Source organism: Coturnix japonica, chromosome 18 (genome assembly GCF_054131305.1).
Source record: "Coturnix japonica strain WE chromosome 18, WE-NBRP24, whole genome shotgun sequence".
Classification (NCBI taxonomy): Eukaryota; Metazoa; Chordata; class Aves; order Galliformes; family Phasianidae; genus Coturnix; species Coturnix japonica.
Window position 1 is genome coordinate 10,925,557 of NC_140680.1, and position 114,265 is coordinate 11,039,821.

Genomic DNA, 114,265 nt, shown 5'->3' on the forward strand with positions numbered 1-114,265 from the left:
TTGGCTTTGACCAGCAGCAGCTCAGACCCAGTGACTGCGGGTCCCTCGCCCCCATCTACATGCCCACAGGTGGGAGCAGCGTGCAGTGCCCGTGCTGCTGCTGCACAGCCCCTGCATGGAAATGGCCCGACACAGCGAGGCCAGAGCCAAGGAACCGGACCCCGTGTGAGCCGGGGCCGGCGGGGGGCTGCGGGTACCCGGTGCCCGGAGCCGTGCGGCGGCGGAGGCAGCGCCGAGCACGATTTTCAGGGGTGAAGGATGCTCTCAGCTGTTGCCTCGGCAACGGCTCCTCCTCCAGCCCACCATGTGGCTCAGGGAGCGCTCCCCCGCCTGCCTTCCCCCCCCATCCCCCCCCCTCCGCCGCCGTGGGGAAGGCAGCTCCCGGCCCCGGGGCTGACGGGGCCGCGGGCCCGGCTCCCAGCGCGACACCGGCTCCCGGTGCGCACCGCCCGCCCTCGCCCCGTGCTGACGATGCCCGCCGTGTCCCGCGCCTTGTCCGTGACCGCGGGGACCCTCCCGGCCCCGCCGCCCCCCCCCGGCGCTGCCCTGCGCCCACCGAGCCGTGACAGCGAGGTGAGTGAGTGCGTGAGTGAGTGGGTGCCGGCCGCAGCGATGGGACCGCGGGGACGATGCGGGCACGGCCTGCAGCCCCGGCCCTCGGCCAGCACGGAGGAGGAGGAGGAGGATGATGAGGATGATGAGGATGATGAGGATGATGAGGATGATGTCCTTCCGGCCGGGCCGTGCTCACAACGCGCCCGGTGCGCGGCGCCCACGGGGAGGAAGCGGTGTCGGTGTGCCGGCCGTGCGGGCAGCCCCGCAGCGTGTCACCGCCTCGTGCTCGGCTCCGGGCAGCCGGGGGGCGCCGTGGCCTCGTGCTGCCGCCGCCGCGTCCCTGTGCTGTGCCCACGCTGCCGTGGAGCCACGCGGAACCGGGCAGTGCCCGCTGACAGCGGAGCGCTCGTGCCTCGGGGCGGCTGTGACAACGGCTGTGACGCGCCGTGGAACGGCTGCTACAGCCCCGGGGACAAAGGGCCACGGCGGGGGACGGCGCTCGGGTGCGGGGAGGGGGCGGGGGGGGGCGCGGAGCACTCGGCCCCCAGCGCCAAGTGTGAGCCCGGAGCCACGCGGGCACCATCCGCCCGACACAGGGGCCGCCATCGGTCACACGGCGGGGGGGATGGCCGGGGTCACTGCCCCTGTGCCGCCGCTGTCCTCGCGTGACCGTCACCGCGGGTGTGAGGGCGGGCTGGGCTGTCACCGCTCGGCACCCCGCCCCACGGCGACGGCACCGACACCGGACGGCACCGCGGGGCTCCCGGCACCGCCGGCGGGTTCCCCTCCGGGCACCGCGCTCCCGTCCGCGCGCCCCCTCCCGGCCCCGGTCATTCCCCGCCGGTGGCCGCGGGTCCCGGGGCGGAGGCGCGGGGGGCTCCGCCGGGTCCCTCCCCGAGCCGAGGGCGGAGCGGAGCGGCGGGGCGGGAGCCCGGGCGGGGCGGCGCGCGGCGGCGGCGGCGGCGCGGGAGCGCTCACCGGAGACAAAGGCAGCGCCGGGAGGCGGCGGCGGCGCCGCGCACCGGGCGCGCACCGGGACCTCCCGCTCCGCCGCCGCCGCCGCCGCCCTATGGAGCCGCAGCCTGAGCCACGTGCGCCGCCGCCGGTAACGGGAGCCGCGGAGGGAGCGGGCACGGCGCCCCCGCCTGTTGCGCGGCGGGGAGCGGAGCGGGGCCGGGGCGGGGGCGCGCGGGGCCGTCGGCACCGGGAAGCGGAGGAGGAGGGAAGCGCCCCCGCCCCGGCGGAAACGCGCGTTCCCGGTGGGTGGGGGAGGAGGAGGAGGAGGAGAACCAGAACCGACGGACGGGGCCGCCGCGCCCGGCACCGGCAGCGGGGAGGTCCCCGCCGGGTATCCCCATCACAGCCCCGCGGGCATCGCGCGGGGATGCACCGGGCACCAACCGGGCACCAGGGCCCAGGCCGGGGTCAAAGGGGGACGAGGCGGGTCTGGCCCGGTTCCCGCTGCCCGGCGCTCCGCTCCGCACCGAGGGAGCCGCGTGGGTGTCCCCGGCTCCCCCGGAGCGCCCCGCGCCGCCGCTCCCCGAACAGCCCCGGCCCCGACGTTCCCTCCTCCCCGCTGCATCCGCCCCCGCTCCCTCGCAGCTGCCATCTCTCGCCGTTCCCGGCCCTGTCTCCGCCGCTGTCGCTGCTCTTTGCAGCCGGGTCCAGCTGCGCCCGCACCGCGCTGCCCTCAGCCGGCAACGCCGCCTCGCGCTCCCCGAGGAAGGGGGGCTCTGTTCCCCCAAAGCGCAGCCTCTGCCCCCGCGGCAGAGCAGAGGAGCAGCCCCCGCCGCCCGGAACAGGGATGCCGTGTGCTTCCCCAGCCCCTTCGTTCCCCTTCCCTCCTTCCTTCCGCCATGGTTCGGCCCTCTGGCCGTGCTGCTCTGCCCGCTCCCCTCCAGCTCCCCTGCCCGCCGTGTCCCCGCTGTGGTCCCCTCACTGGTCACACTCTGCTCTGTGCCACCTGGGGACCCTTTGCTGTGCAGCGGCACGTGGCACCGCCGTACTCTCCCTGTCCTCGGCTGCTGCTCCGGCGCTCGCCACCTCTCCGCTCCCCCACTGTGTTTTCTCCCACACCGTGATAATAATAATCCTGACGGGTGCTTACGTGCCAGTCTGCCAGCACCCATGGGTGCTGCGTGCTGCCGTGTGCAGCCCCCCCTGGGCACAGCACTCAGCTGAAGGTGACCGAGCTGCCAGCCTACCTACAGTACTGACAGTCCCAATGCCACCTCTACCCAATGTCCCCAGTGCTGCCGTGTGCCCCCTGCAGCCACAAGGCCACCAACGGCTGCAGTGTGTGTGCTCCCATGTGCCACGTGCTGCAGCTGCTCCCTGGGTACCCCATGGCACCCTATGGGCACCTTACACAGCACTTGGCAGCCATATGTTTAGGGTGCAGCAGGCAGGAGGATGCCACGTGGCCTGGAGGGCATCGAGGGCACCTGTCTGCGGCTCCAGGTGCCCAGCCATGGCAGGGTGTACGCTGGGGAGATACGTAGGGGGTGTGTGGGGCCAGGCACGGCCACATGTGTGTAGTGAGTCACCATGGGAGCGCTCACGCTGGTGTCCATCTCATTGCAGGGCTTCCCCTGACCCTGTTGGTCCCGTCCCAGCAATGGGAAGTGGCTGGGCTGTGCGCCGTGCCATCCCTGTGTCCCCCTGCCTGACCCACGGCCCCATGGCGAGGACGGAGCCCTGACGGCGTGTGCCCACAGGAGGAGACGGCGCCGGGCACGGCATGGGGAGGCCATCGGCCGCCTTGAGCGCATCGGCCGTACCGCCACCCTGAGCACCCCGACCCCGACCCCGAGGGCAGGGAGAGGCGGGGGCCTCCCGCACGGACCGGCGGCGAAGATGGTGATGTCCCAGGGCACCTACACCTTCCTCACCTGCTTCGCCGGCTTCTGGCTCATCTGGGGGCTCATCGTGCTGCTGTGCTGCTTCTGCAGCTACCTGCGGCGGCGCGTCAAGCGGCAGCAGGAGGAGCGGCTGCGGGAGCAGAGCCTGCGAGCGCTGGAGCTGGAGCCGCTGCACTACGAGGGCTATGGGGGCAGCCCCCCCGGCATGGCCGTCCCCCACCGCCTGCGCCTGGAGCCCCACCACCACCACCACCACCACCACCACCCCCACATCCCACCCCCCCGGCCCTGGAGCTGCCGGCACGGTAAGGAGCGGCCGCGGAGCGCGCGTCCCCCCCAGTGGGGAGCACGGCGGTACGGGGGCCACGCTGACGCCGAGGGGGGGCTTTACCCGGCAGAGTCGGACCTGTCGAAGCCGCCGTGCTATGAAGAGGCGCTGCTGATGGCCGAGCCCCCCCCACCCTACAGCGAGGTGCTGATGGACACTCGTGGGCTCTATCGCAAGATCAATGCGCCCTTCCTGAGCCACGAGCGGCTGGAGAAGCAGGAGCAGCCCCCCAGCTACAAACCCCTCTTCCTGGACACCGGCTACGGCTCCGCGCTGCATCTGCCCCGCTCGGCCAGCCCCGGCCCGGCCTGCCCGGACCTCTACCTGCAGGCAGAGTGCTCCCCACGCATGTTCCCCAGCTGGACGGACTCGGAGCTCAGCAGCAGGGACACCTTCGAGCCGGGGCCGTGGCACCTCCCAGTCTCCATGCCCCTGTTCGGCAGGACTACGGCTGTGTAAGGGAGGGGCCGCAGCCACCCAAGGGTGCCCCTCCGACACGAGGGCGCTCAGCTGCCCTCCCTGGGTACCCCATCCCCGGCGCGGGCCATCGCCGCCAGCGCGGAAGGGGCTGGTTCCCCCTCTCGCCCCCACCTGTCATCCCCTGCTGGCACCCCCGCGGCCGGGGGGGGCTCGGAGCCGGGCTCAGACTCTGCTCTGTTTCTTATTTTGTTTGTTACAGTTTGAGAATAAAAGTTTGTGGATCCGGCTCGCCTCGGATCCATCGCCACGCAGGGCAAAGGGACCCCCAGCATCCACACCAACCCCCCCCACATTCACAACAACCCCCACACACACCCGCACCTCTCCCCCTCCCCTTACACCCCCCCCATCAGACAGCAGCCCCCGCGGGAGTCGCTTTATTTATTAACATACATCAGCACGCCGCCGTTACAGAACTTGTGCTTTCCAAAAAACAGTTATACCGTATGAAGGGGGGGGGTTGAGGGGGGGGGGGACAAGCGAGGGGCAAAGCAGGGAGAGGGAAATGGGGACGGGGCGAGCCCTGCGCTGGGGGGGTCCTGGTGAGGAGGGCATCCCCGCAACCTTGCAGTGCTTTGGGGTGGGGGCACCACCGGCCACAGCCTCGCCTCGGTAGGGTCACTTTATTGCCATATTCATTTATTATTATTATTATTATTATTATTATTATTCTTTTTTTTCTTTTTTTCCTTTTTTTTTTTTTTTAACTCGTGCAAAGTACTGGGGAGGGGGGAGGGGGACAAAAAGAATGGGGCCCCCATCCCACAGCTGGGCACCACGGGGGTCTCATGTATCCCCCCCCAGAACGGGGGGCTGGGGTGGGGAGGGGCCTACAAGGGGTTCACAGGGCCAGAGGGGGGGGAGAGGGGAGGGGGAGGGCTGACACGGCTCCTACCGACAACTTATAAAAGAGAAAGAGACGGGGGGGCTGAAAAAGGCACCCCGGGGTGCTGCGGGGCGGCCCCCCCGGCTCCATCCTGCGGGGCCCCAGCAGGGAGGGGTCCCCAGCCATGGCCGCTCGCACCCCGCGCCGGCAGGGCCTCCATGCTGCGCTGGGCCTACAGGTCGCCCCCAAAGCTCTCCTCCTCCTCGGGCAGCGGGTCGGTGTCCCAGCACGTGATGTCAATCTCTATGGGGATGGGGTTAGGGGGCACCTCGCGGACTGGACCCCCCCACACCCGTTCCTGCCGCGCGCACTCACCTGGCGGCTTGTTGTAGAAGATGGGCTGCGGGGCTTTGGCCGAGGGCTCCTCGGGCGGCGGGGCCTCCTCCTCCTGGGACTGGCTGAAGTAGCCCTCGCTGGCCTGCGGGATTTGGGTGCCGCCATTTGCAGGCGCTGTGCCCTCACCCCCACCCCGCTGTGCCGTGACCCCGCAGCCCCCATGGTGCTCACCTGCTCGCCACGGCCCGCAGTGCCGTCCTTGGGGCCCATCTCCCCGTTGGTGATGGGGGGCACCTCGTGGCCTTCCTGGTAGCCCTCCTGGTAGCCCAGCTCTGTGGGATGGGGCCCACCCGCCGTGGCCTCCTCCTCCTCCTCCTCCTCTTCTACCACCTCCCCATGCTGCTCTGTATCACAGAAGGTGGCGGGGGGCTCGGGCAGCTCGTCCAGGCCCAGCAGCGTGCCTTCCTCGGGGGGAGCCGGGGGTCCCGCAGGGGTGTCGGGCAGGGGCCAGGTGCTGGTGGCAGCGGGGGCTGCGCCATCACTCTGCCACAGCTCGATGAGGGGCTCGGCCACAGCGGGTGTCTCCGCAGGCTGGGGGTCGGGCACAGCGGGTGCTGGGGATGGCTCCGAGGGTTCCAGGGCCACCAGGTCCCCCAGCACGTCAGCCCCTGCTGTCCATGCCAGCCTGGGGTTGGGGTCGGGCTCGTCTCCCGGCGGCTCTGCAGCTTTGTCCTCAGGCCCAGGGAAGGGCCAGTGCTGCTCGGTCACCGCCGGCTCTGCCACCTGGGTGCTGGGGCTGGGGGAGTCTGCAATGGGGGGCACAGCGGTCAGAGCCCACCATAAGGATGGCTGAGGACTGAGGGGCAGATGGGGGGAGCTTTGGGCTGGGAGATGATGGTGAAGGGCAGGTGGGATGGGTGGGCGGTAATGGTGTTCTCTGGAGAGGCAGTAGGACATGGTGGGGGTGAGAGGAGCACTGGGGAGGCAGGGGAGAGGGCTGGGAGCTGGGGGGCAAAGGGAGGAAAAGGGGCGGAAGTGCAGAATGGAAATCAGGGATGCACCAGGGGAAACAAAGGAGACAAAAATTGCAACAGAAGGTGCAGCAGGACAGATGTGTTCCCTGGGATGCAGTGGATGAAGGAAAGGATGCACCGGGGAATGCGGCACATCCAGCAGAGACGCATTGGGAACATGGCAGCCATGGTGGGGGATGCACTGGTGTGACACGGCGCAGACAATGGGGAGTGCACCGTCGGCTGCACCAGAGACAGCAAGGAATGCAGCAATATATGAAGGGAATGCACCAGTGGTGGTGGGGATGCAACAGCAGGGAGCAGCGGATGCGGCGCAGATGCAACACGGACGGCGGGAATGCAACAGAGACGCATGAGATGCACCGGGCGATACGGCGAGGATGCACTGAGAGCTGCAAAGGGGACCCTGGGATGCAGCAGCAGGGGATGCAGGTTTATGAGGGGGGATGCAGCAGGCAGCGCCAGCCCCTCGCCCACCTTTGGGCGTTGCCGGCGTCTCTTCGGCCGTGGCGCGGGCGCGCTGCTCGCCCAGCGGCGTGGAGGCCGGGCTGGACTCGCAGGGGCTGCAGCCCATTGCCGAAACCTTTCGGTAGTCGGACTGGCTGCCTGCAGACAACGGAGACACGGCTTGGGGGGAAACGCCTGCACTGAGGGGTGAACACCTGAACGGGGAGGGAGCAGCAACCCAGAGCCCCACAGCACTCTGCCCAAAAGCTGTGAGACGCACGTTGCAACGCAGCCATCCCCCCCAGTTCGAGTCCCATCCTTGAGCAGGAGGTAGGCCTGGTGCAGCAAGCCCTGTACCCCTCTGGGCAGCCCCACAAGCTGCAGTCCCCAGCCCTGCTTTGGCACACGCTGCCCATACACTGCCCCACTGAACCCTGGCACAGCCTCAGCTCTCTGCAGGCACCACACGGTGCCCACTTTCTCTAGCTGGAGGGTCACGGCACCACGTGCCTCCTCCTGCCCCATGGGCACAGCTCCACACGGTCCTGGACACAGCCTCATCCATCCCTCGCTGCCCCGCAGGAGCAGCATCACATCCCTGGGCACGGCTCTGCCCTGTCCCCATTTGACTCCTGATGCATCGCAGGGCACAGGAGCTGCCCCTTGGCCCCCTGTGCTTGGCTGTTGATCCCACGGCTCTGTCCTTGCACCCTGGTCCCACAAGCAGCAGAGCTGGGGAGGGGTGCAGGGCCAAGGGGCTGCGTGCCCAGAGGCTCCCAGCTACCTACATGGGAAGAAAGAGGAGAGATTTGGGGTGCGGTGGCAGGTGATATAGGGGAAGGGGGTCCGCGGGGGGGAGGAGGAGGAGGAGGAGGAAGAAGGCGGCCCACTGTCAGCTGTCTTTATGAAAGGACAGTGCAGACGACCTGCCAAGAGAAAGACAGACAGACGGACGGAGAGAGAGAGAGCAAAGAGATGGGTCAGTCCCTGCTCAGAGTGGCCATGGCGGGGCCGGGACACCGAGGCACCGGGATGGGGAAGACGGCAGGGAGGCAGCACTGACAGCACTGACAGCAGGACGGCAGGACAGCAGGACGGCAGGACAGCAGGACAGCAGGACAGAAGGACGGCGGGACGGGAGGCAGCACCAAGGCCGGGTGGGCAAAGGGGCCAGGACACAACCTCGGGGCCATCTGTCTGCTCAGGCACAGCGCATCCCTACAGCAGGAACCCACAGCACAGCCCACAGCAAAACGCACAGTGCTGCCCCAAGGCACAGCTCCACAGTGTTGCTCCAAGACATGACCCCACAGCACTGCCTCACAGCGAGAACACTCAGCACAGCTCCCCCCAGCACAGCCCCCAGCACAGCCCCCAGCACAGCCCACAGCGTGATCCACAGCACAGCCCCACAGCGTGTCCCCATGGCAGAGGCACCCACCAGAACAGCCAGCACCCAGAGCTGCAAGCAGAGCCCCAGGGCTGCACCCTGCACTGTGGGGCAGCCCAGCACCCCCTGCCAGCCACCCCACCTATAGTCTGCAGAGAGTCCTGCTGCCAGGGCCAGCAGGTACCACCAGACCCAGAATGGGCATCCTGCCCTGCTGCGTACAAGCAATGGGGACCCTTGGGCACGTACACTGTGGGATACACAATGTGTGCCACATGCATCCAGCCAGGGGCACACCACATCAGCCCCACTGCAGTCGTCCAGCCTCAGCCCCACCTCTGCCCCTTTTCAGCTGTCGAAGCTTCTTTCCCAAGCCAGCACCCAGTCCCCAAGATGCCACCACAGCTGAACCATGCTGCCAGCAGGTGCAAAGGGCACCCAGCCATGAGCAGTTTGAGTTCCCCCATTGCAGGACCCCTTCTTTGCAGACACAGCCCCGTCCCAGTGGCAGCAGGTGCCCATCTGAGGAGCTGTGGCAGTGGTGGTGCCGAGCAGAATGACAGCAGTCCTCCCAGTACCCAGAACCACAGCAAAAGTGGCAGCAGAGGACACCCACCCCTCTGTGGATGAGCTGCGAGTGCCCCGGTGGCAATGTACTCGTGTACTGAACCCCCCCTGTGCTCCTCAGCCCCTCACCTGTCCTATGGCTACCCGGCGAGATGGCGTCGCTGCTGCCCGATGCCACCCGCTCCTGCTGCTTGAAGAACTCCCGGGGGTTGTCGGGTCGCTGGGCAATGATGGCAGCAGCCTCCTGCAGGGAGGAGCAAGGCTGGGACCCCCAGCCCAGGCAGCAGGGGGCTGCCCCACACCAGGTCCCAGACAGCTCTGGGTGCTGAGCTCACCTCCACCTCTGACTCTGATTTCCGGAGCTGCTGCCTGTCGTCCTCCTCTTGCTGCTCCCCCTGCAAAGATACGGCACCATCACCCCGACACCATCACCCCGACACCATCACCCCGACACCATCACCCCTGACACCATCACCCCAACACCATCACCCCTGACACCACCACCACCCAGTTCCCAGCTCCTCGCGGCACTTACAAAGATGGACTGCTCCTTCAGGCGCTGCCGGGCCTCCTCCGCCTCCATGCTCTGCTGCTTCCTCCTGCAATGGGGCCAGGAGCAGAGCTGAGCGTGGTTCCCTCCACCCCCCAGCACCGCTGACCCCCACACCCCCAGCTGGCCCCATGCCTGTGCTCCTCGATCTGCTCCTCGCGCTCCCGGTAGCGCCTCTCGCGCTCCTCCTGCTCCAGCCTCTCCTGCTCCATGCGCTCCTGCTCAAACCGCAGCCGCGCATCCAGCGCCTTTTTCCTCTCCTCCTCCTTGCGCAGCTCCTCCTCTTTCTGCAGGGATGGGACGTGGGGTCACAACCCATCCCATGGAACACCCCGTGCCCTCCGCCCATCCCTCGCCGTCCCACCTTGGCTTGTTCCCAGAACTGCTCCCGGTTGAGCCGCTTCATCTCCACGGTGGCATCAGTTTTCTGGTAGGTCGTGCCCTGAGATGGAGCAGAGTCAGAGGGTGTCAAGGACAGGGCTGGGGTCAGTGCAGGGGATACCCTGACCACATGGACGTGGGGACGTTACCACGGGCTCGGCATTCTCATCCTCACGCAGCCTCAGGCGGTGCAGCACGGGGCTGGAGACACGCGCCAGCCCATTGGAGAGCCGCTGCCCGATGGCCCCTGGGTCAATGTCCTCCACGCTGCTGGCATTGACAATAACATCCACACCCTGGGGGAGGTGGGGGCAAAACTCATCAGAGACCCCCCCCCAGCAGGCCCAGTCCCCATCCCCGACATCACCCACCTGGAAGAACTCAGCGATCTTGGCCACGTGGCTGGCACAGGCACACTTACGGGCGTCGGGCACATCTTCACCCACCTGCATCATCCAGGGGGGTGCTGAGCCAGGGGGGGGTCAGTGTGCCCCCCACCACCCCGCTGACAACCTGCACCCCCCGTGGTCACTCTTTTGTGCCTTTCTGCAGTGGCCCTGATTCAGGACCCCGTGTTCAGCAGGAGGTGTCCCCACGCTGCCCAACTCACCCAATTGACGAGGACATATTTGGGGAGCACGGCCTGGGGCTCCTTGACGCTGCAGAAGCCGTACATCACCTTCTGGATCTCAAAGTGCCCAGAGAGCTCCAGCAGACCCCCTCCTGGCACAGTGCACAGCACTCTCAGCACACGGCAGCCCTGTACCAGGAGCCCTGGCTGAAATGGGGGTTGGGTGACATGACCTTACCTCCTGATGCTGCCAGCTTCAGGTCATCGGAGCCATCCTCATATGTGTAGAGGGCCCTGGGGGGGTACAGGGGGTAAGAATGGCTCTGCACAGCATGAGGCAGCCTCCCCACCTCCCCTTCTGCTGCTGACACTGAGCCCAAGCCAGGGTCTGGGGACCAGTGGCAGTGCCAAAGGTCCCTTAATCCACCATCACACAAAGGATCCAGCACAGATTCCATAGCACAGGGCAGCTCTCCTGCACACAGAATATGGGGCAGGGCACTCCACCGCACAGCTCACAGCTATGGAGCGAGGCCCCAAGGACAGGCACAGAAGGGTCACTCGGCACAAGGACCGTCTGGGTGCTGCTGCACTCATCCCACATGACGCAGTGCTCCCAGCTGCCCATACACCCATCCCTGTCCTGCAGTCCCATGGGGTCAGCTGGCTTTGGGGACAGCCTGCATGGGGCCGCTCACGTTCCTGGCTGCGTGAGCCACTGGCCCGCCAGGCACCAGGCTGGGGGAGGACGCCAGAGCTCCAGCGGCAGCAAATCAATGTGCCGCCGGGGTGTGCTGGGGCCGTCATGGAGACTGTTCCTTGGAAACCATTCCCCGCGGCTGGGAAAACCCTCTCGCACCCCCGCTGTGCCCCAATGAGCCCACCCGGGGCTCCACGGGACCCCCTGCAAGTCCCCAAGTGTGGGCAGGCAGCAACGTGGGGGGAGAACGCCGTGCCCTGAATCGGTCCAGGGCGGGTGGGCGAGGGGATGGTTGTTGCTAGGCAACCAGCATCCTCTATCTCCATGGCAACCCCCCATCCCAGCTGGGATGCAGCTCGCCCCGATGACGAGGTGATTAGTGGAGGGGAGCGGGGGAGGCAGGCAGGCAGCGGGGACCTGGCGGGCGCCCAAACCCACCACCGTCACGCGCTGTGCCCAGGGAGCCGGGGCCAACCGTGCCGGACTCCCCCCCCCACCCCCTCCCAGATTATCGTTTTGCTGGGTGGGCGGCTCTGCCGATCGGCAGCAACACAGAGCCAAAATCCCTGCGGTGCTGGGGAGGGAGGAGCCCACCCGAGTTGGTGGCTTCCAAGAAGGGGATAGGGAGCGAGGATGGGAGATGGGGAGTGAGGATGGGAAGTGGAAGTGGCGAAGGAAAGCAGGGATGGGAGCAGGAATGGAAAGCGGGTGCCCCCCATGGGCAGAGCCCCGCACCAGAGCCACACAGCTCCATCCTGGGCCTCGGCTGCCTCCTTCCAGCTGAGAAATAAAAGGAATTTAAGGCCTTGCCTAACAAAGAGGGGGAAACAAGGCTCCCTCCGCCCTGCAGCACCCGTAGCCCCCAGTCTCCCCCCAGCCCTGCTCTCGCAGTGAGCTACAGATAATTGCACCAACAAGATTGACTTTAATCCGCACATCCAAATCCCGCTAATCGGCCGCCTGAGCCGGCGCAGCTCCCAGGCTGGAGGCAGCAGGGAGGCTTCACAGCGCTGAAAAAGGCAGCTTTTCCAGCCCTGGCCCTGCTCTGTTCCCCCAGGGACAGGGCTGCAATGTGGGGGGCTGCAGGCAGGACCGTGGGGTTCTTAAGGCAGAGTGAACAGGATGCAAAAGTAGGGCACAGCCAAGGCATAACAGCCAGAGCACCCGCTGCCTGCTGCCCACCCCCTCATCCCCCTGTGTAGGGCAGCACCCTGAGCACAGCGCTGCTGCTGGCACCCAGAGGTGCTCCTGCAGCTCAGCACTGCAGGTTCTGCCCTCAGAACAGCCTGTTCCAGCACTAGGAGGGACAGTTCCAGTGTTCCCAGCCCCGCACACAGCCCAGAGCATCACCATGAGCAGGGACCAACAGCACCACGACCCCATGGACCATCTCCTTCCATGCTTCCATCCCCCCATGCAGCTTCCCCAGCATCGGAGCTTTGAGATCACCCATGGGTGACACAGGGACAGGCAGGGAGCAGGGGATGCTTGTGACCTGAATCTCCCCATCACTGACAAGGGGGCAGAGCCCACTGCCCTTCTGCAGCCTCCATTGCTCTGTGCCAGACCACAGCGGTTCTCCCGCAGCCGTCTGCCCCCCATGCAGGGTCAGGAACGGGGGGGTGCCCTATTCTGCCTGCCCCAACCCGGGCACATGTGTTTCCAATGTGGCTGCGAGCTCTAGGGAGTCGGCGTGCTCAGAAAGCAGCACCAAATTCCTTTCCTATCGAGTAATGGGCCCCAGCAGCCTCCGCGAGGCTGGGGAGGGGGAGGGGAGCCTCGGACCCTCCAGGACTGGGCTGGGGCGGGGGAAATCCCAGACTAAACATCCCGTGGCCACGGGGATCCCGGCATCCCCCGAGCCAGCTTAGAGCCGCACAGCGCAGTGTCCTCAGAGCCCCGGCTCGCCCTGCCCAGCTCCAACATTTGGGGACAGTCCCCCAGCCACGATGGTCCCCCAGCACCGCTCCCCATCCTGCACCGAAGATGGGCACCAGGCCTTGCAGTGGAGATGCTGCTCCTGCTGGCGCTGGGCACCACAGATGATGGAGGACTGGAGGAGATGGGGAGCACGGGGCTCAGACACAACAAAGGAGCTGTGGGGCTCAATATTGGAAGAGGGGTGGCCCACTCCCAGCGCTTGCCTTCCAGGGAATTGATTCTGCTGCTCTCAGCAGCTTTGGCAGGGAACGATCCTTTGCAGCAGATGCTGGGAAGCCAGATGTACCCGGGGCTGACAGCTGCCTCCTGGCCACCAACACGCACCGCACTCACCCACCGTGCCACCAGCAGGGCTGGAGGGACCCAGAGAGTGGGACTGGTGGGGGGGGGGCCATGCTCAGGCCCAACCAGCGGACACCCAGCAGGAGAGCAGCACGCAGCCTGGCAGGAGCTCAGCACGCATGGCACGCACCAGTCCCAGCTTCTGGGGTGCGCACAGCACCCCCACGCGACCACCCAGGGGACAAGGGCAGGGGGTCCCAGAGGGCAGCTGGGGCTGGGGGCGGCAGCGATGGAGCTGCGGTGGGATTTGCTCCCTTATCAAAGCTGCATTGTAGCCTGGAACCACCAGGCCCCCAGCACAGGGTGCCAGAGGGATCAGGGTGCAGGTGGAGCACCCCAGAGTGTCCCCACCCCCTGCTCCGCTCACCGCATCCCAGCCCCGGGGCACCCCGCACGGCCCTCCCGGGGACCGGGTACCCAGCGCTCCCCCCGGGGCTGCGGGAACCGGGAGCAGCGGGGACGCCGGTTCCCTCACAGCTGCGGGCCTGGCTCCGCCGAGACCGGGCTAAGGGCTCCCCGTCCCCGCTAACCCAGCCCCGGTTCCAGACAATGGCAAAACTCCACCGCATCCCAGTACCGGGCCCAGCACCGAGGGTCCCCCAGGCCCTCCCCACCCGCCGCTCCCCACGCGCGGTGCCGCCAGCAGAAAGGAGACGGGGCTCGGAGCGGGGCTCCCGGTGCCCCCACGTGCCGCCCGGCGCAGACAAAGCGGGGCCGCGCCCCGGCCCAGCGCGATGCGGTGCGGTGCGGTGCGGCGGGCAGGTGCGGGCACCGGGGGCGTTGGGCCGGGCACACCCCCTCCGCCGTCCCGCCGGCCCCGCCCGCCTTTGTGTGCCGGGGCTCCGGGCCCGGTGCAGGTGGCGGGGGGCGGCGGGGCGGCACGGAGGGCGCAGCGCGGGGCGCGGTCCCGGTGTTGGCGGCTGCGTCGCGCTCGGTGCACCGGGCGGCTCCGCGCACAAAGGGCCCCGGGCGGCGGGGACAAAGGGGCGGCGGCGGCGACGGGCGCGCTCACCAGTCGGTGGGGCTGTCCTCGCCGATCACGTCCTGGTAGGAGGCGAGCAGCTCCAGGCGGTGCGCCGCGAAGCCGACGCCAGCCATGGCGGGGCCGGGATGCTGCCGGGGGACCGGAGGGACCGGCCGCCTGCCCGCCTCCGAGACACTGCCGCAGCGGCCGGGCGGAGGGGCGAGCGGCGGGGAGGCTCCGCCCGCCGCCGCGCCCGGTCCTAGCGCCGCGAACGGCGGGCCCCCCCTCCGCCCCGGCCCCCGCCCCGGCCCCCGCCCCCGCCCCGGCCCCCGCCGCTCCCCCGGGGCGACCCCTGGGGCACCCACCCCCACCGGCACCCGCCGAGGGGCCGAGCTCCTGGAGCGGAGCGCTGAGCTCGACCCGAGGAGCCGCTCTGCACCCCCGGCTCCAAATCCCGGCTGCGAACCCTCTGGGCACCCCGAATCCCGCGGATGCGCCCTCGGTCCCGCTCTGCCCCGGGATCCCCGTGATCTCAACTTCCCCCACCCCGTGCACCCCCGGCCCTGGAGCTTTCTCCTCCGAAGACCCCACACTGTCCTCTCTGCCCCGTTGTGCCCTCAGTGCTCCAGGCCCAGCCTTTGGGGTTGCCAATGGGATGAAGGGCTCCCCTCCATCCCCGCTGCTGTCAGATGTGTCCCTCTGCTCCCAACCCACCCCGGGCCCTTCCAGCCCTCGACGCGGGACATCATCTCCCCCAGGTTGTGCCTCTGCATGAACCCATAAAGTTCTTTCCAAGCTGCCCCCGTCTTTGGTTCCGAGGTGCAGCCGTCTCCATTTGCTCCCACACGGGTCAGCACCCTCCTGCGAGGGACAGACACGGCGTCACCCTGCCCGCCCCACGTCTCCATCCCAGGCAGGAGCCGGGCCCGCAGCAACCCGAGCAGTAAAGTGGGTCTAAACACGGGATCCCGATCCCTGAAGGTCAGGGCACGGTGCCGGTGGGCGCAATGTACAGCGGGACGCAGCGTTTCGCTGCTCCCTGCCCACGCCCTGCTCGCAGCGGTTCCCGATCCGGAGCCGCCCTGCGATGCTGCGGGGTTTGGGCAGCAGCTGTCGAGCAGCTGCCGGCCGCGGCCGCTCCGCGATGGGCTCAGCTGCCCCTGGGGGTGGGGGCGGCGCGGGGAGCCGCGGGGCTTTGTTCTCGGAGCGGCGCGGCCCCTCCTCGGGCTCCACCTCCGCAGCCCACCCGCGACCCTCCTTCCTGTGCGCGGGGAGGGCGGGGGCCGCTCGGTGAGGCCGGCAGAAGGGAGCGGAGGCAGCGGGTTGCGGAAGGGCAGAGTGCGGGGGGGACTTGGCCACCTGCAGAAGGGCGAGCGGGGGTTCCTGCCCCCGGCAGAACGCTCCAGCGGATGAGCGAGGCGATTTTCCATACATCGCTCATCACGTTGAGGGCTGCAGTTATTACTGACCGCTGCAGCTGTCGGATCGGAGCGCTGGGAGCGGCCGGCCCCACATCCATCGCTCCAGATCCTGTACCGGGCGGCGGTGCCTCCCGTCCGTCCTTCGGGGCACGGCCAGGACCGCTGTGCTCCAGATGCTGGTGCCGGTGACTCGGTCCCTGCACGGGCAATGGGGCACAGCAGGAACACAGGGACGGTGCTGGCTAAGCGCGATGCCCTTGCGAGGTCACGGCTCAGCACCATCTCCTGCTCAGCGCTGCTGTTGCTCTGCCCCCTGGATTAATTACTGCCTCGCTGCTCTCTGCTTGCTAAAACCAGGCAAGGGCAACCCAGGGATCTGCCAAGGTGCAAAGGAGGGGAAACCCCGGAAACAAAGCTTTCCCTCGCAGCTCGTGGAGCAGTCAGGCCGCAGGGCAGGACTCCAGGCGGGACAAGGGCCATGTGTGACCTTCCTGCCCCCACCAAACCGTGCCCAGCAAAACCACAGTCCCCAGACAGCGGGCACTCGCAAAAAAGTGTTTATTCAAGGCACTAAAAGCACCGTGGCTACATCAGACGCAGCCCAACTGGAGAGTGGGGGGGTTGGGAGAGGCATTTACAGTGCTGGGACAGCAGTGGCACACGCTCTTTGGTAGGAAGCAGTTTTCAAGCCTGATGGGAACCCATTAGCCAGAGGCTGGTGTGCACCCCCAGCCTACAGCTGGGGCAGGCATGGCACACAGTCCTGCTCCATGGCACGGGGGTGCTGCCATAGGTGCAGCCCCACAGCCCCCCTAGCTCTGTGACATGCAGCCATGTGGGGGTGGGTAGGAAACCATGGTAGCAGACTGCCTGGCTGTGGGGTCAGTGCAGGCAGGGGGAAGAAGGGCCAGTGCTCAAGCCCTGTGTGCTGAGTATGAAGTGGAGGAGGTGAGGGAAGAGTTTGGCAGAGGCTGGGGGCAAGGACTGTCCCTGCCCTGGTGCTGAGTGCCAAGGCAGCCGGACCCCATCAAAGCAAAGGAGCAGCCCTGATGCAGCCAGACCCTCCTCCAGCTCCAGCCTCAGCACGGCCACAACCATTGTGCTGAGCAGCTTCGGGGCAGGAGACCTTTGTGGCATCCCCTTCCCTAGGGTCCTATGTCAGCTAGGGGGGCACAAAAGAAGCCAGCCAGCTGGAAGGAGCCAGTGCTGCTTCTGCCAGGGCCCGGCCAGGAGCTGCCAGGAAAGAGGCAGGAGCAAGGGGTAGGAGTGAAGTCCCAGCCTGGCTCCCTGGGGCAGGGGAAGGGGTGGGAAAGGAGCATGCAGGGCCAGGGGCATGCACGGGCACAGCTGAACTCTTGCCCCTCACACATGAGAGAAAGCGTGGCTCTTGCACAGCGGCTTGTCCTTCTTGGAATAGAATGTCTTCCCTTCCAGATTGGTCTGGCAGATCTGGGGATGAGAGCACAGGCAGTCAGGAGGGCTGAGCCAGCCCCCAGCATCCCCTCCCATACACCCTCCCTGCAGCCCAGCACAGATGTCAGGGAGCAGCAGGCTCAGAACTAACAGGACAGAGCCAGGTGGAAACCTGATGGCAGCATGCACCCCATATGAGACACAGCTCACAGCAGGGGGAAGCAGGGAGGAACACGGCTCACCGCACAGACGAAGCAAGTGTCATGCCAGCTGAAGCCCAGTGCCTCCAGGAACCGGTCCCCAGCGTCGATCTTGAAGTCACAGCCACGGCACTTGGTGCCAAACATCTTCTCATAGTCTGTGAACATAGGCAGAGCACAGGTCAGTGCTTCCTCCAAGACCGTAACCCCTCATTCTGGTGCAGCAGGGCTGCAGCACAGCCTGGGCACAACTTGCTTCCAGCTTTGGAGAGGGGCAGGACTTGAAGCACAAGGCGGCACTGGACACTTGGGGAAGGGTGGCCCTTTCCACCACTGGGCCACAGGGAAGAGGTGAATCCCCCCACCCAGGATGCAGCACTCACATTTGATGTAAATCATCCATCATCACCACGGCAACATGCCAGCAATGGCACCACCCAGCACCAGGGAGGATGGGGATGGAGGGTTTGCGGGGGTCCCCTCCCTGCTCTGCATCCTGGACTTCACTCTTCGGTGCTACTGGGCATGTGCTGAGCCCCAGCAGTGAGCAGTACCCCGGGGCTGTGTGGGGTGCCGTGGGGTCCTCCCCTGGTCCTACCTCTCTCACAGTAGGGCTGTCCCTCCTCCATGTAGAAGGCACGGTTGCGGATGGGAGTTTTGCAGGCTGCGCAGGTGAAGCACTGCACGTGCCAGGTCATCTTCAGCGCATGCATGACCTCCTGGAAGAGAACCGCTGTCAGCCAGGAGGGAGCACCCCACAACACAGGGAACCCCAGCAAGGGCTGAAAGGAACCGGAGATCCCTGGGGCAGGACGAGAAGGGACAGAGCTGGGAACACACAGGTAAGCAGGGATGGGAGGTGCAGGGCAGACTGAGGGACACTCACCCCAGTGATCTTCTTCTTGCACTTAGCACAGCTGGGTGCATAGCGCGTGTCGTAGCACTTGGGGCAGAAGATGGAGCCCTTTTCCTCAAAGAAACCACCCTCATCCAGCACCTTCCTGCACTGGCAGCAGGTGAACTCCTCAGGGTGGTAATAATGTCCCAGGGCCACGAGGTAGCGTCCCCTGTGGTGGGACAGAGCCACATCAGCCACAGCGGGGCCTGGCAGTGCCCAGGATGGTGGCAGGGCTGCAGAGGCCGGGGCTCACCTGATGATCTTGTTGCACTTGAAGCAGAGCGGTGTGCGGCCGGGGCCCTCGGGTGCCTGCTGGGCTGCCTGCACAATGGAGCTGCGGTTCTGCATGGGGGTCGGTGTGGCCGGCTGGCTGTGCTTGCTCAGCACCGTGCTCGTCTTGTCTGGTGCGTAGCGCTCAGCAAATGAGGGGTCCACAGCCCAGGGCGGGCGGCTGGTAGGGCCAGGGGTGGCAGCAGGAGTCCTGGGGGCTGCACAAACAGAAGCCTCTTGGATGATGTTCCCAAGCCCTTTGCACCCACTGGTAGGCGAGGTGCAGTACCAGCCCTACCCATATCCCCGCTCCCCTCACCCCAAACTCAAAGAAAATATTTTTCTCACCCAATCCTGGTTCTGTCTTCATTGCTGCCCCCGGGGATGGGTCCGGCACGGAGACCTGGCTACAAAACCACCAGTTAATCCTGCTGGCCACACTCACCCCCTGAACCCAGGCTAGCTTGTGCATGCAGGCAGGACCCCCACTCTGCAGCCAGGAGCTGGCCAAGCACCCATGCCCAGCCAGTAGCTACTTTGGTGCTGGGCTTGGAGCTAAGCACCCTCAGCCCCGCAGCACCCCCAGGTCTGTGGCACCCAGCAGGGTGGGAGCACAGGAGCACTGTGCCCTAATGCTGAGGTGCTGTGGGCTGGCAGGGACTTGGGGAATCACACACAATGCTGCTTGCTCCATTGTGACAGTGTCCAGGCACACCTCCACCTCACACACAGCGTCTGGTAGTGTGGGGAGCCCTGGGCCAGCTCCAGCAGAGCCAGGAAGGGCAGGGATGGGTTGGTACCAGAGGGGGCAAAGTCTGTGCCCCCCCCAGCACCCTGCCAGCACTGGGCTTGTGAGAAGCCAGGGCAAGCAGCACCCAGAGGAGCAAGGACAGTGTCAGATGGAAAGCCAGTGCCTTTGTGCCTCTTGAGGGCAAGGACAAGAAGGAGGTAGCTATAAAAACCACAAGTGTTTAATTGCAACGGAGCAAACCAGGCAGATCTGGAACTGAGTGGTCACGGCACCAAGGCAGGAGGGGTGGGGGAAAGGCAAAGCTGTGCCACAGCCCTAATCTGTGTCCTTCCATGCAGGGCTTTGAGCCTCAGGAGCTCACCCACCTGGCCTCTAAAAGGTGCACAGCACCTCCCAACACCCCCAGCAAGGTCTGCCAGTGCCAGCACAATCCTGCTCACCCCAGCTGCCTGAGAGACCACAGTGCAGCTCAACCACCCCAGCGCAGTGCCAGCAGTGCCAACAGGCCCGGACATACAGCCCAGGAATCTGTGCTTGCACCCCCCTTACCTGGGCTTTTTAATAAATACATCATCATCTTCCACTGAACGCAGAAGGGAGAAAGGAGGAAACAGAGTCAGTCGGCAGCAGCACGGCCCCACATAGCAATACCCACACGTGGCCAACACACCAACACCACGGGACCACCACGGGCACAGCCCAGTGCCACCGGGCAGCCCCAGACCCGCAGGGACTTACAGCCATCAGTGCCTGTCAGCCGGGCCAGTTTGCGGAAGGAGCGGGACTGGGAGGTGCCGGTGCGGGGCTGCCAGTCCTCAGCATCCTCAAACAGACGCAGCTTGCCCGGGTCACACACGGGGGTGGTGGGGGGCTCCACGTGGGGCAGGGGCTGCCTGCGAGCAACAGGCAGGAGCTCAACCCGCAGTGATCTGACCCTGCACTGCCCAGCTGGCAGAACTGCCCGAGGGCTTTGTATGCACCGACCCCCAGCACAGACTCACCGCGGCTCCTCCGTACCACAGAACAATACATGGGGGCTTCTGCGGTGTAGAGAAAACGGCAGCACAAGGATAAATCATGGGCACACAGCACAGAGCATCCATTCCTCACGGCTTATCCCCAGCCCCACAGTGATGCCAGCAGACCCCGCTCCCTCCAGCTCCCAGCTCCCCTGCAGTCCCACCCCAGTATTGCTGCCTCTCATGCTGAGCTGTTGGCGCTGCCCTGGGTCTCCCAGTGCCCACAGCCAGGCTGTGCCAATGCCACCTACACCACTGACTCTCTGTGTCAGGACACTGCAGTGCAGTGCAGCCTCCCCACCGCCAGCAGTGCCCAGGGTCCTGCCTGGGATGCCCAGACTGGGGATGGCCCAGCATCAGGGCACAGCAAAAGGGGACAGTACCAATGTGGTGCCCGGGCAGGACCCTGACAATGAGATGGTTCCAGCTGTGGCCCAGCGCCGGCGGTGCCCACTGCAGAGGTGAGCGCAGTGCGGGTGCTGTGACTCTGTGAGCACCTCAGCTCTAGAAAGATGGAAAGGACAGAAAGGGACAGAGCAGGAGGTGACGGGACAGGACAGCACAGACAGGAGCTGCCTGCTCCTTACCTGGGCTTCCTAACTGGCTCATCCTCGTGGTCCTCAACTGAGTGCAGTAAGGAGAAAGGAGGAGACAGAATCATTAGGTGGCAGCACGGCCCCACACAGCGCAAAGGGCCGGGGACCGGGCACCCCTTCCTGCTTCCCCCACACCAGCATCACTGTGTGCCCACACACAGCCCACAGCCCATCAGGGCCCCCACAGCCCCACACAGCCTGCACCACACACAGGGATAACGTGGGGCCATCACGGCCACAGCCCGGTGCCACCTCGACCCACAACCACAGGCGGCTCCAGGCAGCCCCAGACCCGCAGGGACTTACGGCCATCAGTGCCCGTCAGCCGGGCCAGTTTGCGGAAGGAGCGGGACTGGGAGGTGCCGGTGCGGGGCTGCCAGTCCTCAGCATCCTCCATCAGCCGCAGCTTGCCCGGGTCACACGCAGGGGTGGTGGGGGGCTCCACGTGGGGTGGGGGCTGCCTGTGAGTGACAGGGGCAGGAGCTCAGCTGGCACCAACGTGGACCCGGCTCAGCCCAGCTGCCAGCATGGGGCAGCCATGGCCAAGGTCCTGGCCCACACTGACCAGTGCCACAGCCCAGAACTCACCACTGCTCCTCTGTACCACAGAACGACCCGCGGGCATCCCTGCTGCAGTGACAAAATGGCGGCACAATGGTGAATCTCTGGCACTTGGCACAGCATTCCCCGTGCCTCATCCCCAACCCCTGGCGATAACAGCAGCACTGCCCAGCTCTGGCACTCACTCACTGCTCCAAATCAAGAGGGGAAGGCAGAAGAGCTGCCCCCAACAGGAGCACTCAGATGCTGTCCCAGCTCAGCAGGACATGGCTTTCCCCCACAGTCCCCACTCCTTTCCTCACACAGCCCAGCCCCACAGAGCAACCAGCAGCACACAGCAGCTCTGCCCGGCCCCTGCAGCCCCATGGGCTTCAGCATCCTATTCCAACACTGCCCACTGCCTTCAGAAACCCACAGCGAGGTCTGCCAGTGTCACCACATTGCTGCACCCCAAGAGCACGGTTCAACTGCCCCAGCCCAGTGCCAGCAGTGCCCAAAGCCCTGCCCAGGACATGCAGCCCAGAGCTCATGCTGCACCTCACGCTCCCTTACCTGGGATTCTTAGCAAACACATCTTCCACTGAGCACACAGGGGAGAAAGGAGGAGACGGAGTCAGTCGGAGGCAGCACAGCCCCGCACAGCACAAAGGAACGAGGACCGGGCACCCACAACCTCTCAGCCCCAAAACCAACGCCCCAGGCACCACCATGAACCACAAATGGCAAACATGGAACAAGATGGGACTACCACAGCCACAACCCACTGCCACCTCAACCCACAGCCAGGGCCACCTCCGCACACCCGCAGGGACTTACGGCCATCAGTGCCCGTCAGCCGGGCCAGTTTGCGGAAGGAGCGGGACTGGGAGGTGCCGGTGCGGGGCTGCCAGTCCTCAGCGTCCTCAAACAGACGCAGCTTGCCCGGGTCACACGCAGGGGTGGTGGGGGGCTCCACGTGGGGTGGGGGCTGCCTGTGAGTGACAGGGGCAGGGGCTCAGCTGATCTGACCCTGCACTGCCCACCCAGAGCCATGGGGCAGTGCTGACCAAGGCCCAACACACACCAAGCCCTGCCACAGCCCAGCACTCACCACGGCTCCTCCGTACCACAGAACGACCCGCGGGCATCTCTGCAGTGCAAGAAAATGGCGGCACAATAGTAAATCACTGGTACATGGTGTGGAGAGCTCTGCAGAGCTGACCCCAGCTCCATGGACGCCTGACCCCAGTCAAGATGCCGGCAGCACGCTCTCCATGTCAGCCACTACAGAGCCCCACAGGCTCCCTTGCATCATGTCACAGTGCTGTCCTGGCTTTGCCAGTGCCACCAGACCCCAGCAACCCACTGTGTCTGGGATGCCACAGTGCAGCGCAGCCTCCCTGATGCCAGCAGTGCCCAGGGTCCTGCCTGGGATGCCCAGACTGGGGACAGCCCAGCATCAGAGCACAGTGACAGGGGACAACACCAATGTGGTGCCCGGGCAGGACGCTGACAATGAGACAGTCACAGCTCTGCCCATTGCAGAGGTGAGCACAGTGCGGGTGCTGTGGCTCTGTGAGCACCTCAGCTCTAGAGAGAGGGAAAGGACAAAGAGGGACAGAGCAGGAGGTGACAGGACCACAACAGCAGCGGGCAGGAGCTGCCTGCTCCTTACCTGGGCTTCCTAACTGGCTCATCCTCGTGGTCCTCAACTGAGTGCAGCAGGGAAAAAGGAGGAGACAGAATCATTAGGTGGCAGCATGGCCCCACACAGCGCAAAGGGACGGGGACCAGGCACCCCTTCCTGCTTCCCCCCCACCAGCATCACTGTGTGCCCACACACAGCCCACAGCCCATCAGGGCCTGCATGGACCCACATTGTATGCAGGGACAACATGGGGCCATCACAGCCACAACCTGGAATTAACTCAACCCACAACCAAAGGCAGCTCCAGGCAGCCCCAGACCAACAGGGACTTACAGCGGCCATCAGTGCCCGTCAGCCGGGCCAGTTTGCGGAAGGAGCGGGACTGGGAGGTGCCGGTGCGGGGCTGCCAGTCCTCAGCATCCTCCATCAGCCTCAGCTTGCCCGGGTCACACGCAGGGGTGGTGGGGGGCTCCACGTGGGGTGGGGGCTGCCTGTGAGCGACAGGCAGGCACTGAGCTGGCACCCAGCCGACCCTGCACTGCCCAGCTGCCAGCACAGGGCAGCCATGGCCAAGGGCCCAGCACACACCAAGCCCTGGCACAGCCCAGCACTCACCACTGCTCCTCCGTACCACAGAACGACCCACGGGCATCTCTACAGTGCAAGAAAATGGCGGCACGATGGTAAATGTCTGGCACTTGGCATTTCCTACAGCTCATGCTCACCCCACTGATCTCTGAGCCCAGCTATGCTGGCAGCACTTGCTCCATACAAGCCACCACAAACCCAAATGAGCCGAGCTTCCAGTGCTGCTGCACACCTCCCAACATCCCCAGCCAGGCTGTGCAATGCCACCAGACCCAACAGGGTGCCATGGCTGGGATGCTGTGGTGCAGCTCAGCCACCCCAGCACCAGCAGTGCCCGGGGTCCTGCCAGGGACAGCCCAGCATCAGGGCACGTTGGCTGGTGACAGAGGCACTGCAGAGCCTGGGGAAGGACCATCACAATGAGATGGTCACAGCTGTGGTCCAACACAGAGATAGAGAGCGCAGTGCGGGTGCTGTGGCTCTGTGAGCACCTCAGCTCTAGGGATGGAAAGGACAGAAAGGGACAGAGCAGGAGGTGACGGGACAGGACAGCACAGACAGGAGCTGCCTGCTCCTTACCTGGGCTTCCTAACTGGCTCATCCTCGTGGTCCTCAACTGAGTGCAGTAAGGAGAAAGGAGGAGACAGAATCATTAGGCGGCAGCACGGCCCCACACAGCACAAAGGGCCGGGGACCGGGCACCCCTTCCTGCTTCCCCCACACCAGCATCACTGTGTGCCCACACACAGCCCACAGCCCATCAGGGCCCCCACGGCCCCACACAGCCTGCACCACACACAGGGATAACGTGGGGCCATCACGGCCACAGCCCGGTGCCACCTCGACCCACAACCACAGGCAGCTCCAGGCAGCCCCAGACCCGCAGGGACTTACGGCCATCAGTGCCCGTCAGCCGGGCCAGTTTGCGGAAGGAGCGGGACTGGGAGGTGCCGGTGCGGGGCTGCCAGTCCTCAGCATCCTCCATCAGCCGCAGCTTGCCCGGGTCACACGCAGGGGTGCCAGGGGGGTGCACAGATTGCCTGAGACCAACAGGGGCAGGCACTCAGCCAGCACTGACCTGAACATGGCCCTGTCAAGCTGCCAGCACTGGGCAGAACCCACATCAACCTCTGTTACAGCCCAGCACTCACCACTCCTCCTCTGTACCCCAAAATGACACACGTGGACCCCTGTGGCGGCGAGAAAACGGCGATGCGAGGGTAAATCCACAGTACGCAGCATGGAGCATCCCCATGGCTCATCTCCAGCCCCAAAGTGACGCCAGCAGCACTTGCCCCACTCCAGCTCCCCTCCAGCCCCACACCACAGTCACAGCACCTTGTACCCATGGCCCAGACAAAGCCCAGTACCTCCCAACAGCAGCAGTCCGGCCACACCAGTGTCAGCAGGCCCCACCAACCCGCTGCATCTGCAGCTTGGCCTCCCCAGTGCCAACAGTGCCCAGGGTCCTGCTGGGGATGCCCAGACTGGGGTCAGCAGCAGCACAGTGCCCGGGCAGGACCCTCATAACAGGACTGTCCCAGCTGTGGCCCAGTGCTGGCAGTGCCCATCGCAAAGGCGAGAGCAGTGCGGGTGCTGCAGCTCCGTGAACACCTCAGCTCTGGAGAGAGGGAAAGGATAGAGAGGGATAGGGAGCAGGAGGCGACAGGACAGGACAGCAGAGGACAGGAGCTGCACTCGCCACCAGCCATGAGTAAGAGGCCAACCGTGGGAGGGGTCGAGCCCCAGCCCTGCAGCCCCATAGCCAGGAGCCGTGCTGCACCCTGTGCCGCCCCTTACCTGGGCTTCCTAACCAGCTCATCCTCGTGGTCCTCAACTGAGCACAGTGGGGAAAAAGGAGGAGACAGAGTCAGTTGGCAGCAGCACAGCCCCACACAGCACGAAGGGACGAGGACTGGGCACCCCTCCCTGCTTCCCCCACACCGGCACCCCAGGCATCACTGTGTGCCCCCGCATGGCCCACACCACACACAGGGCCACTGCAGTCAGAGCGTTGTGTTACCTCACCCCTGAGCCAGGTTGGCTCCAGGAACCCACAGGCAGCCCCAGACCCGCAGGGACTTACAGCTGTCTGTGCCCGTCAGCTGGGCCAGTTTGAGGAAGGAGCGGGACTGGGTGCTGGTGTTGCGGGGCTGCCAGTCCTCAGAGTCCTCGATCAGGTGCAACTTGCTGGGGTCATATTTGGGGGAAGTGGGGTGCTCCTGTGGTTTCCTGTGAGCAACAGGGGCAGGTGCTCAGCTGGCACCATCTTGCCCCTGCCTGGTGGCACAGGGATTGGCACACACCACTGCCCCACAGACCCACATGGATCCCCACAGCATCCCCCCCACCATGTGGGGCCACCCCACACCTCTTCAAGCTCACAGCAGTGGCGTGACAGCACACATTTGACAAATCACACATTGCCCTCCTCCCCAACCCACACTGAAGGAAGGGGCCATTAAGGATGTCTTTTCAGGGCAGATTTCCCATCTCTGCAATTTGAGGTCAGCCAGCCATAAAGGCCAGGAGGAGAGATAACGGGGCAAGGGTAAGCCAAGATCCAAATCACATGCAGGAAAGCTGCATGGTACCCAATAAGCACTGATGATGCCGGCACAGCACAGCCTTTCTTGTGCTGGAGAGGGACCTGTTGTAAGGACACCCTGATGCCCTCACTGTCAGAAGCACTGGGCAGCACTGGCACTGCAGGCTAAGGACAGCTTGCAGCCAGGGACTGTCAGCCTGGGGACACTGAGCCTCTGGGCTAACTAACCCTGCACCAGGACAACAGGGCACCAGTGGGTCACTAACAGGGCAAGAGGCATGCAGGAAGGCTAGAGAGAGCAGGCAAAAGGCTTACTGACTTGTCAAGGCTCTGCACCTGTAGGAGAGGGAAAGAGAAAGGGAGAAAAGAAAGAAAGAGAAGGAAAGTGAAATTAGACCCACAGAACCCAAGAAGTTTCCAGAGCTCACCTACAGCCTTCACCGCTCCCCCTGCCCCTGCGATGCAGGCCCATCTCACCCAGGGCTGGGAGCACAGTGGGCTGCAGGGGCAGTCACCAACAAACCAGATCATGCCGTCCTCAGCTCCCCCAAAACAGGCCTGGGCACAGAGAACAGCCAGAACCGTGTCCCCCATTGACCAGCTCCAGGGTCCTGTGGCCAGGAGCAGCAGCAGGCTGGGCACACAGCAGCACAGCACACAGTGTGCAGACTGCAGCCTCCACGCAGGGTTCAGGGCTGGCTTGGGCAGCGCTGTGCAGGGCTCTGCGGCTTCTCCTTGCCCAGCATGCCCTGGCAGCCCTGTGCTGCAGCCCTGGGCTGGTGCTGCTGACTGCAGCCACAGCCTTCCTGCCCCTTGTCGCAGGGCTGGCACAGATAACAGCGAGCATCCTGCTCCAGCTGCTGCGCCATGCCCTGCAGGGCTGCCCAAAGGCCAGAGCAGGACACAGCCCCGAGCAAGGAGGCGGCATATATGTGCATCCCTACGTGTGACATTCCTATTGTTCAGTCTCAGCACCTCAGCACGGGCACCACAGCCCACTCCCACCCACAGGTGCCTGGCATGCAAGGTGCAGCAGGGCTGAGCAGCGGGCTCCCTGCTATTCTTGGGGAGCGACATGGACAGCAACATACCCATTGTGCTGGGGGGTGCAGGCGGGCGCCAGGGGCACGTACGTCACAGGTTTCGTCACCAGCCCGGGCCGTGGGTTCGGAGGCGAGCCGGCCCCGAAGGGCCGAGCTGTTTTGTTGAGGGCGGTGCTGGGAGCGAAGTTATATTTCGGGGGCTCAGAGCAGGGGAGTGAGTCCTGAGCGAGACAAAACACACAGACACGGGCTCACACGTCAAGCAGCATGCAAGGGGCAGCGCTGGGCCGGGCAGCACGGCAGGGTGGGAAAGCTGGACCCATTCTTGCCCACAGAGCCTTGCAGTGACACGTGGACACTGATAGCACGTGTGGCTCTGCCAGCCAGGTCCCCTCTCTGCAGGGCATCCAGCCCAGGGACACCGAGCTGCAAACTCAGCCTGAGGATTAGTAAGTGCCCCGTGGTGGGGCTCTGCATGCACTCATGCTGCTCACAACCATCCCAAGGCACAAAGCAGAAAGCATGCAAGTGGCTTCTGTCCAGGAGCCACTGGCCCCAGCCCTGTCTCCCCACGTGAGAGCAAGCTCCAGCACTAGCGAACGTGGGGCCCAAAGGCTGTGCTGCAGCTGCCATACATGCAGGGAATTTGCGAGCCTTCCAAAATACACCCCGGTCCCCAAGAAGCCCTTGAGTCCCAGGAGCAAAGTCCGCTCCTCCGGGTAAGCTCAGAGCCTTCCCCACCCCCAGCCCAGGGCTGAGCAGCCGCCAGCAGCGCTGGAGCAACACCTACCTTCTGCGGCTTCCCCAGGTGGTTCTGGGATCTGCAAGAGAGGACACAGTGAGGCAGATGTTGCACGTGCCCAGCATCCATCCTGGCTGACATGCTGATGCTGAGGAGCTGCAACCAGGCAGCACTGCCCCACAGTCAGAGGTGACGGCTTAAAGCTGGGGCTGCTGCTGATGGGCTCGGGGTGGTAATGGGAGCAGGGCCACAGCTTCATTCCAGCAACACCAGCCCCATAAGTTTCCAGGACCCACACATCCTACCTGCTCAGGGTGAGGCAGAGCCTGTCCCCGCATGCGCGGATCCTGTTCTGGGCCTCGATGTGTGTCATGGTGCTGGTGCTCTCCCCGTCAATGTACAGCACCCAGTCGCCCACTCCCACGCCGGCCTGGGCAGCCTTTCCACCTGGAGTCAGCTGCAGGACAAAGAGCATCAGGGAAACTGGCAGTAGATGAAGGGATGCTCCTGTGGCCCCTGAGAGCCACAGAGAGAGCCACTGGGCACACCCCCTAAGCTCCTAACCCCATTACCCACCAGCTCCCGTAGCACAGTGCCACCGCAGCCCAAACACACTGGGCCTGATGCAGGGACCCCCAGAGCACCGTGTGTTCTCCAGTTTGTTATCCCAGAGAGCCTCTCTCTCCTTGTAGCAGCTGAGCCTTGCTCCAGGCACCAGGCAACAGCACAGCACCCCGGGGACAGAACCAGCACCATCCCTGCAGGCAGCCAGGGGATAGGCCAGGCGTTCTGAGGCGATGCCCAGCAGCAAAGGCTGGGCTGGTTCAGCTGCAGTAGGAGGTCATGGAGCCGGCCCCAGGGTCCCGGGGCAGGAAGCGAGCAGGGTGAGTCAGGGCCTGTCATGCAGCCCACAGCTCACCCCACGGGCTGCAAACCACAGGCATGCTCCCAGACTTCACCAGCGTGGGGGGAGCCCCCTGTATCTCCTAGCAAGGCTGTGTTCCTGTCCCGTCTGTTTCCTTCACGCAGCCCAGCAATGGGGCTGGGATATGCCTGGATCACCCCCGGACACCCACACTTCTGCTGGAGATGTGCAGAGCCCCAGCACCACTGCACACAGCTCTCAGGTATCGACAGACAGACACTTAGACAGACAGACGTGGGCAGGCCACAGCCATTCCTGCTTCTCCAGCACAGAACAACTCGAGGCGTTTGGATTCAGACCAAGTATTTCCTCAAGCCCTGTTCGACATGAACATAAAAGGAGCGAGCCAGATTCCCAGCACTGTCAGAGGGCTGGAAAATCCCTGCAGCTGAGCATCACGGCCCTCCCTGCCCATGCACAGAGCCCGGCCCACCCCGAGCACAGCACCAGGTACCCCAGATCCACAGCTATTCCCAGAGGGACGCAGCACACCCTGCAGGACCCCTGGCACTACCTGGCACAGAAGGATGCTGGAGGCAGCAAGCAGCTCTGGCCGGTTCCCGGCCACTCCTGCAAGCCCCATCTTGCTGCCCCTGGGCTTGGGAAGCAGGATGGGTTTGGAGGCAGCAGCAGGAGCTGGGAGAGGTTTTCACAGGGCTGCCTGGGCAGGGGGGAGCATGGCAGGCTGCGTCACGCCGCCGCACCCAGGCTCGCCAGGAAAGCCCTTCGGCAGGTGCCAGCTCAACAGATCCCAGCCAGGAGCTGCTCCAGCCTTCCCGTTTCCTGCACCGTGGGCTGGGGCTCCTGCCCAGCCCCACCAGTCACAGCTTCCTTCCTGGCCTCTCCGCCCAGCTGGGCCTTTGTCCTCACACCTTGGAGTGCCACCACGGCTGGACGCCCCCATCCAGGGCTCCCAATACACCATCAAGGTGTGTCGGGCAGGCACAGGGGAGCATCCTTCCTGTGCAGCCGAGCTGCTGGGACCCTGCAGAGCCCTGCCTTGCTGGCGGCATCTCCCCAGGCCCTGCAGCGGGGCTGGCCTGCATGCACGTCGCTGCTGCTCCATGAGGCCCCAGCCCCGAGCTCTCGGAGGCTCCTCGGTCTGATCAGACCCTTTGTTAAGCCCTGGCTTGCAGCCAAGAGAAACATTTTTTAGAGAATAAACTCGCTGAAGCCGTCTCTGTTTCTTGCAAAGATTGGTTGGCCCCAGGGCAGCACAGTGGGTGACTCCGGCCTCGAACGGTGCCCCTGGGGTGGGTGCTGCAGAGACCCGTGACCTGGGATGGGCACACAGTGCATGGGGCAGGCCCCACGCTGTGCTCAGAGCCACAGCCCTGTGCCAGCTGCCCCAGCGTCAGCAGCACGGGCGGTGCAGACACATTCCAAGGCTTATAAGGCAATTCTGCAGCTGGAGCTGCTGTGAGCACCCGCGGTGCAGGCCACCCGAGGACGGGGAGACACACCAACCCAAGAGACAGCCTCAACGTGGGGAAGCATCACACCAGAAGCTCCCACTGGGTGCCCCAGATGTAAGCAGCTGGCAGCACATCTTGTGCACGTCCCTGCTCCAGAAGCAATCTGGCTTTATGGATAGGACCTGTCCCAGGACCAGTGGGAGTGCAGCATCAGGCAGAGTACCCGCACAGAGCTGGCCCTGAGGCACTGAGCCTGGAATGGTGGTGCAGACCAGGCCAGTCCCACAGCTCACACACACACAGAGCTGCCCATACACTGGGCTGGCTCTGGAAGAGGCCCCCCTGCCTCCCACCACCCCATGACACCGAGGAGCCTGCACAGCATTTCACATCGCTGCTGCAGTTCCCTGCCCGGAACACCCCCAGCACACACTCTGCAGCCAAACCAGAGCTGATAAGGAGCTGGGGTGGCTCTAAGGGGGCCGAGCAGAGTGAGAACCAGTGCTTCAAGGCCCTGCTTGCTCATGACCCCTGTACAGCTCTGCCTCAGCTGCTTGGACACGGCTGCAGCTTCCCACCCACGGACAGGAGGAGGGTGGGCGATACCGGCTCTCGGCAGCTCTTACCCTGGAGATGGAGAGCGGCATGCTGAAGTCCTTCCCTCCCTGCAGCCGGAACCCCCAGGGCGCCGGCCCGTTCAGCATCACCTTATAGGACTCCATCTCGCCCATCTCTGCAAAATGGAATAGGGTGTGATCCTGACGTTACGCTGCATGGGAATGACACGGAGAGCAGGCGAGGAGGGGGCCCAGCAGGATTGGGCAGGAGGAGACAGTGCCAGCAGGAGCTCCACCCCGACCATCCCACAGCGTGCTTAGGGACGCACCCCACATCCATCAGCATCTCCTAAGGGGCGTTGGAGCCGAGGGGCCAGAGAAACAGACAGAGTAAGACTCTGCCATCCCAAGCCTGGGACAGACTCTGCCTTGAAGCCATGTTAGGGAACCTGGAGCTGCTAGGAGCTAATCGAGGCTGCAGAGAGGCAGCAGCACGGAGGGATGGCAGCAGCCGGAGGCGTTTTGCCGGGTGAGCAGCACAGCAGCACAGCAGCACGCTGCCAATGGAGCAGCCTGGCACAGCAGCTGGGCTGCAGCAGCAGCAGCTGGTGGAGCAGCTGTATGTGGGTGTGAGCCCATGTCCGCAGGGCTCCGGGCAGGAGGGATGGCTGCTCCCCGCTCACACTGACAGCTGTCAGCCGGCCGGGCGCGGGGCACGCGGCTCTACCTCGCCTAAGGGAACCGCGGAGCCCTTCCGAGCCCTACGTGGCGTTAAAGGCCCGGCTCTGCGGCACCTCCCGGTGCCCCGACGGGACGGGGAAGCTGCGAGGCCGGAGCCCGGCGTGCCCCCGCTCCCCCCGGCCCGTCCCGGTCTATATAAGGCGTGTAAGCTGACACCCGCAGCTCCCCGCTCGCTGGGTGCAGGCTGCGTGTCAGACATTCCCCAGCACGGAGCGGCCGCTCAGCCCCGCCGGGCCGCCCCGCTCCGAGGGCTGCGGCAGCTCCGGGCCGGGGGCTGCTCTGTAGGGCCGAGATGAAGCCCCCCCCGGCGGGGGCTGTGCCCGGTATCGAGGGATGGGCAGAACCGCGTCCCGTGCGGTCACCGCGTCCCGCAGCCACAGCCCGACCCCCGCCCTGCCCCACGGCGGCCCGTTACCGCACCCAGCCCCCCGCCCCGCACCGCCTCGTTCTCCCCCGCCCCGAGCAATTCCCTTCCCCTCCCGCCCAACACCCCGCTCTCAGTCCCGGTCCCGCTCCGCCCCGCTCCGTCCCGCACTCACCCCCCGTGGTGCTCCCGGCGCTGCGGGGCCGAGCGGGTCGCTCCGCAACGGGCGAACGGAGCGCGGCAGCCGCGGGACTCGAACTCGGGCACCGCCCCCTCCCGGACCGGCGCGAGCTTATAGAGCAGCGGGCGGGGCGGGGCCGCCGCTCGGTCACACCAATGGCGGAGCTGTGGTGGCGCCCCCTGGCGGCCGGGCGCGGTGCCGGGCGGAGCTCGGCCTTTATTCCCGCTCCCGGCTCAGCAGCCGGCCCAGCTTGGCCCGCAGGGTGCGCTGAGCTTTGGGCCGCTCCTCCGCTCCAACCCCGCTCCCTCCCGGCCCCCAGCGCTGTCTGGCCGGGTATGGCACGGCGGACTCGCTGCTGTGACCCTCGGGGGCCTGGCGGGAGCCCAGCGCCCAGCGCCCTCCCTCCGCATCGCCCTCGTTGGCCGCAGGCCGAGGCTGGGCCGAGATGTTCTCATAGAGATGCTCGGGGAGCGGCTGCCCGGGGCACGGCACCGAGTGCGGCTGTTGGCCCCGCGCGATGGACGCGTACACGATGGGGCCGGCAGCCTCCACGCTGGGGAAGCTGAGAGGGTTCGGTGATGGATACGAGTGTGAGCCCGGCTGTGCCTGCCCCAGCACTGCGCTGTGCTGGGGGGCTTCAGCCTCTGCCCCCGCGGGCTGGTTGCTGAGGCCTGGCACGGACAGCTGGTTCTCCTGGTCCTGCTGCTGGCAGGAGATGGCGGCGGCCACGGCCCGGCACAGCTCGGGGGCTCGTGGGGTGCTGAAGGTGAAGGTGCCCTCACCCGAATCACTGCGGCGTCCGGCCTCGAAGGAGAAGATGTTCTGCAGGGAGGGGGGCAGGGTGAGGGGCTGGCACCTGCCAGCAGCAGGTGGAGGCCCCGGGCAGGGTGCACGTACCTGATCTTGGCCGAATTTGCGGAGGAACGAGTAGGGCCAGGTGAGCAGGGGCTGCTGCGACTGCGCATCCTTCAGCGCCAGGCCGTGGGGCTGGGCTGCCAGCACGTACTGCCCCTGCAGCTCACAGCGAGCGGCTGCCTCCGTCCTCAGCACCAGCACCGGGAACTCCATCACTGTGGGAGCAGAGTGAGGACGGGGTCAGCCCTGCTGCACACACAGTGGGAAGCTCCCCCACCACCCCCAGCCCTACTGCAGCACGTACAGTCCTGCCACGAGGAGTAGAGGCAGTTCTCCTCCATAGGGATGGGCTGCAGCCCGGTGCTGCTGCTCTGTGCTGCTTCTTTGCCCTGGAACAGAAGGAGGTTAGCATTGCCCCCCCCCCAGCACCCTCATCCTCCTGGCCTGGAGCAGCAGCAGGATGCAGGGGGTACCTGAAAGGCCAACAGGCAGAGCTGCTCGATCCACTCCTCCCGCTGCTCAGCTGCCAGCACGTAGTTCTTCTCCGTGGTGGTGAGGTAGAAGGCAGAGGTGGCTTTGGGGCAGCTCTCAGTGCCCATGGGGCCAACGGAGACACAGTCGGACAGGCGGATGACACGGCGGGCGCAGCGCTGCAGGGAGGTGTCAGGCAGTGTGCCGCCATCCCGCACATCAAACTGCTCCATGCGGGACACACCAAAGGGGCTGGCAGCAAACAGCTGCACTCGGATCTTCCTCCAGGTCCGCTAGAATGAAGGTATGGATGTGTGGGAAAAGGGAGAGCAGGAGCCGGCTGCCATGTCCACGAATGGCCATGCAGGGGTCTCTGCCTGCAAGGCTGCGCACTGTGCAGGGCACAGCAAGCTGTTCTCACTTGGACCGCCATGCAAATGAAAGCCATTTTGAGCTGCTGTGCTCCTGCTGGCAGCTCGCATCTGCCACACGCAGCCAGGCCCTGCAGCTTGCAGCCTGCTTCCTCCCATGGGAGGCTCTGCAGCACCGGTCCCTTCCCAGCCCATCACGAGATGGAGGGGCTGCGAGCCCCCGCATACCTCAAGTGCACAGCAGGGCCTCCGCCCTGGAAAATAGATGTGGCAGAGCACCCAAAATACCCATGGGGCACCCACACGGCAGAGCACCGGCCCCATGCACATGGGGGCTACATGCTTCAGCTCTAAGACTGAGGTAGGAGCAGCTCTGTTAGTGCACCAGAGGTAGCCTCAGACACACAGAGCGCTCTGTGCTGAGAAGGCCAACAGGAGCCAGACTGTGCACACCCAGCTCTGAGGCTGCCATCATGTCACCCATCATGTCACCCATAATGTACCCACAGATCCAAGCACACAAAGTCATCGCTTGTCCCACAGCGCTGCCCCAGGACCAGGTTCAAGCCAGCAACCCCCCTGCTGCCCCGCTCCCACACACACAGAGCTGAGCCTCAGTAACACACCTTTATTGTTTCATTGCACATCATGCAATGACCAAGCAAGGACACAGCCCATAGGGGTGAGCACAAGCTGGTGCTTGCACAGATCTCTCTCTCAGCATTGAGAGAGCACCAACACTAAAGCTGGAGTCCAAAGAGGTCCAGCTCTGCTCACCCCCTTCCCAGATGCAGGGAAGCTCAGGCCTGGACCCAAGCAGCAGCCCAGCAGCACAAACCCGATATCCAGCCACAAACCCACCCTCTGCCCTTTACCTTTCCTAATTTGCGGTGCTGTACATAGAGGATGCCATCCTTCACTGGTCTCTCCATGGGCCCAGCACAGGGCTCTGGGGCTTGGGCTGCTGGCAGCACAGAAATGTGACTGCTTCAGCCAAAGCATGGGGCAGACTTCCTTCTCTCTGAACTTCCCCTTTTTGGTGTGTGGGATGAGAGGCAAAGGCTGGGCCACAGGAGGTGTCTATCAGCCCAGCCCTTGCAGCAGGGCAGTGGGGCAGAACGCATACTGTGAGAGCACAGGCAGCTCTCAGGAGACCACATGACATAAGTGCAGCGTGCTTGGCTTGGCCCTGGCTGCACCAGAGCACTGCTGCTGTTAACAGAACAGCTGAGGATGCACAGATTAAGGTGAGAGGAAGGAGACTGTGGAGCTTTGGAGGGGCTAGGCAGAAGTCCCTAGGCATGGGTAGCAGCCCACCAGCCACAAACCAGTCACCCCACATAGAGTTTCCCCCACCACCTCACAGCAGTGTGACACTGATGTATTGGGCTGCTGCAGCACAGTTTCACACTCTTCCATCCAGGGCAAGACCTCAGAAAGGCTGAGCTGTTGTCAGTCCCAAAAAAACCAGGCCACAGATGTGCACAGAGTCCTCTGGTACAGGGTTGGTCTGGGTTTTGGAAAGTGAACCCCAGGTCAAAGGGAAGCAGCCAACCTCCACTCCTGTCCTGCGCAGGGGAGCACCGAGCAGCACAGCCCCCAGGCTAGAAGTCCATAGAGCTGTGGGCTAGGTAGTCCTTGCGGCCAATATTGCTGACTTGCTTGGTCTGCATCGCCTCCAGCTTAGGGCAGTCAGTGATGCGATGGCCCAGGCCACCACAGAAGGCACAGCCCCGCTCACCTGCAATGAGAGGAAGGAGATCAGGCAGGGAGACAGGAGTCACCCCATGAGCACGAATTGATGGGAGATGGGACCCTGTCTGCAACCCACATCACTCTAACAGCCCTGCAGAAGTTCCCCATCCCAGTTCAGGGTCCCTCACCTCCGATGTCCAGCATGGTCTCATCCCCACAGTGCAGCACCTGGAGCACAGGAGGCACCTTCTGCTTCGCCTCCAGGAGCAGAGCCTTCAAGTCCATGAGCACTGACTCATCTGGGGGCAGAGATGCAGATCAGATACAGTCCTAGCAGAAGCCCAACACAAGAGCAGCAAAGGATGATGTGCTGGGCCCTGAAGCTAGCACCCAGGTGGGTGGCAATGCCCCATGTCCCCACCTCCTCTCCATGAGCCATAATCACTTATCCCTGCTAGCATGAAAACACCACCCTCACCCAAGCAGAAGCAGCTCTCTGTCCCAGCTGCAGCCTACCCCACAGGCTCCCCCCGTCCCTGCTGTTTCTCACCGCAGGCTTTGTTGATGAAGGTGGTGGCAATACCAGTGTTGCCTGAGCGACCTGTACGCCCGATACGGTGAACTGCAAAGAAACAGACAGGATCAGGCCTGAATGAATACGACACGACACCCCTGCGACCACCAAGATGGGTGCACAGCCCTGCTGGCCTGCAGCCACCCAGCTGTGCTCCCTCAGTGCCTCTGCTGGGCTCAATGCCCACCGTAGTTCTCAATCTCCTCTGGCATATCATAGTTGATGACGTGCTGGATGGCAGGGAAGTCCAGGCCCTTAGAAGCAACATCAGTGGCAACCAGAACATCCTTCTTCCCATCTCGGAAGGCCTCAATGGCTTTTGTCCGTTCCTCCTGATCTGTAAACGTCCAACACAGAAGATGAGCAGGATCAGAGTTCCCAATCCTACCTCTTGCAGCAACCACAACGGCCTTAAAACTGAGCATTAAATGGCTTAGTCCCTTCCTATGTGAAAACCTATACATCCTTTCCCCAGATTAAGTAGCACTGTGACAAACAGCTACGTGCCAGGACCTCCCATGTTCACACACAGAGCTGGAAGGAGTGGGATCAGACAGGACCACACCTCCCCAGTGCCCTCACAAACCTTTGCCTCCATGGATGGCCACAGCTTCCACTCCCTTGAGCAGAAGGTACTCGTGGATCGCATCAACATCTGCTTTCTTCTCCGCAAAGATCAGCACCTGCCACAACACACACATATCATGTAAGAGTGGCTTTTTTTATGTGTTGACAAAAAGCACAATCCCCAGAGAAACCCACTTCCTCTTGCTGAATAAAGGCCACAACAGTTCTGTGCCCAAGACTTGTAAATACACAAAACACAGTTCCTTCCTTCACCTACCCCAGCACAGGGCACAGCCTGGCAGCATCACAGCTGCATCCCCACTTCCATCTCTATACCTGTGCTACTGAGCTGCAGTGCTGCCCCCAGATGTACTGCGGGAACAGATGGAGGATATTTACTCACAGGAGGTGGGGTTTTCTGCAGGCACTCGAGGAGGTACACCATCTTGGCCTCCTCTTTCACATACTCCACTTCCTAGGAAGAAGCACAGAGAAGGTTCAAGCCGACAGCAGAGAAACCAGCAGTGCATGGTATCCCATGACCCAGAGGGAAGGAGGGCCAAGCACGCCTGTCCTTGTGGGAGAGGTACTGGCTGCTCCCACAAACTATGCAGGCCTCCAACGTGGTAAGGGGGAGCTCCCAAGTACCTCACCTGCACAACATCCAGGCTGGCAGCACCTGCTCGCCCAACATTAATGGTGATAGGCTTCACCAGGGCACTCTTAGCAAAGTTCTGGATCTTTTTAGGCATCGTTGCACTGAAGAGAAGGGTCTGTCGCTGGCCCTAGACAGGGAGCAAAGCAAGGGCAAGGACTGAGTGCTCATCCAAAGGTGGGTGCAGGGATTGAGCGATATGGTGCCCACATCTTCTCAGCCCAGTACCTTGAAGTAGGAGAAGATGGTGCGGATATCCCCCTCAAAGCCCATATCAATCATCCTGTCAGCCTCATCCAAGGCCAAATAGCGGCAGATGTCCAGGCTCACCATCTTCTTCTGCAGCAGGTCCATGAGGCGGCCAGGGGTTGCCACCATCATGTGCACACCACTGTGGGATGAGAGAAGGAAGGCACAGTCAGGCACTCAGATTTCTCCCTAAGCAGAAATGTATAGAGAAGGGCTTACAGAGCTCATGCTGTGGGCTGATAACAGCCAACTGGCACGTCAGCTCCACCCCATACCTCCCCACAGCCACCCAGCTAACGTGCCACCCCTCAGTCCCCTGCTAGAAATAAAGAGCCAGGTTTCAGCCCCACAGGACCCTCCCCACAAGTTCTCACTGTTTAATTGTCTCCATCTGCTCCTTAACAGACATTCCCCCAATGCAGAGGGCACAGCGCAGTGGGGGCAGACTGTCTTCCTGCAGCAGGCGACAGTAGTACTCAATGATGCCATGGGTCTGCCGGGCCAGCTCTCGCTGCAGAGAGAAAAAACACCTCAATTCTCCACACAGGGAGCACCTGAAACTGTCACTGAACATCAGTGAGCTTCCTCCCACGCTCTGTGCCCACAAGAACTCACAGAAGGACAGATGATGAGTCCATAGGGTCCCTCTCGCTTAGAGAATGGCAGTCTTTTCTCTTGCTCCAGGCAGAACATGATAACTGGAAGGGTGAACACCAAAGTCTTCCCAGAACCAGTGAAGGCAATGCCAATCATATCCCTTCCTGAGAGGCTATCAGAGAAACAGGCCAGTGGTGGGCAGGAGCATTACAAGGAGGGCTCAGTGCACCAGATCTGAGCAGGGTGAATGAGGGTGGAGGGAAACACACAGTTGGTGCTACTGGGTGGGGCTGGAAGCAAAAAAAACACTGCCTAAATCTGGGACGTGGACAAAGTACTCACATTGTGGGGATGCCTTGAATCTGTATAGGTGTTGGCTGCTGGATTCCTTTTTTCTTCAGTCCCCTCAGGATCGCTGTTAAAGAGCACGGGATACACATACTCACAACCTGCTTTCCCTCTAATTCATTTCTCAGCCACAGCCCTCTGACCAGTGAGCAATGACCCTTGGGTCAGCAACCACCTGATACAATCCCTGTTGTGAATTTAAGCTGGGACACTGCTAACAGATCATTACAGATCCAACAGCTTCACTCACTGCTGGACATGAGTCTCCCCAGAAAAATCCACCCTCGGTCCCACCTGCTGGAAACTTCATCTCCTTGAAGCTCTTGATGGGAGGTGGGATGCCTTCTCCCTCTACAAGGATGTGGTACTTCTTACGCACGCGATCGTGCCGAGCCTCTGACATGGCCAGGATGTAACGAGGTGCTCTCCAGCTAAGAAATCAACAGAGGAAGTTCAGAGTGTAAAACATTCCAGAGCTCCAGAGCCAGCAAACCCAATAAAGGAAGATGAGAATTCCGTAATGGGCTCTGAAATCCCACAGAGGAAAACATTGACCTCAAGGGGTTTCATGAGCACATGAGCAGACACAAGCCAGTCATACACAACAAACATCTCCCCAAGGTCCAAGTATGAAGCATCAATACAATAGACAACAGCAGCCTACAGATAATGGGTAAAACATGCCAACATCATTTAGACCCATCTTTGTTATTTCCATGGTACCGTCTCAAACTCCCTGAGCTCTCCCAGTCTTGTTCTCTTTGTCTGAAGACTGAGCTCAAGCCTTCACATTTTACATAGATGCATACATAAATCTTATTGCATGGGTAATAAGATCCAAAGTGACTCCACAGTCTTTTAATTTACATAGAGTAGCAAGCAGTCAGGAAGCCAAGGAAGTATGGCCTCACATACTCACATACAGCCCAGGCTGTATGGCCTCACAGAGCAGTTCTTTCCTCCCAGGCTGTATGGCCCCCAGCTGCTGCCGGCTGTAAGGAAGTGATATTTTGGGAAAAACAGCCCCCACGCTGCAAAGCGCACCTGGTTTTAATCGGATCATCATATGTAATGCCTTTCGCCATCTCCTTCACTGACATCAAAGCTGCAAAAACAAAGCCAATAAGATCAGTGCAAGCTCTGACTCCATGCCCACAGAGAGCAGAGCAAGTAGAGCAAGGCAGTACATGTGGTACAGCTTGTTGGAGCTCGGTGCCTGCAGCTGCACAGCCCCAGCGCAGCCAGGCAGCTGGCTGCTAACAGAGGATGCTCACTGTCACCTCCTCCTCCATCCCCACAGAGCACACAGTGATGGCAGCTCTCACCTCGTCCCTCTGCCACGCTCTCCAGGATCTTCTCCTCCTCCTTCAGCTGTTTCTCCTTGGCCGACTCCTTCCGTGCTGTGCAGAGGTAACAACAAACAACCCCACAGTGTCGCGGTGCTCCCAGCCCCCAGCTCAGCCCCCCCAATACCGGCCGTACCCTCGGCCTTCTCCTTGAGGTGCTGGTGCTGGTCCAACAGGCTGATGTTGGATTGCGGTCCCAGCGGGATGTCATCCTCGTCCCCTCGCTGTTCGCTGCCGCTGTCGCGCTGTTCCTCCTCCGCCACCACCTTGCGCCGCATCTGCAGCAGCTTCTGCAGCTGGACGAGAACCGTGCGGTGAGTGAGCGGCACCGGGACGGACCCGACCCCCGTCACCCCGTTATTCCGTTACCATCTGCTGCTTGCGCTGCTTCACCGGCACGTAGGGCACATAGTCCTCGTCGTCCTCCCCCGACATGTCGGATCCATCGGCCGCCTCCTCGCGCTGCCTCTGTTGGGGGACACACAGTGAGCGGGGGGTGGCGGAGCCGGGGCTGGCCGTCAGCGGCCGGGCTGGGCCGGGCCTGCACCTTCCGCTCCGCGCCCGGCTCCATGGCTCCCGGGAGCCCCGCTGACCCGGATGTAAAACGGGCGAGCCGGAAGTGACATATAACAAGTATGGCGTCGGCCCGTTCCGCGCGGGAGAAGCTGCCCTACGGGTCCCCACAGAGGACAAAGTTCGACACAACGCGTTCAGCACAACGCGAACCGCCCGGCGAACAAAGCAGCAGAGGCCGGGGTTAAATAAAATAAAAAATTACAAAGTTCTTTATTGGGTCCAGCACGGGGCTGCTCCGCGGGACGGGACCAGGAGCTGGATGGGGGGGGAGCCCCGGGGGCCCCGCGGGGCAGGAGAGCACCGGGGTGTTCGAACGAGGAACCCCATAGAGGAGAACCGGGGGCACCCGGGGGGGGACGGGGCACAGTGAGGAGCGGAGCGGGGATGGGGAGGGGGCGGCCCCGCAACCTCACTGCGCTGCGCTGGAAGTGGTTTTCTTCAGGGTGAAGTTGGTCCAGTTCACAGCCACCTTCTGCCGCGTCTGCTTGGCAGAGTCCAAACAGAACCTGCCCGGGACACAACAGAGAGACAGTGAGTGACAGCAACCACAACATCCAGCACAGCCCCAACACCACCAGGTGCCTCCTCACCTCTTGAAATACTCCACTTCCCGGTCGGTTTCGTCCATCTCCGCACCATCCAAGTCCTTGGGCAGGAACACGTCATCTGGAGAGCAGAGCACAGAGCACAGGGTCAGCACAACATGGCAACAGCCCTAAAACCCACTGCAACCAGCAGGACAGAGCCAGGGATGGGACCCCACACACAACAGGGCAGGACCTGGCAGCAGACAGGACAAGGGCTGGGGAAGGGCCACAGGTGCAGAGCGGAGCTGCTGGCACTCACCGATAGAGGTATTGGGTTTCTCCACCTTGTTGCGGTTCTTCCTGCTCTTGCCCTTGGGCTGGGGGGATCCTCCCAGGGCAGCGGGGGGAGGCAGCTGCCGGTCCCCATTGGCCGGGGTGGGCAGCTGCACCAGATCCGGCAGCTCAGCTTTGCCCTCAGCCCTCCTCCCTTTCCAATCGTTGCTTTTCTCCTTCTCCGCTCTGGCAGTGCTGCAGCCCCAGGGTTGCCCCTTGCCACTCTCCACCTCAGTGCAGCCACCCGCCCGCTGCAGCTCTGCAGTGCTGGGCTTCGAAGGGTGCTTGGTTCCCAGCACCTGCCCCTTCACACCAGAGTTCTCCAGCCTGGCCTGGCCGCTGAGCACCACAGCACCATCCCCCTTCTTCACCTGCCCGCTCTGCCGCTTGTTCTTCCGCTGCCGGCCCCCTGCCTGCACCTGCTCCTGTGGCTCCGGCCCCTTGGGCTGCGGTCCCTCCTTGGGCTCCGGGCTCTGCCCATCGCCATCCACAGCAGAGTCTGCAGCCTTGGACTGAACCCAGATCATGCGGGACAGGCTGGGCACGGCGCTGAGGCGCTTCACCACACCGTTCTCGGTGGCCGTCGGGGCCAGTGGCAGCTCCCCCGGCCCGTCGCCCCATCGAGGGCCCAGCTCACCCCGCAGCAGCGAGTGGCTCTTGGTGGGGCCCAGGCTGAGTGGGGCGAGGGCCAGGTCTATGTCCTGCAGGTCAGAGGAGCCATTGAGGTGGGAGATCAGGTTCTTCTGCTCCAGGACAGCTGCCTTCTTGGGGAAGTCGTTGACATCCAGGTTGAGGTCATAGACACTGAAACTGGCCCGGATGGAGTCTTTGATGGTGTTCCTGATCTCCTGCAGCCGGCTGCTGAGGAAGCTGTTCACACGCTCCAGCTCCAGCTCTGGCCACTCCAGCAGCTTCTCCTCAGCTGGCTCCCTGTTCTGGCTGTTTGCAGGGGCACGCTCTGCCCGCTTTTGGGCCTCTGCCTCCAGCTGGGCTTTCTCCTTCTCCTGCAACACAAGTGAAGATGAGATGAGGCAGGCACACGTGTGCAGGCCACACACCAGCCTGGTCAGGCAAACCAAGAGCCACTGTTCAGCATGGCTTCCCCAAACTGCCTGAACTGCCACATGCCCCTGTAGGCATCACAACAACCACCACTCTGTGCAGTGGACACCACCCTGGGCATGAGGCACCAGTAAAGAGCACAAGCTTTCAGAGCACTACATAGACACACTGCTTGTCGGAGCCACAGCACACAACAGAGCAGCCTGACCCTCACAGATGCTTTGGGCAGGGAAGTCTCCAAAGAGCTGGTGTCAACTCAGGAGAAGGACAACAGAGGGTACAGAGCTCAAGAAACCAAATGGAAGTGGGAGAATGCAAAGCCCTACCAGGAGCAGTCTTGCCCTGACCTGCTGAGAGGAGTAAGGACAGGCCCCCTCCTGCCCTCTGCTCCCACCTTGCTTAGCCAGACAGGACACAGAGCAGCGCTTCCCTCTGCCCAGCCTCACCTTCTTCTTCTGCTTGTGCCGTGCCCTCTTGGCCGCCTTGGCACTGTTCAAGGGCTTGGGCTCTGTGCTGTTGATGTAGTCCAGCAGTTCATCCACGTTGCGGTGGTCCACAGCGGGCTCTCCTGAGCTGCTGTTGTGCCCTAGTTTTTGTGGCAGTTCCTCTTTCCTTTTGGTGAGGCGTGAGCGCAGCTTCTCCCGAATCTCGGCGTAGTTGCGGCTTGTGGGAGCGGCTGGTGGCTGCAGGAGGTGAGAGCTGTCAAGCTTGGCAGGAACCAGAACCAGTGTAACACACAGGCAGCCCCAGCTTCCACACTAGTCACCCATCGCTCTCCCCAACCACTCCTGTCCCTGAGGTCTCAGCACAACCTTTACTGAACTCCTTTCCAACATAGCTACAAAGGTGATTAGAGGCTTGAAGCATCTTCCTGATCTAACAGACTGGGATTTTTCAGCCTGGAGAAGACTGAGGGGGAATCTAATGACTGGATGGGGCCAGGCTCTACTCATTGGTGCACAGCAACAAAATAAGGAGCAACTAGCACACACTGGAACACAAGAAGTTCCATGTTAGAGAAAACTACTTTGAGGATTACAGAGCTACCCACAGAGGTCGTGGAGTCTCCTTCTCTGAAGGGAGAACCCACCCAGATGCTTTCCCTTGCAACCTACTCCAAGGAACATGCTTTAGCAGAGGGGTTGGACTAGATAATCTCCAGAAGCTCCTTCCAACCCCTACAATTCTGTGATGAAGCCACAAAGATTGAAAGGCAGGACGCTGTGAGCAGGGAGCAGGGCACCAGCAGGCTGATGAGGCAGGAGGGAATTCAACTGGGGGGGGCATACATACAGGCAGAGAAAAGCTGTGGCCAGACACTGCCACCTCCATGGTCTCCACACACCAACTTTATACCACAGAGCAGAGCACAAAGACCAGAGGTGACTGCAGAGCTCAACACTCACCGCGTTGTGGCCGAAGAACTCACAGTAGCAGCAGTCACAGAACTTCCCATCTTTCTGGTTGGTGGAGGAGGAGGTGCAGGAACTGCGCTCCGAGCTGCTGTCCTCATCCTCCCCGAGCCCCTCATCTGCCTCGCATGGCTGTGGCGGATGGCAGCTGGTACCATTCGGGAACTTGTGTCCTTTGCAAGATGGGTCCCTGAGGAGAATGGCAAGAAGTGAGTGCAAGTGGAGAAGCTCAACATCACCCCACGAGTTGTATAAGAACACCCTTCCCGAGGCAGCCTGTGCCAGAGCAAAAGGATTTGCAGGGCAGACAAACCCCAGCCCCCTGCACCCTCCTTCTGCAAGGAAAATGTCGTAGGAGCCTGTGACAGAAGGCATTCCTAACTCTTCACCCCCCAGCACCTCTTAGCAGGCAGCAGGCTGGCCCACCAGAGTTCCAGAAAGCAATGTCCCCTGCAAGGCCACGAGCTGATCCCAGGGCAGGGAGCGGTACTCACTGGGGGTGGCAAGTAGCACAGGTGAGAAACACTGGAACTGCATGCAGCTGCCAGACATCCCCACGTGCAGGCAGGCCCGACTCCCACAGGCACAGACCACCCAGTTCAGGGACAGGGCAGCCAGGGCACGGCCCACAGCACCATTCCTCTAGCTCCAGCTCCAGACTTGTCTGGCCCTCCGCAGGGAGAGCTTATCAGCAGAGAGGAACCAACGCCCTCGACTCAGCATGCTCTCTTCCAAGGCACAGGTAGCCCAAAGAGGGCCAGGGGAGCAGGCGAGCAGAACCACCAGTCCACGGGCTTCATCTTCTTGAGAACCTTTGCCCAGTGCCTCAGCTGCCCGATGGGTCTCACTGACAAAGGTCCTGTTGGCCAACAGCAGGTTGACCGGGCGGTTTCTTTGGGTCTTTTAGCTGGAGGAGGAGTAAGCAAGCAAGCAGTCTCTTCTGCACCACAGTACTAAAGGACAACCGCACAGAGAAGACATGTAGGGAGAAAAAGAGCTTAACCCTCAAAGACCAGGGGTCTACAGCAGCAGAACTGGCCCACAAACACAGCTGCTCTCTGCAGCACCATTCCAGGGTGGTCAATCCCTCCACAGGGGAATTCACATCCTTGGGCATGGGTGGGATCACCCAGTGAGTGAGGAGAGGTTGGAAACATGCAGGGCTCATCCACTCACCTGTTTGTGCCGGGCAGTTGGTGGGAGGCAGGTGGAGGGATGAGCGAAGTACTGCAGTGCCCATTGCAGGGATGAGTGCAGCCCGAAAGCGGAGGTGGCATCTTCAGCAGCGGCACATTGGCAGGGGGCAGGTGAGGGCTCTTACATGACCCCGGGCTGTGTGAGACTGTGCCAGCAGAAGGGGACTCGGATGTTGGCTTCAGGGCTGCCGTCTGTACGCTGGGCGCAGGGAAGAGTGCAGCCTGTGGGGTGGTGCCCAGCGGGACGTGTGGAGGGGAGCCAAAGGGTCCTGGGTGGGCAGGCATCTGCTTGGAGGGAATCAGCGCTGGTGGCTGGGAGGGGAGCCCGGTGGGACTGTTGGGGGGAGCAGTGAGGTCCGAGTGCTGATGATGCTCTGAGGAGTGGAAGGCCTCACCTGCAGACAGGCAGAAGCAGAGACAGTCAGGTGACAGGGCCACACTCAGAGGTGTCCCACAGCCCAAATGCACACAGGTCCCTCAGCTCAAGCTTAGGCTAGAAAGCTCCCAGGTCTCCACTAGTACCAAGAGGTACCATAGCACCAAACTTTAGCCAGAAGGCAATGCATGGGGATTGGGTTGCTCTTGAGGGAGCAGAACGGAAAGCACATTACATGGGTTTCTTCTACAGCGCCAAAACCTGTCCCTCCCCCCCACCCAGGCACTCAGGTTAAAAGCCAGAAGTAATCTCTGCTTGCAATGGGCCTCAGCAGCTTCATTTGCCCCACAGATGCCCTGACAAAAAGGGCAAAACAAGGGGAAAGGCACAGAGAAAGCAGTGGGCCGGGAGGATGAGGCCAGACCTACCCCTGGTACACGCACCTGGTGGGGTGGCCCTCCGGCACATGCTTTTGAACTGCTTCGGCAGCGTCTTGCAGAAGTCAAGTGAGGTAGGCAGAGGCGAGCCTGGGGCAGCACTGCCAGTGGCAGGGGAGGTTGCATGGCCATAGGGACAGGCCTTGAGCCCCGCCACCGTGGCAGGAGCCTGGCTGATGCACTCTGGAGAGAGAGCCAGGCTGGGGTGCTTGTCACCTGCAAGGAAAGCAAAGCTAGGGCCTGGCTACTGCTGGGTATCTCATGGCCATTTCTGGTGAGGAAAGCAATGCAGCCTTCAGCACAGCATTTCTGCCTGCACCCTGCCTGCAGCGTGGCATACTGACACTGTGCTGGAGCTACACTCCTAGAAAAGGAAATGCTCCAGCGTCCTGGTACCCCCTGCCTTTGCTGCAGTAGAAGCCCCCTGCTGCCTGCCCCTGCCCATCGGTCTAGTTGCTTGCAAGGATATAGCCTAAGCCAAAGACCAGTGAGACAGCTCTTCTCAATCCCGCAACTGGCTTCAACTCACCTAGCGCAGCAGGGGGGGCCCCAAGGGGACTGCCCTGTGTGGCCCCGTTGGTGTGCTGCGAGTTCCAGAGGCCCGAGAGCTTGTGAGCAGACAAGAAAGAGCTGGGGTCCCAGTCCCCTGAGTTCCCGTGGCACGAGGAGGAAGAGGAGGAGGTGGAAGAGGAAGAGGAGTGGGAACCACCCCCACAAGACTGTGACTTGCAGGATGTGTGGGATAACGAGACCTGGCAGGGAAAACACAGAGTGAAGTAGGAGCAGGGTTGGGAGAGAGGCAGGAGACCCTTGTCCCAGGGTGTTGGGGCCAAGACCCTCTCCGCTGACCCCAAGCCCTTGCTCCTCTCACTGCCTCTATCCAGCAGAGGGGCAGCTTGGTTCCCAGAGCCCACAGCCAGGTGGATGCCAAAGGCCACGTGCTGCTCCACTTGTGTTCAGCGTGGGCCAGGGTTAAACAAAGCCACATGGGAAGTCACTGCTTGGCCCTCGAGCTCTGCACAGGGGCAGGTACCTGCCCCACCACACACTGCCCCTTTTGCCTTGACAAGTGCAGCTCTGGCAAGACCCAGCGTGGCAGCACAGAGCTGGGTCGGGCAGCGAGCAGCCTGCCACAGGGCCAGTGCAGGAGGAGCACAGAGCACAGCATGGCAGGGCTGCCAAAGCAGCTCCAACAACTCACAGGCTGCCAGACAAGTCACTGCACCATCCCCTACCCCTTCTGAGCAACACCTGAGGAGCTAAGGATGGAGCGAGGAAGGGACCCGCAGACCCAGCACACGCCGCAGGACAATCAGCACTGCAAGGCTGCACTCCTGGGAGCCCCAGCCCTTCCAACCACTGCTCCCCTGCCATGTACCGCCAGGGCCTGCTCCTGCACTGCCCGCCGCTCTTCCTCCTCCACACTCTTCCGGCAGCTCTGGCAGATCCACAGTGGCATTTCTCCCAGCAGGTTCTGCACGAGCGTTGGCACGAAGTCTGGTGGCAGCCTCTCACCTGGAGAAACCAGCCCATTGTGGGACGGGCCTCCCCAGTCCTTGCGCTCACGGTGGCAGAGCAGGCAGCACGTCTGCACGGACTGGTTGGCGGTGGGCAGCACCTGCAGCGGGACACACAGGCCACAAGTCACCTGAAGGATCTGCTGCAGAGCATCACGTCAGCGCAGGTACATGAAAGGCTTCAGGATCTGACTACAAAGCAGAACGTTTCTTGCAGGCTGCATGCGGGTCTGCACCTTCTCTCAGTAAAACAGAGCAGCCTCGTGCTGCCCACCTGCTGCCAGCCCAGGATGTGCCAGCTGTGGGTATCTCAGCCCCTTGGGAGGACCACGCCATGCTAAAGATCCATCCTACTACCAGCCAGCACCACATTACGCTGTTAAGTCACAGCAGCTCCCACTGCACCTGCGGTACAGCACCACAAGGACCCCCAGAGCAAAGTGCGACCCACAGATGTCACCAGGCAGGGCTGTCGTGGGGACCCTGAGCCACAACGCTCCCTGCTCATTCATTGCAGAGCCCCATGACAGCACTCACACATCACCGCCCTCCCACCCGCCTCTTTGTTCTGTGCAACCGGAGGCACATGCACCAGGGTGGGGTGCAGCTCCCGGTGCTCTCCTGCACAGAGCAGCAGGGCCAGGGCTCACAGCCCAACGCTGCACCATCACCGGGCCCCAGCCCGCAGCTCAGCACAGTCCCCGCAGCCAGGACGAGCTGCCACTGCGCTGTGTCCCAAACAACGAGCACAGATGGAACCGCTGCTGTGAAACAGGCGGCGTCTCCAAGCTCAAGGTGAAGCAAAGGTCAGGGGCCAAGGAGAGCACGGGGGACACGCAGCTCCCCGGCCCGGGGGGGTCTCGGGTCACCCCGTGTCTCAGTCACAGCGGGAGCAGCCGCCGCTCCGTGCAATGGGGCCGGTGTTTCGCAGCGCACACGGGCGGAGCTGCACAGCGGCTCCTGCATCGCGCTCCGCAGCCGGGCACGGCGGGGACACACCTGCACCGGCTGCCGCTCCGCTGCGGCGGGGCCGGACCTTCAGCCACGGCCCGGGAGCGCATCCCGCAGCGCTACGAACAACCCGGGGACACGCGGCATCCCCGGCACGGGGCCGAGCGGAGCAGCGGGGATGGCGGAGCCGCCCTGTGCCCGGGGCTCAACGCGAGCGGCGGCGCACGGAGCTCCCGGCCCACACGGCAGGGTGAGGCCGCGCCCCCCGCTCACACACGCCGGTGGATCCCGGCACGGAGCCCCGCGGGCCGCCCCCATCCCCGCTCCCATCCCATCTCCATCCCATCCCATCCCCATCCCTTCACATCCCCACGCGGACGGGGCCGTGCCCGCCCATGGCGCCCCACACGCCGCTGATCCCGGGGCCGGCTCCGCACAGCCCGACCCCACCACGAGGCCGGTCCTGCCGTTCCCGCACGCCCCGATCGCGGCCGTGCCGGTGCCGGTGCCGGTACCTGCGGGGCGGCTCTGCCCGGCTCGGCGCTGCCGCCCGCCGACACCGCGGCCTCGGTTGGTGAGGGCGGCTCCGGCGGCGGTGGAGGCGGCGGCGGCGGGGCGGGGGTTGTCCCGGCGGCTCCTCCGGGACGTTCCCGGCGGTTCCCGGCTGCTCCGGCCGCCGCCACCTTGTTCCTCCTGCGAGTCATGGCGAGCGCGGCCCGGCGCACACAGGACAACAGCCAATATGGCGGCGCGGCCCGGCCGGCCCCTGCCCGGGGGGGGGCGGCCCGGGGAGGCGAAGCCGCCGCCGCCATCTTTAGAGCGGGCGGTGCGGCGCGGTAACGGCGCCCCCTGGCGGTGGGAGGTGGCGGCGCCTCCCCCGGACCCGACGCCGCGAACACGCGTGGGGCGCCACGGGGCGATGCTGGGCGTAACGCTGTGCCCCGCACGATGCCGCAGCGCTCAGCCGTCACTCGGCTCATCTCGGCCGTGCGGGTTCATCTCGTGCTCCGTTACAGGAGCGGTTTCGCCGCCGCTCCGAGCCCCGCCGGCCCCGGGGAGCGGCCGTGGATCGGGGACGTCCTGAGCCCTGAGGCGGAGCGGAACGGAGCGGGTTATGGGCCCGTGAACAGCCCCGGTCGAACCGTCAGAATTATCGGAGTCTGAAACACCGGGTGGGAGCAGCCGGGAACCGTCCCACGGAGGGACTCGCCGCGCCCCACGGATGGCGGGGGGGGGGCAACGACGGAGCCCCGGGAACCGAGGGGGAAGGGAAGCGGGAGCGGAGCACCCACACGGGGCACAGCGGGCACCGCGCCCTGCCCGGCGGGATCCGCCCGCGATGAGAAAGCAGCGAGAAACCGGCCCGTCGGGTGGCGACCGGCTCCCGGCAGCGGGCAGCCCGCAGGATCCTCCGAGGGCAGGGACCGGCCCGCCGGGTTCCGGCGACCGCGACCCCGGAGCTGGGCAGACACCGCCCCGTCCCGCCCCCGGGCGGTGCCCGGTGCCGTCCCGCCCCGTTGGTGAGCGGCGGGCGCGGGGAGCCGGGCGGCGGTGGAGCTCCTGGTCGCGCCATGCTGCCCGCCGTGCTCCGGAGGTGGCTGCGTCGGCCCAAGGTGAGAGCGGCGGCGGCGGCGCAGGCTGTTCCCGTTCCCGGTACGGCACGAGTCGCACCGACGGGGCGGCCGCCAGACGCGGAGCTCCGCGCCCGTGGGCACCTGGCACCGAGAATGGGCGGGGGCGGGCGGAGCCCCCCGGTGCGGGGCGGTGTCGGGGTTACCGGCCGTGGGTCGGCGGGGCTCGGGCGCTCACAGAGAGCGAAGCAGAGCCGGGCCGGACCGGAGCGGGGCGGGAGGAGGAAGCGCTGCCTCGGGCCCGGCCGGTGACTCACGGTGCCGCGGGAGCCCGACGGGATCGGGCAGCTCCGGGGCCGCCCCCCATCGCTGGCACCGATCCTCGGCAGCCCCGGCCCCGCAGCCCCGGTCATCGCGGGGGAGTTGTGGGGGAGCGGCGGGGCGGGGGCGAATTGCCGGTGTCCCCGTGCTCCCTACCCGCAGCCTCCCCGCAGACCTTTCACCCGCTGCCGTGTTTACAGTCAGGCACGGAGCTGTGCCCACACTGTCGGGATGAGGACGAGCTTGTTCGTCCTGCTCTGGAGAAACTGAGGCATGGGCGGGGACAGCGAGGTGGCTCCATCCGGGGCCGCGCCGTGTGTCACCCCATGGCTCGTCCCATCTGCCCGCAGCGCTCAGACCCCCGGCTGCTCTCCCAGTTCTTCTTCGCCGATGAGCGGGTGACGCGGGTGGTGGCCGAGATCAACGGGCTGGACGCTGAGCTGGACCCACAGCAGTACCTGGTGCTCCTCAACCAGCTCCACCTGAGCCAGGTACACATGGTGACCTCAGCGCGGGGCTCTTGGGGTGGCTGCGGTGACGTCCCCGTCCCCACCAGGCTCAGCTGCTGGCCGTCATTGAGCGCATCATGGAGGAGTGCATCCCCGCGCAGAGACACAGCCGTGATTACCTCGTCAAGTTCCCCGAGGAGCTCTTGGTGGACAACCTGGGGAACCACATGCTGTTTGCTGCCGAGGTCAGCTCTGAGCGGGGGATGACGGGCTGGGGGTGAGCTCCAGGCTCTGTCCCCTTGGCTCCCCCCGGTCCCGGTTCCTGACACACCCTTGGTCCCGGCAGTGCCTTCTGGCAGGGACCTTCCTTGAGCTGGAGGAGGCGGAGGGGGCACAGCTGAGGCCGCGTGCCAGGAACCTGCTGTGCAGCCTGGAGCTGGTGCGGGCGCTGCTGCGGGAGCAGAGCCTGAGCCAGCCCGGCACATACCCTGAGCCTGTGCGGGCTGCACTCGTCCAGTTTGATCGTCTGTTTGCTGAGTTTGAGCTCAGGTGGGGATTGGCCACTGGGGCTGTGGGGGCTCAGTGGGGTCCAGTGGCACATCACTGTCCCCCAACTCCACAGCTACGTGTCCTCGCTGGTGGCAGTGAAATCCCCCGATGAGATCTACAGGCAGCAGGAGATCATCGTGCTCTTCTGTGAGACAGTGGAGAGGTGGGGACACGGTGTGCTGGGGGGGCATGGGGCATCATCCTTGTATCACCCCAGCCCCATTGTAAGGCTGTGTGCTCCCCAGAGCCCTGCGCTTGGGCTACCTGACCCAGGAGATGATTGATGGCTACGAACCGCTGCTGATGTTCACCATCCCTCGTCTGGCCATCATCAGGTGTGTGTAGCCCCCTCCCCCTCCAGGAGTGCCTGGGGGTGCCCCGTGCTGACCCCTCCACCCTATGTTCCATGCTGTCCCCTTGCAGTGGTCTCCTCATCTACCCTGAGGGTCCCCTCAGCCTGGAACGCAGCCCTGAGCAGATGTCACGGGTGTTCAGCCCCTTCTACAACCTGCTGATGAAGATCAGGTACATGGGCAGCGGGGTGGGGGCAGCAGTGTGAGGGTGAGGTGGGGTCACGCTGTCTCCTTCCTGCAGGGATCTGCTGCGGGTGCTGTCAGCAGAGGAGCTGTGCCTGCTGGAGAGGAGCCTTTGTGCAGCCGAAGCAGAGGATCCCTGCGGCTCAGTCACCCCACCAGCATGGGGGGAAGCAGTGCCCAGAGTGGCCCCCCCTTCTCCATGGGGTCTCCTGGACAACCCGTGCACAGAGAGGCACGTGGAGGGTCTGCTTGGGGAGGGAGCAGGGACAGGGTGGCCAATCCTGGTGGGACAGGGCTTTTTTGTTCCACCCAGTGGGTGAAACATCACCTCCCCATATACAGCCCCCAGCACCCCCCAGGGCCATGGCTGGAGGCCACACCAGGTTCCCGCTGCTCAGAGCTGCGCTCCCACTACAGCAGCACCAGGGACATGCTGCACACCCTCTTCGTCTGCATCTCCGGTGAGTGAATGCTGCATCCCCTTCCTGACCGTGCTCCCGCAGTGCCCTGAGCTCACATCCCCACGCAGGGGTGGCTGATCAGCTCCAGACCAACTTTGCCAGTGACCTGCGCTGCATCCTGAAAACAGTCTTCAAGATCGTGGCCTCTCCAGCAGAAACCTCAGAGGAGCCAGGAGGCAGCAGTGCGTAACAGGGCAGGCACGGGGCATGGCTCCTGCCCCAGGGCAATGGGGCCGTGACAATAGAGTGGGGACAGTGTAGCCACAGTGCCCAGCTGGGGATGCTGGCAGACGGGGCATGCTGCCACGCATCGCATCCATGGGGACACCCTTGGGGCTGAGCCCTGCCCCAGTTCAGCCAGATAAATGACCTTTGTCCCTGCAGAGGATGAGGATGTGCCCCGTGTGGCTGACTGCCCCCTGTGCCCCAGCCCCAGAGATGCCACCGGGCTGCAGAGGGCAGGTGAGGGGCAGTGGGGTTGGATGGCGGTGCCAGCCGTGTGGCTCGACTTCCGGTAACTCCCTCGTTGCTTTTCCCTTCTCAGCCGGAGCGCACAGACGGCCCGAGTGGGTTCCGGACAGCAGCTGCAGCCACTGCTCCGCCTGCCGCGCTCCGTTCACTTTGCTGCGCCGCCGCCACCACTGCCGGAGCTGCGGGAAGGTACCGGGGGTCGTGGCGGGGCTGGGCCGGGTGCGGGGCTCCGGGAGCCGCGGTTCTACTCGGTGCCGCTTCTCTCCGTGCAGATCTTCTGCTCCCGCTGCTCCCCGCACAGCGCCGCGCTGCCCCATTGCGGCCAGCCCCGACCCGTCCGTGTGTGCACGCACTGCCACGCCGCGCACCTCCCGGCCTGGCGTGTCCGCACCCGCTGAGCGGCCCCGGCTGCGGGACGAGGCCGTGGGGCTGCTGGGCACAGCCCGCACCCGCGGGGCCGGGTGGCCGCCGGAGCGCGCAGCCCGTGCCCGCACAGCCCGGGGCTGGACACGGGGCTGGACACGGGGCTGGACACGGGGCTGGACACGGGGCTGCATCGCGGCTCGTCGCGGTTCTGCCCCGCCGTGTGTTTGCAGCTGAACTTCGGCTGCTGCTGGGATCGGGCAGAGCCGCCCCCCGCGCTGACTGTCCTGAGAAGGGCGCAAACAGCCTCACGTGACCGCACTGCCCGGGGGCGACGAGCACCGGGACCGGCGGGGTGTGGGGGTGGGGTACAGAACCGGAGGGACCTTAATAAAGACGTGATGGAACCGGTGGAACCGATGGAGCCGCGCGCTCATTACACACCACCCCGCGCACACACGTGACAGCGGCGCGCCGGCGCGAAGGGGCGTGTCCGTGGGTCCGTGGGCGCGTCCCGTCACCGCGTGGGCGTGTCCCCGTTCCCGCCCCTCCCGCCGCGATTCAAATTTGAAGCCCGGTGTTTCCCGCCCGAAGTCGTTTCCCCGCCGCCATCCCCCGGTTCCTCCCGCCTCCAATGGGCGCCGCCGCCGCCGCCTCCCGCGGTGCCCGCACCCGGCGGGGCCCGGCCGCAGCCACGGAGCGCGCGGCCTCCAGCATCCAGGTGCTGCTGCAGGCGGCCGAGTTCCTGGAGCGCAGGGAGCGGAGACACCGGGTCCCGCCGTGCCTGGCGGAGGCCGAGCACGGATACGCGTCGCCGTGCCCCGCCAGGCCCCGCCAGGCCGGGAGCGGCGGCAGGTGAGGGGCGGCCGGGGAACGGGGCGGGGGGGGCGTCACGGCCTGCCGGTGCCGGTCTCGGTGCCGGTCCCGGTGCTGACGGCCCGCTCGCTCCCGCAGGTCGGTGCACAACGCGCTGGAGAAGCACAGGTACCGGCGGGGGCAGCGGGGCGGGGCGCGGGGCCGGGCCGTTCCCCGCAGCACTGACCGCCGCTCCGGCCGCAGGCGGGCTCAGCTCCGGCGCTGCCTGGAGCAGCTGAAGCAGCAGGTGCCGCTGGGCGCGGGCCCGGCCCGTTCCACCACGCTGAGCCTCCTGCGCCGCGCCCGGCTGCACATCCAGGTGAGCTCAGCCCGTGGGTCCGTGTCCCTCCGCCCTGCCCCGGCTCTGACCCCCCCGGTCCCGCAGCGGCTGCAGGAGCAGGAGGTGACGGCGCAGCGGGTGAAGGACCGGCTGCGGAGCAGGCAGCGCAACCTGCGGCAGCGGCTGGAGCAGCTGCTGAGCCCCGGCGGGACGGAGCGGATCCGAGCGGACAGCATGGACTCGTCACGGCTCTCGGAGCAGTCGGGGTCTGACGGAGGTCAGTACGGGGATGGGGGGGGGGCACGGGGCAGCCGCTGGGCGCTGACTCCTGCCCCTCTGCGCAGAGGAGGCCGAGATCGACGTGGAGGGCGCTGGGCTCGGTGCGGAGCCGCTGGTCGGCTTCAGCACCGGCAGAGACCACAGCTACTCCAGCCCCCGCAGCCCCTGGTCCTGACGGCGCTGTCCCTCGGGACGCGGCTGTGGGGGCATCGGGTGCCTGGTGCATCCCTACATCCCCAGCCCAGGCGGCTGGATGGAGCTGGGCACAGCGCTGGGCGCACGGCTCCGGGCTCCACTGCACAGCAAAGCGCTGCAGGAGTACAAGCAGCACTGGTGGACAGCCCGGCCCAGTGGGGATGTGTGTACAGTAGACACAGGGTAGTGCCCGCCCCCCAGATGCAGCTCCAGGCTAACCCTGGTGAAGCCAGCAAGGGGAAGTGAGCACATTGAGCAACGCTTCGCGCTCCCACCACCACCTTGACTCCTTTTCTTGTACATATCGACACTATTATTGCAGTAAAGGCACTTGGTTAAACTACGTCTGCTTCCTGCCTGCGGCCAGCAGGACTCACCGCCCACATCCATCCCCAGAGCTCTGCTCTGACAGCCCAGCCCTCAGCCAAGTCAGAGGTGGAAGTTGACTCTTTAATGATAATTACACCTTAGGATCTAACAGCAGCTGATTGTCAGACTTTTACAGTTAAAAATATAAAATCTAAGGAGGCTCCTATCTGTTCTGGCGTAGCCCAGCTCTTGCCTGCGTCCAGCTCTTCACACGAACTGCTTCTTCTTGGTGGCTGCTTTGCTCGCCAGGTCCTTGGCTTTTTCTGTAGCAGCCAGAGCTGTCTCCTTTGCTTTCTCAGTTGCTTCCTTTGCTGTTTCCACCAGAGTTTTAGATGGAGCTTCTCCTGAAACACACGAGTTGTTGACCCGATGCCTGTTCCCCCCGCCCCGCCCCAGCTAAAACAAGCTGGGTGAGCCACGTTCTGCCTCCTCCTCCATACAGGGAAAGCCCAGCCCTGTGTTCCCAGCCCACATGCATCACAGCACGTCCCAGTGAGCTCCAGGCACGTGACAACTGCTGCTCTGCTCCTGCCCGTGCTCCACCCCCGCTCAGCCCTGACCAGCACAGCCTGGGCCTGGCAGCTCTAAGCGGAAGAGCACTTGGTGAGGGCAAAGGCAAAAGGCAAAGAGCAAAGATGTCACAGTCAATTTAGCTCAAGCCGGGCCCTGCACACAGAGTGATGCCAGCACGACCTGCATCTCCCAGAGCCTTGTCCTGTCCAGCCCTACCCTGCCCTCGGCTGTTTACCTTGCATCCTTGCTAGCACGTATTCAAATCCTTTAGTGCTCTTGGTCACGTTGCTTTTGAACCTGGCCAGACCAAACTCCTGCAACAGAAAAACTCCTCAGCCTCTATCCCAGGCTGATCAACCCCAAATATTTCGTGGCTCTGGACCCACCAAGAGATCACAAAGGTCGGAAAGTGACAGGGAAAGGAGGAAAAGCAGTACAGTGTCCAGGTCCAGCTCTCACCTGGACTGCCCGCGAGACGCCAAAGAGGCTGGAGGAGACCCAGGCCTCGCGCTTCACTTCGGTCCAGCTGCTGTTCTCAGGGTTCACTCTGTAGACACAGCGCTCCTCCACTGCCTGCAGGGAACAGCACAGCTCAGGGCACAGCACTGAGCACAGCACAGCACTGAGCACAGCTCTGAGCACAGCACAGCTCAGGGCACAGCACAGCTCTGAGCACAGCTCTGAGCACAGCCCAGCTCTGGGTGCTCCCAAACCCCCCCGCACCCACCATGAGACGCGCGTGGTTGATGTTCCAGGTGAACGTGGTCATGGTTCGGTTCTTGGGGTCCACGATTGAATCCTCCACGATGTAAACGTTGTGTGCGACGTTGGCCGGGAAGAATCGTTCGGCCCATCGCGGCATGCGGTTGGTCTTGGTCAGGAGGCGCCGTGAGAGCAGCTTGTGGTCCGCCGTCACCTCCCGGTGCACGATGTCCTCGGTCAGCACATGTTTGCTGCAACGGACACAGGGAAGCGCCGCTCAGCGCCCGGTACCGGCAGCTCGGAGCGGGGCCTCCATCGGCCGTACGCACCTGTAGGGGTTGGGGTAGCGCTGCCAGAAGGCGGCGAACACCTGGTCCCAGGGCCCCTTGAGGACGCCCAGGCTGGCGCAGTATTTCCCCATGTGCTCAGGGCTCAGGGCCGCGCCGCCGCCGCCCCGGTTCCGGCCCTGGCCTGCTGGGCGGCCGCCATGCGGCCCCGTCCCTCGCCGCGCACTTCCGCCTCGCTCGCACGTACTTCCGCCCCGCGGGCACTTCCGCCGTGAGCCCCGCCCGCTTCCGCCGCCCCGGCCCCGCCCCGGCCCGGCGCGAGGATGAGCGGGCGGCGGGTGGACGCCAAAGTGGTTCTGCTGGGCCAGGAGGGCGTGGGCAAGAGCAGCCTGGTGGAGCGCTGCGTGCATCGCCGCTTCCGCGCCGGGCCCTACCAGAACGTGAGGATCCCCCGCTGTCCCGGCCCGGTTGTCCCGGGGTTCCCGTCCCCTCCGTGTCCCCGGGCCGCTTCCCCTGGGTCGGGTCCCCGCGTTGTTCCCTCGTTCTTCTCTATGTGCCCGTATCCCCGTGTCAGCCCGCTCGTCTCCGTTGGCCCAATGTCCCCCCCCCCCGCCGACTCCTCGTGTTCCCCCCGGTGCCGTGTCCCACCGCATCCCCAGCCCGTGTGTTTCCCCGTGTCCCATCTCGGATCCCCCCCCTGACCCCGCCGTGCCTCCAACGCTTCTTTTGCAGACGATCGGGGCTGCGTTCGTGGCTAAGGTGCTGACAGTGGGGGAGCAGACGGTGACGCTGGGAATCTGGGTGAGCACCGAGCACTGAGCCCCGGCCCTGCTGACACCACCATCACTGCTCACACCATCACTGCTCACACCATCATCACTGCTCACACCATCACTGCTGACACCATCACTGCTGACACCACCATCACTGCTCACACCATCACTGCTCACACCATCACTGCTCACACCACCATCACTGCTCACACCATCATCACTGCTCACACCACCATCACTGCTCACACCATCATCACTGCTCACACCATCACTGCTCACACCATCACTGCTCACACCATCACTGCTCACACCATCTCTACTCACACCATCACTGCTCACACCATCACTGCTCACACCACCATCACTGCTCACACCATCACTGCTCACACCATCACTGCTCACACCACCATCACTGCTCACACCATCATCACTGCTCACACCATCACTGCTCACCATCACTGCTCACACCATCACTGCTGACACTGTCCCTGCTGACACTGTCCCTGCTCACACCGGCCCTGCTCAGCCCCTGACCCCCTCGCTGACTTTTCCCTTTGTTCCCACAGGACACAGCGGGCTCTGAGCGCTACGAGGCCATGAGCCGCATCTATTACCGCGGGGCACGAGCTGCTGTTGTCTGCTACGGTGAGAGCTCGGGGCTGGTGATGGTGGGGCTGGGGGGGACACGGTGGAGCTGGGGCAGGACCTGACTCCTCTCTCCCAGACCTCACCAACAGCAGCAGCTTCCAGCGCGCCAAGTTCTGGGTGAACGAGCTGCAGAACTGCGAGGAGGTAACACTGAGGATGAGCTCTGTGGTGGAGTTGTTTTGTGGGTGGGAGCTCGTGGAGGGGCTGGGGCTGGGGAGTGGTGGCAGCGCCCGCTGTCCTTGTGTTGCTGTAGGGCTGCAGAATCTATTTGTGTGGCACCAAGAGCGACTTGCTGGAGGAGGACAGGAGAAAGAGAGACGTTGACTTCCACGATGTGCAGGACTACGCTGATGGTAGGTAGGGCCTTTCCCACCGCCCAGACCCCACAGGGCCCAGCTGCTGTATCTGCCCCTCTGGGGGTTGTGTGGGCTCCCTGCGCAATGGGGTTTGGCTCTGCCAGGAGCTTCCCCAGCACAGCATGTCCCAGCGAGCCGCCTGGGGCCGGTGCCAGCTGAGCCCGGAGCAGTGCACGGTTGTTTCCTGGGTCCCAGCCAGTTACGCTGGTAGCAGCCACAGCTGAGGGGTGGCCCCGGTGACAGCTGAGCTGGGGGCACGTGCTGTGCCCACTGCAACACCTAATCTGGGCCCTTATTTCAGAGGTCAAGGCAGAGCTGTTCGAGACCTCCAGCAAGACGGGACAGAATGTGGGTGAGTAGCTCCATGGCACAGCAGTGCCACGAGCGGCTGTGTGTGGATGTGGGGCACTGTGGGCACCCACGCTGCCCCTCCATCCCTGCAGATGAGCTGTTCCAGAAGGTGGCCGAGGACTACGTCCACTTCACTGCCTTCCAGGAGATGACAGGTGAGCGCCCACTGCTGGGGGGCCCACATGGGAGGTTCATGGAGCAGACACTTGGGGGGACTCACAGTCCCCCTTCTCCCCCTGCTGTCTGTAAGCTCTGCTGGGAAGGACATCCTCTGGGCTTTTGGGTGGGCTACACTCAGAGTCACCACACAGATCCCTCAGCCCCTCCTGCTCTGTTCTCTTCCAGAGGAGAAAGGTGTTGACTTGGGCCAGAAAAGCAGTTCCTACTTGTACAGCTGCTGCCACCACTGAGACCTTCAGCCAAAAGGGAAGTGCTGATGCGGGCCGCCCGCCCGCTGCTCTTTGGACTCCGTCTGTTTTTTACCTGCTGTATTTTAGCTGTATTGGAGCCGTCTGCGGCACACAAGGGAAGCACAGCCCATGGATCGCTCTGCTCTTTGGCCTCAGCGTGTGGAGCTGCGCGGTGCTGGGAGCCGCAGGCACCCACCGAGGTGCCCCTGCTGCCTGTTGGCAGAGACCGGGCGGCAGCCATTAATTTATTCTCTCGGAGATCCCGCCCGATTCTTTGCGGATTATTTAAGCGTCTTCTATCGAGGTGTACAATGTAAATAAAATGCATTGTGGTCTGACATGGGGCTCACGCGATGCCGGCGCCGTGTCCGCTGGTTGTGGCTCAGCTGCTCGTGCTCTCACCCGCTGCCCGAACTCATCAAGACAAAACACAGGAGGACATCGAGAGTAAAGTTAAACTTTACTTTACAGTATTTTTTTCTTCTATATACAAAGAATTACAGTACATGTTCTGGGAGCACCTTGGGCAGGGCAACCCTCTTTTCATTATAAGTTTCACATACACAGCCAACAGTCTAAGGGGAGCAAAATGAAAGTAATCAATGGTCCAAGACTCTCCCCTCTCCCTCTTCTAAAAATAATATACATGCTGGAAATATGTAGGTTTCTCTCACCCGCTCTGGCACTCCCATTTAGAACTGACACATGAGACCCAGACAGCTCGGTGTGACCACGCGACCCCAAAGCCCCTCAGATGGGCACCCCCCACTGCAGCCACTACTCCCTTCAGCAGGGTCTGAGGGCCACAGACCTCCGTCCGTCAGCACCCTGCAGGCAGCAGAGCCCGGCCTTGAGCCCACCACGTCCTTTTGTACCCTCTCTGGCAGCAAGGGAGGGGATAGGTTGCAAGGCACCCCCTCCCTTGGTTCTGCGTGCCCTGGGGTGTCCCTTGGAGCTGGGATGGGGCCACGCTCCCTGGGACCCCCACCCAGAGCACCACTGGATGGCAGAGGATGCTCGGAACCAGGCACAGCATCTGACACAGCCACTCATCCCCCCCCAACTGGCCAGGGCCACCCCCAGCTCCAGCCCAGCTTCCCTTTGAGCTCCCCGTGCTGCTGCCGCTTCTCCTTTCTCACAAGTTCCCAGTGTCTTAAAACAAAAAAAGAAAGAAACAAAATAACAAACCAAACCAAACCGCCACAAATGCCAGTTCGTTCCTTGAAGTCAACAACTCAGAAACATCAGGAAAACAAAAACTGAAACCAGCTCAGTACCAAACGGACACACAGAACACACACTGAGTGATGCCCAGCTGCTTCACGTGGCTCCACTCGCTCCCTGCGCTCACGGGGCCCATCACCACCGAGTCTTAGAGCCACCACCATTGGGAGCAACGTGTTCTCCCCCAGCACAGGAGACGTGCCTTGTCCCGTTTCAGTCACGCACACCAAAGCCCAGCGACAGCCCCCCAGCTGGGAGCCGTGAGTTCAGCCCTACTGTGCTAAGCTGCCGAACGATTTACAATAGCACCACGATCGCCCCAGAGCTTAACCAAGGGCAAACTGATTAAAACTTTACCTTGAAATAGGACATCGCAACACCCATTTCTCAGATTTCCCTAGGAGGTAGATTCAGTGCTGTAGGGACTGTCCATCACTGCCACTTCCCCAGCCCAGGCGCGCTCCATCCCGCCGCCCTCAGCTCACTTGGGATCCCTGTTGGAGGGACGTCCCCAAACCCGCGGCCCCCCAGCAGCCCCCACCACATCCGTGCTGCAGGAGCGACCGGCACAGAGCCCAGGCAGCCAAACCACGGCACAAACGCTCACCGGACGCGGGCGGCCGCCTCCATCGCTTCCTTTCAGAGCAGCTGCACGTTTTGCCGCTTTGCTTGAACATTCACTCGCTGGCAAAGGCTGAAAAGACTCGTGGTTAATTTAGGGCAAAGCACATCGCAAGCAGGTTACAATGAGGGGTCTTGCAAACACCAAGCAAAATCAGAAGTTAAGGCTGAAATGAAACATAAACGAAGGGCTGAAGGTCTGAGGTTGCTCACACAACACTGCGCTGTAACACCACAACAGCACCCGGCAACAGCACAGCACAGCACGGTGCACTGGGGTTAAAGCAGCTGACGAGGCATCACCTTTAGCTCTGCTTGTTCATTCTATTCCCCCCCATGAAACGCGGCTGCAGTTCTCAGCTCTCCCAGCGCCCTGATCCACATCTCCTCACCTCCATACAGGACTGTCCTGAAGCTTAGATCACGTCTCATCTCCCACATTCAGTGGGCACACTGTAAAGCTTTGCCTGGGGCTGCATCGTAACACAAGCACCCCCCAGTACGAGCTGGATGGTTTGTGCATGGAAGTCATTCTGGTCTTGTTTTGTTTTAATAGCTGAGAACAGCAATAAGGAATGCTACTGTGAGCCAGCAGGCACTGGATGGTGGTGTGGGTGACCCTTTGTGGCATCGCTTTCCCACCAGCTTCAGCAGAGCCCTGGCTGATAGTGCAGCCCCATGACCTGCAGAGCAAGGGCTGAGTCCAGCAGGAGGTTGGTCGCTGCCTCCAGCACATCAGCAGCTGGATCCTGCCTACATAAGCTCCTCCACCAGCCAAGGCGCCCACTGCGGGGCACTGAAGGGGGGTCATGCTGTGAGACTAAGGCCAGAGCAGCTAACCCCAATGTGCTGCTTGGAGCAGGGGCAGCCCAGCCCACCAACAAGCACACAGGCAAAGCACATGCAGAGCTGTCAAAGATTCCAGCCCCTTGTGCAATGGGAAGTGAGACCAGACCTACAAGCACACTGCTGCTATGGGAGCTCCAGGAGCATCTTGGAACACAGAAGCAGAAGTTGCCCCGGATTCACCCCGTGACCAGATCTCTCACTACAAGAAGTGCTGTTGTCACAGCACAGGAGCTGCCACGCTGCAGCAAAGCCACCAACCTCCACCTGCACCATCACGGGAGGCAGGAGCAGGCCCTCAGCCATCCCCCCTGCACAAGCAGGGGCTTGTGTTATCTGCTGCTCACCTCTACGTTAACCAAACCCCATGATTCAAATTGACTAAACCCTGCAAGGCAGCAAAGAGCTGCAGGAAATTAACCCAGCTGCTTCTGTACATGCCTCCAAAGCTGTGCTACCAGCCACCACGAGCAAAAGGCACCTCCTCCTACCAACCACCTCCTCCTACCACCTCCAGGTGAGGGCAGGCCAGGAGCAGCAGGGGACCTTTCTTTCCCCATGCTTGGTCAGGATATTTTATGGGGTGACTCAGCACAGTCACTCCCAAAAGCAGGAACACTCAGAGCCCTGTGGATGTCTGAGAAGCTCTCCTGATCTGACGGCATCACCCATCTGGGCTGGGAGGGAAGGGCAGCTCACCGAAGTCAACGTTCTGATGTAGCTGGGAGTGAGCAAGGTGGGAGCTTGGATCTTCGCGGAAAAGGCATTAAGGGAGAGAAGAAGAGAGGCAGGGTAACAGCCTGCTGCAAGGAGTAAGGCCTTGGGTTCGAAACGCCATGCAACAGTTCAGTCTGCGTTCATTGCTGAAAACAAAGCTCGTAGAGAACTGCTCGCTGTGGGGAAGGTTCTGCTGCCGCAGACCTCACCCTGTTACTGGAGCACACGATTCACAGCAGCGATTCTTTTCAAACCTGCGCTTGTGAGAACTCACGGAGAACTCCTCCATTGTACAGATTTAAGAAAGCCTGCACCAAAAATATTCACAGTTTATTTTTCAGGAAACAAATAACTAGTTAACACGTGACAAAGCAAAGCGGAGTCGGACAGAGCAGTGCAGATACCTGCGTGGTTACAGCTGGAGCTGGCGGGGCGGCTGGCACGGAGGTAACCCTACTTACACAATCTACATGACTACGTCCAGCTCATGGGAAGGCCTATAAATGAGAATTCAAGATTTATTTTCCTTCTCACACATGATAAATACTTAATACGCTTATCCTCGTGACCATTTGTGATTCTGCTTAGAAAAGTTAAATGCCCTTAGATTATCTTCTCTCTCAATGGCTCTGAGGAGCTGTCCTGATTCCCTTTGTGCAGGAGTCGTGCAGAAACACGAGCTGCTCGCATTTCCCGTTTCAGCAGCAAGCAGGAATGGACCTGCCAGTCTTCCCGGAAAAAAAACCATCATTAAACATTAAGTTTCCATAAGCTATAAAGCTTTTTGAAGTCGCTAGCTATTCTATAAAGGATCTGAAATGATTCGGACTGGAGAAGAGATGCACCACTCACCGGCAATGTCCCATTCTACTCAGTACGCCTGGCCTTTGTGGCAGGACGTTGCCGTGGGGTGCAAGCATCAGGAAAGGAGGATGGATCAGGATTTGTCTGGGTACAAGTGTCTGCCTCCCCTCAAAGAAAACTGCAAAGCTCGTGACCGCATGCTCTGGGAGCAGCAAGCACCTGCACACCAAGAGTGACCAAAGACCTGCTTCCACGTCAGTGGGAAAGGGTCAGCCCGGAGCTGAAGCCTTCCTTCCTGAGCGCCCTGCAGATCTGCACCACTGAGGAGGATCCACTGGGGCAGTGGTGGGCACAGAGAGCTACGGTGGTGATACCCGACCAGCAAAGCTCAGGCATATCAGAGGTCGGGTGTTGCGAGAGCAGGAGGGCACACAGGATGAGCAGGCCTAGTCTGGGCACCCACCAGGTGACAAAACAGCTCAGCTGGAGAAGGAAGAAGAGCTAAAAAGCAAACCAGCCAGCTGCTAGAGCCCACTGCGTTCCAGTGTGAGAACTACGATTGGGTTGGAAGGACACACGCACACACATACACACACACACCAACATAATCCAGTTAATTCAAGTCTCCTTTGGTTGTAGGCGAGTTAAGCCAGAAGTCACCCAGCGGAAGGTGTTGAGGTGGATCCCGGTACGGACACGGCCCCTTCGCCTCTGTGCTGCACAGCAAACAGCACAGGCTTCACTCGCAGCTCCACAGCGCATCGTGCTGCTGGAAGACCTAACGCGATGCAAACACCTCCTGAACGCATCTGAGCCGAGGGGAGAGAAGACTGAAATCTGCTGAATGACGGTGACCAGTCGAGAAGAGAGTGGATGGAAATTGCAGAGGGAGCAGCAGCACCTGCGCGGGTCGTGCAGGGAATTGGCTCTGCCTGACTGCTGCAGCTTCATAGATCACAATGTTTGCCAAGTGCAGGGAACACTCTGCATGCCCTGTGCGAAGGGGTTAAGACACGAGAAGGAAAAAACTGCCAGATGGCTCCTTCCAAGATTTCTCCCTAATTTCCTTCAGATTACCTGTTTCTTGGACCTGGGCAGTTGTGTAATGGAGCCTATGTGGATATTGCACACTGCTGGAGAACACACCTCTCAGCAGGTGCAGCAGGCTCCTCTCCTAGCTCAGTTGGAGACGATGCTTGTCCTTCAGCGTACCATGCACGTGGCACAGCCCAGAGAACACAGGGACAAACCTCACACGGCAAAACCCTGCAGGGCAGACATCAGATAAACCTCGTCCCTGCTTCTACAGAGCCTGGCAAGAGCACACGTGGCTGCTCACCAACCCCTGCGGCATCTCCGACCCCAGGGCAGCCTCACTGATCTGCTTCCTCTAAGCAACAAGAGCGAGGCCCCTCACTGTTCTGGGGAACCTGCCTATGAATTGGACCTGGAGCTTGAACACGCTGGATCAGTAACGTGACCATTTCAGTGGAATTTGAGATTTTACCCAGAGTGGACTCTTTATTTCAGCTTTACCATTTGCAAAAGGAAGAGGAAAAGGTCACGGATGCTCTCTCCCTTTGGCTGGGCCACACTGAGACTTAAGTGAATGTCCTTGCTCACATCATGAGAGAATACGGATGGGATGTGCACGGGTTAGGGGCTGGGCTCAGGGAAGTGATTAAAAAAACGAAACAAAGAATTTTTCCCCTCCCTAAACATTAAAAGACTGGAACCTGCCTCCCACGTTCACCAACATCACTTTGGCTCTGAGTCGGCCAATTCGTGACAGACAGAATCCTGGTTATGAGCTAGCGCTGTGTTTTGTTCAGGCAAAGGGTCCTGCCCCCGAGGAATATGTACTTTTCCAGACAGCCAAGAAATCTGCTCAATTGTCTGAGCGTTTGTGACAATCCACTGCGTCTGCTCCTGGGGCAATGGGGCTTCCCTGGCAGGCCGCGGAGTCTGCTCAAACACGCGCAATCTCTCTGATGTCCAAGGGGTTTGCTCTGTGGGGACCGAGGCCACTTCCCAGCTAGGCTGAAGAGTTGGCTCCGGTAGCTTCTCTGCTGTCCGGGGAGACTGCTCTGCAGGTGTCAGGGCTTTTGCAGTGGGCCAATGGGTTTGCTCGTGTGTCTGTAGTTTCTCTGTGGGCCAAGGTACCTGTCCAACGTGCGTCACCACCTTTCCAGCAGACCAAGAGATCTGCTCACCAGCTAACATGGTCCTCTCCTTCTGCTGAGGGCTCAGCTCTGCAGCAGGGGCTCCCCTCTCCTTGGGCTGGGCGTTCTGGTCGACAGGCCGCAGTGCCTTCTCAGAGAGCAGCAGCCTCGGAGCCGAGGCAGCCGGGGGTTTGTCCAACACTTGAGGCCGAGGAGCCACAGCAGCGGCCAGCTTGTCTGATGCCTGAGGCCACGTGGCTGTAAGAGATGGAGGCCTCTCCAAGAGCTGAGGCCGAGCCACCCCGGAGCCAAGCGCCTTCTCTAGAGGCAGGGGCCGCAGGGTCCCGCCATCGGCAGCCTTCTCCAGAGGCAGCGGCCGCAGCACACCAGGACTGAGAACCTTCTGCATCAGTGGGATCCGCAGAGCCCCCGAGCCCAGAGCCTTGTCTGCGGGCAGGATGTGCGGTGACCGGGAGCCATGGGCCTTCTCCAGAGGCAGCGGCCACGACACCCCTAAGCTGGGAGCCTTGTCTGTGGGCAGGATCCGTGACATTCCTGAGGCAGGAGCCTTCTCTGGAGCGAAGGCAAGGTGTGCCCCAGAGCTGGGAGCCTTCTCCATGGCTGAGACTCGCACTGCCCCGGAGAAGGAAGCTTTCTCTGGAGGTGGGAGTTGTAACACACCTAATCCAGGAGCCTTCTCCATGGGCAGGATTCGAGACACTGGGGAGCTGGGGACATCTTCAATGGGCAGAGGCCACAGCACCTCAACATCGGGGCTGAGAATCTCCTCTGATGCTGGGATGTGCGGCATTGCAGAGCTGGGAGACTCTTCCATGGGCTGAGGCTGCGGACTCTGGGCAGAAGCTTTGCTCAGCAGCTGGGGCTGCTCGGCCACAGGAGGCTCATCCACCGGCTGGGACTGCAGGGTCCCTGCCGTGGCAAGAAGTCTGTCCGACAACTGTGGATGCAGGCATTTTGCTGGAAACTCATCCAGCAGCTCTATCTCCTGGGTCTCAGTGTCCATGAGAGACTTGTCCGAAAGCTCCAGAACTTCAGCGATGGCAGGAGGCTCATCCGACAGCTGGAGCAGGGCACCACCAGGAACCAGCGACCCGTCCAATGAATGCGGAGTTCCTGGAGGAGATTTGCTCTGCAGATGAGGCTCCGAGGCATCGCCAGAAGACTCATCCATCGGCCACAGCACCGCATTGGAGGGAGGCTTGTCAGGCTGCTCAGGCTTCAGCGCTAGAATGATGGGCTGCTTCTCCGGCTGCAGCCTTAGGGACAGGGCAGCCTGGGGCCTGTCTGACGGCTGCAGGCGGAGTGACAGCGTGGTGGGAGGTTTGTCCGAAGGCTGCAGCCGGAGCGACAGGGTGGTGGGGGGTTTGTTGGAAGGCTTCAGCCTCAGGGACAAGGTAGTAGGGGGTTTATTTGACGGTGGCAGCCTCAGTGCCAGGGCAGCAGGTGGTTTGTCTGGTGGAGGCAGTCTCAGGGCCAGGGTGGTGGGGGGCTTGTTTGAGGGCTGCACCCTCAAGGCTAAGGTGGTGGGGGGCTTTTCTGACGGTGGCAGCCTCAGCGCTAGTGTTGCGGGGGGCTTTTCTGGTGACTGCAGTTTGAAGGCCACAGACTGAGGCAGCCTGTCCAAAGGCTGAATACTCGGGTCTGTATCTGTGGGCGGCTGCTCTGGTGGCTGGGTGTCCTCGCCGTTAGTCAGTGCTCCCATGGGAGGGGCATACTCACGGATTTCTCCTGGCTCCAGAGGGTTAGGCCCACAGGGATCATGCTCTGTGCAGCTTAAACGTCCGTCCAGCTTGGAGATGAAGAGCATGCCTTCCCGGTGCTGCTTGCAGAAGGATCTGGGGCACATCTCACAGAAGGAAGCTGCTTCCTTACCGCACATATCACACTGATGCCATGGGCACTCCCATTTTCCTGCAGTACAAACAGAAAAGCAAAGACATAACTTACAAGTGGTATAAAGAGAAGATACATGCCCTGTAACCCTTCTGTACAGAGGTGACACCTCAGTAATACTCCTGTGCAATCCTACATGTTCTTCTCAGTATCTGCCATAGCTTCTAGGCTTGAAGGGCAGTTAACAGGAACCTACATCATTGGAAGCAACAAGCAGCAGCTTATATTTGTTGTAATTGTGGTGTGTTGGGTCATACCAAATGTCCATTTGGATTGAGTATGACACTAACCTGTACAGGTCTCTAGAGAAGAGCCAACACCCCAGTTTGCACACCTTTGTCTCTCTCAGGTAAGAGCAAGAATTTCAGTGCAGAAATGCCCAATGGACTTTTTGAGTAGATGTCTCAAGTTCATCTAAGCCTTTGTTAGTTCTAAGCCAACATCCTTCCTTCCTGTTTATCAGAAAGTAGAAGAGGGCAGTGGACATCAGGGAGTAAATTTCTCTTGTCTCTGTAAACGAAGGCATCTTCCTTAACTCTGTGTACAGTCGTGATAAAAATGCCTATCATAAAACCAAGCTGTGCCCTGAGGAGCTCAGTATCCACACTGAGCCTATTATGCTATCAGTATGAACACCCTTATGGACAAAACAAAAAGAGAAAAAGAAAAACAAGTCAACATGACAGCTCATAGCTTTAAAGCTATGGGGAACCGCTTGCACCCAAAGTACACAATACAGAGGCTCTGAGCTCACACTACAGGATCAACGTGGCTGCCTCTCCAAAGACAGCTCCTGCATCTGTGCTCCCCACGGTGCCCCACACTCCTGGGGCCGCAGCTCAGAGCAGCTCCTTGCAGGGCAGCACCCCCAGCACCTCAAATGGAGCCACAGACATCTGCACAGGCGATGACGGAAGGCAGCTGTGGGCGCCAGTCAGGCCACAGCTCTTCCTACCTCCCTGAACCAAGCCCACACACCCGTGGTTTTGGTTAGCAACTTCTTTCCAAACAGGCAGAAGACTGCAGTTCTGTGCTGAGCAGCTGTGGTCATTTCTCCATGCTCTTGTGCAACATCAGCCTTCCACCCCCAACTTCTCATGCTGCTTTTTCCCCTGGGCTGAAGAGAACATGTAGTAAGTTTTTCCCCTGCTTTGAAGCCAGTCCAAGGCTTCTGTTTTGGTCTCAAAATATGTACATAGATTTTTTTTGTGTGCTCTTCCAATTTTCTGACATCATTTTCAGGGCACGGTTGTTTAAAACCACACGCATTCTCCCCTGTCACAGGCTCACAGTGCTGCAGCCCAAGTTACCACTGCTCCCTCTGTTTGCCTGCAGCTCTGCATTGAGTCCCTTCCCACCCAGCACACGGTGAGCTCTCCTGGTGCACTGCTGCTGAAACAGAACAGCTGCTGTGAGCAACAACTTTGACCAGAGGAAAGATTCTGGGACTGTTTTTAGAGAGGTCATTTGTACAGATGGAAAATAAAGTCAGTCAAACCTGCCAGTATGTTTCAGGAAGGATAAATCACATCAAACCCCTCTAATGGTCTTTGACAGGATAAAAGGGCTAATGAATAAGCCAACTCTCCAGGGACAGCCCTGAGCTGAGGAGCTCTTGGAAGAGGGATCACACCATTAGTAACATGCAAACAAGCAGGAAATTCCAATTACTTAACGGCAATGCCCATGACAGAAGAAATATTTGGAGTAAAAATTGCTGCACCTTTGATGTCCCATATGATATTCTAAGGAGCAAACTATGAAATTAACAGCCTACATAAAAAATACAGTTAAATGGCCACAACTGGCTGCAAATCATTCTCAAAATCCAGTTATTAATCATCTGCCAAACTGAGGGGTTTTTCAAATGAGGTCCTTCAGAAGCCTATTTTAGTGATTATTTTAATATCTTGAAGCAGAATAGCAAGTACTCTTATAGAACAGCAGATAACCACAAGGCTGTGAGGAACTGCAAGTATCTGGTTAGAGGCTCAGAGCTCACAGTGACACTGATACACTGAACAAATGCTCTTGTACCAACAAGGTGCAGTCAAATAAAGCAAGGCCAGGGCAAAGAAGGACCCTAGGAGAAAGAAATAAAATAAATATGGGAAGACAGCAAAGGCAAGAGGGCTCAATTAAGACAGGGCAAATACAAATGGACTTAAATAAAGTTATTTTTACAGAACAAATCTGATCTCATTTCCTTAGAAATTTTATGTAAAACTAGAAAGACAACAATTCTGTTATGATGATCTTAACATGATCTCAGTTGCAGCAACATTAAAAATACTCCTTAGCACACTTTGAAACATATGCAAGGCAATGGGAACACAATGCAGTACAGACCAAGAAAATAAGAGTGGAAGGAAAGGCTGTTTGTTTCACCTGGAAAAGAACTAAGGAGATGATATCCCCCCCAAATGTAAAAGAACGGGTATCAGAAGCGTTGTTTGCTGTTTCAAGTCAGGCTGTTAGGAGAAGCTTTTCAAAGTGGAAGCCAGAGAACAGGTTAAATGTTGGATTCTCCTTCCAAAACTTCACACGTTTTCTTTCTGCCATCTACAAAATATGCTTGTAGCGTTTGTGTACTTTCTGTCAAGCTGCAGCTGAAGGTGCTGAGCCCTCAGTTCTGTTCGCCAGGAGCTCTGGCTGAAGCCCTGTCACAGTAACAGCCACTTCCAGAGCCCTCCTGTTACACACTCCCAGCTCACTTCAAGCATGTCAGGGAATGCTGCACACAGAACTTCTAACCATGACAGTTGTGAAGAGTTACAACTCCCTAAACCAATCAGTTCAATGCAGTTGTCTTTATTAACTGAATCCATAATCTCATCAAACCTAATTTAGTGTTTTGCTGAGTTATTCCACTTACAAATTTATCTGGTATTGCTTATATTCTTATCAATCAGTTCTTTGGTACTCAATCCCATACCAGTTTTTCCATCTTCCTGACCTGGCAGAAGTCAGGCTAACTGGCTTACCAAGACACAAGTTGGGCTTTTACCCTTCTGAACAGGAGTTAAACCTAAATGTGTGGATGCCACAAGGAGAGCAGAACCTGGGAGCCATGGCTGTGTGCTGCATTGCACTGACCTGCGGGCCTCTTGGTCAGGTTGAGGCAGTCAGCATGGTACACCTTGGGGCAGCCCGCCTTCTTGCAGGAAACCAGCTGCCCTCCATCCCCGCAGCTGAAGCACTCATCCTCCCGCTCCTTCATCACCTCTGCCTGCGACCTGCGTTTCATCTGTGGCCTTCTCTTCAGCTTCTTGGACTTCTCCTCGCTGAGGGTGGGCTGGCTCTGTGGGAAAGACAATGTGTTAACACAGCCCCCTGCCATCCCTCCTCTGCCTCTGTTGAGTTCATTTCTCACAAACACAAGTTGGAGATGATGTCTCATAGGCCTATGCACGCTGACATTAACACCTCTCAGTGCACCCTAACTGTGTTTGTGTTCCCAGCTGCACGCTGGGGCTGAACATAGCAGCTCCTTCTCAACACAACCATTTCATATTGACGATGTTATTGCATGTTTGTTCCTGCTATTGCACTCCAGCCCTTACACTGCAGTCCATTTCCAGCACCCAGCTACTCCTCTGCAATTGCTGATCCTCTCAGCACTGATGGCACCAACATCTTTGTGTTATGAGGATGCTTAAGCTACAATGCTCTCAACAGCTGTCTTACAGGCAGTTATGCAAGGGGTCCCAAAGACTGGCATCTAAATAGCCTAAGTGTTCACTTACTTGGCTTACAGTGTCCTCTTTGCACACCCTTTCAAGCCAGGCCCTCCTAATCCCCAGAGCAGACCCACCCCAGGATAAGCCTCCCATCCTACCAGATACCCAGCGATGACACCTCCCATGCCCAGCCAGCAGCCTTATCAATGAACTACCAGCACAGCTTACATAAACAGGCACAAACTACATTTCATACAGTTTTCCATTAATCTGCATGACCAAATATGCATTCTGCAGGCAGAACCTCCCCGCATGCTGAGATGTGGTGGTTTCTGCATTGCATAAATATCAGGCACCATTTTTGTCATTCTTCCATCAAGATAAAACCGAAAGCATTTAAAACTCTTTGTCTCCAGGCTACAATTCCAGTATTCTGCCCTGTTGACTTGCTCATTGTGTCTCACCAGGGCGCCAGCTTCTTGATGTTTGCTTCCCTTTCACGTATTCCTGTTTCTGCAGGATCCTTTCCACAAGTCAGGCCTGTCTTATCATTGTAAACACAGGCAATGAAATCACTGAATCCAAAGGCCACACCTGAACTATTGCACCTATTCTCACTGTCTAGCACTTTGGTCACCTAATTACAAAGAGAACAAGAAGGACCTTTCACAGATAATTTAACTTATCTGAGCAACTTCAGCATTTCTCAGTTTTTCCACTGCAACAAAACAGTCTCCCAAGCACACTTAGAAACTCAGTTAGAAAAGTCACCAATATGAGCAGACTTGAGTATAGAATCATAGATTTCTTAAGAGTCAGAAGGGACAGCTGAAGGCCATCCCATCCAACTGCCCCGTAATGAACAGGGACACCACAGCTGGATCAGGCTGTCTGATCAGCAACACTTTGACTTCCTGCACCTTCAGAAAGATTTAAAAAGGCATCTTTTGAGGGGTTAATTCACCAAAAATAAAGGTAAAGTTTGCCAGGGTGTTTATTTCTTAGCCGATCCCATCAGGATGGAATGAATCACCTCACTTGTCACATTAATGTCAACGTAAGGGCACCATTCTCTGATTTCCATCATACAACCTGTAATTTCAGGGCAAAAATGATGGTCAGTGAACCATGTGGAACAGAGGAGCAGCATGTAATATATGGAACTTAACATTGCAACCACAAAAAAAAACTCGAACGCGCCAGATGTATCATTCACCTCACCTGTCAACCTCTGACGCCATCCATTTTTTATAAGCTAATTCACCTGCACATCTAAGCTCTCTGAAAATTTCACAAAGCTTTCCCCACATATTGACAGGGCTTCGCAACTGCGCTACTGGAGCTGTTAACCCTTAACTGCAGACACCTGCACCCATACGCCAGAGCAGAGCGGTTATGTGCTGATGTGGGCAAACTGGGAACAAACTAACAGCTGAAACTGAGCTGCTGACAGCTGGGAACCCAGCCAATGGCTTCTGTTAGTTCCTTCCCCCTGCTCTCCCGTGTGAGAACCAGATCACACAAGGACATCATTAAAATCAATTCCTGTTACTGAAGCACTGCAGTTACAAACCGGAGTCTTCTAAAGTCAGCGAGTTCTAAAAGGTAGCGATTTTTCTGCTATAGACATGACCAACTTTTTACTTCTGTCTGAGTTGTACTTTTCAGTTGTTTAAACAAAAAAAGGGCAAAAAAATAGGAACATTTTTCTTACTGCAGGGAAGGTGCAGGAGCCTTAACTCTACAGCAACTCTTATCTAAAGGAATGCAGTTTACTCAGGTCTTCACAAAGAGAAATGGGCTGAAGTTTCTTGGTTATCTGATAGACTTTCCCATGTTCATCCCTTCGTGCTCTATTAAGACGGAAATGGCCACGATGAGCAGAAAATTCTGGAAAGCATCTTTTATTTATTTACTCCTAGGTTGGCAAATAGGATTTCCTGTCCTGATTCATAGTGATTCTTCAGTGAATTCAGATCTAAAACCTGAACACTTGAAATGAAAATTCAAACGTCCACCTAAATCCAACCAGCAACTTTCTCATGGCCACGCTGAAAGTGAACTGCCCTTCCTGAAGTCTCTGCAATGAACGTACCATGTTTATGCAAAGAGGTCACTTGGAAGAACGAAAGCTTATGGGAGGCATCATACCTTTGGTCGCACTCCTAGGAAGCCACTGCAATTTGGAGCACCACATTTGCAAACTGTCTTTCCGTTTCCCAAACACTCCAGATTGTAGTTGAAAGTCAGCTCAGTCCCTGGCACAAAAGCAGATAATAACCAAGCAAGTTGTAACAATCTATGTGATAGAAATGCCTTTATTGCTACTGCTAGTGTTAAGGCACCTTTGAAAATAACTCAAATGGCCATCCCAGCCACATAAGGGTACTCTATTATTCCCCCCAAAGATCTGTGTGGACTGAGAGTTAAACTCAACTCTATACCACATGCTACAGCCAGAGAAAGAGCATTTACTCCATGCTCTAGGATGCTTAGTTCCATTTTTCGGTCCTGTAAGTTAGATCCATACAGCTCTGCCTATAGCATGAACACCCATGTTTCACTATGGCAGTGCTGATGTTGTGGCCGATGTGAAATGAGAAGAATTAAAATGTGGAAATAGAAAAATAAAGCATCTGCCTCCAGTGAGCTACAAAGCATCCTCCCCTCTCTTCCTTACAGAAAGGCTCCCATGCTTTTAACTGCAAGTACTGAGAGAACTGGGTTCCTTACCAGCTTTGATATTTACAATTGCGAAGAGCCCAACCCGAGTATCACCGTTCACACACCATTTCTGAGTCTCACAGTTCGGCTGGCAGCAGTGGTTCATGAACCGAGCGTAATTGCCCTTTGGACCAGCATCAATGATTCGATCCTAGAATTGAGAAAAGCAAACAAACCAACGTGCTGCATTTAGTAACTATAACAACCCACCCAAAGCAGAGATACCAGTGTGCCAATGACGTGCCTTTTCAGTAGTAACATCTGGTCGCTGGACATTAGGACACCTTGCAAAGCACCTGAATACATGTACTGTGCCTGCTGCTTCTACGTTTGAGGGCAGCTGCCTACTATGTCACACACCAGCCCACTTCAGGGCTCTGTGTGGCTCAGCTGCTGGGAAGGACCCTAAGGTTATAAAATTCACTTTCCTATGTGGAAGAACAACGTTTGGTTCTCAGCCAATTGCCCTCAGACAAACCATTGCTTTGCTTCTTCTGAATAAAATCCAAAGAAGTTGGGTCAGACTTCATTCCCAATCCTAAAAATCCAGCCCAAAGTTTCTCCAAGGCACACTATAGTTACTCTTTTAGTCCTCACTTTAACCAAAATGCAGACCAGCTCCACAGAATCCTTTAACATTACTTTCTGGAGAAGAACTCCACTGTGCCTCTGTTGCAATTTATTTACTTCTGTCTCTGCTCCTGACAAAAGAATTTCCTTCCACATACCTTATCCAGTGTCAACATGTAGAAATTGGTGATATCATGCTCCTGGGCATAACGGATTCGGGCTCGGCACTCCTCTTCATCAATTAGCTCCCCAACATATTCATTAACAAATTCACCCTGCCCCCAAAGAGGAAAAGAAGAAAACAGGCTGCTAGGACATGACCAGTTCCCTCCATGATGGAGGGACCTTTGTGCTACAAACACGGTTCCTGTTTTCTTTGTGGAAACTTCTTCATAAAAACTTCCCTCTGTGCATTGTAGTCAGCTCGAGCTATAATTTTATTAGCAGTCCTTAATGATAATTCAGTTTTACACACACACACACAACAAATCACTTGACATAAAGTGTTTTCCTGGATCTCCACTCCCCCCTACAGTATATTGTTTCCATGGTTTCTTTCTCAGAAACTCTTCTACCATGCCATCTAATTTCCTCTGTTTAACTTCACTCTTTCTTAGCTTTGAGGTTCTTCTTAGCTGCAATGCTCTTTTTTCTTTGTTCAGCATCGATGTGTGCCCACACAATAACCACTCTCTAGATTTGAAACAGACATTCAAGTATTTTAGCTGTCTCCAAGGTAGTACTTCCCACAGCAATTATAGCCATCTCTAAGATACTATGCTTTGTAAGATTCAAGCCTGACCTCGGTTTCTGATGCAAGATTCTCATGCTAGAGAAGCCATGCTGTTCAATAATGGAGGTTGTGGGCATAATCACTGTTCTGTCTGGAATCCCTGAGCCCTGTCTCATACTTCAGTATTCTGGTGTATTCATAAAGCCAACCATCCACACAGGCAGACCAAGCAATCACCTTTTCTTATCCTGTGGTTCAATAACATACAAGGCATTTTAGTTGAACCAAAATGTGCTTGTCAAGACTACAAAAGTCACATTCATCCACTTCTTTCCTAAATGGCATTCAAATTACAGAAGGGAATTTTTCACACCTATGGAAACCGACAAGGAGCGAGAGAGAAGTGGCAAGAGAAAACCTCACAAAAAACAGAACATGTACCTTTCTGATGTCTGTTTTGGCCTGTAAGCCCCAGCCTCGTGCCAGCGTGCGGAAGATCTGCACCTCGGGATACTGGCGCTTGGAGAAGCACTGGTTCTGACAGCGCTCTCCTGCAGGGCAGACCAGGGGGTGGCACTCATAGAGCAACATACGATTGATGCATTCGGAGTCCAGGCCACACGGGTTTTCATCTGTTGGTTTACAGTTGCAACGTGGTATCTCAGACAGATCCGCAGTGAAGATCTGCACTTTGCCCACCGGCCGGTTCACCTTGAATGCACGAGAAGGATATCAGCTGCTTAAGAACAGGTCATCATGACAGACAGTCCTATACCCAATCTTTGCCTATGAGCTGACAGGATGCAGTGCAAACCAGTGACAGTGAGGGGTAAAAGGAGGTGTACAGATACATGTGTACTTCTGAACACACTACCTGAAGAGGCGTGCACTTAGATGGAAGAGTTAAGGAGGATACAGATCCCCCCCAGCAGCACCACCTGGTACCTTGTGTGTTCTACATCCCCTGAGAGGGGGGAAAAGGCTGCAAAGGGTCCCCATCCCGTATCACTGTGACTACACAGAGTGCAGGTGGTCCTACCTTAAAATCCTAGCTATTACCAGGAAATGCCAGCAATCAGCTGAGCTTTCATAGCTTGAAACATAAAAATGGGAAGAAGAAGAAGGAAGCAATGAAAAAGAGGAACACAGTCCTTGAGTCACCAGTTTCTGATCTCTCTGGGCCCACATCCCTATCCTATGAACCTACTTGGCCCAAGCTCTTCACTCAGATCACCTCACACCTGTTGGAGATCCTTGAAGAAATTAGTGCTCCAAATGTACCTCACAGACAGCCCTAAGCCAGAGGAGTTCCTCAAAACTCCACAAAAAATTTGGCATTCCAGCACAAATATCTGATTTCATGTTTTTGTTCAATTGATACAGAACAATACACAAACAAAAAAAGAAAAACAGAAGTGAAAGACACTGCCATGCTCCACTGTGGGTTGCCATCCTCCCCTCTGCTCTACTGTATCTTGACTGTCTGTCCCACACTACTTTGCCACCTGCAGCACTCAACATCCAAGCACACTGGGTGATGCCAGTTCTCTCCCATAAAACCCCAGACAGGCAGAGAGACTCTTCTTTCACATCACACAACTGTCATGGAACAGCACAGAGACAATCCAGGTCTGCTCCAGTACCTGTTACTGGTGTCCAGCTTCCACACATTTCTGCAGATACATGAATTGTTTCTGTGGAGGTTGACTGAAGAAGCCAAGGCAATCAGAGTAACCTTCAAATAACAGCCAGATGCCCCAAGAGTAGCAATGTTTCCTTATACATGTAATTCACCTGCATTGATAGCTCAAAACTTCTGCAACTGCCATTCTTCCCCCTCCCTTACCCCCTGGACCTGCCCTCACCTTGATGTGTTTGTAGGGGGGAGGTTTCTTGTCATTCTTCTTGTCTTCCTGAAGCTGTCTCAGTTCCTTCTGTGCCTTCAGTTCTTCAAACCTTACCGCAGCTTCATGAAGAGCTAAGTGAAATAACAGGGTGTGTTATGAGGAATTCACTCTACTCAAACAGAGGTAGGCTGCAAGAGTAGACCCAGCAACCACAGCTCCACAAGCAAACACCCTTGGCAAAACACTTTTAGAGGCAGAGATTCGTAAAAAAAACATGATAAAGCAACAGAATAGTCACAGGCAATAACAGTGACTGTGGGTGAAACGTTTTGGAAACATCCAAACTGTCAGCTAGCTTTACCCTGCTTTTGGGAAGAGATGAACACAAAACTCTCATGAGTATTTTTATATACAGATAATGACTGTACTAGGCACAAGGAAGCCGATAGAGCAGCAGAGGAACTATGTTGGAGCTGAGAAGCATTAAGGATCTGCACACCCATAGTCCGTCTCTGTGAACTCAGACCTATCAGCATTCCAAGTGTGCAGGATGACAGATCAATAGCTATTCATTTTGCAAATTTAATTCAGCTTTAGCTCTAAAATGGTATTTTTTTCTGTCACAAGAATATTTTCTCCAGATAGGAAGAGAGAAACAGAACATGCATCTTCCCAGATGAAGACAAATTACCTTTCTTGTATATGCCATCTACGCCCTTCCCCATCTTGTCTTTGCTGCTGACATCACCTTCCATGTATGGGAACACACGGGCCTGGTGGGTCCACAGATAATCTTTGGAGCCAAAGAACAGCACAGGGAACTCGCCGATGTCGTGTTTCATTTTCTGGATGTTGACAGGAATTGTTCTGGGATGGCAGATCTCAGCTGGCCACCACCTACATAACAGAGGGAAAGGCAGATAAAAAATCTGACTCCCCAGTTCCCATGCTCCCAGAAGCACATTACTGCATAGAGATGGGGAAAGCTGTGAAGGCTTCCAGCAAGGCTGGAGGGAGAAGAGGAAGGCATGAGCTTCAGCTGCTACATGCATGCAAAAATATCAGAAGCTGCTTCACTGTACCCTGCAGAGAGAAGCAGCTTCTCACCTCAATCATCACGACCATCGTTTGAAGAGGGAACAGGGACAAGTCTGTTCTACCTTCACCTACCTGTAGCGCCCGACTTTCACCCAGACGACTTCCTTGTAGTGTGGCTTTTTGCCTGCCTTGCAATCATTGCAATACCAGCTTCCCTCTGGCATCTCAATGTTTAGACACTCACGGTGAAACGCAGCCGGGCACGACTCGCAGCATAAAAGGCTGCCCCCTGCAAAGAAGGGAGGAATTTATCAGGGTCCCTGTGCAGAAGCCCTGGACTCCACAACTCCAAACAGTGACAGCTGGGAAAACAGCAGTGTTCTTCTGCAACCTTTTATCTGACAGCTCATGCTCTACCTACGCAGCACAAAAAACCCTTTTAAAGATTCAGAAAAAGCCTTAGCTTGATCTTGGATTTAAATAGGGATGGATAGGAAGGCAAGCTATTCTAAGCAATTCTCACTGGCACGCTCCACACAGACAAAGCTTCTGCCTGCTGTAATGATCTGTTCCCATAGCACATCTGTTGCTCTTTTGTCATTTATGTCAGGGCCTCACGCGGTGACAGGGAACCAAACGCACGCTGTCTCACCTTCCGAGCAGACAAAGCACCAGCTGACGTTGACGTGCTCATGGTTGCGGCAGCCCCTTCGTGCAGTGAAGTGATTGGGACAGATGATACTGTTGGAGGCGAGGACCACAGAGCCAGCAGCGAGGCAAAAGTCATTGGAGTGGTAAGCGACAGGACAGCGCACGCAGCGCATCAAGCGACCTGGCACAGGAACACATCAGAATCGTGGTGAATGCCAGAGAAAACTGAGTCTTCACTTCCTTCCAGACCTAATCTCTACTGGTATCTGAGCGGAAAACAACGAGCCATTGGTGATTGTTGGAAATGGAAATTGACTTTTAATTTCTACAGACCATCTACAATATAATCTCTGTATTTCTATCCAACTAATACAAGAAAATACATAAAAAATAGAGCAGCACTTGTGGGCAATATATAGGAAATTAAATTATTTGGAAGTGAAAAACCTTCTGCACCCTGTTCAGACCCAGCTCAAGAGTTCACAGATCAGGACTGCTTCGCATCATACACAGATAATAAGTAAATCAGTGCAAACAATAAATAGAGCGGGTATTCCAAGTGCGTAACTGAACATAATGAAAACAATCCAGGAAGTTTCTGCAAACAGTGCTTGCTTCTCCACTTCAGATTCTACTCTTCTATTCTTCTCCAATCAGATTTTACTCTGAAATTTCAGGAAGGAGAAGTGAGAACTGCCTGAAGGCCTACTTTGTCCAAGCCTGCTCAGCATCTTTTCAGTTCATCCCAGGAAACCACTGACAGGGAGAAGAGGTGGAAAGAAAGGTGTAAATCTGACCACTGAAAAACAACCACCAGAGGGGGGTCACAAGGCAAACGTTCAGCCGAGGAGTCGGCTGCAGGCTTTATGCCTTAACAGCTTCTTCTGTTTTAAGCACTGACACGTGAAGATGACTTTAACACAGAGCCTGAGGGTAAGAATACAGCTGACACTATCATCACTCATCCTGAGATACCAAAGATTTAAAATATAAATAATAAAAAAGCAATTTTAAAAGCAAATCATGAGAGTTCAAATTAAGAAAAAGAAAATAAAAGGAAATAAAGCAATTACAGTTTTTACTACACTGCTCTCCATGCCATTGCCTCAACAGGCACTGCTGCTAAGCAGGCACTGGCTGCAGCACTGGCACAGTGAGAGCTGTCTAGGAGAAACAACAATGTCCATGCAGCTCTACTGAGAGGAATGTGGCCTTGCTCAACATCCAGGCATCCAAGTGCCTGGCCAGACAGGAACACTTTAGTTGCTCAGTCTGACCATCAGGAGCCCAGCCCATGGACACCACCCCTCCCACCCTGACAGAAGCAAATTCTATAGCAAGTGCTGCGGAAAGGACAGAAAAACAAAGAACTGGTGCACCAGGTCATTGCAGGTGGACATGAAACTTCTAAATGCTTCCCTGGGACCATGCGAGAAGATTCCAGTACCTTTAGATGCAGAGATGTTTGTTGGGTTAGCAGCATGACAAGTCATGCATATGTGCAGAGAGCATCGGAAGCCCTTGTTCTGCGTCACCGTGGGTGGGTACTTCTGTATGCACTCTTCATGGTAATATTTCCCACAAAGGGGTAGCAAGCACCGTTTCACATCTTGCCCGCAGCTCTTGCACACAAAGCAGGTATGGACTCCTAGAGAAAGAGCAGGCACATGGAATGGCCCAATAAAAATGCATTGCTTCTACCAGGAGACACAACAGCACACTACAACCCCCCACCCTGCCACAACCCAAACCACAGGTGTCTGCAGCCCTAAAGTTTCAGTGTAAGTCTAGACTGGAAAAACATCTCTTGCCGATCACACTGAGGACATTCCCACCACATCTGCCTCACAACAGTAAGATCAGTTCATTAGAAAACAATTGTCAAACTGATGACCAGAGAAGTGACAGCCAGTTCGCAGCCTTACAGCAGGTGTAAGCAAAAAGGAGTGCCAGTTAAGGAAGCACTCAGGAAAGCCGTATACCTGTGGAACACTCATTGCAGATGAATTTGCCTGTTGGCATCTCAGAGAGCCCAAGGCACTGCAGGTGGAAAGCACCACAGCACTGAGCTTCGCACAGCAGCAATTCCCCCGGCTTCTCGCAGATCTGTGGGGAAGGAAGGATGGACATGATCAGCTCTGAGCAACCCCTTTCCCAACCCAGCCCAGCCAATTGTCAGCAAAGCCTCTGTAAAAAAAGCTGAGCCTTCTCCTTATGCCAGTCAGTTCAGGTGATTAGTGAATCACCACTGCCATCTGCTATCCCATCCCTGCTACCATCCATCAGTTAAAACAAATTGTGTGTTGGTCACATCTTCCCAACATCCTTAAACTGCAGCAGGATGAAAGGCAATTGCACAGGAAAGGCTCAGTTCAGTTAAACTACTGATTGCTGCCAAAACCCTCAGAACCACGCAGCCCCCAGAGAACACCTTGAAGTCACCTGGGCTTAGCTGGGACACAGGTGCATTCCAACACTAACATAAAAAACACTTAGAAAGGCAAAGTTTTCTAGAGATTTCCTCAAGGAGGTTACCTGACACACGTTCTCCTTGAGAGCTGCTCCTCCTCCACGCTCCCCCTGGATCTTTTTGGACGAAGGCACTCCATGGTCATTCTCAGACCCCTCTTCGTGTCCCCCTTTGGGGCTTGTAGAAGTCCCACGAACCAAAGTCTCCCCCTTTAAAAGGAAATTCAAAATTAGGGGCTGTCGGAGCTTTCCGCCCTGACCTGCAGATTACAGATCCAGCCATCAAGCACATTAAAGTTTGGCAGTCAGTGCTACCCACCCTGGAGAGAACCACCTCTCATATGGCTCCACCAAAAGGCTTACAAGGAGGGAAAGGAAGAGCACTTAAATTTATTAGATCATTATAAATACACACTGAGCACTTTTTAATTCCTCTTTGAGGAAGGGCTGAGAGAGAACAGTATCATCATTCACAAAAACATATCAGGCAGGATTGCATATAGTCTGAAAATCACATCCACCAATGCCAGAGAAGCATCCTGAATGTTTATGTCTGCTTGCACTGAAAACACAAGAGAGAGATTGCAAACAATCCTTATTGTAGTCTCCTTTTAGCAAGGAAGTCAGAACTCTCCTTATACGCTTCACAGTATGCACTTGTAGACTCCACAGTTGTCAGGACAGGTAATTAGCAGCAAACACCCAGCTGCCCCTCCAGAGCAAATAGGTCTGTGACCCATTCATGCTGTACCAACATAACATACTGCTTTTAGGAACCAACCAGATGCTTCAAGCAAGAACTTCTTAAATACTCTGCCTTATTTGTTTTTGAAATCTTGGCTCACTGCAGACAGCTGAATGATCTCAGCACACAGCACTTCCTTGGGTCAAAAAGCCATCCCTACTGTATGCCCAGAAAAAAAGGCTGTACACTTTCAAGACCTTGTTAGGAATTTAGACTCCTAGAAGGATCAGCAGCCACCACTCTCATACCCTGGTGCCTGCTCAGGGCCAGGTGTCCAACTAACAGTCAGGAGAGGGAGCTTTGAGTTATATTCTATATGCAAGAATACCCATCTGAGCTGTAATGCCACCAAAGTTCCTAAACTCAACTGAATACACTATGAACAACTTATGAGTGTGGGCAAAAAAAGCTTTATGGGAAAGCTTTATGTCTTTAAGTTGGAAGAACATGAAGCCAGCATTCTGATCAGTTAACAACACATCCCTTGCTTGACTTTTCATTCCTTGAATGCACCATTATGTTTTCATTTGGGAACCATTTAAAGCCATGTAGAGCAACCACGCACAAATGCACTGACAGCATATTAAAGCACACAATACAAATATGAATGGTGTAAGTTTACTTTATTGAGCACAAAAAAGAAAACTCCCGGCTACAAACTACTGACAATCCAATATAGCATACGGTGTACAACCTCACAGACTACCACCACATACACGCTGGAGGGCTGGCAGCGATGCAGCCTGCAGGAATACTGAGATGGAGCAAATTGTTTCCTGCTACTATAGCCCTAGCAGAGGGGATGGAAAGGACTCTGCAACACTGGCAATCATCAGCTACAACATAACAGATGCCTTTGTCTCTGCGTACAATGGCATCCTAAGTGCTACCCCAGATACTTCTGGTCTGCAGCTCATTTCTGCTAAGAAGGCTGCAGTCTGCCACAACGCAGGCCACTGGCCCAAATATTATCTTGGTTCCTGGAATGCTCCAGGAGCAGCACCAGTAACCAGTGCTCCAGGGACTGCTTACAGCTCAGATCCTGCTATTCCTACATAGGTGCTCCCTCTTCTGCTCAGCTCAGCAGTGACCTCAGGGTTGCAGGGGTCACTGTAAGGAAGAACAAGAGCAGAGTTAATCAACTACTGATATGGATAAACAATGTCAGCTCCAGCTTCTACCTTGTGCTGGGGCCCCTGTGCTACAAACACAAAGTAAGCTTGGCCCCTGTCATGGTCACTAAGGATCCCTCCAGAGGGGCAAGGCACTGGTTAACAAGCACCACTCCTCCTGTGGTTAATGACTATCTTCCTACTGTACCAAAAATTTCAAGAAAGTTTTGGAAGGAGGGAGAGAAAATATACAGATTTGCTGAAGGAAGGAGCAGTTTAGAACTGGTCCTTCTGTCTTCCTAGCATGGCTGCTAGAACTGCTTGTAATGAACTCAGTCCATGTTTCAGGGGCTATCTGGAATGACAGTCTAAAGTGCATCTTAAGTTACATACCACGAACCAACAACCCTCTTTCCAGAGCTGCAAATACTTGTTGTTAGCAAAAACCTCAAAACAACTGAGCCCAGACCATCCAGAGTGGCACAGCATGCTCTAGGCCTTATCCTTTCAGCCTCAAGATATCCTTTTTAGTTACAGGTACATGGCCAACCTGTACATTTCACATGCTGGGATTTTAGTGTATTTTTAATTGGTCCTTCCAGAAACACAAAGAGAGTAGGGAACATCAGAGATGGACAAGGGTGGGCAAGGCCAGATTACTTATGCCTGGTGAGCAGGGAGAAGGGGATCACCCTCCAACACCATCACTCAGAAGGATCAATCACACCATTCTCCTTATTTCCCCTTGCCAGAAAGAGTAGTGTGAAGCAACATACCTCCTACAGGGGGCAGGTCTCATCGTCGATCTTCTTCCAGAGCTATTTCTGCTGCTGTATCTGGCACATCTTTAAAGGCCTGGCCGGTTCTTTGGCTCAGCCTGACCTTGGCTCACAACCTTGACAACCATTTCAACAGCATTTTCCATCCCTTTTCTTGGTGTCTTGCTGCCCTGATGTTGTGAACTTGCTTTCCCAACTCCACAAAAATGGAAGGGCAGAGAAAGCTGCCCGGTTCAGCCCAGGGAGACAGGATTTTCTCTGCCCTCTGAAAGCAGCTGGAACCAAGATTTCATTGTGCTGAACCATCCAAACATCTGTTTCTCCTAGCACCACTCAAAAGAAAATGAGGTTCCTGCCTGGTGTGCGGACAGTCACTTAAGGACCAGTTTGGTGCAAATGCCAAGTGAAAGTGTGATCACATCTCTAAAGCAGCTCAATACTCACCGGTACCCATTCATTCACCAAAGCCAAGGGGTGAACACATACCTCAGTGGCTCAAGAAACACAATCACAGAAAAAGGGATGTTGGCATAAAGGTGTCAAGTATTGACATTTCATAACTTCAGGTACTCAACATACATCTAAGGCTGGAGGCAGTTAAGACTCCCTGGGCTTCCTCTGCAGTGAGTGGTGTGTGACATTCAGAGCTGTGGCCTACCTGCCTTGCTGCTCTGAACTGACTCCTCATTTCTTTCCTATATAAGATGTGCAGAGAATTTACTAGCTCCAAATTGAGCCAGCCTCTCAGAGGGTGCCTAACAGCAGACAGTGTTAACTACTCTCCAGCATAGGCAAATATATTTGTACAGGCTTCTTTGAAACACGATTCCAGGTGAGCACACTTCAGAAACAACTGACCAGTGCTCTTTAAAAGGCACAGGAAGGTTTATAGGGCCCAGAGGTATTACCCCAAACTTTATCATCCCCATTAGAAATGCTTTTCAGAAGGCAGTGGCAGCAGACCTCAGAGTAGCTGGCACTGCTCAGACAACTGGTGTGGTATTTGTGCTCTGCTGGAAGCTGTATAACGATAACAAATAGAACAGTATACGTCTATAATTGGCTCCTGAAATACATACTGACTATCCTGACAGAACAGCCTGCTGCTGAACCTGGGCCACTGGAAGTGAGAGACGATGCTGTGAAAGGCCCGGAGGCGTCCTGCCTCTCTCAGGAAAAGTCTTGCTTCCCCTACACTTGGTGATACCTGGCTCACTCCTAAAAGGCAAAATGTGCTTGTCAGTGATATTTGTATGCCAGCTTTGCTACGATGCAGTAGAAGGGTGTTGCCCCATCTATCCCTTTCTGCTGGATGGCAGAACGTAATCAGAGGCTCCTGTGGGCAATCACAAACAGTTCATCCCCCATCCCCTCCAACATGTCTCTGAGCTCACCCTGGCATGCAGGGCAAATAGAAGAAGAATTTCATGTCCACATCTAGTGCTTGCACTTCGTACTGGTGTGCAGAAGGGCAAGATTCCCACCACCAGAAGATGAGACCCTTTACAGCAGTTAGGCCTCCTGACATGCAAAGCAAGATGCCAGTCAGACCTTTGTTCTGTCATATCAGAACAGCCTTTCTCCTGGAGAACTAGTAGAGCAGCAGCTGAAAAATTGAGCCTGAGCTAAGCAGCCATCACAAAATAATTAATAATCAAGGTGATATGTCCAGCTTCAACCCCAGCTCATGCAGCTACATCAGGGAGACAAAGTCCCAGATGAGACCTAATCTTGCATTCAGCCAGCCAACCACTACCTGGCCTAGACTGTGCACAGCACCCTGGCAAGCAGCAGACAGGTTAAATGGATGACAGTGTGTAGGAAAACCCAACGGTACCTCAGAGCGTGGGGTCCCCCCCAGCCTCTCCCCATTTTTCTCCTTCTTGGAATGTATTGCAGCAGAGGAATGGCGTGGTCTCTTCCGTTTGCGCTGCTTCTCCAAGAGCTTTTCAGAAGCTGGGATGCAACAGAAAGAACATTCAAGAACAATGCAGAAATAACAATTGGCTTGCTCACTACATGCCCACCAACTTGTGCAGCCTGGCTCCTATTTTCTTCGAGGGCATAAAGCCTGGGGCAATGCAAGCCTCCAAGACAGGTCTGCCCTTTGTCTTACAGCCATCAGAGGACCTGGATAACATTGACTCATAATGGTTCCAAGTATGAACTCTTTTGTGGATCTGCAATTATCACCATCATCGACTTTCCTGAGACAGCCCCCCAGCAGAAAATAAGAAATGCTATCAACACAAAGCTTACATTGCTATTCAAATGCTGCTAATTACCTCCTCCTGTCATTATGCAATACAAATTTTCTCATGCTGACACCAATGTGACATGAAGGCATGTGGAGAAGGGAATAGAGTGCAACTGCACAACTGTCCACTAGACAGAGCAGGCAATGTTGAGCCTGTTCAGTGCATGCCATCAGGCATGTTGGTACCATGGTGACAACTCTCCCACAACCATTCAGAGTAAGAATGGAAAGTGAGTATCTCCCCATGGAAATATGAACCCAATACCTCCACTTTCCACAGGGAAGTAAGAATATATATATATATATATATATATAAAACAGTATTTCCAGACAAACAATCATACCTATTTCTTCTCCCACTGCCTCAGCTAATGCCTAAGATGCCTTACACAGCTCCCTTTAAAAACCATAGGCACTGATACAAATCACATTGATGTACCTCCGCTGCTCTGCATTCACTTACCTTCTCCCAGGTCTGGGAAGTGGGCTGGTGAGTACAGCTCCGAGCTGTCGCTCTCTGAAGGGCCAGTGCCCTAAAAATACATAAGAAACAATTCACCAGATGCAAACCCAAGACGCACACTCCTCAGCCACTAAGCATCTTAAAAAGTGACTGCAGCAATTACTTCAGATAATAAATTCATCAACGTTTAGTAACTTCTCAAGAAGACCTTTTGTTTGTGTGTCTGATAGACCCCATGTGGAAAAGTCAGACAAGGAGGAATGAACACTGATTTTGCCAGGTCTCGTGCTCACTGGGCATCCCTCACTGTTTCCTGAGCTCTCCCCAAAAGGCTGCTAACACCCCAAAAGCTGCTGGGAATAGAGATTCTCTTCTGCTTTTACACTTTTATGAATCCTATAACTGAATTGTTCTCGTCTCTGTATTACTGCAACCCTGATGACTGCATTAAGACTCTGCCATGGAGAAAGAGAGAATGAGAAAGGTAAGAAAACTGTTATTAACCAACCTCAGAAACATTGATGCTACGTCTGGTGCACCTACAATGCCCAACATTAGTCTTTGTTATTTGTTTTTTCCAAATCATGTCACTGGATTTTCAGCATTTAGCAGAAAAGATCAGCTATTTCTTTAAAAAAAAACAAACCCTGCGTCTAGCACTGCACGCTACATGTGTTACAACTCCAGCCTCTACCCTGCTACAAGTTCTACACTTACTTACCATGCATCAGCCAACTTGGGAATGTAACAAATGAAATACTATTCGGAGAACATCTGACAGAAAAGGAGAAAGCCTTAGGTTCAAGTTACAGTGTAACATAACAGCAATTCCCTGAGACCAAAAAGCTCTGCCCACAGCTTCCCAGCCTGTATCCAGATGACTCATTTTTCCATATAAATCAATGGAGAAGAGACCTCACAGCCAAAACTCCCCAGTCCCCATTGCAAGTGGGAAAGGGTGGGGAACTCCTCTGTATTTAGCAGATTTCTTCACCATAACACAGCAACCAGCACCTTTGGGAAGGGTGGACCTTCACTCCTGGGCCACAGCCAGCAGCAGACAGCTCACTGCCCTGCGCCTCTCTCTCAGCAGGGCCTACTGTCAAGGCTCATTTTCTCTCCTGACTTTCAGAAGTAATGGAAGAAAAATACCTTCTTTGGGGGAGTCCACTCCTCCTTCTTTGGCATAAAGGCAGTGTCCAAATCATTGGATTCCAAGAGCTTCTTAGTGGGCTTCCTTTGTCGCTTGCTCTCAAAGTTTCCTGCAATAGAATTCTTGTTAGATAATTGGGATTTTCTTAGCTTCAGTCACTCTAAAACCATTAAGAAAATGCCAGCCAGCAGTTCAAAACAATCAAATTCGCCTCATTTTTTGGAGCACAATCTCCTTAGGGAAAAGAAACAATTACCTCTACAACCTGCAAAGAAACAGACCTCCATTTGGACCACCTTCAGGCATATCTCAATATATAATATTAAAAAATCTACCCATGGAAGAGAGACCATGAACTTAAAGCCAGTAGGCGACCATCCTGGCAGTGCAGTTCACAACGTGATTTCACAATTGCTTCACCAGCAAAACCCAGCCCTGCAATAATGACAAACACATCCCTGCTTCCTCCTGTGCCCGTTCCCACAGCACCCCATCAGTGTTCACACTGCACACAGTGAAGAGACTGAAGGGGGTGCTCTCAGGTAGAACTACCTGGGACAAGATGCCCCATGGAATCCAGCTATAGAAGTCAGCCTCCAGCTCAGTCTCTGTGCCAGCCACTGGAAGGCAACGAGCTGCTAGACATGGGCAGCAGTAAATACTTAAAACAACCAGGAAATTGTGATACTCTGTGTGCAAGGCACTCCATGGAAACAGCCTATTACCTATCCTACCCCATTCATCTGCATCCTTAATCAGCTTGGCTGCATCCTCCTCCGCACACAGCAATACCAAAGACCTCAGCCACCTTGTGGAGGGACAGCATATCACTGCTCCCTGCCACAGCCCAGGCTTCGTGAGTCTTGGCAGCTCCCTCAGTAGTGGGAAGAGAGACAACCTCTGCATACTGCATATCTGCATCCACTGCTGCACTGCAGGCTGTGCCTGATATCCAGCCTCAGGTTCCTTCCTTCAATCACTGCAGGTTTTTCACTTCTACCTGTCACGCCTCTGCCCCACAAATTACAGACTGATCGTGCAGTGACTGCAGCTTTCTCTGCCTGTTTAGTCTATTATTATTATTACATAAGTACTTCTATATATATTATCTACATACATTCATAATTATAGTAATATATATTTACAAATACACGTTTCAAACAAAGAAACAAAATGATCAGCCCCTTAGAACAGAAACACCGATCCCTACAAGCTTACACAGCCAGAGCACCAGAGCTTTGACCTTGGACAAGTCTTCAGACAGAACACTAACAGCAGACTCACAATGAGCCACTTCACCAGGTCACACATCTCACCTGCCCCTCTTATCTCCTAGCACCAGCAATGGTCACTGAATAAAGCAAACAAAACAAAGATCAGCAGCTACTAACCTTTTCACACAGGCTGAAGCAACACTTCAAGTGAACTCAAGACACACTCGCTTGCTGGAGCAGAACAACACAATATCCCACTTACCTGATTTCAGGAATCTCTCCTCTGCATCCGGAGAAGCAGAAACTTCAGAAACATCAGAGGAAGACAGCACGAGCTCTGGGAAATCAGACTGTCCTTCTATGAGCTGCTCACTGGGATCAGAGGCGTGGGGCTCTATTTCTGAGAAGGAGCACTCGGCTTCAAGGATGGGAGGGGACTCTTTGGTTGAAAATGGTGTTGGAACCAAAGGACTGGGCCCCCGCTGTGTCTCTCTGTCAGGGTTGCGCTGTGCAGGAAGACCTCCTTCAAATCCAGACCTTGCCACAGAATTCACCTAATACAGTGAAACACGTTGGTGAAAATATTCACCCCGCACAGCCCTGCATGCAGCATCAACACTCAGCAAGCAAGACCAGGCAAAAAAACTGGAGCCCAACAGTAAAAGCCATGAAGAGCACATTTGCCTTAACCTACCTTTTGCAATTGCTCCTGGCTTTTCCTTGACTTTTTCTTGGGTGCAAATAAATGATCATATTCTTCTGCATATTCCAGAAGCCGTTTACTTGGCTTTCTAAGGCGTTTCCTCTCTGAATGTACTAAGAAAAAGGAAAGCAGCTTCAAGACTGTGTTTCTGAGAATATCAAAACAAAAAAACCTCCTCGTGACCCGCAGGTAAGAGCTGCTCCTGCCTTCTCCTTCAGAGCTCCATGCAGGAAATTCCCTAATACAGCCTTCTAATATTCCAGCTTCCTATTCCCCCAACCCTAATGTGGTAGGTGGGATTGCTAAGGACCATGGCGACCTCAAGCACTTGAGATACCTGACTGAGATGCTCCTTGCAATGTGATCCAACATCACTTTACACAACCTACACTCAGTTTTCTTGTAGTACCTTCCCCCAAACCTACATCTGTTAGAAACTCAGATTCATCACTCTACTTTTTCCTGTCAATCCAAACACCCTTGGATCTATGTGCAGAGGCATGTGAAAACACTGCTCTCCCTAACAGTCTTTGGTTGCTGGCTCCACTGGCTCTGTATCAGTCAAGCTCCTTCCTTTCCCTCCTTCCTAGCACATTTTGTGATGTACTTCAAGAGCCCTGAATCCCCCATCTGCTATTGCAAGCCTATTTATTCCTTTTGCTTCCCAACAACAGGTTCTGTGCACAGATCAGGACGTGATGAGGGAGCTAACTGTCCTCCCAGGAGGCTGCAAGATTCTCAGGGCTCAGACATCTCTTTCTTTACATCTGCACAGCAATGCACCATTGCAAGAGAAAAGCCTGGCACCAACCTTTTCCCAGGCACAAACAGAACCACAGGGAGCCCCAAGGAGGGGCCCTGGCACTTTGTCACCTTACTCAAAAGCAGCAAAAAGCAAGACAACGCTTATTTAACTTTCTCAAATATCAGTGTCTTTTCCTCTTTAATGGTTTTCACAATTATTCTGCCTTACTGTTAGAACTCCACCTTGGCACACAGATATTTGTGGTCCTCTGGAAAGTTACAGTATGTTTTCTATTCATTATTTCCTTTCCCCATGCAGAAGGTGGGTTTTTCTATTTTGAGCAGAAACATTTATATATATATATATATATATATAAAAGCATTCCAGTGCAGCACTTGGGATGTTGGACAAGATTGCAGCACCTTCTTGTGGCATCGTGGTTAAAGAAGGATGAAAACATCAAACTTGGCCAAAAGAGAAGAAAGGAACCACCTTTCCCAAACACAACTATTTTCAGCTGCTAATAACCCCCCTGCACAGGTATCCAGGTGCAACCCATGCTGGCAGGTAACCAGTTCTAGGCCTAATGTCTTCACTAGTAATGACTGAGAGCTTCGGAACCAGCCGGCAGCACATACAGCACTGTAGCAGAAAGTGAGGCTTAACTGCATCATTCTTCCCCTCAAATGACTCCTGTACAAATGCAGTCTGAATGGCAATGACAAACCGTGCACCTTTAAGAAGCTGTTACTTGTGCAAGTTCTCAGTCAGCAAACGCGACCAGCCCTCGCTTCTGCCTTATTTAGTCTAAACCCCACTACAAATTTTGCATCAAAAATACGCCGGATGTTGCTTTCAGCTACAAGGAGGACTTGCATTGATCGAGCTCAGTACAAATTACACAGTTGTGGATGCAATCTTTTGTGGCCCCTTCCACGCCTGCCTGCGGAGGAGGAGGATTAGTCACGTCTCCTCACAGCACTGGCACAAGGAGGAAAGCTGCTCTCTTCTGCAAGCGGCACTTCTAAAGTCCACATCACTCTCCCTGCTTCCTACATAATAGGCCATGTCCAAAACAAAAGGAGGAAGACATGTTTCCACCAAGAGACTTTTCACAGCATTAACTTGCTCGTCAGCCCTGCCCCAGGGATCTCACAGCAGCTCCTCACAGAGAAGCTTTGGTGCCTGCTTACAGCACATCGGTATGGATATGGCTCAGGTGTGCTGTGGGCAGGGGTACAGATTGCACCATAGCTGCTGACCTGCCATGCCTGCAAGCAGCCCGAGGGCTTGCACAGCCCCAGCCAGCTCTATGCTGCAATAGGAACCACTTGTCTTCTGCTACAGTTCCTCTCCTTTTCTCTTTGCACTGCTACTACCTCTCAGCAGCTCTACCCCAGCTCTCTCTTCAGACTCGCACTTTTCACCTCTCAGTACATACAGGGATGCTTCAAGTGCCAAACCACCTGAAAGCCACCAGAACACAGCTGTGCCTTGTGCATGCCAGGAGCTCACTTCAGCAAGCACAGCCCCTCTATGCAGCCCTATCCCAGAACAAAGCACGCTTCCCACAACCTAAAGACTTAAGGCCTCAAAAACACACAGCTATGGCCAGACAGTCGGTAAATCTTTATGTCGGTAAATGATTAAGCTTGCCGTGATTTCCAAACAGGATTTTTACCCGGCGTGTTACACCCTGTGGGCTCATTTTCTGTGCCTGCTGTGACATGCCTTGGTCCTGTGACCACTAAAGCCAGATGCTGACTTCCCTGTATTGAAACAGGTGTGCAGCAACCACTTGCTAATGGCACAGCACATCGGAATGGGCACACAAGGAACAGAAGAGACAAAGTGCGCTCAGGTTCTGAACTGCCCATCATTAATTTACTGTTAACAATTCCATTTTGTTTGGCAAAATCTTTGTTAAAAAACAATAATAACGTTAGTGTTTTCAATAAGGCTTTGCTGCCCTGGATTCTTTAGGATGGCACGTGTTAAGTGTGGTTTTGCTGGATCCAATCCTCTCCCTCACTGTGCTCATCACTTTGTTTGTTTTGTTGTAGCAGGGAGGTTGTTTTCATTGTGCTTTTGTTTGGCTGGTTTACTTTACAATTCCCAGATTCAGTTACCCATAAGAAACTCACCCATAGAGATATGGGTGGGAGAGGCAGGGCTGTCTGACCCTGTGCCCCCCCACTTCCTTCTTCCACAGCCACCTCCCTTTGGATGAGGTTGCCCCACCTGCACCCCAGGCTCCCTGCAGCTTTCCCTGCCTTCTCCCCTTTATTCTCAGCCAGCCCCACCAGTGCCACGAGTTAGGGAATGCGTGGGGTTCCTCAGTTCATTATTAGCAGCTAATAAACATCCATACTAAAATACAAAACAAACAGCAAAAAGAAAAGTGCTGTCTTAATGAAACCCTATGCTCTAAGTCAAAACTTCCTAGAGCTGATTTATCCAGCTAAGACCAAACACAAAGGCAACTGCATGTATGGATACACTGAAGAAAAAAGAATCCTGAGCGCAGAAGGATGACGATTTTACCTTTCACTGTGGGGGAACTACTGACGTTAAACATTTAAACTCTCTAACTGAAAGCTAAGTACAACTCCATCACCACTCCAGCTTTCGCTCTCTGTGCTTCAAGAGCATCCCAAAAAACCCGTATCACTCTTTTCTTTAGCTCACAGAAATACATAAACCTCCACGTTGTCAGGCAGCCCCGAATTCTGTAAACTTATACTTTAAATGCAAAAGTCATTAAATGTATAGAAATACACATTCTGGCGCAAGTCCAGCTCCCTTACCTTGTGCAGAGAATTCAGACTGGGGAGCAAAGTTGCCAAGCTTTGTTTCTGAGTCCATCACACTGTTGTTTGGCTTACCACATACATTCAAACGTTTCTTAGCTAAGTCTAAATGATTCTCATAGTCCTGAACTGTTAGGTCTGCCTCAAGCACCTTTGAATGAGGGGAATGCCTACGTCCCAAGCACTCATTTCCCTTCAGTGAAAAGCCATGAGAATTCAGGCCAAAGGCACTCTCCAAGTTTCCTTTTTCCCTAGATCTACTGATGCGCTTATTAGATCTAGCACTGCTTTGGTTAAAACGCTGCCATCGCTTTTTAGGTGCTACGTGATTTACATCATTAGCCTCATCACCAAGAGAGCTCTCACTATTTGCCTCTGAATCCAAGTCTGGACTCTCCCCATTTGCAGCAGAAGTGCATCTCTCAGTATTTCTACCAGCTTCGGGTCTCCTTCCAATACGACCTAAATTGTCATCAGATAAACAAGCAGAGTCTTCATCAGTTGAATGTTCTGTTAAATCAATAAACTCTTTCCTCCCAGTATCTTCTGCTTCATTACCTAGAGGACTGGTAACCGAACCGTGCACGCGGAATGCATGTTCTCCTGAATCTCTGGATAACCGACTTAAGAACTTACTTGGCCCTCCTGGTTTTAAGTCCTTTCTGTTTGAAACTGTTTTATCTCCAAGCTTTGATGACTGCTTAGATTTTGAACAGTTGCGTTTGGGCACACAATTCGTGCCATTTGTCCCAGAAACAGCGGTATTGGCGGGCTCCCTTTTACTAGCACCAGTCCCCGGTAACTTGGTTGGAGGATTGCGTGAAAATGAGGAGTTGCTTATAGTGGAGGAGTTCGGATTGACTGTTTCCTGGGCACAATCTCCATTCTTTTCTATTTTAAATGGGGGACCTACGATAGACAGGGATGTCAGGCCGCTCGCAGAATTGCCTCCAGAACCATCGGCTGTGCCGGTATTTCGATACGGGACTATATTCTGGCCAGTCATCAGTTGCTGCTCTTTCGCTTTACTGTCATGAATGTCCTTCAACATCATTAACAAGGTGCTGAATCTGTAATTTGGCTCAATAGGCAAACGACCATGACCAGAGGCGGAAGAGAAAAGTAAGGGCACTGTGGCCTTTGGAGTGCCAGAGTCACCGACATCATCGTTCATGGATCGATACGAGAGCTCCTTCAGCTCTGACAAGACGTGTTTCACCACGGCCGTTTCTATTTCAGCAGAATCCCTGGGTTTCTCATGCATATTGTTTAACAGTTTCTGACCATCAACTTTTCCGCTTCTCTGAAGAGAATCTCTCTGAAGGCCAGAGAAACCTTTGGTATCAGAAGAACAGCGATTCACAACACCCTCCTCTTCTGCAAGAGAAGGCTCCAACCCAGCAACCTTTTCTTTATGTTTGCATTTTATACTCCTGATCCGAGGCAACTTCATGTTTTTCAGTTTTAAGGTTGTTTGATTTGCAACAGCAGACCAGGAGCTGTCCTTGGAAACACTTTGGGGAGTAGCGTGCTTGTTTGCTAGGGAAAGATTGTCATTTCTCACATCTGAAGAGCATTCAAGAGCTGTCAATGACGTCTCAGCATCAGAGGAGCCTCCTTCAAGTTCCCTGTGTGCAAATTCAGCATCGAGTCTGCTGGTTACCGAACCCCCCAGAGGTTTGTGATCTCTGTATGACTTCTTCCTGGCCCTTCTGCTGCTTTTCTGGGAAAAATACATGGAAAGCTTAATGTTTCCACTTGACGTCATCGGAAATTCCTTCTCCATTTTATCTGAAGAATCACTAACTTCAAGAGTGCTAGAGGCTCTCTCTGAACTTTGGTCCATGGTATCTATATCACTGTTCCCACCATCTGAGAGGGAAGAGGATGAATCCGATTCGGTTTGCTTTTTCTCAGCACCAGCCTCAGATGCAGAATAGTGTATTTGTAACTTGGAACTGCACAGAATGCCCAGGGAGCTTTTCTCTCTCTCCAAAGATGCGCTGGAAAACAAATCCCCTTGGAGTGTGTTCTTCAGGGCATCACTTTTATGACTCCCATAGTCCGACTTTAAAGTTAGATTTTCAAAACGTCTTTCTCCAAAGGAGGAAAGCAAATGGTTTTCCCTGGTGCTGTTGGATGCTGTTATGCTCTTTGCAATCCGGCGAAGTTCATGAGATGCGTTTTTCTCCGGTAGGTCCCCGACAATCACATTGTTAACTATGCTCTCTGGTGTTTCTTTGATTTCTCCCCTGGAAGCTTCTTCTCTCGTGCCACTCTTTTTTACTCTAGTCCTTTTTCTGCTCTCTGAGCTCTTTTTCACGTGTGGCTTAATGTGCGATTTTCCTTTTTCATTGGCTGAGTGTTTGGAGTCAAATGCCAAAGATTTAAAACAGCCGTTCAGCTGCATGTCCTTTTTGGCTCCGGGGCCATTGGAATAGTATTCCGACTGCACTTCCTTCTCGCTGTCCAGCTCGCTGGAGTTCTGGCTGCACTTTTGATCCTCTGGCCCCCCGAGAAGCATGTCTTCTGCCTGTCCAACACTGACTTCCCATTTAGCCATAAACCTCTGGGGAACCTTAAAGTTGGAGGAGACAAAAAAAAAAAAAAAAGAAAAAGAAAAAGGAAAAAAAAAATGAGGGGGTAACCAACAGGATAAAATTGAGATAGAGACAGACATGGCACAGAGTGACAGTCCTGCATTCTGCACCTTTAAGACAACAGACTGACAGACACTGTGCCCAGAGGATGCAGAAAACAGCTCTGCTGGGTTAACAGCCTGCACTCCTATCAAGCCCAGTGAAAACCTTTGTGCATTCCCCAAACACCAAACCAGTCCCTGCAAACACTGGCATCCCAGCGACCAAACATCCCGGCACGTCAGTGCATCCCAAACACCACAGTGTGTATGGGGAACGCATATGGTATGGATCCCTGGCACAGAAATGCAGGTTAACAGCCAGCAGGCCTCTCAGTGCAATATCATTTCCTCAAAATACTTGAACAGCCACATTTGCTTTGCTTGTGTTTGATTCTTCCTGCTTCCCCTGAATTGAGGCACAACTCCATCTTACCTATCCATAACTTATCTATGTTGGAACATAAATCTATACCATATTTAAATACACCATAACAGGTTCAACGTGTCCTTTCTATAGAACTCTCCCAGCTTCACCTCCACCCTTAGCATAAAATACAGGGCATATTGCATACCAAACATTGCTAAATATCTAAAAACAACAAACTTACAAACTTGATTTTTATCTGCACTGGGGAAGGTGGAAATACAGTTAACAAAGCCCTCAGAAAAGCTACTGAGCATACTCTTGCAAACAGACAAGCCAGAAAGAAAGCATTACACCCAGGAAGCTCACATCTGCAAGAGCACACTGAATCCAATGGCTTCTCACTAATACAGGTTAAGTACTTAAGTGCTGTTAGAAAAAAAGAACAGACACTGTTCCTACTATCTGCCCTCTCACAGGAACACATTATAGTCTGTTCACTTCATTTCAACAGTTCTGAAATGCAAATTTCTCCAGTTACAATTCTAAAGACAGAGAACAGACCTCCATGTCACATAATGAATGTTACACTGGCTACAATTGCTCAGGGTTGTTATGCTTGGAAATGGCGATGATGCAACGAACCACAAAACAGGCTCACTGACAAAATGTTTTCCAAGTGAAATTATAAGTCCTAACAGGTTTCCAGAAAGAGAAGCAGGACTAAAACCCCAACTGCTTTATGTCAGTCCGTGATCTAGTTGAAATACATAATTCCACCTCTACCTCAGATCAGACACAAGACACTGCAAGAGAGCACAGGAAGTTACTTAAAAGCGTGCTGTAATTGGCATCAGGAGAGTGCTACAGTCCTGAACAAACCTCACGCTGACAGGGACCTGACTCCTCTGCCTCTCAGAGCTCTGCAGGGCAACAAAAGCAACAGGCCACACCCCTACATAAACATAAAAGATAGCCTAGAAACTCCCAGCTGCTTGTATGCTCTCCTCATTACAAGGATGCAAAGAATCACTCTCTGGCCCTGTTGCAGCAGTCACTGTCACAAAAGCAAACTGTCAAAGTGCAACTCCAGGCACAAAGGAATGATCTTTATTGAGCAGATTCAGGAAATCAAAAACAGAGGAAGCAGATCTTTCACCTTATGTTTGTAGCCTTTTTCCTTTTGCTTTCCTCTTCTCCGAAGAATGGGCAGCTCTTCAAACTGATGTCTTCCTTCAAACAGAACAATAGCTTTTCCAGAAACCCAGGCTTTCTCTGAAGGCTCTCCTAAGGCATCCACGTAGTACTCTCGGTATGGCCTCCGATTGGAAACTATTTCAAAGAATTTAACAGAATTAACCCCTCGCACACAACAAAACAAAGACAAAAATCAGCCCATTGCTTGTTGCACCTTTATGATGACTGAACAGCACATCCTCTTGACCACTAGGAAGAGGAAATGGTGCACCAGCAACACCCAGAAATAGGATCCTGCTGGATAGCATTTACACAGGCAGGCTGTACCTCCCCCTCCACATCTTGCTCCATCCTTTGTTACCACACAAACTCCTATTTTGGACATAAAACATAAACAGTAGTGTTAAAATAAACCCACAGATGCACGCATTTGCACTATACGAGCAGTATGGCATCGTGACAAAGAGTCATTTATAATAAGTTAATTCCCTGCTGTGTGCACTGCGGTGCACAGCCACGGCAGAAAACCATAAGGGCACAATCACAACAACTTCCAAGACTTTTCAGAGGTGTTTCCTAAGTAAGAGCACTAAATGGGCATGAAACAATGAAGAACTGAACCAGGACTAGGCAATCTGGTGAAAGAAGACACGTTTCAGGCACTAGAACAATGCCAACAAGGCTTGAACATAAGATATAAACTTTTCCCTGCAATGTGTGCTTCGTGCTGTCCTGGGAATACCTGCACCAGCTGAACATGCAGCCCGAGCTTTGCAGCCCCTTTTGTTTGTGCTGCCTCCTCCTGGAGCACCTAGCGATGGCAGCACTGACATTCTGACCAAGAACAGCTAAAGGATAAATACTGACTGGGGCAAAATCAATCCAAGGACAAAGATGACAGACCAAATCCCAGTTACAGTACTGGGACCCAAGCCAATGAGCTTCAGTTTTCCAGCTCCAAAAATCTCTACATCACAAGAGCTTGTCAAAAAAAAAGGCCAGCTGCTTTAAACATAACACCACGCCTCAAAGCAGGGAAAAGGAGCTTTTTGCACAAGTGATGAGTTTGAAGCAACCTGCTTTATTTTGAAGGGCTTGTTCCTATGACAACAAGAGAGAACTAAGGCAGGAGGACCACGCTTCCTACAGTGTGCAGCACCTCACAGCAACCTGATCCCAAAGGCACCTGAGTTCAGATCCCCCTGGTCACCACTCAGGGATGTGAGATGAACACATTACAGTGAATGACAACTGGAAATTCTTCCTCTCAGCTATCTTCATCTCAACATGGACAAAACACACAGTGGGAGATTCTACTATATAGATGGAGAGTAGACTGTGCTGGAATTTGTTAATAGCATGTTACCTCCCTGTAGAATTCCGTTATTAGAAATTACAGTACACAGACTGAGAGGGGATTGTTGGACAGATGTATGTATTAAATCCTGTCCATTATTTCATTATGGGCGGGAGGACATAGGACAACATGGGTGGATTCAGGCAACATCCTTAATGGGAATTTGAGAGCTCAAAAGGGACTGTGTACAACTGCACACTCAGTATTATCTAGAACCAGGATGAATGCTTCCCAGAAGATGAAGAAGGAACTGGAAAAACAGTAAGAAAGACTACAGCAACCAGACGTTCAAGTGACGTGAGCACAATACAGGAACAGCTACTCTGTGCCTCTAGAGAAACAGCAGACAGCTCTGTGTCTGTGGTTAGTAGAAAAGTCTATTCATTGTCAGCACTTGGTTCTAAGGCTGGAGAGGGCCAGGGAGCCGTCAGATGCAGAAGGCACCATTCTCCAGGGATTTCCTGTTACTCACAGTACACAATAAACCAGAAAGGGAAAACCGGAAGAAATAAATAAACCTTTCAATTTATGGCAGCGTCCCCATGGTAGCCAATATGACCCTAAAAGCAGTGTGTGAGCTTTCAAATAAAGAGCAATTTCCAAACCATTACTTCTCTGTTCTCTTGGTTCACATACACCTCTATGCTCCCTTGTCTTTATGTTGTGTGACTCCCATATTTTCTGGTCTCTACCCTCTTCCTCCCCGTGCTCACACACGTGCAGCTCTGCCTTTTTTCCTTCCATCCCTTTCCCTCATGCTCAGCTGGCTCATAGTCTCGCTAACGCACTATGCCCTAAGCTTTCACACATGTGGCTCCATCACAACGATTTTCTGATATATCCCCATAAACAGCCCCTGCTTCCCAAAGCCAAACAAGGCCAAAAAATAAAAATAAAAAATACTTCCTCTCACACATTCATGTAACACCTTAAGGCATTCAGCAGCTACGCTGTCTCACCCCAACTCCACAGCCCCTCCTGCCTCCCCATCCCCAGCCTGGCCAACTTCCCAAGTCACAGAATGGCTTGGGTTGGAAGGGATCTTTAAACTCATCTATCCCAAACCTTGCCTTGAGCTGGCTGCCCCCAGCCAACTCAGGCTGTGCAGGGCCCCATCTCACCTCGTCCCAAGCACCTCCAGGGATTGGGCACCCAAAGCCCTGGGCAGCACTGCCAGTGCCACACCAACCTGAGTAAAGAATTTCTACCCAACGTCTCACCTAAATCTTCCCTTTCAGTTTTAGCCATTCCCTCTTGCCCTGTCACTATCAGACCATGCAAAAAGTCAGTATCTCTCCTGTTTATAAGTTCCACTCAAGTACTCCCCACTCCATCCTGCCCAGCTCTATGTGCCCACCCTTTTCATACTACACTACTCTGCCCTCACCTCTCTGATCCACCTATCTCTCCATATCTTTATCAAGCTGTTCTTTCTCCTGCACTGCCCCACACTCATTCTGGATACTCATCCTTCTTGTACCATGGAAACCAAAGCCTACACATTAAACAGCTTCTCAGCTTTAGCCCCTTACTCCTGTCATCTCTCTGGTGTAGTTCTGCTTCCCAGATCGAGATCTTCCTTTTTTTCCATCAATACAGAACTATAGAACTCCTCCACTTAGCAGTCTGAGTAGATACAGTACCTTTCATTTTTGAGTGACAGTCCAGCACTGGGTCATGACAAACTGTGCATGGCCACCACGGGCGTCTGTTGAACTTGGCCCAAACAAGATCCCCAACTTCATACTTCACTGGAGTAGGTTTCTTCTTGGCTCGGATCTTTGGGGAAAAATCAGAACACAAGAAATCACTAAAGCTCCAGATGCTTTTAAAGAGCCTTGCCTCCCCCTTCCCTGTATGCAGATTACATCTGGCCACCAGAGACATTTACATGAAAAAGCAAGTCCTGATTTTACTTAGTGGCTCCTACACCTTCAAAGAACACCATCATTCTTCTGATCCTTCTGAGAGAACAAAACAATAAACTGGGGTTTGATTTTATTGGGTTGGGTTTTCTTTTCGTGGTGCTTTTTTTTCTTTCCTTCCAGTGAGGAATGTAAGCTGGTAAATGACTGCACTCCAAGTTCATCCATTTCTCAGAGCAGGGCAGTACCTTGAGTCACAAGCAGCTCCAATGACTTCACTAACACCAACTGCTTCATTTCAGAGGTTGCCATGTACAGAAAAAGTAATGAAAGACAATGAACTATTCCTGACTGGAACAAGGTGATGAGAAGAGCAAATATAAGAGTTGGTTATATACAATGCTAATGACTGTCTCACTTCTTACGTATGCTCAGGAAAAAAACCTTTCTCATAAAATACTTGAAATTTCATGCAACTACAGAGAAAAGGAAAAGAAAAAAAACAAACAACTTTTATTCTAATTTTGGGTTTGTGTGACCATAACTACCATTTCTCTTCCTCAAGAGCAGCAAAAATGCAGTCACCCCCCTGTGAAACACACAGACCCCATCTGTATCCAAAGTCTTCCTGCAACAAGCAGCTCTGTACAGACACCCAAAAGCACTTTGATCAGAACACCAAAACCTCACAGCACAAACACCCAACAACACACACACACAATGCTGCTTACTGCCATTCCTGCCTCACCATGGCCAAGCAGAGAGCAGATCCCTGTTTCCCAAGTGTACAGATCCTACTGGTTGGACACTATGGCACCAGCAGCACTGGGGCTGGGATCCTGGAGCCAGCCTGCATTGATGAGCTGAGCCAGGATGGGGCGCTGGAGGCTCCCATGTGGCTGCTGTGGGGCACCCTCCTGTTTGCCAGCACTTGCAGATGACCTGTCCTGGGTGGTGTCAGCACGGTAAGATCTCTGAGCAGCACTGCAGGTATTTTTGCCAGCAAGCACCAGCAATGTGCTCCCCATTAGAGCTGTCATAGTGCAAATATGCACCTTCTTCTCACTTCACGTATTCATTTTGCTGTAAGGCACATCTCCTGCAATTCACAGTTTAAAATCCTAGTGACTAAACCATAACAGATCTCTCTAATAAACGGTATATCCCACCACAGGTCAAGTTTTATGGGATCTCTCCACGTGGTTATTTATAGAGACTACAAAAGGATAAAGTTCTCTGTTACATGAAATAAAGCAGGTAATTACCCTATAGACGCCATTGCTGAAATTCTTCTCACTCAGCCATCAAAAGCCATACAATAACTTATTTCTGAGCAGAGCTCTGAAGGGCAAAGGGAACAGGCACGAGGTGGAGGCTGCTGAGCACAGGAGGCAGTGCTGCAGACCTGATGCCACTTCAGACATCAATGCTTTTTCAGATGCAAACCCACTTTCTCTCCTTTCCAGTGCTCTTCCTGTAAAGGTGTTTTCAAGGTGTGCATACATACTATAACTAAACCAAACTCCAACTTGCTGCAGAGCACACACAGGGCACCCGCATCCCAAAAGCTGCAATGTAACACTTGTGCAGTCAGCAGGGCCAGCAGCACAGCCCTGTGACGATCTGCCAAAGTCATTCACACTGATCCACCTGAGCATCATCCCCAGCCCCCGCCTGGAGGCAAGTCTGCATTTAAATCAAGGCTTTGTCACCGTCCCATACCAAACACAGCCACCTAAGGAAAGCCTGGCTTTCAAGAAGCTATTCGGAGACAATGCTTCAGTGCTTAACTCTCTTCCCAAGTATTCAGCAGCCTTTTCAGCGTCAGTCTGTCCGCAGCCATTCTCATGCCTGCCGTGTCCCTTCCCTGGCAGCTACAGGAAGCATCAAGTGGATGCAGGCTGAATTCTTGCACTGCTCCTCCCTGCTCAAAAAGCAGCAGTTATCATTTCCAGGTATCAGGCTTCTCCTTTAGACTGCTGTGTGATAACTGCAACCCTCAGAGCACACATTCCTTTGGTCAGAAGGAAACAACAAATTTCCCTCTAAGTACAATTATACTAAGATTAAACTGGTAATAAATCCCAATGGCCAGAACTTCAGCCCTGCAGCAATGATGACTTTGCCATGAAGAAAGCCACACGTTTTCTGAACTCATAACTTCATATAACATACCGAACTTCAGATGTAGCCCTTACATGTGCTCAGAATAATTAACGTTTATCCACAGGGCATTAAAACTTCACGTGTTTAAAGAACAAAACCAGTGAGTGGCTGCATTGCGGGGAGGAGCCGTGCTGTAACTCCAATGGAGATACACTGCAGAAACTTGAAGGAGGTGAGACGGTTAGTGAGGAAGGACAGCACCCTGCCCTGCATCATCTGCACTCACCGTTACAGCCTGTGTTGTCAGATGTTCTCCCAAAGGGAGTGAGCGCTGTCTGCTGTGTTATCAGCTGTTTGGCTTTAATTTGCTGCTCAGATGAGACAAGCCATAGTCTAAACTCTAGATTATATGCAGTGTTTCAGACCGTTTGGTGTTATTTTTGGAGAGAACAAGACCATATATTGTGGGTGTTCTTTAAACAAACCCTCTCCACCAGTATTAAACCCTCAAGAAAAGCACCGACCATTGAGAAAGCGACACACACTGATGTGCAGAACAAGACAACACAAAGATGCCTTGACAGCCATCTCCCGAACGTGTATTATGTCTCAGCAGTGGGACTGGGAAGCCGCCATCTCAGCAAGGCACAGGGACACCCAACTGCATGCTCAGCCCACGAGCCAAGATTTTCTGTGCTATGCACCACAACACCTCATCCTGACAGGGCTGCACCCAGCACAGCCCTGCACACTGGTAATTCAGACCTCCTTTGGAAAGCCATCATGAGAAGCCAAGGCCAGAAGAACCCTTCTATGGCTTATTCCTTAACTGTTAAGAACAATGCTGTTTATTCGATAAACAATGGACAGCACATGCCACTGGAAAGGCTGGGGAAGCAGGAAAGGCCACACGAGGAAGATGTTGAAAAGAAAGAAGCCCAGACCCACAGCAAAAACACACACTGGGTGGCCTGGTTACAGGTGAGAGAAAACAGAACAAAAGCCAGGGGAGAACACATAAGGAGATGGCATATCTAGACAATAATTAAACAATACAGTATAAACAATGACACTAACAGCAGGCAGACCAAAACCGTGTGTTTCCTTGCGTGTTTCCTTGAAGCACAGCAGATGCCTGACGAAGGTCCTGCAGGAGCAGCCTGGGGTATCAATGAGCAGATCTCATCGCAGGAGCAGCTGCCACGTAGTAGTGAAACCCTGACCTGAGCTGGAGCACATGGCAACGCTGGGAGCAACACCCAGGGCTCTCTGAGCCTCTCATTGCTGGAGCAGCCCTTCCTCTCTGAAGCTTTTCCTGTCCTCAACCCTGATTTTCTCCCTTAAAGGTCAATGACCAGAAGTATTTCCCTGAACACAAGGTAAAGAATGGCAGCAAGTTCACCTGATTCTAACCAGGTATTCCACTGGTGCTGCTGAATCTGAGGCTCATCAGCCCAGCAAAGAAATGCGAACAGGTCAAACCTGGGGCACAGAATTGACATTAGGAAAGATTCTTCTTCTCTTAAATAAGCTTTTGTGAAATCAAAACCAAACCTGACCAAAAACATGGAATGGATATTAAGTGATATCTGCTTTAAAGCATAAGCAGTATTTGGAATGAAGCAACAAGAGGTCAAAGTGCACCCGTGCAGGTAGAGCTGTGCTGGAGAACACTTAGAGGGAAGGCCAGACCTGCATAGGGAAGGCTGAGCATTGGAAAAGACAGAAAAACCAACCTAACAACACAGCAACAACACGCAAACCACAGCACCTGTATGGTGAAATCACAGCCTGCACCACAGTAAACAGGCTGGCACTTCACCTCACGGCAAGCGGTGACGCAAAGATGGAAATGAGAGGCCTGCTGGGAAGCCACAAACAGCCCCGTGTCACGAGGACGATGGATGTGCTTTGTCCTCCCACAGCAGGAGGATCCCTGGGGACCGACCTCAGCACCCAGGGCCTGGCCCTGAGGCCCAGCGTCCCGCTAGGCCTGACCTACATCCACATCCACAGCGCACACACCGACCTTATCTGGGACGTGATCACAAACAAGTGTTCAATACTTGCTAATTCAGTGTTCACTAGCAGAACATACTGCAGAGATAGTGACAGAAGGAGAACTTCTGTTCTCCGTGTGCTTCTTGATACTTGTCCTCTGGCTAGGACCCTGGCCCAGGCTGTACAGCCTGTAAATGGAAAGGCTGTTATACATGTAATAAATACTGTAAAAGGTTAAAATGAAGAGAGCTGGTTGCATTACACCGAGTATTTCATAAGTCCTGAAGCAACTGTTTCAAGCTCAGGAGTCTCAGACAGAAAGACAACCAGGTAACGGCATCTATTTCACTGCTTACTTGATGGTGATAACTTTTGCTTTGGAACTGAACAGAACAGAACAGCGGTGCAATACAAAGCTTTGGGACTTTGGCATCACAGTAACCAAAACCAAATAGCAGCAAGATGCAAGGCAGAAGGGAGGAGGAAGCAGGTGGGAAGGGGAACAGACTCATGACAACACCCAACAACAAAAAACCCAGACAGGATTTCAGACCACTGACAGAGGATGAACTATGGCTGGGAACACTCAGGTTTGCTTGCTTATCCATGTGCGTTTCCAATGATCAACTAAGTTTCCTTTAAAGCTGGATTCTTTAATCCCCACTAATTGTTTCAAGAAAGGGAGGAACTGTGGGGCATTACCAGAACCTCACTAAGCCCCTCAGAGACATTGTCAACGAATATTTCCTTAGAATCCATGAACCAGTGAAAAACTGAAATGAAACCAGATCATCAGATATGCCCGATTTTCAGCTGTATTTCTGTGTTCCTTTATTCTATCAAACCATTTCCAAGCAAGGCATCTGATAAGTGCAGCCATGGCTTTCAGAAACAACATTTCAAAACCCATGAAATGAAAGCCATATTCAAACTGCACAAAAATATTCACTGCAACTTTGACTGTAATCATAAAGATGCAAGATGCCAATACCAGAGAGCAGCGTGTGTACAGTGCAACGAGTGAATGCCTATTGGAAACCCAACAGCTGAAAACCAGCAGTTTGGGACACTTGCACTTGAGAAGCTTCTTAACCCTTACATCGGGAATCCTTCTTTGTATGTACTCACCCTCATATCGAGCACAGCCAACAAGCTGGGAAGCATTTGATTTGTTTCACTGCTGCTAATCAGAAATCCATGGGCAGCCATCACATTATCCAAAATAGGAAGCAGTCTGAACAGGTGTTTGGGAAAACCAAACAGACCAGCAGCCAGGGCAAGCAAAGGAACTAATAAAAGGAGATAACCATCCTGCTCCGCACCCTTCTTGCATCAAGTAACAGGAAGGTTTCTGTCTTTCCACTGACAGTGGGAGGGGAAGTCAGTAATACACTCAACTCCAAAACAAAACAAGAATTCTCCATTTTTTTCCCCTAAAAACACCCACATTGTCCTCAGGGTAACACTGTGTCGGGTTGCTTCTCTAGCTCAACACTTTGGGTTTTACATGCACAAAACCCTAATTCTACATATTTAGAAGTGAAAACTAAGTCTGCAGTGCAGTACTTCAAAAAGCACCTGAAAGTTAACAACTATTCTGCTAATTTATTACCAACAAAACCGCTGTGCTTTTTCCTCCCTAAAGACCCAAGCAGTGTCAAAGAGCACTCAGGCCCGTCTTACACCATATGGAACCCACAGAACAAGTTCCCTATCAAGAATTAATGCAAACAAAGCCTTGCTAAGCAATGAGCAGCCTGCAATGAGCACCCCACCCCCTCACAGCAGGGGATGGACAGGGGCAGCAGTGGGGGCAGGCTGCCTTCCACGGGTGGTCTCAGCACTGGGAGCACTTCCCAAAGTGCCTCCTTCCCCCACCCCATGCACATCCATAGAGTGCCATGGCTGCAAGCCAGCACTGTGGGGGCTGGCAGATGTAGGGCCACCAGTCCTGCCACTTGTTTGTAGCTGGACCTCAAAGAAGCTTTGGTCAAACTAGTAAAAAGCTGCAGCTCAGGCTGTGCTAGAGATGGGTGTGATGGCTTCCTGACCGGGGCAGCTCTCCACCAAGAGCCGGCACACAAGGACAAGATGGCACACGAGGACTTTTCTCCTCCTTATTTTTGCTGTTCCTGAAAGAAGCACAAAGTAAAGCTTGATGCAATCTCAATGGTAACTGCACAAAATCAACACATCAGCCTGAATGAGCGCCTTCCCATCCCTCAAGAGAGGCAAAGCACACTCCTGGATTCATCAGTGCTTTCGGACACAGAAGAGATTGCTATGCACCAAGTCCAGCCTTATCTCTGCAGAACACTCAATCACTGCTGCAGAAGCCACAGTGAGCAGCTGCACCGAAACAGTTTTCTAATTTGATAAAAACAAAGAGAAGAGAGATAGCAATGCAGCAGCATCTCACGCTCTGCTGGGCAGTGGATGGTCAGGAGCACCCAAAGACCACAACTACATCCCCAGACAGGGTAGAACCAGCAGGATGGGATGCGCATCCCCACCCTCAGTGCTGCTACACACCACACCAAGGAGCCCTAAAACCCTCTGTGCCTGCACCAACCCCACACGATGCTTCCAATCCCAGAGTGACCTTCTCACAAGCAGCATAGCAACACAGAAGGAACATTTGAACTTCCAGCAAACACTCCATGCAAGCAGGCTGTGCCTTTACCCAGCACTGCAGTCTGCTCCCAGCCCTGTGGTGCCTTTCACATCAAACTCAGGATGGTCGCACACCGCGTCCAATGCTTGCAATGTGTTCTGCGGCTCCGCACTCTACGCTCACCTCCATGGAAAAATGCTCTGAAGCCACAAAATGACACAAAAGAAAGCAATGCTATTGTTGATAGGTCTAAATTCACTGTACAAGAGTCTGCACCTGGGAAGTGTTTAGGGGTCCACAAATCACCAGAGGTTGAAAACTGCTGCTCTAATTCAAAGCAGACTCTCTCACAGACCTTTTCCACCCATTAAACGTGGAAATCCTGGCAATGCCTTAACCACCATAAAGGACTTAACCCCATTTTACTGGGCAAGGACTGCACTGTGCAGCACAGATGGCTCTGTGTAGACACAACAAAACATCTGCCACTTTTGCCTGGTATCAGAAGTGCCATTAACGTGATGTTTTTACAGGTTCTTGGCGGACATGCCCAGCCTTTGCCAGGAGCTTCAGTTTCTTCCTTCAGGTGCTTTTGGTCCCCGTGCTGTTCCCAATGGCTGTACACAAGAAGCTGTCAATCACAGGCAGGAAAAGCAGAATTAAGTTCTAAGCAACAACAATGCGTGTTAATCACTGCCCTTAACGCCAATTTTTGAGTTAATAATGTATTTTAACATACACGGTCTCAACAATAACTCCAAAAAATCCCACTTCTTTTCCTGAGGCTCAAGTAGCTCATAACGCACCTTCAGAGCTGACAGCTCTTGGGTGAGATACAGGTTTGTTCAGTTAACACGGGGACATTTTGAACACGAAGCCTCTCACTATGGCACTGCTCAGCTCCACTCCTGGACCAGGAAGCGCTGAGGTCTAAACAAGCTGCTCCGCTTGCAGGAGGCAACGAACAAATGGCAAAGCTCAACAGAAGCATTTTTGCCCTGGGGTCAGGAACTGCTGCAACAGTATCACACGGAGCCACTGCCACAAGTTTCAGCAAGGAGGAGGAAACTGTAACACCATCATCCTCTCAACGACACAAAACGTTACCAAAAGCCTCAGGGTCTGGGAGCTGCTCCTCCCCTTAGAAGTCACCAGCAAGCAAACACAAGTGGAAGGGAGCACAGGGACTATCAAAGCTGGTGCTGTGCTAATAGCTGCTCCCCTCCTGCAGCAGCAGGATGCACCAGGCACAGCACATCGCATAGACCAGAACCAAAATGCTCAGTGAAACCTGTGCTCCTCTGGCAACCACCCTACACTAAAGGCCTGACCAAGGGATGACTAATTATTGATGACAGCAGAAAGTGTATTAACCAGGACACTGCTTGAATGAAGTCTCACTTACCCCAGCTTGAACTTTTCATCTGAATTCAGAAAATGAAAGTGACGGGTTTTACATTTCACTCCACAAAACCACACCTTTGAGACTGTCCAAAACACAGCCCTGTTCCTGCTGTTTGCAGAGACCCGTGTGGTCCCATAAGGACTGCAAAGGCATCGATCACACACATTCCACACCGCGCTGCTTACCAAGAAAGCACCTTATTTTTGGTAACATCACGTGAACAAACAGAACTTAATCAGAAATAGTAGATTAGAACAAATACAAGCAAAACGAAAAGAGCCATTGCTGCCAAATGCTGGGATAAATGCACCCAGGAGCTCAGCCCATGGGGACACACAGCAGCCATCAGCACACCACAAACAGGGCATGCTGTGCTATCGCAGCCTGGCAGCCAAAGGCATTCAGGGACCTAAGTTGTGACAGAGCCTAAGACAGAGCCCGAACAGAAACATCCATGTTCTTCTATATACCCACCACAGTCAAATCCCTTTGCAAATAAGTTTAGCTATGCTCAAAACATGGAGGCACTTCTAAACGACAGAAGGAATCACTCCGAACACAGGGGGCCCAGCAGGATTCACAGCATGGTGAGCTCCAGTTCTGCACCTTCTAGGAAACAACATCATCCCAGCAGCACAAGTCTCAGCAGTGAGAGCTCTGTGAAAGAACAGCTACAGTAACCCACACACAGGGGGACAGACACTGTAACAGCAGCACAACACCGTGGCTACAGAATGCAACAGGACCCTTCACCATATACGTTTATATGGTGAAGAGATTTAGAGTTTAGAGAGCACTTTGTTGGCCAAACCCCCAGCAGCCTCACACCCCATGTGCATGGGCTCCTGCACATGAATGCATGGCACAAGGCTGCACCACTGTGCAACACACTCGCACGGCAATACTTCACTTTCAAGCGCTGTGTACCACGAACAAAGCAGCACCAACAAACTTCGTGGGCAGCGATTAAAAAACAACCAACTGGCAAAGCAAAATGTTATTAGGTACAACAGGTTTATAAAAAAGCAAAACTTCAACGTGGGAATTAAACCAGGAGCAAACCAGCCTCTCCAACACTGCAGCTCTGGTAGCAGGGCACAGCCCAGGGACAGCCTTGAGCCCCAGCACCCACCCGACTACAAAACAGCACCGCAGGACAACTTACAAGGCCAGGAAACGGCTGGAGGCAGGCTCGCATCTGGCTGATAACAGAAAAATGTACCAAGCGTCCATCCATTGCAGTGTAAATAGCCACGATCCAGCAGTACCAAGGAGGAGCCATCAGCTGCCCGCTGTCACCCCATTGTCACTTCGGGAGCAGGAACAATGGTCCAACAACAGTTGGTGTCATTTGTCTCAGACCCCCGGGCTTGGCTTTGAGTCTCAGCAAACTTTAACCAAGATTAAGGCGTCTGTTAAGATAACTTGAGAATATGTGCATCCCTCTTAACACCTGAATGCTACCTGGGCCGGCCGTGCCAAGCGCTATTAACAGCCCCCTGCAACACAATGCCTGCCCGCCCACCCGGTATGCGGCCCACAAAGACCATCCCTCCTGCGGGAAGCACCTTTGGCACTTGAGAAATCGACCTTTTCAGAGTTCCTAACGACCCAGTGAATCCTGAAAGCTTGCAGTGGTTACTGTTTGCATGCTGCCCTGCTGGTCAAGCTGAAGGGGATGTGAGTTTGGGAACAGTGGTTCTGACCAAGATCTGCTGCATAGCAAAGGAGGCCGTGGGTAAACGGGGTTATTGGAGCAGCCCAGCTATGACAAGCTGCCCTAAAAAAGCAGCGTGGAGCTCTCTTGGGTTTCGTTTTGCTGTTAGGTTTGTTTGGGTGGATCCAGTAAGTTGCAGCAGGCTCTAAGAGAAAGATGACTTGACTCACCCAAATCCAAAGGGGACAGGAATTAAAGGCTTGTACGAATCAAGCATCTGAGGGCAAGCCTGGTTATTCCTATAGCTAATGTGTCATGTTCAGCAATATAAAAAACATCAACTCTATCTCAGTGGTAACCTGGCACAGGCAAAAAGCTCCCACCCCACAAAGAGCTGAGCTCAAATGAATGACCTCCCTGACAACCTGCTCTTACCAGAGGGAAGATGAAGCAGTAGGATCTCAAGTTGCCAACAACAACAACAACAACAGTTTTTAACAATTCTATGAGGTTAATGGCACAGCAGGGTGTGCAGGGCAGCCTGACTCAAAGTCAGCCCTTCGTTCCATGCCCAAATAACGGGCTCCATCACAAAGCACTCTCACCATTCAGGCTGCAGCAAAGCCACCGACAGTAAAAGCAAAGCGTTGTGCAAGTACCTCTGCTTGCTTCTGTTTACAACGTGAGACCCTCCCACAACCGCATCACTGAGCACATGTCTGAGATCCTCGCTCTGCTCTACAAAGCTACACACCGACCTCAGCCTGACAGCAGCCTCTGCCTCACAGCACCGGGTCTGAGCTTTGGTCTGAGCTTTGCACAGAGCACCGCTGCTCCCTAAGGTGCACATCGTGGGGTCAGGCGCCCTGCAGTGCCCCAAAGCAGCTCCCGGAGCAGAAACACAACAGGTTCCCCAATGAATGAGGGTGAGAGCGAGTGTACCCCCACAAATACTGCAGTACAATCTGTCTGGCAGCAGCAGCAGCCACGCTGAAATGAGAAGGAGCGAAACGGTTGCAGGGTCAGTGCTGTCACATGGCGTACATCCCACACCTTGCATCAAACCAGACCTCAAACCCAATGCGGAGCAAGCTGAAATCTACAAAATGGCATTTAAAAACAAAGCACTCGAGGAAAACACTTCACATCTCTAAGAACGGCCGCATAATGGACGTGTGTGCCTATAAATAACTCCGGGAGTTCAACTGAGGAATGCTGAAAACCATCCCAAAGTTTCACTCGCATTCAAAAACGAGCTCTGGATACGTCATATGCACCCAACCGCTGTCACTACTCGGAGCTGCAGCACTTCTGCTCGTTCAGCACGTCTGGAAAGAAGCCGATGGAATGCTAACAACGTTTAGAAAGAGATTAAAGGAAGAGTAAATGAGGGGTGCCCGGGTGAGGTGGGGGGACAGCCCTGCGGGTCGGGACCTCACACCCAAACAAAGAGCTCTGACAAGCCAGGTGCTAAGAGATGAGAGAGATCCTTCTGTACCACCTGTCCGAAAATAAGCTGAGAGTGGAACGAAAAAAAAGACAAGGAAAACAAACAAACAAACATCAAACTACTTCAGCAGCTGTGACGGCAGTGACGGCCACGGGAGGAAGAAATAATAATAATAATCGAACGAGTGCGGTGAGAAACTCCGTGCGACAAAGGAGCTGCCCGCAGGGTGACAGCTGAGCCCGCACCGCGCACGTGAAGGCGGCCGGGGCCCGGCACAGCGGCTCCCAACGGCGGCAGCGCCGGTGTCAAATCTGTCCCCTCGGCAAGATGGCTGCCAGCAGCCCGCCGCGATGTCAGCTGCCAGCCGCGGCCCGGCCGGGCCCGCAAGATGGAGCCGCGCCGCTCCCCCCGCCCGGTGCCGCCGGCCCGTCCTTCCTCCCCTCCATCTCCCCGCCCCGGCGCCGCTTACGAGCTGCAGCGCGGCCGCGGCGCTGCCCGAGGGCTCCGCGTTCTCTCCGGGGCCGCCGTCCGAGCCGGGCAGCTCCGCCAACTGCAGGCGGGGCGGCTCCGGGCTGCCGGCCCCGCGGTTCTGCTCGTGCTCCTCGTCGTCGTCCTCGTCGTCCTCGTCGTCGTCGTCCTCCTCCTCCGGTGTCTCGTTGCCCTCCTCCTCCTCCTCCTCCTCTTCCTCCTCCTCCTCCTCGTCGTCCTCGTCCCCCCCGTCCCGCAGCAGCATTGGGAAGCCCAGCGCGGCGGGCTCAGGGCCGGCTCCGCCCGGCGGCTCCTGCGTTGCGGGGGCGCGGGGGGGCGGCGAGCCGGGGTCGGGCAGGGCCTCGGCGCCGTCGGCGGCTCCGCCGAGGTACTCGGCGCTGATCATGGAGGCCAGGTCCTGCAGCCGGCGCAGCGGGATGTAGCAGGAGGACGGGTCCTGCCCGTAGCCGGGCTTGGCGGCCGCCAGCTGCATGGAGGGCGGCTCGGCACCGCGGGGCTCGCCGAACGGGCCGCCCTTGTGCTCGGCGGCCGGCAGCGAGGTGCCGAACGGGACGAGGCAGCTGCGGCGGCTCACTTCGCAGGCCTGCTCCATGCCGGGCGGCGGGCATCCACCTGCGGGCGACAGCACAATGGGGTCAGCCCGGCCGGCCGCGACAAAATGGCAGCCGCGCCCCGGGGCCCAGCTCCTGCTCCGCGGCCCCGCGCGGGCGAAGAGGGAGGGAGGGCGAGAGGGAGGGACGGACGAACGGAGCAATGGAGGCGGCCGCCGCGCCGCTAGGCCCGGGCCGCGGCCCCCGTCCGCCCGGCCTCGCTCCCCCGCTCTGCTCCCCGCTCTCTCCGCCCGTTTCGCTGACCGGGCGGCTCCCTCGGGCACCGCTCACCTGCGGCCGCCGCGGCCGGCTCGGCGCCGCCTGCCCCCGCTGCGGCCCGACAAGGAGACGCTCCGACCCGGCCCGGCCAGGCCCCGCCAGCGCTCCTCCGCCGCCTCCCTCCTCCCTCCCCCGCATGCGCGCTCCCGACGCCGCCGCCATCCCGCCGGGCGCGCGCGCCCCGCGCCTGCGCGCGCGCCCCCGCGGCCGCTCTTGGGGTTCGGCTGCGGCCAATCGGCGCGCGCTCGTGCGCCCCCCCGTCTCCCCCCGTTACACACACACACACACACACACACACACACACCGCGGTGCCCCCCCCTCTGCCCCCACCCCCCGTTACCGTCACGGTACCGACCCGCTCATTGCCGCCCCCCCCGGAGCGCCCCGGCCCGGCCCCGCTCCCACCTGCGGCCCGGCCCGGCCCGACCCGCGCACATGGCGGCCCGTTGTCCCGCACCCTCAGCGGCGGCCCCGGCCCCGCGAGCCCGGCCCGAGTCGCGCCTCACCTGCGGGCCCCGCCGCCCCCAGCACCGTGCGGGGCCTACGGGCGGCTGCGGGGCCCGCGGGCGCCAACAAGATGGAGGCGTTCGGACCCCGCGGGCACCGAGCCCGGCCCGGCCCCGCGCGCTGCCCCGGCCATTGTCCGCCGCCCGCTCCGCTCCGTCCCCCCGTTCCCCGCCGCTCCCCGCACCCCGCCCGCCCGCCCGGCCTCTCCCGCGGGGAAGCGGCTGCCCGTGTCCTCGTCGGGCCCCGCCGCGCCGCGTCTCCCACCCTCCCCGCCGCCGGCCCCGGGCCGCCCCTCCCCGCACACCGGCGGCGTCCCCCGGGCGCTGGTGGCGGCGGCTCCGTCGCTCCCTCCAGCTGAGGCCGGGGGCTCCGCCACGAGCCGCGCGGGTCCGGGCGCCGCGCCACGGCACGGCACGGCACGGTACAGCTCGGTACAGCTCGGTACAGCTCGGCACGGTACAGCTCGGCACAGCTCGGCACGACGCGGGGCCGGGGGCAGCGCGGGGCCGTGGCACACACCGGGGCGGTGCTGTCCGTGCCGCCGCGGGGCTCGGCGCGGTGCGGCGCTGCTCCCCCCCCGCCGCTGCCCTTTGTTTCCCGGCCGGGCAGGGGCTGCGGAGCCGCTCGGCGCTGCGCTTCCTGCCCGGGGCCGCGGGGCTCCGCTACGGTCGGGCCGACGGTGACCGCAGGTGGGCACGGCGGGGAGGGCGGCGGGACGCGGCCCGGCCCCGCATCGGGCACCGCCCCGCGCCCCGCTGTCCGGCGGCACCGCCCT

At 56.7% G+C, this 114,265-nt stretch overlaps 12 protein-coding genes across 53 annotated transcripts; 5 read left to right on the forward strand and 7 right to left on the reverse strand.

Moving 5' to 3' along the window:
• Window positions 1–627: 627 nt before the first annotated feature.
• On the forward strand, window positions 628–3,276 carry LOC146757934 (uncharacterized). The gene is made up of 2 exons (XM_015876289.3): window positions 628–1,660; window positions 3,139–3,276. The coding sequence occupies exons 1-2, from the start codon at window positions 686–688 to the stop codon at window positions 3,148–3,150; spliced, it is 987 nt and encodes a 328-aa protein (XP_015731775.2). The 5' UTR covers window positions 628–685; the 3' UTR covers window positions 3,151–3,276.
• On the forward strand, window positions 3,139–4,450 carry PRR7 (proline rich 7, synaptic). Of its 4 annotated transcripts, XM_085519258.1 has the most exons (3): window positions 3,268–3,414; window positions 3,507–3,721; window positions 3,815–4,450. In XM_085519258.1, the coding sequence occupies exons 2-3, from the start codon at window positions 3,622–3,624 to the stop codon at window positions 4,201–4,203; spliced, it is 489 nt and encodes a 162-aa protein (XP_085375384.1). In that variant the 5' UTR covers window positions 3,268–3,414; window positions 3,507–3,621; the 3' UTR covers window positions 4,204–4,450. The 4 variants fall into 4 exon arrangements, with proteins under 4 accessions (XP_015731779.1, XP_015731776.1, XP_085375384.1 ...); XM_015876293.3 differs by having other exon boundaries at window positions 3,139–3,721; XM_015876294.3 differs by having other exon boundaries at window positions 3,507–4,450.
• A 141-nt stretch (window positions 4,451–4,591) lies between these two features.
• Window positions 4,592–14,467, reverse strand: DBN1 (drebrin 1). Of its 3 annotated transcripts, XM_015876284.3 has the most exons (15): window positions 14,322–14,467; window positions 10,565–10,620; window positions 10,366–10,478; window positions 10,127–10,201; window positions 9,905–10,051; window positions 9,739–9,816; window positions 9,510–9,661; window positions 9,360–9,423; window positions 9,160–9,219; window positions 8,954–9,068; window positions 7,656–7,793; window positions 6,898–7,026; window positions 5,618–6,192; window positions 5,426–5,528; window positions 4,592–5,353 (listed from the first exon to the last, which is right to left on the reverse strand). In XM_015876284.3, exons 1-15 carry the CDS (start codon window positions 14,405–14,407, stop codon window positions 5,283–5,285), a joined length of 1,962 nt encoding a protein of 653 aa, XP_015731770.2. In that variant the 5' UTR covers window positions 14,408–14,467; the 3' UTR covers window positions 4,592–5,282. The 3 variants fall into 3 exon arrangements, with proteins under 3 accessions (XP_015731770.2, XP_015731771.2, XP_015731772.2); XM_015876285.3 differs by lacking the exon at window positions 7,656–7,793; XM_015876286.3 differs by lacking the exons at window positions 6,898–7,026; window positions 7,656–7,793.
• A 1,768-nt stretch (window positions 14,468–16,235) lies between these two features.
• Window positions 16,236–32,220, reverse strand: PDLIM7 (PDZ and LIM domain 7). 29 transcript variants are annotated; one of them, XR_014935650.1, is made up of 28 exons: window positions 28,527–28,995; window positions 28,256–28,407; window positions 27,999–28,029; window positions 27,257–27,429; window positions 25,704–25,849; window positions 25,418–25,454; window positions 24,769–24,807; window positions 24,512–24,657; window positions 24,197–24,233; window positions 23,645–23,683; window positions 23,363–23,520; window positions 23,057–23,093; window positions 22,493–22,531; window positions 22,219–22,373; window positions 21,955–21,982; window positions 21,430–21,471; window positions 21,148–21,302; window positions 20,833–20,869; window positions 20,629–20,749; window positions 20,228–20,266; window positions 19,965–20,119; window positions 19,776–19,809; window positions 18,824–18,882; window positions 18,459–18,693; window positions 18,194–18,374; window positions 17,906–18,026; window positions 17,350–17,465; window positions 16,236–17,143 (listed from the first exon to the last, which is right to left on the reverse strand). XR_014935650.1 is itself a non-coding variant. In XM_085519246.1 (28 exons), exons 2-28 carry the CDS (start codon window positions 31,019–31,021, stop codon window positions 17,057–17,059), a joined length of 2,427 nt encoding a protein of 808 aa, XP_085375372.1. In that variant the 5' UTR covers window positions 31,022–31,023; window positions 32,128–32,220; the 3' UTR covers window positions 16,236–17,056. The 29 variants fall into 29 exon arrangements, 20 of the variants coding, with proteins under 20 accessions (XP_085375372.1, XP_085375367.1, XP_085375371.1 ...); XM_085519246.1 differs by lacking the exons at window positions 20,629–20,749; window positions 27,257–27,429; window positions 28,527–28,995 and adding exons at window positions 26,485–26,501; window positions 30,917–31,023; window positions 32,128–32,220; XM_085519241.1 differs by lacking the exons at window positions 20,629–20,749; window positions 28,527–28,995 and adding exons at window positions 30,917–31,023; window positions 32,128–32,220.
• Window positions 32,221–32,298: 78 nt separating this feature from the next.
• On the reverse strand, window positions 32,299–34,847 carry DOK3 (docking protein 3). The gene is made up of 5 exons (XM_015876047.3): window positions 34,706–34,847; window positions 33,462–33,752; window positions 33,293–33,377; window positions 33,031–33,203; window positions 32,299–32,955 (listed from the first exon to the last, which is right to left on the reverse strand). Exons 1-5 carry the CDS (start codon window positions 34,760–34,762, stop codon window positions 32,350–32,352), a joined length of 1,212 nt encoding a protein of 403 aa, XP_015731533.3. The 5' UTR covers window positions 34,763–34,847; the 3' UTR covers window positions 32,299–32,349.
• DDX41 (DEAD-box helicase 41) lies at window positions 34,444–40,462 on the reverse strand. The gene is made up of 17 exons (XM_015876035.3): window positions 40,409–40,462; window positions 40,231–40,329; window positions 39,998–40,157; window positions 39,841–39,915; window positions 39,560–39,620; window positions 38,810–38,946; window positions 38,510–38,582; window positions 38,186–38,339; window positions 37,945–38,081; window positions 37,550–37,712; window positions 37,320–37,451; window positions 37,070–37,141; window positions 36,686–36,782; window positions 36,287–36,436; window positions 36,076–36,147; window positions 35,714–35,824; window positions 34,444–35,571 (listed from the first exon to the last, which is right to left on the reverse strand). Exons 1-17 carry the CDS (start codon window positions 40,430–40,432, stop codon window positions 35,435–35,437), a joined length of 1,854 nt encoding a protein of 617 aa, XP_015731521.1. The 5' UTR covers window positions 40,433–40,462; the 3' UTR covers window positions 34,444–35,434.
• A 156-nt stretch (window positions 40,463–40,618) lies between these two features.
• FAM193B (family with sequence similarity 193 member B) lies at window positions 40,619–49,075 on the reverse strand. Of its 2 annotated transcripts, XM_015876033.2 has the most exons (10): window positions 48,764–49,075; window positions 47,159–47,398; window positions 46,310–46,532; window positions 45,787–45,996; window positions 44,948–45,362; window positions 43,766–43,961; window positions 42,806–43,042; window positions 41,284–42,301; window positions 41,028–41,103; window positions 40,619–40,943 (listed from the first exon to the last, which is right to left on the reverse strand). In XM_015876033.2, exons 1-10 carry the CDS (start codon window positions 49,058–49,060, stop codon window positions 40,847–40,849), a joined length of 3,009 nt encoding a protein of 1,002 aa, XP_015731519.2. In that variant the 5' UTR covers window positions 49,061–49,075; the 3' UTR covers window positions 40,619–40,846. The 2 variants fall into 2 exon arrangements, with proteins under 2 accessions (XP_015731519.2, XP_015731520.2); XM_015876034.3 differs by lacking the exon at window positions 45,787–45,996.
• A 636-nt stretch (window positions 49,076–49,711) lies between these two features.
• Window positions 49,712–53,389, forward strand: LOC107320318 (lateral signaling target protein 2 homolog). The gene is made up of 13 exons (XM_015876037.2): window positions 49,712–49,861; window positions 50,491–50,631; window positions 50,697–50,834; window positions 50,936–51,138; window positions 51,212–51,301; window positions 51,384–51,473; window positions 51,562–51,663; window positions 51,733–51,906; window positions 52,017–52,135; window positions 52,204–52,317; window positions 52,520–52,597; window positions 52,680–52,795; window positions 52,879–53,389. The coding sequence occupies exons 1-13, from the start codon at window positions 49,820–49,822 to the stop codon at window positions 53,002–53,004; spliced, it is 1,533 nt and encodes a 510-aa protein (XP_015731523.1). The 5' UTR covers window positions 49,712–49,819; the 3' UTR covers window positions 53,005–53,389.
• A 120-nt stretch (window positions 53,390–53,509) lies between these two features.
• On the forward strand, window positions 53,510–54,918 carry MXD3 (MAX dimerization protein 3). Of its 3 annotated transcripts, XM_015876043.3 has the most exons (5): window positions 53,514–53,824; window positions 53,924–53,953; window positions 54,029–54,143; window positions 54,210–54,381; window positions 54,449–54,918. In XM_015876043.3, the coding sequence occupies exons 1-5, from the start codon at window positions 53,604–53,606 to the stop codon at window positions 54,556–54,558; spliced, it is 648 nt and encodes a 215-aa protein (XP_015731529.2). In that variant the 5' UTR covers window positions 53,514–53,603; the 3' UTR covers window positions 54,559–54,918. The 3 variants fall into 3 exon arrangements, with proteins under 3 accessions (XP_085375385.1, XP_015731528.2, XP_015731529.2); XM_085519259.1 differs by having other exon boundaries at window positions 53,510–53,824; window positions 53,924–54,143; XM_015876042.3 differs by having other exon boundaries at window positions 53,511–53,824; window positions 54,029–54,381.
• Window positions 54,919–55,007: 89 nt separating this feature from the next.
• On the reverse strand, window positions 55,008–56,684 carry PRELID1 (PRELI domain containing 1). The gene is made up of 5 exons (XM_015876041.3): window positions 56,492–56,684; window positions 56,188–56,413; window positions 55,920–56,033; window positions 55,696–55,774; window positions 55,008–55,291 (listed from the first exon to the last, which is right to left on the reverse strand). Exons 1-5 carry the CDS (start codon window positions 56,581–56,583, stop codon window positions 55,155–55,157), a joined length of 648 nt encoding a protein of 215 aa, XP_015731527.1. The 5' UTR covers window positions 56,584–56,684; the 3' UTR covers window positions 55,008–55,154.
• A 58-nt stretch (window positions 56,685–56,742) lies between these two features.
• RAB24 (RAB24, member RAS oncogene family) lies at window positions 56,743–59,325 on the forward strand. The gene is made up of 8 exons (XM_015876044.3): window positions 56,743–56,889; window positions 57,182–57,250; window positions 57,789–57,867; window positions 57,947–58,014; window positions 58,124–58,223; window positions 58,528–58,578; window positions 58,670–58,732; window positions 58,923–59,325. Exons 1-8 carry the CDS (start codon window positions 56,773–56,775, stop codon window positions 58,985–58,987), a joined length of 612 nt encoding a protein of 203 aa, XP_015731530.1. The 5' UTR covers window positions 56,743–56,772; the 3' UTR covers window positions 58,988–59,325.
• Window positions 59,326–59,428: 103 nt separating this feature from the next.
• NSD1 (nuclear receptor binding SET domain protein 1) lies at window positions 59,429–114,042 on the reverse strand. 6 transcript variants are annotated; one of them, XM_085519232.1, is made up of 23 exons: window positions 113,795–114,042; window positions 112,095–112,726; window positions 100,171–100,306; window positions 97,133–97,305; window positions 92,966–95,546; window positions 89,405–89,526; window positions 88,973–89,264; window positions 87,496–87,605; window positions 86,344–86,413; window positions 85,461–85,579; window positions 81,054–81,197; window positions 80,501–80,624; window positions 79,966–80,166; window positions 78,520–78,699; window positions 78,000–78,156; window positions 77,521–77,726; window positions 76,848–76,960; window positions 75,424–75,693; window positions 74,408–74,524; window positions 73,689–73,830; window positions 73,107–73,213; window positions 70,372–70,576; window positions 59,429–67,293 (listed from the first exon to the last, which is right to left on the reverse strand). In XM_085519232.1, exons 2-23 carry the CDS (start codon window positions 112,704–112,706, stop codon window positions 64,958–64,960), a joined length of 8,517 nt encoding a protein of 2,838 aa, XP_085375358.1. In that variant the 5' UTR covers window positions 112,707–112,726; window positions 113,795–114,042; the 3' UTR covers window positions 59,429–64,957. The 6 variants fall into 6 exon arrangements, with proteins under 6 accessions (XP_085375358.1, XP_085375359.1, XP_015731516.2 ...); XM_085519233.1 differs by lacking the exon at window positions 113,795–114,042 and adding an exon at window positions 113,490–113,629; XM_015876030.3 differs by lacking the exon at window positions 113,795–114,042 and adding an exon at window positions 112,996–113,146.
• Window positions 114,043–114,265: the final 223 nt, after the last annotated feature.

Coding starts and splice junctions, on each gene's coding strand:
- LOC146757934 (XM_015876289.3), top strand. CDS start 686: ATGATGAGGATGATGAGGATGATGAGGATGATGAGGATGATGTCCTTC.
- PRR7 (XM_015876290.3), top strand. CDS start 3,412: ATGGTGATGTCCCAGGGCACCTACACCTTCCTCACCTGCTTCGCCGGC.
- DBN1 (XM_015876284.3), bottom strand. CDS start 14,407: ATGGCTGGCGTCGGCTTCGCGGCGCACCGCCTGGAGCTGCTCGCCTCC. Junction 10,052..10,126: donor AGATCGCTGAGTTCTTCCAG/GTGGGTGATGTC, acceptor CACCTCCCCCAG/GGTGTGGATGTTATTGTCAA. Junction 9,220..9,359: donor TGAAGGAGCAGTCCATCTTT/GTAAGTGCCGCG, acceptor GTATCTTTGCAG/GGGGAGCAGCAAGAGGAGGA.
- PDLIM7 (XM_085519236.1), bottom strand. CDS start 28,853: ATGACAGGCCCTGACTCACCCTGCTCGCTTCCTGCCCCGGGACCCTGG. Junction 22,374..22,492: donor TGTGGTACGGAGGAGCCGTG/GTGAGTGCTGGG, acceptor TGTCACTCACAG/GCAGCCCCCACCCCACGTGG. Junction 18,694..18,823: donor GAAGACAGAACCAGGATTGG/GTGAGAAAAATA, acceptor CTGTTTGTGCAG/CCCCCAGGACTCCTGCTGCC.
- DOK3 (XM_015876047.3), bottom strand. CDS start 34,762: ATGGAGAGACCAGTGAAGGATGGCATCCTCTATGTACAGCACCGCAAA. Junction 33,753..34,705: donor AGCACCGCAAATTAGGAAAG/GTAAAGGGCAGA, acceptor CCTTCATTCTAG/CGGACCTGGAGGAAGATCCG. Junction 33,378..33,461: donor TCTGCCTGTTGGCCTTTCAG/GTACCCCCTGCA, acceptor CTTCTGTTCCAG/GGCAAAGAAGCAGCACAGAG.
- DDX41 (XM_015876035.3), bottom strand. CDS start 40,432: ATGGAGCCGGGCGCGGAGCGGAAG. Junction 36,437..36,685: donor GGCCATCCATGGAGGCAAAG/GTTTGTGAGGGC, acceptor GGACGTTTACAG/ATCAGGAGGAACGGACAAAA. Junction 35,825..36,075: donor CTTCATCAACAAAGCCTGCG/GTGAGAAACAGC, acceptor CTCTGCCCCCAG/ATGAGTCAGTGCTCATGGAC.
- FAM193B (XM_015876033.2), bottom strand. CDS start 49,060: ATGGCGGCGGCGGCTTCGCCTCCCCGGGCCGCCCCCCCCCGGGCAGGG. Junction 46,533..47,158: donor TGCAGGAGCAGGCCCTGGCG/GTACATGGCAGG, acceptor TTTCCCTGCCAG/GTCTCGTTATCCCACACATC. Junction 43,043..43,765: donor AGTTCTTCGGCCACAACGCG/GTGAGTGTTGAG, acceptor CACCTCCTGCAG/CCACCAGCCGCTCCCACAAG.
- LOC107320318 (XM_015876037.2), top strand. CDS start 49,820: ATGCTGCCCGCCGTGCTCCGGAGGTGGCTGCGTCGGCCCAAG. Junction 50,835..50,935: donor ACATGCTGTTTGCTGCCGAG/GTCAGCTCTGAG, acceptor TGGTCCCGGCAG/TGCCTTCTGGCAGGGACCTT. Junction 52,318..52,519: donor AGAGGAGCCAGGAGGCAGCA/GTGCGTAACAGG, acceptor TTGTCCCTGCAG/AGGATGAGGATGTGCCCCGT.
- MXD3 (XM_085519259.1), top strand. CDS start 53,604: ATGGGCGCCGCCGCCGCCGCCTCCCGCGGTGCCCGCACCCGGCGGGGC. Junction 53,825..53,923: donor CAGGCCGGGAGCGGCGGCAG/GTGAGGGGCGGC, acceptor TCGCTCCCGCAG/GTCGGTGCACAACGCGCTGG. Junction 54,144..54,209: donor GCGCCCGGCTGCACATCCAG/GTGAGCTCAGCC, acceptor CCGGTCCCGCAG/CGGCTGCAGGAGCAGGAGGT.
- PRELID1 (XM_015876041.3), bottom strand. CDS start 56,583: ATGGGGAAATACTGCGCCAGCCTGGGCGTCCTCAAGGGGCCCTGGGAC. Junction 56,414..56,491: donor CGCTACCCCAACCCCTACAG/GTGCGTACGGCC, acceptor TGTCCGTTGCAG/CAAACATGTGCTGACCGAGG. Junction 55,292..55,695: donor CGTGCTAGCAAGGATGCAAG/GTAAACAGCCGA, acceptor CGTGTGTTTCAG/GAGAAGCTCCATCTAAAACT.
- RAB24 (XM_015876044.3), top strand. CDS start 56,773: ATGAGCGGGCGGCGGGTGGACGCCAAAGTGGTTCTGCTGGGCCAGGAG. Junction 56,890..57,181: donor GCGCCGGGCCCTACCAGAAC/GTGAGGATCCCC, acceptor CTTCTTTTGCAG/ACGATCGGGGCTGCGTTCGT. Junction 58,015..58,123: donor AGCTGCAGAACTGCGAGGAG/GTAACACTGAGG, acceptor GTGTTGCTGTAG/GGCTGCAGAATCTATTTGTG.
- NSD1 (XM_085519232.1), bottom strand. CDS start 112,706: ATGGAGCAGGCCTGCGAAGTGAGCCGCCGCAGCTGCCTCGTCCCGTTC. Junction 100,307..112,094: donor CCGCGGCCGCGCTGCAGCTC/GTAAGCGGCGCC, acceptor TTTTCCCCAAAG/ATCCGAGCCAAGAAGAAACC. Junction 77,727..77,999: donor GTGAAAGTCGGGCGCTACAG/GTAGGTGAAGGT, acceptor TCTGTTATGTAG/GTGGTGGCCAGCTGAGATCT.